The 126,592-nt window shown below is 44.1% G+C and overlaps 19 protein-coding genes, 1 long non-coding RNA gene and 1 other non-coding gene across 36 annotated transcripts; 8 read left to right on the forward strand and 13 right to left on the reverse strand.

Moving 5' to 3' along the window:
• Positions 1-4,589: 4,589 nt before the first annotated feature.
• traf4a (tnf receptor-associated factor 4a) lies at positions 4,590-25,497 on the reverse strand. Its single transcript, XM_003968539.3, has 7 exons — positions 25,355-25,497; positions 10,285-10,336; positions 8,577-8,681; positions 8,275-8,436; positions 7,603-7,764; positions 7,336-7,491; positions 4,590-7,169 (listed from the first exon to the last, which is right to left on the reverse strand). The coding sequence occupies exons 1-7, from the start codon at positions 25,495-25,497 to the stop codon at positions 6,537-6,539; spliced, it is 1,413 nt and encodes a 470-aa protein (XP_003968588.1). The 3' UTR covers positions 4,590-6,536.
• Positions 25,498-26,801: 1,304 nt separating this feature from the next.
• On the reverse strand, positions 26,802-33,221 carry nek8 (NIMA-related kinase 8). Of its 2 annotated transcripts, XR_003889968.1 has the most exons (16): positions 33,129-33,221; positions 32,353-32,558; positions 32,007-32,239; positions 31,780-31,911; positions 31,416-31,624; positions 31,247-31,326; positions 30,884-31,068; positions 30,516-30,663; positions 30,301-30,377; positions 29,932-30,049; positions 29,653-29,803; positions 29,231-29,394; positions 28,988-29,140; positions 28,320-28,478; positions 27,601-27,689; positions 26,802-27,477 (listed from the first exon to the last, which is right to left on the reverse strand). XR_003889968.1 is itself a non-coding variant. In XM_011608557.2 (15 exons), exons 1-15 carry the CDS (start codon positions 33,173-33,175, stop codon positions 27,661-27,663), a joined length of 2,091 nt encoding a protein of 696 aa, XP_011606859.2. In that variant the 5' UTR covers positions 33,176-33,221; the 3' UTR covers positions 26,802-27,660. The 2 variants fall into 2 exon arrangements, 1 of the variants encoding a protein (XP_011606859.2); XM_011608557.2 differs by having other exon boundaries at positions 26,802-27,689.
• On the forward strand, positions 29,457-30,579 carry LOC105417075 (uncharacterized). The gene is made up of 3 exons (XR_964907.2): positions 29,457-29,576; positions 29,952-30,110; positions 30,458-30,579. It is a non-coding gene; the product is annotated as an uncharacterized lncRNA (long non-coding RNA).
• Positions 33,222-35,039: 1,818 nt separating the features above from the next.
• Positions 35,040-40,225, forward strand: tlcd1 (TLC domain containing 1). Its single transcript, XM_003968552.3, has 4 exons — positions 35,040-35,569; positions 36,338-36,420; positions 37,636-37,718; positions 38,667-40,225. Exons 1-4 carry the CDS (start codon positions 35,364-35,366, stop codon positions 39,063-39,065), a joined length of 771 nt encoding a protein of 256 aa, XP_003968601.1. The 5' UTR covers positions 35,040-35,363; the 3' UTR covers positions 39,066-40,225.
• A 1,854-nt stretch (positions 40,226-42,079) lies between these two features.
• On the forward strand, positions 42,080-45,877 carry rab34a (RAB34, member RAS oncogene family a). The gene is made up of 11 exons (XM_003968540.3): positions 42,080-42,310; positions 42,865-42,977; positions 43,055-43,146; positions 43,238-43,303; positions 44,049-44,150; positions 44,227-44,291; positions 44,365-44,416; positions 44,490-44,571; positions 44,893-44,983; positions 45,092-45,199; positions 45,276-45,877. Exons 2-11 carry the CDS (start codon positions 42,903-42,905, stop codon positions 45,341-45,343), a joined length of 801 nt encoding a protein of 266 aa, XP_003968589.2. The 5' UTR covers positions 42,080-42,310; positions 42,865-42,902; the 3' UTR covers positions 45,344-45,877.
• On the reverse strand, positions 45,732-48,677 carry LOC101063142 (adenine phosphoribosyltransferase). 2 transcript variants are annotated; one of them, XM_029844320.1, is made up of 6 exons: positions 48,595-48,677; positions 47,199-47,339; positions 47,040-47,133; positions 46,649-46,795; positions 46,106-46,201; positions 45,732-46,031 (listed from the first exon to the last, which is right to left on the reverse strand). In XM_029844320.1, the coding sequence occupies exons 2-6, from the start codon at positions 47,319-47,321 to the stop codon at positions 45,847-45,849; spliced, it is 645 nt and encodes a 214-aa protein (XP_029700180.1). In that variant the 5' UTR covers positions 47,322-47,339; positions 48,595-48,677; the 3' UTR covers positions 45,732-45,846. The 2 variants fall into 2 exon arrangements, with proteins under 2 accessions (XP_029700180.1, XP_003968602.2); XM_003968553.3 differs by lacking the exon at positions 48,595-48,677 and having other exon boundaries at positions 47,199-47,394.
• A 2,152-nt stretch (positions 48,678-50,829) lies between these two features.
• On the forward strand, positions 50,830-54,044 carry proca1 (protein interacting with cyclin A1). The gene is made up of 4 exons (XM_029844427.1): positions 50,830-51,535; positions 51,619-51,751; positions 52,017-52,151; positions 52,241-54,044. The coding sequence occupies exons 1-4, from the start codon at positions 51,019-51,021 to the stop codon at positions 53,877-53,879; spliced, it is 2,424 nt and encodes an 807-aa protein (XP_029700287.1). The 5' UTR covers positions 50,830-51,018; the 3' UTR covers positions 53,880-54,044.
• Positions 54,045-55,680: 1,636 nt separating this feature from the next.
• On the reverse strand, positions 55,681-58,939 carry LOC101079674 (dehydrogenase/reductase SDR family member 11). Its single transcript, XM_003968541.3, has 7 exons — positions 58,697-58,939; positions 57,364-57,573; positions 57,200-57,294; positions 56,895-57,024; positions 56,339-56,431; positions 56,186-56,251; positions 55,681-56,100 (listed from the first exon to the last, which is right to left on the reverse strand). Exons 1-7 carry the CDS (start codon positions 58,826-58,828, stop codon positions 56,059-56,061), a joined length of 768 nt encoding a protein of 255 aa, XP_003968590.1. The 5' UTR covers positions 58,829-58,939; the 3' UTR covers positions 55,681-56,058.
• Positions 58,940-59,763: 824 nt separating this feature from the next.
• ca4b (carbonic anhydrase IV b) lies at positions 59,764-62,222 on the forward strand. The gene is made up of 8 exons (XM_011608559.2): positions 59,764-59,873; positions 59,978-60,022; positions 60,106-60,270; positions 60,356-60,501; positions 60,580-60,672; positions 60,857-60,923; positions 61,167-61,330; positions 61,616-62,222. The coding sequence occupies exons 1-8, from the start codon at positions 59,816-59,818 to the stop codon at positions 61,793-61,795; spliced, it is 918 nt and encodes a 305-aa protein (XP_011606861.1). The 5' UTR covers positions 59,764-59,815; the 3' UTR covers positions 61,796-62,222.
• Positions 62,223-64,174: 1,952 nt separating this feature from the next.
• Positions 64,175-64,260, forward strand: mir142 (microRNA mir-142). Its single transcript, NR_105286.1, has one exon. It is a non-coding gene; the product is annotated as a microRNA mir-142 (primary transcript).
• A 4-nt stretch (positions 64,261-64,264) lies between these two features.
• Positions 64,265-69,832, reverse strand: LOC105417076 (RIMS-binding protein 2). 2 transcript variants are annotated; one of them, XM_029843765.1, is made up of 5 exons: positions 69,350-69,832; positions 65,630-65,786; positions 65,281-65,405; positions 65,126-65,197; positions 64,265-65,045 (listed from the first exon to the last, which is right to left on the reverse strand). In XM_029843765.1, the coding sequence occupies exons 1-5, from the start codon at positions 69,506-69,508 to the stop codon at positions 64,980-64,982; spliced, it is 579 nt and encodes a 192-aa protein (XP_029699625.1). In that variant the 5' UTR covers positions 69,509-69,832; the 3' UTR covers positions 64,265-64,979. The 2 variants fall into 2 exon arrangements, with proteins under 2 accessions (XP_029699625.1, XP_029699624.1); XM_029843764.1 differs by lacking the exon at positions 69,350-69,832 and adding an exon at positions 66,034-67,048.
• Positions 68,762-74,579, forward strand: ywhag2 (3-monooxygenase/tryptophan 5-monooxygenase activation protein, gamma polypeptide 2). The gene is made up of 2 exons (XM_003968542.3): positions 68,762-69,015; positions 71,475-74,579. The coding sequence occupies exons 1-2, from the start codon at positions 68,929-68,931 to the stop codon at positions 72,129-72,131; spliced, it is 744 nt and encodes a 247-aa protein (XP_003968591.1). The 5' UTR covers positions 68,762-68,928; the 3' UTR covers positions 72,132-74,579.
• Positions 74,580-80,093: 5,514 nt separating this feature from the next.
• On the reverse strand, positions 80,094-85,191 carry camkk1b (calcium/calmodulin-dependent protein kinase kinase 1, alpha b). Of its 6 annotated transcripts, XM_003968543.2 has the most exons (18): positions 85,068-85,191; positions 84,561-84,707; positions 83,933-84,249; positions 83,811-83,858; positions 83,675-83,728; positions 83,543-83,594; positions 83,337-83,470; positions 83,091-83,127; positions 82,975-82,996; positions 82,783-82,871; positions 82,507-82,706; positions 82,363-82,416; positions 82,205-82,278; positions 82,000-82,087; positions 81,793-81,921; positions 81,561-81,664; positions 80,622-80,672; positions 80,094-80,488 (listed from the first exon to the last, which is right to left on the reverse strand). In XM_003968543.2, the coding sequence occupies exons 3-18, from the start codon at positions 84,176-84,178 to the stop codon at positions 80,407-80,409; spliced, it is 1,464 nt and encodes a 487-aa protein (XP_003968592.2). In that variant the 5' UTR covers positions 84,179-84,249; positions 84,561-84,707; positions 85,068-85,191; the 3' UTR covers positions 80,094-80,406. The 6 variants fall into 6 exon arrangements, with proteins under 6 accessions (XP_003968592.2, XP_029699388.1, XP_029699389.1 ...); XM_029843528.1 differs by having other exon boundaries at positions 82,363-82,706; XM_029843529.1 differs by having other exon boundaries at positions 83,337-83,594.
• Positions 85,192-85,265: 74 nt separating this feature from the next.
• LOC101063586 (mitochondrial uncoupling protein 2-like) lies at positions 85,266-88,375 on the reverse strand. The gene is made up of 6 exons (XM_011608561.2): positions 87,969-88,375; positions 87,400-87,607; positions 86,818-87,021; positions 86,399-86,500; positions 86,138-86,318; positions 85,266-86,071 (listed from the first exon to the last, which is right to left on the reverse strand). The coding sequence occupies exons 1-6, from the start codon at positions 88,092-88,094 to the stop codon at positions 85,975-85,977; spliced, it is 918 nt and encodes a 305-aa protein (XP_011606863.1). The 5' UTR covers positions 88,095-88,375; the 3' UTR covers positions 85,266-85,974.
• A 579-nt stretch (positions 88,376-88,954) lies between these two features.
• On the reverse strand, positions 88,955-99,979 carry c2cd3 (C2 domain containing 3 centriole elongation regulator). Of its 3 annotated transcripts, none has more exons than XM_029843524.1 (32): positions 99,768-99,979; positions 98,877-99,146; positions 98,645-98,802; positions 98,229-98,514; positions 98,020-98,149; positions 97,789-97,941; positions 97,571-97,712; positions 97,366-97,463; positions 97,018-97,212; positions 96,812-96,921; positions 96,614-96,732; positions 96,199-96,330; positions 95,594-95,995; positions 95,351-95,502; positions 95,029-95,275; positions 94,713-94,896; positions 94,443-94,626; positions 94,107-94,279; positions 93,900-94,035; positions 93,493-93,761; positions 93,327-93,413; positions 92,633-93,241; positions 92,250-92,552; positions 92,035-92,173; positions 91,883-91,947; positions 91,604-91,809; positions 91,403-91,521; positions 91,166-91,312; positions 90,899-91,086; positions 89,937-90,678; positions 89,624-89,732; positions 88,955-89,196 (listed from the first exon to the last, which is right to left on the reverse strand). In XM_029843524.1, the coding sequence occupies exons 1-32, from the start codon at positions 99,871-99,873 to the stop codon at positions 89,089-89,091; spliced, it is 6,468 nt and encodes a 2,155-aa protein (XP_029699384.1). In that variant the 5' UTR covers positions 99,874-99,979; the 3' UTR covers positions 88,955-89,088. The 3 variants fall into 3 exon arrangements, with proteins under 3 accessions (XP_029699384.1, XP_029699383.1, XP_029699382.1); XM_029843523.1 differs by having other exon boundaries at positions 93,327-93,410; positions 95,023-95,275; XM_029843522.1 differs by having other exon boundaries at positions 95,023-95,275.
• A 125-nt stretch (positions 99,980-100,104) lies between these two features.
• On the reverse strand, positions 100,105-107,283 carry p4ha3 (prolyl 4-hydroxylase, alpha polypeptide III). Of its 2 annotated transcripts, none has more exons than XM_011608562.2 (12): positions 107,049-107,283; positions 106,361-106,515; positions 106,037-106,260; positions 104,999-105,148; positions 104,873-104,924; positions 104,594-104,751; positions 103,917-104,093; positions 102,784-102,848; positions 102,425-102,647; positions 102,098-102,166; positions 101,772-101,868; positions 100,105-101,665 (listed from the first exon to the last, which is right to left on the reverse strand). In XM_011608562.2, the coding sequence occupies exons 1-12, from the start codon at positions 107,096-107,098 to the stop codon at positions 101,595-101,597; spliced, it is 1,491 nt and encodes a 496-aa protein (XP_011606864.1). In that variant the 5' UTR covers positions 107,099-107,283; the 3' UTR covers positions 100,105-101,594. The 2 variants fall into 2 exon arrangements, with proteins under 2 accessions (XP_011606864.1, XP_029700216.1); XM_029844356.1 differs by having other exon boundaries at positions 106,931-107,282.
• Positions 107,284-108,064: 781 nt separating this feature from the next.
• Positions 108,065-110,996, reverse strand: or95a1 (odorant receptor, family 95, subfamily A, member 1). Of its 3 annotated transcripts, none has more exons than XM_011608566.2 (3): positions 110,766-110,996; positions 109,662-110,480; positions 108,065-109,550 (listed from the first exon to the last, which is right to left on the reverse strand). In XM_011608566.2, the coding sequence occupies exon 3, from the start codon at positions 109,546-109,548 to the stop codon at positions 108,583-108,585; it is 966 nt and encodes a 321-aa protein (XP_011606868.2). In that variant the 5' UTR covers positions 109,549-109,550; positions 109,662-110,480; positions 110,766-110,996; the 3' UTR covers positions 108,065-108,582. The 3 variants fall into 3 exon arrangements, with proteins under 3 accessions (XP_011606868.2, XP_029699621.1, XP_029699622.1); XM_029843761.1 differs by having other exon boundaries at positions 108,065-109,565; XM_029843762.1 differs by having other exon boundaries at positions 108,065-109,565; positions 109,662-109,748; positions 110,874-110,970.
• A 338-nt stretch (positions 110,997-111,334) lies between these two features.
• LOC101064478 (diablo homolog, mitochondrial-like) lies at positions 111,335-113,183 on the forward strand. Of its 2 annotated transcripts, none has more exons than XM_011608563.2 (7): positions 111,335-111,454; positions 111,487-111,682; positions 111,770-111,881; positions 112,003-112,125; positions 112,242-112,352; positions 112,472-112,568; positions 112,680-113,183. In XM_011608563.2, the coding sequence occupies exons 2-7, from the start codon at positions 111,555-111,557 to the stop codon at positions 112,883-112,885; spliced, it is 777 nt and encodes a 258-aa protein (XP_011606865.1). In that variant the 5' UTR covers positions 111,335-111,454; positions 111,487-111,554; the 3' UTR covers positions 112,886-113,183. The 2 variants fall into 2 exon arrangements, with proteins under 2 accessions (XP_011606865.1, XP_003968608.1); XM_003968559.3 differs by having other exon boundaries at positions 111,773-111,881.
• Positions 113,184-113,924: 741 nt separating this feature from the next.
• Positions 113,925-114,977, reverse strand: LOC101077232 (odorant receptor 131-2-like). The gene has a single exon (XM_029843806.1). It carries the CDS (start codon positions 114,961-114,963, stop codon positions 114,025-114,027), a length of 939 nt encoding a protein of 312 aa, XP_029699666.1. The 5' UTR covers positions 114,964-114,977; the 3' UTR covers positions 113,925-114,024.
• A 987-nt stretch (positions 114,978-115,964) lies between these two features.
• LOC101068666 (odorant receptor 131-2-like) lies at positions 115,965-117,622 on the reverse strand. The gene is made up of 2 exons (XM_029843779.1): positions 117,525-117,622; positions 115,965-117,434 (listed from the first exon to the last, which is right to left on the reverse strand). The coding sequence occupies exon 2, from the start codon at positions 117,412-117,414 to the stop codon at positions 116,482-116,484; it is 933 nt and encodes a 310-aa protein (XP_029699639.1). The 5' UTR covers positions 117,415-117,434; positions 117,525-117,622; the 3' UTR covers positions 115,965-116,481.
• Positions 117,623-123,961: 6,339 nt separating this feature from the next.
• Positions 123,962-125,635, reverse strand: LOC115251592 (odorant receptor 131-2). 2 transcript variants are annotated; one of them, XM_029844451.1, is made up of 2 exons: positions 125,538-125,635; positions 123,962-125,447 (listed from the first exon to the last, which is right to left on the reverse strand). In XM_029844451.1, exon 2 carries the CDS (start codon positions 125,425-125,427, stop codon positions 124,495-124,497), a length of 933 nt encoding a protein of 310 aa, XP_029700311.1. In that variant the 5' UTR covers positions 125,428-125,447; positions 125,538-125,635; the 3' UTR covers positions 123,962-124,494. The 2 variants fall into 2 exon arrangements, with proteins under 2 accessions (XP_029700311.1, XP_029700310.1); XM_029844450.1 differs by having other exon boundaries at positions 123,962-125,472; positions 125,538-125,587.
• Between the last annotated feature and the right edge of the window lie 957 nt (positions 125,636-126,592).

Below are 126,592 nucleotides of genomic sequence, written 5' to 3' on the forward strand. Positions count from 1 at the left end.
GGCGTTCTGCGCCTCCAGCAGATGCCGGTGGGTTCGTTGGTGATATCTGAGCTCCAGCACAGATGTGGTGAATACAGCTCAAGACAAGTGTGGGTGGAGCTGCGTGTTTGAATGCAGCCGGGGCAAAAGACAAACCACGTTTATTTGGCTAACCCTTGCCCGACCGCACCGACACACATCCGTACACAGGAACAAACAGGCGAGGGGATGCTCACCAGGCCGGCCCTCGGTGAGGAGACCTGTTTGACACAGAGCAGCGTGTGTTTACTCCCCTCCTGCTTTGAAATGACTCTGTTTCCATCAGGGGCTTTGAGAGACTGAAGCCATGTTTAGAGGATAATCTTGGCAGGACCATCTGGTCAAGATTTCCTCTCTTTTCTCTTGATTTCCTCTTTTTGCCATGAACGGAAACGAACAAAAAATCGTGTTCATGTCCTATGAACTTCATGTCCCAGAATTTACTTCGATAAAGTGGATAACTGGGCAAAAAGTTAGCTTAACTGACAGCTAGCAATGGGCTACTGTGGGTAATCTATATTTAAAAATATTACTTGATCACTTTCAGTTGCCTCTGCCCATCTGGATGCCTCAGCAATCCCAGTGGCCTCCCAGTTTAATCGCCGTTGACACAGGGAATTTAATCTGGATATCTCAGTGATGATGAAAGTGGTTGTAATAGGATTAAACCGGGCTTCACATGAGTTTGACATTGCAACAGGGCATTAATCCATGACTATGACACAGAATTACACTGGCACTGACAGTAAGGTGCGTGCTTGCTGCAATGCTCGGAGACGGATATCTATATTTTGTTAAATTAAATTTGGATTTTACTCTGGTTTGTCACGTAAGGATGTTTTTTATTGGCAACTTGGGCTGGATATCAACCCAAAACATTGATTTTCTAAGGTGCACCATGCAAAATGTACAGAATATCAACCTTTTTGCTGTTTCCCAACAATCAGAACATGCTCGATTTTCATCTCAATACTCCATCAGCTGTTGTGTCTATTTTGCATACATTTTATTCTTCCCAGTACAATCATCTGTAGTATTTTCTTAACTTCTGTTGCAATACTTTGGAAAGTTGTTCATCCAACTTTCCAAAGTTTGTTTTAAACATCCAACTAATGGAGTCAGGATTGTTTGTTCCACCTGACAGTAATTAAAAAAAACACAGTTACTCATACAGGAGATCATCGTACTTGTGCTGAGCAAATGCGACATGCTGTGTCTCTGAAAATCAATTAACAGCATGTAAACACGCGCTGAAAAAACCCCCATCAACACCGAATGGTGTTATTGGCGTTATTGTACATGTATTTAATTGCCTAATCAGACTAATGCCTCGTCGGTCAGATAAGAGGATTATAATAAATGGAGACTGAAGACAACAGCTCCGATGTGGTCAAAAATAACTTCATACGTCATTTTAGGGGATGAAATAACTGTTTCTGAACTAAACAGGAGATAAGTACAGGCCAAAAGACCATAAAAATCCTGTTTTAGTTGGAACTGAGGAATCCCTTTGCTCATCAGCCATGTGGCCTTTCACCATAGGGACAGATTATGGGTTGCATGTTTGGAGCTGCAGACAGTCATGACTTAGGGCTGAGGGCTGGAGTTGAGCGTATGTCCAGGCTCTCGGGCCAGAGATTTACTAGTGCAAGCGCATGTGTTTAGCAGTGAGAGGATTCTGGGGTAACAATGGTTTGAATCCTCGATTAAGCTAATGTATAGTTTGATGGACATTTGGCTGTTATAATGGGGGAATTTCACACCATTGTTCCAAATCTACTTAATTAAATGCATCCCATAATGCAAAACACCAGTTTGTCAGATGCAAAATCAGCAAAAATGAAAGAATTGACAAACGACAGCTGCAATGCTGTAATGAAAAGTGTTGTTCATTGCAATTAATAGTGTTATTTAAAAAAAAAAAGGATTTGAGTTTTGGGGGTCAAAAATATGATGCAAGGTAGTGCAACAGTGTTATGTTGGGATAAAATCACAGTTAAATTATGTTTGAGCTCATTTCTATGTGTGCAGGGAATATAAATGTCAGTTGAAGGAGAAATAATCATGATTAATACATGTTGAAAGCAAAAAACCAAAAGAAAATAGGGACTAGTTTTAGATGAACTGATATAACCTGCTTTTTATTACATTTTTAATATTCTGAAATTTCTGAGTTGATACATCAAACTGCTCTACAGTTCGTTTACATTCCCAGTCAACATTTATTGTGAGATATTATTTTCAAGTGCTATCAGTGTTCCATAACAGCTAAATTATAGCCTCTAAAATATGTTTCCAGGACAACTATCAGATGGAGCCTCCCCTCATGTGAGCCTGGTCCTGCTTTCTTCCTGTTGAATTAAATCTAGTATAATCTAGGGATGAAAGCATAGATTGTTGATCACATCTGCTCAATATTTTTGGACACGTTTTATTAAAATGAGGAACGCAGTCAGGAGGAGTTAGATGCTTTTCCAGAGACTGGACATTCAGTCAGCAAGACAAATGTCAGATTTACTCAGCACAGGAACATCTCAGAGGCCCTCAGATCTTCACAGTCAGAGCCACATTCTTAGTATATGCAGATAACCGGGGAGCCTCCAGATGTTCATATCCTGCTGGGGCCATTTGTCATCACGTAGGTCAGCTCCGCTCACCGGAGAGCCCTTTCAGGTTCACTGTCTGGAACGACCCCAATCCTCTGAGCACCCTCTGCATTTAGAGCGGCTCACACTCATAAATACTCTTTGTTTTGAGGCCCGGGTCCGCCCGGAGAAAAGGTGAAGGAAGCAAAGAAAATACACCCCGTAGTCCTCTGCAATACCAGAAACTCCGTGGCTGCAGTGAAGGTTGCACAGTGACATCACTGATCCGACTTCCCGTTATAAGCAGTGACTCATTCCAGGATACTTTTATTCATTTGTGCGGGACGTCTTGTATAGCTGCTTGATTTGCTCACGTCACAATATTTCCAAATGATGTACGAGTGTTCAGACATTCTCTGAAAGCAGTTTTGTCAATGACTCCCGTTGATGCTGTCAGCTCTTGAGTGGGGGGGGGGCAGCTGTCAGCAACAGCAGGTTCAGATGCTGTTAGCACCTTTCACATCCAATCACTTGTGCTGGAGCGTGTTATGCATGTTTACAGTGTTTCACCGGATCTTTTCCATGATCTGTGTTTATTTGGTGCTTTCTGCAAATCTCCCAGGTTCCCTCCCACAAAAAAAAACACACGCCATGAGCGGGTAAATGGTCGGATGGAGAGCTGGAGTGTGGAGACTCTAAAAGGCTCTAAAATAAATCAGAATTTTTGGGCTCAGTTCATTTTATCTTAACGGAGCACAACTGGGGCTGACTTGAGTCTTTAATTTTCTCGATAAGGTTTTTCTTTGATGTATCACTTCTGCAGGAGGCCACATGGCACCGTTTCAGACCGCAGCTCCCCTTTGATGCGTTTTGTTCTTATGGGCGAGGAAAGCCTCATGGGTCGGCCCTTTCTCTGCCTTCGCCGCTACCACCCTCCCCCGCCTCCTCCATATTTAACCCAGCTGCCACATGACTTTCTACAAAAAGTGACCAAAGGTCAGTGAAGCTCACCGAGTGGGAACGATGCTCACGCTGCACGGCTGCAAATTATTTACCAAGTGCGCGGAGGGTCATTTGCTAGTGTACGCTGAGCCTCACGTGATTTGGCTCTGCATGGGAAACAGGGAGTCGGCTAACGTGTAATTAGCCGTTTCTATTTTCATGCTGTATCGCCCAAAAGCTGTAGTACAGGGCTGTTGGTCGTGCACCAGATGCCAGGAAAGTTTGAGGCCGAAATTTCTGTGTGTGGGACCGTCCTGAGTCGTGGATCCCTTCCTGTGGAATGAATAATCTGTCTCAGCATGGGGAAACTTAAAAAAAAAAAAAAAAAAGCTACCCTGAAGTCAGAAACGTCATGAAGCTTTTTGGTAATAATCATGAAAAGGGGAACAGGAGCAAAGAACTACTAAACTGTATTTGTAAAACAGATGTTTCCATCTTAAATTCATGCTGAGCTAGTTTAGATTAATTGTTTTTGGAAGACTTTGGCCAGCAATTGTTCAGAAAGTGAAAAAACAGGACCGGCTTCCTGCGGGACTTCTCAATTACGTTCACATTAGAAGCTCATTTTCCTCTTTGCTCAGTCCCTCTGCACCGTTCATCTTCCAGAGTGCAGGCTAATGCAAACCCCTGGCAACCCTTCAAAGTGTGCCGGGTGTCCGGCCCACTTCCTGCGCCGCTCCGCTTCCCTGTGTCCCAAACCGGAATACAAGGAGGTGGACGAGGGGACACATTTGCCTCTAACCCAGATCACACGGCGAGAGGAAAGTCAAACAAATTTTTTTGTGGGGTTTGGCTTCACTTTTAAGAAACAAACGAAACAGTTATAACAGTATTGTGAACTTAATACTAAAATCTAAGTTCCCCATGATGCCATTAAGAGACAAAGCAGTAGATGGATAGATGATCTGAGTTACCTTGTACAACATACAACAAAATACAAAAGGTTGTGGTAAATATGCAATTAAATACTAAATGCTAACACAATGATAATATAAGGTTTTTTATTTCAATTAAGAAATTGACAAGCACTCATCAATCAACATATTAAAATATTTTTGCCATCTGTGCACACTCACATGACACCTAAAATAAATACTTTGACGTGATAACACAGAGTATGTGAGGCTCAAAACACAAGTACAAATTATCCAAACGTCCAAGAGATGAAAATTCCGAAAGTCAACCCCGACTCTCCAACAAAAGTGTTTGTATAAAACAGCTAAGCATTTTTAAAAATACAGAATCTTACAAAAAAGTTGTTTTTTTTTTGTTTTTTAAATCTGGTTTCTTTGAATCACTGTAAAATATCAGCTGGTATCGTGACGGGAAATCATATAAGTTTCCGTGGATGATAAGAAAGAGACAGAATGTGCTTCTGCATTTGTACATTTGTATTCACAAACATCGGAATCGTAGACGCCCTCTGACGCGATGCCTCCAAAAGCCCGGCAATCGCCACAATGTTTGACGCTGGTGTAGTGCATCAACGATCTCCATTTCCAACAATAAAGGGTCCACGGTGTTAAAAACAACGTACTTCACAGCCAAGTCTTTATTGTCCTCCAACAGCCTTCACATTTTCCATATATAAAAACAGTCCTAAAAAAACAAAAAAACGCTCTTTCTGAAAATTCTTCTAATATAAATGGTCCTTAAAAGAGTAGCCACCAAGGGGAGAGGGTTTCAAGAATGCAGGTTACAGTACCAGAATGTGGTCCGGGTGGATGCACGTGAAGCATGCATGTGTTGGAGTAGTCCTGTTCCTCCCCAAAAACCTCATGCGAAGACGTACTTTATAAAAAGGCCACATTGCTTTTTCCTTCACCGACAGTTTCCTCTCGCACTCAGACCTCTTTGCTCACGCTGCTCATGTGAAGACTGACAAAAGGTGCTTTTTTCCTCCATCACAGGGCTCTCAGCAACACGCACGCCGACCTGCGTAGTCGTCAGACAGACTGCTTCGGTCACACGGCGGGTTCGAACGACTGACAGCATTTCACATCCGTAGCTTCACTGTTGTTGTTTTTACATAAGCCAAGATGATGAAGATGAGAATCTAATTTTCAGCTTTGAGTTTGTTGAATATGGACCAACAGCTAGCCGCTAGTTTGCTAACCCGCCCATACTGGAAATCATACAAATACTTATTTGACAACGTCAAATGGGGGGGAAAAAAAATCTGATTTCCTAGCAGGTGGGGGGTTGTGTTATAGTCATTATGGCGGCTCCTTGGAGGATGTTCCTCTTAAATTAATGCATTCCTGGGCGCTCTGCGTAGCTCCAAACTGAATATACAGACTCCTTTAAATGCAACGGATATTCCCTTGAACACATGAACAATTCAGAGGTTGATGCTTCATGTCTTACACCTACGAACACAATGTTTGACGTTTATGCGTGGTGACACTTACAAACAGTCCGAGGGGCTCGCGGGATCTACAGAAGTAAGTTATATGAGCATGTAAACAAAAGGCTTGAGTCTGCTGAGCCCCTTCCATCTTAAACGGGATGTTCCTGGACAGCTCTTCTCTAACCCTGGAGGCTTAGTCCAGCTCTTCGTCCCCCCCCCCGACGTTACAGCGTATCCGTAGTTTTATACATTTACGCCGCAGAAACAACCAAAACATAACTTAAGATAAACTCTAGGCACTGTTTGATTTCCAAGGCTTTTGTTGCAGAATGTGTTAAATGGTCAAAAAACCCAACAAAAATCTAGTAGAAAATCCAAAACAAGAAACAGAGAGTGATGGTTCTGCAGACCCAACACTGTCTCCTCTGTGAAACATCTACTGCAGGTCCTCCGAGGCTCAGGCAGCCAAACAGACTTCAAGCTACTTGGTGGAGAGGCTGTCGGGGTAGAAAAGTATCTAAAGGGTAAGTGTGTAGCAGTTTTAAAAGTCAAGAGCCACGTCCTTCTCCTCGTCGAACGTCTTAAGCCATTATTTTCTGGGGGATCTCTATAGAGGCCTTTATGAAGATGCAGTTGTCTCGTACGTAGTTCCTCTTCTTGATCTCCTCGTGCGAGATGAACTTGGGGTAGCCGAAGCCCAGGGTGCTCTCGTCCAGCGAGTTCCTGGTGCTGCTGGGTTTCTGGAAGTTCTTCCAGTTGGGATCTGGGTTGAACGTTTCAGTGATGTGCTGGGGTTTGGAGAGCGAGGGGTCGCTCTGGTCCAGGAGGGAGAAAGTCACCTTATAGGAGAAAGGCCACTCCAGCAGGTTGTCGTACTCTCCGGGCAACACGCGGATGTAGACGGAGAGGTGGGAGCCTTCACCGCTGCCATTGCCATTGAGGAAGGCCGACACTTGGAGCTTGTAGCCATAGCGGTGAGTGTAGAACGGGGGGCTGAAGAACTCGTGATTACTTCGGATTTTGGCCTCCTGAAGTTTGCGGGAATAGTCATTGAGCTTCCAGATGAGGATGCCGTCATGGCCGACGGACAACTCCTCCATCTCCCTCCGCAGCTCCAGGATCTCCTGGCGTTGACGCCCCACTAGGTTGCACATCATGGTCAGGTGAGACTTAGTGGTGTCTTCCAGGTGACGACCGATAGCCAGTTTAGGGCACTGCGGAAGAGACGAGAAAGCGATTAAAGCACAAGCTGATGACGAGCGGATTTAACCCATGACCACCCGCTGTGTACAAGTTGATGCAAACATCTGTTCATTACACAAAATCTGACACATCTTGAGGCTACAGAAGACGTAATTTCCATCGTACAGTGTGTCTTACTCTGTGTTTGCAGCCTGCATCTTTGAAGGGGCAGAGGACGAGAGCACTGCCGCAGTTGTCCTTCACATGGTTAGCAAGGTCCTCGCGGGCGATGTTGGGTGTCCCACACTGGTTCGGACACTGGACGGGAAACCGAGGGCAGTGGTACTGGTGGTTCTGCAGGAGAAAGAGCGTGGTAAGAGCGGTAAGACTGGACGACAGCAGGAGGAATAGGACGTTCTCTACACATGTCCTCATTTGAACTGTTTGAGTGGACGATGGACTGACCTGGATGGTATCAAAGACAAACTCCTTGCTGCAGTACTTGCACGGCTGCGTGCGCTTGGGACACTCCGCCATGCCGTGCTGGGACAGTAGCCGACGCATCATCCTCGCCCCGCACTTATTCTCACAGTAAACGCTCTCTTGAGGACACACACCCTGGTGATTCTGGTGAAAAAATATCCACAATTTTAAAGCACATTCAAGGAATCAAACAATCTCTGTCTGCTGCGTAATAAATGGGACACCAGCCTGTCTGTTATACTCCAGTTTCAGCGATCAGGAGTTTTGAAAAATTCTTGAATTATGCACAGCTATTAACACATAGTGTAATTCCAATGTGAAAGCCAAAAACTTGGGTTATAATGCCCCCGTAAGTGTTGCCGGGGCAGAAAATGTGGGCCAGAGTCAACAGAGGTGGGAGAACGATGATGGAGGTGCAATTCTGAGCTCCCATTCTGGGCATGAAAGAGGCAGTCAAGGCTTGATTTCTTCCACGAGCACACGTGCTATTTCAAAAGAGGGCAGTGGGAGCTCCTGCTGCTTTTATTACAAAGATTTCTTTCATATGGGAACGGGAATTACGTGGCACATGTTGGGTTGTTTATGGCAGAATCCTGCTGTGTTGCAGAAAAGCGGGATGAAAACACAGAGACACACAAGAGGTTTGAAGCTTACCTCGTAGGCTTCGCCGGTGAACTCGCTGCCACAGAACTCGCACTTGACCTTGCGCTTGGGGCAGTCGTGCTGCAGGTGGTCGGGCAAGTCGCGGCGCGTCAGCTTGACGGAGCAGCGATTGGGGCAAGGGATTACGTTGAAGGCGCAGGTGGAGAAGTGGCCCTAAAGTGGATATAATCATAGAGACGCCATTAGACTCAAATCCACCTACGTATTTCCAGAACGGGGGTGGCGGGAGGAGGAGGGCGGCAACAGGAGCTGTAAGCTTTGATGAGCAAAGAAAGGATGTTGAAGCTCTTCACCTGCAGCTGCTTCATCTGGCCCGTCCAACGGCAGCCTTCCTCGCTGTGGATGCAGCGGATGGCCAGCGCTAGGATCTGCTGCTCCAGCTCCGGATCCGGGTAGATCTGAGGAAGCAAGACAGGAGCAACTCTTAAAAATATATTTTAAAAAATGGTGGTAATAGAATAGTTACTAATTGGATAATAATGCTTTTGGACCAGCTATGCTCATAAGAACAACATTTCCTTTGCTCACAGTCCTCAACAGTGAAATACAAAATACTGCTGATGCGACCTGCACGAAGCATTGGAAATCACAGATCCACTAGTTCTCATTTTTACAGTTAAGGTAACATAATTTATCAACACAGAATCGTGTTTTTATAGTCTCTTGCTCACTAAGCGATGAAGATGTGTCACGCTTCTGCCCAAATGGCACAAATCCTCCTCTACACTGCCGAGGATTTGCAGCTCTTCATCTCCATCCCCCCATGCAGTCACATGAGCACTGGACAAACAAGAAAAGCCACTTCCTCAAAATGTCACAAAGGCCCTCTAAACAAATAACAGCTCGCCGACAGCCCCTCTGCACACACGTGCCCCTGCGCAGAATCACGGCAGTCTTTTAGGAAATCATCCATGATAAAACACTTCCTTCTCTCTCTTTATCATAATGTAGATGCACGCTTGACTTGCTGCTCTCCACTTAAAGGCTGAAATTCGCTCACTTTTGCTGCCCTAATCACATTCTTTCAGGAGAAACAAAAGAGGGAAAAATCCTCTAAAGCAAACTGAATCCCTCTCTCATTGTTCCAGTCTCGGAATGTGCAGGGAAATGGCAATAATGACCTCTTAATAACTTAGTCTGAGGCAGCTCAGGGGGTTAAGCACTGAGGGAGCTCCAACCTGGGGCTTTACTCTGTCTGCTTCAGTCATTGTTGGGTTCAGACTTCAGCAGCACAATCCCATAATGACTGGGATGCTGTTCTGATGGAGCCAGCTTGTGTTTCTGCACCTTTTTGTAGGGAGCACTGCGATAGGAGAGGACCACCAGAGGACCACCAGGATGGAGGTGATTCACAGGCGGCTGCGAGCCGGTTAAATCCCAATCCCTGACGTGTGTCATGCGCACATCCTCCGTGAGTCCCTGCTATCGCAGGAGCCGCACGCACGGGGAGCTGCACTGAGCCTCGCTGCAGTTTTGGGTCAACCGCTCGATGGCTAATTCAGGCTAAGAATGTCTGGGTCCGTGGATGCATTGTCAAAAGCTGCCTAGAAACGGGGACAGTAATTTACTGTTCCGCTCATGACATCGTTTCACATTGAAGAGAGAGAGAGAGAGAGAGATCCTCTTACTCTGAAAGCAGACCCTATCTTGTCCCCCAGCACACAATCTGATTAACTGCCTTTAAAAAGAGCTCAGCTGAATTGTAGATACAGTTCTCTATTTTACAGAGATGGATTTATTTTAGGAGGGGGAAAAAAAATGCTGTCGCTCTACTTTCCCACTGAAATTAAAGTGATTCTCTGGCTCTGGGTTTAAGGATTACCGCTTACACATCATCAAATATAAAAAAAAAAAAATCCTGCAGCCTCTCGTGATGTATGGACACGATTATGAATATTAAAAGAGACAGTCAGTCAGACTCATGGTGTGTTTACAGATGTAGTGGACAAAAATCCTGATTTAGCCTCTTTGTCGCTGTTAGCATAGTCAGAGGAATTGTACCTTGGCGTAGTCCAACGGCAGCTGGTCCTCTGGACACTTGAAGACGCCCTCGCTGCAAAAAACACAGCAAAAAGGTTTTGTCAGTATCGTAATAAGTCTCAAAAACACACATAAAAATCACGACCAAAGAAAAATACCTTAACAGCCAACCACAGACGCTTCTAAAACCACATACAGTCATAAAACCCTACTAAGAATAGCAAGAAAGGGACTCATCTGACAGTCTCCCAGCTCAATGTTTCACATTCTTACTTTTATTCTGCCTCTTCAAACAGCCTTAATGACAGAAAACTCATCTCACACGCTCACAGCCGTCAGATCATGGAGAGACGGGCTATGCTGACTGGCTCTTTAATCTTTTTTTACCCGCAGATGATTCATCTGCACTGGATTTTACTCCTACGAGGGAGCCAAAGTTACAAGTTTCAATCCGGCTGGATGTGTGAGGAGATAACTGGTGATCCTCTTCCCAGCTGCTTTCGCAGTTGCTCACGCCGCTCAGACAATGGCTCATTTTAGCCCCTCATCTTCTGCAGTTTAAATGAAGATACGCCACTTTCAAAGGGCCTCTGTTCCCCGACAATGAGGCAGTGTAGAACCCCTCTTCCTGCTCCGGGGTGCTCCTCAGGAGTAACACATTTCTGCTCTGTGAGAGTAAGTTTTTCTTCCCTCTAGCCGTTAAACACAAAACAAAACCCCTTTTTTTCCCCTCGCAGACTCCATGCAAAGGAGTCCACTCACATCTGTCTCAGGGCCAGATGAGCGTGGCACGCTCATAACATCTAACAACACTGATGTCATCATTAAATATTCACACTTTTAAATAATACAGAAGCTGCAATGAGCTGCTACGGAGCCCGAAACCGACAGTAGCGTAGTAGTAGTGCATACAAACGGCACCAGTCGCTGCAGGTCCGGAATCTGGTTTCACATCTGGTTAGTTGATTCATCTTTCGGTCGCACCCAAACCCCAAAAACCAAAATGATTCACATTACATCCCCAACATTTTTGTGTTGAGAGGACGGATGCAGAAGAAAATGAAAATATTATCTTTATGTGTTCTTATTATGGATTAAATGTCTCATTGGGTGGTTTTATTTTCCATGACGTGCACATTTACTGCTAGATCACACATAAAAACGGGAACATACCATAAATAATCTGTAACAACATCCCGTCCATTGTTCATTTTTACTGGAGATTTAGGTCTGAAACTGCACACCAGTAGAGATGAACAAAGACAGCTCGGATGGAACGCGCCCTGAGGCTGGATCTGACATCGTGGCCTCAATAGTGCTAAAATTGTATTTAAAACAATTAAAGGATGACCATGTGAAAGCAGCATCTGTTTTTATTTAATCGGGCTGCCACGTCATATGACCGTCACATGCTCTCGGAGTCCAGGGAACATGTCAGAGGACAAGGGACCGTGGGTGTTGTGCCGCCGTCCAGCCAGCAGCCAAAGAGCATGTGTCAAGCAGAGGGGGGGGGCAAGTCTTGATGAAAGGAGGGGGGTGGTTAATGCATGACGAGACAGCAGTAATTCTCCTCCATTAGGGTCACTGTGTCAGCAGGGAGCTGAAGACCAATTAACAAGCCACAACGGGCTATAAAGAGGGTCAATCGATTAGAGGACAGTCGGCCCAGTCAGCAGCTCGTGTGCAGCGCGGAGCCATTACTCATCGCTGCCGCCGCAGAGGAGTCCTCGCTCCGCGTGGAGGGCTAACCGCGCCGCGAGAAGAGATGGGAAGCGACGGGTCCCGAGCCGAGAGCGGGGGGGGGGGGGGGGGCACGGCCCGGGGCCTCCATCCTAGCCCAGGACCCGTGTCTGACGCACAAAGAGGCGGACAGGCGAAAAGAGCCTCGTCACAGACTGTCAGGACGATTCCTCCCTGTTTGCAGAGAGGTTCCCGCTTCAGAGAGCGCTGCTGGCTCCAAGCGCCCAGAAACTTGATGAGTTTTAGCCACAAAAGGCGGAGAAGGCTCCTCCTCTGTCCCCATCTAAAACTTTTCCTGAAGTACTGAAGTAAATAGTATTGTTTTAGTTCTGATTCTAACATATTGCTTTAAAATGAGCCCTTTTTCACACAAATCACAGAATTCTACTACAGTGAACCCCCCCAACAATAAAGGTCATGGCGAGAGGGGTGGAGCTCCAGACAGCGCCACAAACAGCCCACCAACTCATTAAAGTTTCATTGCCTCCCTCCGTTTCCTCCGTGGACGTTCAGCAGCAGCTCAGCTTTCGACACATCGCCGTTTCAACCACCTCAAATTTCCAAACTTTCTACAAACCCCCTCTGGAGGGGAAATCTTCCCAGTAGTCCAAACCCGTCATCGCCGAGGACCTCGGCCGCCTCCCATTTCCCACTCTCTTTGTTCCAGAGGCCTTGAAATTGTCTTTTCAGCCAGAGATTAAGCCGCCATCCATTCACGCAGCTGCTACCATGAGGACAGCCGTCACAACATGCCTCGTCACTCCGAGCGCAGGCCATGACAGGCAGACGGTGAGACGTACACAAACCCCTCGGGCTTAATCTGGGAGGAGAGGAGTTTTTTCCAATGACAGTTATGCCCCTGAAGGCAGCGCGGAGGAGGTGTGTTGGCGACAGAGGCTGCAGAGTGACCTTGAAAGCTGCTCTGCGTTAACTAACAGGAAGGCCGCCATACAAACCTCCACGGTTTTATCAGAAGGGGCACTTCAAGATCCACAGTGAGCTAAAACGATTGGAAAGCTAAACCACTTTGGAGTGTTCGTGTCGGTGGCACGAACACATTTCAAGACGCGCTCGGTGGCATCGGCAACCTTGACTGAACTGCTGTCTTTTCAGCGTCTCGCTTCTTTCACAACGACCAACAAACAAATGAAAAAGTCACAACCATTTCTTCACATTTACAGGCTATTTCCATTCCAGGATGATAGTGTTGGAAGGCTGATTGTTACAGTACAAACTCTATTGCATTTGCCTCTAATTAGCCGGATTGATTATCTGGACTGTGAACATTTGCATCCGATCATCGTGTGTCATCAAGAGCAGAGGAAATGATGATGACGACGAAGAAGAATCTGACTCTGATGATATTCCACACATTTCTATTCTTTCCCCTATTTATTAGAAAAAAACTTATACCAGTTTTCCTCTGACTAAACTAGCAGCTTCGGAAATTTAATTACTCCACAGAGACAAAGCAAAACGCCTTTTCCAAAGATTTAATAGTCTATTTTGATGTATTCCCAGCGGTCCCTGGTGCCGTCTCCCTGCAGCCCACAGTTTGTTTTCACTTCTACCAAATGAAAATGGAGGACATGCCTGCAGCTTTTCTGTAGCCTCAACCATGTATATTCACTGCAGGATAAAAGCAGTGTTATCATATTGCAACTCTAAATTCAAGTATGGAATTGGGACACAGCCCGAAGTCTCTAACTACTCTTACTTTAATGCTGCAGAGCCAGTTTGCCTTCTTCCTCCTGATAACCCAGATTAGTGCGTTTAAACCGCCTATCAGGCGACAGAATGAAACTGGAGGTGGCGTCTCGGTCTGTGGAACCCGATACACCTCGTCTGGCTTTGCGCCGAGCTGCCAGCAGCCCTTTTGTTTGTGTGACGGGAGGGACGGCTTCAACTTTCACAGGAGTGTGATGACACATCAGCCCACAGGTGGATGGACGGCTCACACCAGGCATCCTGCGTGGGACGCTTTGACACTGCAGTTTGTGCGGTATGTCATACCGACAAAGTAAACGCTGCATAGCTGCATCGCAGGGCATTCTTTTGAGAATAAGCACCTTTTGTATTTGCGTAAACGATGACGTTCTCTTCAACCGCTGAAAGGAAGGTGATGATCTTGTTCAGCAAATCAGTTTCACAATCAGCCGCTAATGTAAAATAATCACTATAATTATCTTGTTTTAACAGGTTTACATTTAAAATGAGCATAAACAAGCATGGGCTCTGTCACAAGCGAATGCTATCTTGCAAAATAGCATGAGTACTACTACTACTACGACTACTACTACTACTACTAATAATAATAATAGCATTCTCTCAACCATGCTAAGAGCTAATGATAGCATGATGACAGTAAAATGAGGACAGAAAGGGAACTTAAATAACTTAAATAACACATCAGTGAGCAAGCCTAAGCAGGTTAGCATTATGTTTGTTTAGTCGTTTTATGTTTTAGGTTGAAATAATTCCCCCGTTTGGGGGGAGCTTGAGCTGCTTTTCTAATAAAAACTCCTACATTATCTGAGGTCATCAACCCAGTCCAACAAAACACATAATCCAGCCAGGTTTTCTGACCCACCAGGTAGGTCACTGCTCTTACAAAGACAACTGGGATTCCAGGGAAAAGCGACTGGAGTTCGGGGGCTCATAATATACAGCTGTATATTATAAATAAAAGAAATAAGTAATCAATGAATAATGACAATAAGCCTGCACGTGTTACTCAAATGCATGATTTGAGTTTGGAAGCTTGAGACACCTGTAATATCCAGCCAGACCTCCTCTGCTTGTCACTACCGGCCCCTGGCAGCTGCTTCATGTGAAGTAACAATGGCTGACAGTCTGCAGGTCATGGCCATCAACAAGACGGAAATAAATTACATGTGATTTGGTGTCAGACAACCAGAACAAAACAAAAAAAAAAGGCGGGCGGAAAAATGAAACAGCCTCCTGCTGCGATGAAGCACAATCGAACAACCCAGGATGAGTTGCACACTTTAAGTGTAGTTTTAAGGGTTTTTCTTATCCTCACAAATAGTCTGTTGCTCTGCCAAACCAGGGAAAATGATGCAAGGCGAGGAAAGGCACTACTACTGTTTGTGTGGGATGATGTCTGGCCTCTTTCCCTGGCTACATCTTCAGCACCCCACATTAAACACCCACTGGGACCAAATGTGGACAAAGATAGAAAAACCACTACTGTGAGGCCAAATGTGAAGCCATGAAGGCTACTACTGGGACGCTTCTGTTCTATGTTTTTTCAAATATTTCTACAATCACGCAAGTAAAACGATAAATCCTCACAGTCAGGACACCTGAGGCCAGCCTCGCTCGCCGCTTATGTAATGATATTCATTTCGCCCTGCAGTTTGGTCCGATGTGCACGAGTCCTCTAACAAAGTCTCTGTGTGTATTTCTTTAATATCAGTTTTGCAGCAGCAAATAAAGAGCCGCATCACTGTGTAGCGTAGTGCATCTCTGATTACGCTTCCTAACTCGCTGGCAACGCAAATAAGAGGCGAGGAGGAAAAGGTAAGGCCAGGGCGGAAAAGAGCAGCTATCTGCGGGCTGATCATGAGAGATTCCATAATCCATCCTCAAGCGCACGAGCGGGGCAGACCACACTTGCAAGTATTTATAATCCCCTCGCACTGTCCTCCACCATCGGTGTGACTGGGCTCCGGCGCAGACTCTTAGAACCGATGGTGGGGTTAGATAAGGTAAGATAACATGCTAATCCGGTTAGTTTCAGCTCTTTTCACAGCCCTCGCGAATTCAATACATATTTAAAATGTTTAGAAATTCCTGACACACTTTTTGGGGGGCGATAACGCACAAATATCTATGTTTATCGCCCCGAGCCCTACTGCAAATCATTTAGCTAAGCTTACCTCCTGCTGGGGGATTTGGTGGATTCTGATCCTGTTAGAAATGGAGGGAGATAACAAATTTAATGCGATCTATGCACAAATTTGCACCTACAGCCGACACGTTGTTTTAGACATGCTTGGCTGGTGATGAAAATACACAAAACAATGGCCCAGAAAGCAGTTGGCACTTTTGTTTCCCCCGATTATACACTGCAGGAGGCAGAGGAAAATCAATCCACTTTAATTAAGCGCTGCAGGGGTGGGGGAGTTTGAGTGAGAGTAGTTTACCCCATCAGTCATACCAGGTCCGGAGCTCATGTATGCATGAGTGCAGTCCCCCCTCACCCACACACCATGCAGGAAAGAAAACACCACTCAGAGGTGTCCGCAGACACAGCCACATTAAAGAGAAAAGGGGCGCTTCAAAAGAGGTGCCTCACATTTGATGTGACTGAAGGGCAGTTTGTGGAGGCCCAGAGATCAATGAGAGTCCCGAGCTTTAACACACTGCACATATGAAAAGGACCTGCTGCTCAGAGAAAAGGTGCTAAAAAGTGCCCTGAAAGTCTGCAGCAGGTGTGAAATGCCCCACTCTCTGTTTTACTGGCCGCTGTTACGCACATGTGAAAATCCAAATGATTCAAAACACGAGACTGGGATTCGTTGGCCAAACGGAGGCAGCCGCACGCTTGGAAATCCGTCAGACGCGCAAATTCTCACCCTTTAATCGGCCGGGCTAATTTTAGCTCCATCTCACAGGGCAGATTTCTGCTTAAAAAAAGGGGTGAGCTTCAGCGACGGCAGGCTGCCTTCGAGGAGCTGCGGTGCTGCCACTAATCCTGCGGAACGCCTTTACAGGATGGAGGGGCTCCGAGGCTGCCAAAGCTCTGCCTGGCCTATTAGAGAACAGCTGAGTGCCAACTGTACGCATACGGCTGGGGCAGGCTGTAGCAGGCACAGCCGCCCGATGAATCAGCTGTAGGAGACACAGTGATTAAAGCTGCAATGCTAACAAGTGTAGCAATGTGCTACAGGCTAACGCACAAGCTGTAAAATTAGCAGAGAATGCGCGTTTTCAAGGATTTTTGCAAACACACTTGCTCATTTCTTTGAAATTGCCCAGAATCTTGAGCACCAGTTTTCATATTTGGGCTCCACATGCGTTTAAAATCTTGCTTGATGACAGTAAATCCCACCTCCTGCAGTAAGAGCCTGCACCGCCTAATTAGCTTAACTTAGAGACCAGGAAAAGTGGCGCGGCGCTTACCTGGCTCTGCTCGGCCAGCATTTCAAAGGTCACTCACTCACACATTTCATCTCCTTTTAATCTCCATAAAAAAAATCTGGATCCAACTGCTTGCTAAAAGTCCATCTTTCAGTTTTCCAGCACTTTTTGTTCTTTATTATGCTTCAAGTTATTCTGCCAGATGGCTGATAAGGAGGTCAAGAGGTTAATTCCCTGCAAATCCAGGGAAGTACGCACAGTACTGCATACAGTTTCATTTTTGTCACACAGCAATGCCAAAATACCACATTCACGTGGCCAATTATGGTCAATTATGGTTGTGTCACAATATTGGCAGTCTTGTGGCAAAAGCAGGAGCAATGTCCTGCTGGCATGTTCATGGAATGTTGTTTTATGACTGCCATGACCTCTCAGATCTGTTTCACCCACCCCAGAAGCCAGAGGTGACATATCGCCTCTAATGAGAGTTTACGCCGCCTTTGGCAAAGCATCAATCAGAGGTGCTTGAAGATAAAAGTTTGGGGATTTTTCAAGCACCTTGAGCCACACCAGCACGTTCCACCGAAGGAGAAGAGGTGGAAAAACGATCTCTGAACGAGCCGACAAGGGGGAAAAAAAGCTGATCACAGCACATTCTTCCATCAGAGCCGGGGGGCACTGGACAGACCAGTGAGCAGATTATCTCGCCTCATTTCTGCATCACATCCACTGCAACCAGGAGTAGCAGGTGGGCTGTGCAGATAATCCGCCCCCCCCCCACCACTGCTGACCACTAACTTATGGAAGCAGATCTTGCTGCACCTGTTCACCCAGTAGATCTGGACCACGTCAACCCTCCCAATGTTCTGCCACTGTGGATAGAGACACATCTGGCAGAGCCGATGCTGGATGGTTCTTCTGTACACACACACACACACACCTCGCTGCACCTATGTGTGCAGGAGATAATAGGTGTGGGCAAACCATTATCAGGGAGTTATTTTAGTCAGTCTCACAAAAACACTCCTGGGAAAAATGAACTCTGTCTTCTGTCACACCTGCAATTAGCTGGAGGAAGTTCAACGCTCCGTCATTAAAACGGAAGTGAAGCATGTGGGTGCATCACCGCCACACCTCCACCATATGGATGCTGGCACTGATGTCTGATAACAATTTGGATCCTCCCCCGTCAAAGCTTGCGACCTGCCCCGGCGTGATTCACCGTCATGGCGGCGTGTCATGACTCATTGCCTGGTTTTTTCCCTCCCAGACGAACCACCGCGTTACATAACGCCGACTTCCACATCACCAAACCGCAGGCGATAAAGCTCCTTTTCCCGATCCGTCAGCGTGCGAGGCGTGCACAACACCGGCGGCGACAATTTTAGGCTGGCCGCTTCTGTGTCCATGGTAACGTGGAAGATAAGGCGGGCGCTGTTCAGGTGTGTCCTGAGCGAATAGTTGGCAGACAGCGAGCGCAGGCAGACACATGCAGCAGTAAACATTTGCCGGCTGCTTCTATCTGCAGCTGTAATCACATCTGCGTCTCCTGTTATCAGTCCGAATCTGTGAGCGTGTCCATCGAGGTCCGAAACAATGCAACAACACCCACCCACAGCCTGTTGGGGCCCTTCGCCGCCCGCCTGTGAGTCAGCTCGGAGCTACGCCTCCTGCAGTTGTCCACTCCTCAGCTGTGTGGATGCGCCTTCTTTGTTCAGCCCGGCGAGGGGCTGACGTCAAAATTGGCTCCTTTGTCTTAGAAGGCTGCATTGTTCTTCTACGGCACAAATTCTCCAACCTTCTTCTGTTGCTGGTGGCAACGCTTGAACCAAGTGTACGCTTTGGATATTATGTATATAATAAATGCATGTTGTTAGCATAGCAGTGTCATCAGCAGAGGCATAAAAGAAGTGGATTTATGTTTTATTTTTAGTATCATTTCTTGAGATGTGATCTCTTATAATGCTGAATAATTGCTTTTAAAACTAGTTTAGGCTATTTTCTTTCCAAATTTCTGCAGTTTGAGAGCAGAGAAAGTAGTAGGAAACAACAGCTCCCTCATCTTGAGCCAGCTGAACGATCCCACCGAACGAGCACCTGACAGAGGACTTCCTGCGAGTCCGGCCTTGGTGGGATCAATAGTGGGCTTGTGCAGGAGGAAAGAAGGCAACACTTGAGAGCATTAATGTGTTGACATATCCCAGAATGAGCTACGGGTGAGAGCGTGGGGACACAAGAGAGTCAGTGTGTTTGACCGAGCCATTGAGCTGTTTGGTTAAAGGACCGCCGCGGCAAACAGGCCAGCTGATGACAGGAAGACGGAAGAGCGCTGGCACGGAAGGGAGCTCTCAACACCGGTGGGAAAGAAAAAGGGCGGAAAGGATGAGCGGGCAAAGGGGGCAATGACCTTAATACTCATGTGCCCCTGCAGATATGGATATAATTCAGAGTGTGTTCACTTGAAGTGAGGGGCTTAACTGCTCTGCAGACACCTGTTTGGCTCTACAGAGGAGCCTTTCACTGAGGACAGGTGTCCCGGCTCGCTTCACCCGCGCTCTCCTCTCCGCAGCTGCTCCCCCCATTCAGGCCTCGGACACAGATTCCACACATGCCGGGCTGTCGGCTCGGCGACCGGTCGCAATGAAGATGCCTCCACTGCAGAGGCGCAACACAACACTCCAGAAAGATGAACACTGGGTTTCCAGAAGAAATACACCCAAATATGACCTCACCTCTCATGTTTTCTTCATATTTCTGGGTTCACACCTCAAATAATCAAATTCGCTCACAGATGATGGATTTGAGGGGTGCAATTACCAGACTGTCCACCTGGAATCATTTCCATGAACACGTGTGTATGTGTATGCAAGTGCGCAGCGAGACGGTTCAGTGGCCTGTGTGCAGGACAAGCAGACTGCAAACGTGCGCAGATGCAGCTGGGAGGAGTCGTGTTTTTAAACTGAAAATGTTTAAATAGCTGCTTCCAAACATGCCAGCTGCACACCTCTGGAGGTGCTGCGCAGTAGGGCGGTGGGCTGAGGCGTCGGGACTGGCATATGTTATGATAAAAACCCCTCTGAGCTGTTTTCACATAGCACACATAACTGCGCACGTGCAGTAGCCGTGCAGATCAGATCTGGGCCAACTGGCCGCTGACTCGCAGCAGAAGGGCCGGGTCTCATGGTCTGGTCCCAGCATGCTGGCTACACGAGGGGCTCCATGCTTCACCGCATAGCTAGAATGCTTGCCGTCTTTGTTGGGCCCAAAAGGCTGGGAGATTCATGCTGAAGGAGCGCTTCTAGAGGAGGGGCGAGTTGAGGCATGTCCTTACTGTATGAGTCAGGGCTGCTCTGCACACTTCTGCTCACTGTCAGTATATTGATTTAGAGCATTAAAATAAATCACTTTTGTTACCTGCGGGATAGAAAAAGGGCCAAACGTGCAGATAACGGTAGGACAAATGTGACCGGTGGACATGTTAATGTCAAAGGTCACGCCCAGATTAAACTTTGCGATGCACACAGCAAAGAAAGCCGACATTAAACAGTGAATATAGATGTTGTTGCATCCACGGCCTGGCCTTTAAGCCCTGTTAGCGTTTGCATTAGCGTCCGCGTCGCTGCCGCTGCCAGCCGGTTTTGTGGCTTAAATAAAAAAGGTTGGAGAGTCTTTCAGAAGTGCTGGATTGTCCTTGAACAGCTAAACTGCCTCTCAGCAGACAGATGATCTGACAGTGACACACAGAGTTGCTGTCAGGATGTGAGACTCTGAAATATCTCAGAGAGACTTTTCAATCGTTTTGTTTAAACGGCTCCTTTTTCTGCCTCTTTACATTCAAACACAGCTGTCAAAACACTTCTCTGCATTAGGGACCTCTGCAACTGCTTGAAATGAGGGCAGGGCACTGCTCTCACAGCGATTTGATCATCACAACAGCACCTTTCCGCTTCCCACCCGTAGATTAGCGGCGATCAACCCAACGTCTTAGTGTCTCTGGGCCTCGGAGGTCCGTCTAAAAGCGCAGAGAAGACAACAGCGAGGATGGTGGGCTTAGCTTGTTTCCTCTGCTGATTCATTTTGCTTTAAAATACTGTTTTCTTCGGCTGTTTACAGGTAAGCAGGATTAAAGAGTCACCCATCCTTTATTCTAGAGAGAAGTGTCGCATTCTGAGACTGTACTAATCCAGCCCCTTTTAGGTTCTAAGCAGGATTGTGGGTAGGAAATCTACCTTGACTTGACTTTTTAATGGCTGGCTGTATTTAAATGTAGGTAATTCCTAACATTGAAATGTCAGCATCCAGTTCTACAAAAAATCCATTGAGCTGTTTGTTTGGTTTACAAACCGGCTTCGCATTTATCCTCAAACTTTCATTAGCAGCTTGATTGTGTCGGTTTAAATACTTATAATATACTGGTCAGTAGGGACTGTTAATTAAATGTGATTTTCTCTATGATTGTATTACATTGTTTCCACTTTATTTCCTGATGTATCTTCTATGAGTATCCAGAGGAAACAAAGAGGTGACACAGAGGACACGAAATAAAGGACTTTAAAAGTCCTGCAAACCACAAAAGTGCACACTTCGGTGAAACTAGCTAAATGAGGACGGTTCTTTGGGCAGACAATTGCTGTTCTGTTCTTTGCACAAATCTCTATTTCCAAAGTTGGCAGCCGCACTGCAATGATACGTTGCTGCACCTTTTCAGCTCTGTAAACATGAAGATATCTGCCAACAGTGGCCTTGGTGCACATCTCACAGAGCCTGAAGGCTTTCGCTCAGCTCAACACAATGTCTCTGTGCACCGCTCCCCGACTATACAGAAGAACCCACAGAGCTCTCCGGATCTGGGCGAAAAAATGTCTTTGCTGTCTTTTAGGACACCTGCAGGAGACTGTGCATGTCCCTGTGATGGGACTTAAGGATGGCCGTGGCGACGGACACAGAGGCATTCATCAGCCATCCGTGGCGTGGCTCCCATTCAGACACAGACACCCACAGAGATACAAAGACCCAGCTGCTTTGAGCGGCAGACCTACACACAAGGCCGGACACCAACGCTCCGTTTGGCCCTTGAAGAGAAAGGTGGTTCTGTGTACCTCCCTCTGCACGCCCAGTGGACACAAGTGGACTCAGTGTGTGTTTAAAAGAGAAAAAAGTGGCTGAGATTTCCACGCTGTTGTGTCAGCCTACGTTTTAATCATGTATCACTCCTTTCTTCTAAACACCAGATGCTGGTGAAGGGATTTTAGTGGTGAGCAAAGTGGCTGCTAGCTCTGAAGGTAAATGGCAACGTCCTTTTCACAGTACCCCTCCAAAGAAAAAAGTTATTATAGCTTAAGCAACAAGAATAACATAGCATTTTGTATAATGTCACCTGCTAAAAAGACACATTGTAGTTAAAATGTGCTGAGAATCAGACGCCGCATGTCATACGGCCGTGGTTAGTTGCAGCTTTCTGAGAGGAAAGGGGACAAAAGGTGTCCTGGCCCTTAAAAATGTGTAAAAACTTTGGTTGCACTAGTGGAGTAATCACTCTACAAACCATAAATAGAGCAACGACATGAGGAAAAAGGAGGTTGCAAATGTAGTTTTGTCTTTACCTGCAAGAATGAGAGACAAAGGGGCGCAATTGCGTACAGTACATCACAGACAGAACTTAACACACTCCATTCTGCCTTCTTTGGAGTTCGTGGATATGAGAAAGCCTGAAGTTGCAAGTCGACAAAACACCCGTGGAGGCCGGAAGAAAGAGGCTCCCAGGCCAAACAAACAAGTTACATCCATGTCAAAGCTCTGCATCAGCCCCCCAGAGACGCCACTGTCACATCGTATGGCATTCCTGCGGTTTGAGAGACCGACCGGGCTCATGAGTCATGAGCCTTGGCACGTGCAGCACGGCCACAAGTCTCCAAGTATTAAACATCTGCTGTAGCAGCGGCCTGGCCGGTCAGTGCGTTACAGCAGCACGTGAAAGAAGCGCGGTTTAGCTTTCAGGGCTGGGCAGCATTTAGCCCGCAACTCTCCCTCCAACCCAGGGTTGCCTGCAAGACATTCCTCCCGGGGTGGAAACAAAGCCTTTAGCAATCACATGCTAACAGGAACGCTCCAGCCCATCAACACATTTAAGAAGGAACAATTTGTGCATTTCCTCAAGAGCCTCTGGGGGAAATTTTCACTTCATTCTGACAACTGCTGAGGTGCAAAGGAAACATTAATCTATGTCACAGCAGCTCAGCATGACTGAGAATTTCAGAACATAAAGAACCAGCTAATGCAGGTGGATGATATGGGGATTGTTTGGTTTTAGTGAATCTGTTGTATCGGGACACTAAAGTTTGAGGTCAGAGAGTTCAACCTTCATTATCTAACCATGACTGTCAGCTTCAATAAAGCCAGACCCTCCTCATGGAGGACCAACTGGGGGAGTTGGAACCGGCCTCCAGCGGCACACTTTCTTAATTAAAGAGGTGAGCGCGCCTCCGCCCTCCTCAGCTCCGGCTTTGTTTGGAATCGGTGGTGAAAGGAAGAGCTGCTGAAAAACCACCTGCTGTTCACACAACTGTTCGTCTGAGCGGTCCCCTCAGATCTTTAACTTCTTTGTTAGGAACTCTCAGAACTGAAGGCTGATACGAAGTACAAGACGGTGAGGACTGGAATAGCTCATGCTGATTTCTATACATTATACTGGAGGAAAAGCTGCTTCATCTGTCTAAAGAGTCATAATACAGCGCTCTGGTCGGGCCCCTGTCAAAGATTAACTGAGTAAATGATCAACAGAGGTGATTTATTATCTGAAAATTAATAAATAAAGTACCGGTTTGCATAATAGAGTGGTGTTTCTGTATGTGCTGAGGTGGTGTTCCATCCTGAGGTGATTCAGCTCAGACAGGGAGGAGTCCTGATCATACATCCTGATTACACAGAAACAGTTATTCAGCAAGAACTCCCAAAGTTGGGAAACCTCTCATAAACATCTGCGGGAGTCATAAAAGAATGAAGGTGGAGGCGAGCGGGACGAGGCGGGCGACCGAGCCCGTTGACCAGAAGCGAGCGTCGAGCCTCCCTCGCTATCTTTGCTCATCAGGCCTCCTGCTTTTCAAACAAATGCAGCTCGCTGGCGGTCGGAACGCCGCAGGAGGTTTCCCGATGACTCAGACTGCGAACCAGGAACTCACAACTGAATGGTTAACGTATTCTGGGCATGACCTTGCTTCTCTGACTCTCAACTAACAGTTTTATTGACGCACGTGGGATGTGTAAAAAGAAAAAAAACGAGTTGAAAAGAATGCATCAGACTTCCTACTCTGCTGATAATAACACGTTATTTCAATGAGCATCTTTCATTAATCATTTGCCTCTTTTATGCGTCCATATTGATCTTTCGGAGGAAGCAGAGACCATTTATTATTTTTAGGCTTTTAATTGATTATTAATTGGTGGAATAATAGTCAGAAACCTCTGTGGTAGACATGAACCTGCTTCTTTGTGTTGAAAAAAACAAAACAATGCGGGTCCCACTCGTGCACACATAGAAAAACAATCGATTTCCAATAGTGATCAATCAAATCTGTGTGTGAGGAGTGTGAAGACTCATCATGTGAGTTGGAGGACACAGTCTTCCTGCAGACAAAACAAAGACTTTCTTTCTGTGCTTCTTCACACAGACCTCAATGTCTCGCAGAGTAAGACCCCCCCCCCCCCACACACACCTTCTCCATCCCACAGACGCTTTTACCCCAGGGCAAAAAGACAGACAGGATGGGGAGACAGGGGCCCTCTGCAGGACACCAACACCACAACATGACAGATATTAACAGTAAATCCATTCATCCTGAATATTTAACGAGCTTTTAATAATGCACGAACGCAAACTAACGGCGCGGTTGGACATTAGCAGCATTTGCATCGTGGCAAGACCGCTTCCTCTGACCAGTGGATGATGCAGCCGTCACAGGGGAAAAAAAACAACATGTTTTTCCTCTGCAGAACAATGACAAGCTCCTGATAGACGCCTCCGTGAGACGTCGGTGGTGTCTTTCATGACGTTTTTCCTAAATAAATGAAGGTGAAATAGCCCCTGCAGGCCGGTCACGTGTTGTCGGGGTCATCACAACAATATTAATACACTAGGAGGCTGAGGAAAAGGTGAGGACACACCTACACATCCATTATTTACTGTCGCTCGACCGAAACTGGCTCCGGTATCGCCTGCCTCATGTGAGCACACAAACACACCGCGTACCTGAGGAATTCTTGCAGACAGGTGTCACAGAACCGATGTCCACAGGTAGACACTTGGACCGGCTCCCGCATCGCCTTGCTGCAGAGGGGACACTGGAAGCGCCTCTTCGGCTTCTCCAGGAACTTGTAATCAAACCCGGGCATGGCTGCACGGCGCGTCGGTATACGTCGGTCGGTTCTGCAGGTTAAAGGTAGCTGAACGTTCTCTGGGTCTCTCAGACAGCCCTCGGGAACCGGGGCTGTGTGGCTTCGCTGTTATTAAGCGGAGGAAGGCGTCATATCACGTCGTCTTCCGCAAAGCGACAGATCGGGAACGTGGGGGGGGGGGAGGCGCAGGTTTGTCCTTCCTGACAGCGGCAACGAACGGGGCTGCAGCGCCCGGGAGGGAAGCGATCTGAGGCGGGTTTAGTCCGCGGTGTGCAGGTTTGCAGCTCTGAGGGATTGTGGCCGTGTGTGGCCTGATCCTGGCTGTCTCCTCTGTGGATGAGGCGCTGACACACTGAGCACAATGCACAACCCCTCCGTCTGTTTAGGTGCACCCAGCGCCGCCTCCTTCTCCTCCTCTTCCTCTACAGCAGGAGGAGTCAAGAAGCTGAGACACTCGTTCACACTATTTTATCTCTCTGATCTCTCTTTATAGGGCTTTAACAGGGCTTTTGTCTGTCTGCAGCGGCTCCTAATGAACTGCATTAATGACTTGACTGGCACGTTTAATATTTGCGCACAACTGGTCATCTTACTGGACTCGAATTGGTCTAACATGTACACATCAAATATTGAATGTATCTGTTGCTTTGAGATTAAAATCTTTTTTTTTTTTAAAAACAAAGCAAAAAAAAATAAAGATTTCTTACAAAGCCCATCGCGCTCTACAAGCAATGGTGACTGTCGCCCCCTGGTGGTGACAAAACAAGACATGAACAAACGCATCCCCTTTTGTAGTTTATTTAAAATATTCCAATAATGATGAACAATAATAATAAAGGATGCATTGAATACAATGGTAAATGTGGTGGCAGAGTATAGGTTAAGGGTATTCACATAATTAGATCACTGATCCGCTGTATTGCCACCAGATTACATCATCATTACATCATCCTATAACACAACAATGAGCCTCCGCGGAAAAGGGTCCGCTTTGGAAATAAGAATAAATTAAACTGTGTCATATCAGTTATTTGCCTAGAGATGATTTTTACATTTCCTCTCAGGAGGATGCTTTGGCATTGTTTTCTGTCATTGGCTGCCACTTATCTGATTTGAAATCAGGCAACCCACATTAGAGCTGTTTATATGAATTAATTATGCTAATCCGTGACTATAATGCATATGAGATGAATTGGCCTTCCTGTGTAATGAATAAATTATGTTACCATTTCTCTTACATGCAATGCTGGGTCATTATTTGCTATATTCATCTCTTCCGCCCTGCAGACATATTTAAATACTTACTTATACATCTTTAATTATTCATTCACTCACCCCCTCATTCAATTATACAGCAGTCACGTGTATAATAAGGACGCGTGTAGTGAAGTTTATGGAAAGCATTTAAATTTCAGTCACTTTGTGCAGTGACAGTAAACAGATTGTAATTTTGTTGAATTAACTGTTGAATTCATGCAGACTATGATCTCATGTTATCAAATCTTTACATTCCAGGGGGTCTGTCAGTAACTTTCTCTGTATTTACAGTGCTGCTATGACAACAAAGATAAGCTGTAATTGAGTAAACAATGGGATGACATCATTAAGTCTCAAAGGTGACAATGCTTCTTTAAACGGTAAACATCGTTATCTGCTCGTAGCTTTTCCTGCTGCATTTCAAACTCGTGTTAACACTAATCCAACGTGACACAACGCGGCAACCGATGTGGCCACAATGGCACGTTGGGTTCATCAGCAACATCCGCCAAGTGGCTTAAGGATTTTCAAACCAGTCTGACATTTGCTGGTCGTTAGCGCGCTAACCCTGCGCACGGTGGGGAACAAAAACGCTCATTCAGCACACAAGAATAATGACTTCCTGTAATCCAGCTACAGAAACAATGTGACAACATTCCTTTATCTAACCTTGTAGGAGATACACCTGCACCGGCACCCAGGTGCTGCTGGAACACACCTCTGAATGAAGCAAACAGTCATTCACAGACGTTTAACATAAAAACAGAGCAAAACTACAACTCCACCAGAACGGGAACTCGTTCAAGTGCACGTCTGGGCCTCTGAGAGGAACCCGTCCTTCACCTCATTCTGCTGGTGGGCGTGCTGGCCTTCATGATGTGGGTTGATTTTTTGTTTGAAAAATCATCTCAGGGCAGCTTCTTCCAGCAAAGCTGGAACATGAAAGAGAAGCAGGTAGGTGTGAAATGGCAGCGAGGTGGAAATGACCTGCTGACTATAATAACTGCAAAAATAGATTTGAATTTTGTAATAGTGGGCTAAGTAAAACAGGAGATCAGGCAACATATTGTATATAAATCACTGTATACAGAAGTATGCTTTATAGATTGGTGCTGGTTTTGTACAGCCCATGGTGATATGAGTCTGGGCTCCGTCCTTGTGTCATGGCACAGGTCAAAGAAACATTTCCACTGCATCCATGTATCCAGGATTATCAATCTCTGTTACTTATGACTCAGGAATTTGACATTTAATCCTCTCTAAATCTGATTTGTAGTGAAGAGGAACCATCATTATTTTTGATTTAAAATTTCTCTTTGTGTTCCTGCGCAGTAAAAGTCAGCCTGGGTGCACAGCCTGTCTGCGATTACGCAGAATAAAGCTAGAGCCACTGATTTAGCCTGGGAGCTCTCTGACGGACCAAGGGGCTTATTCACAATTCCGTACAATAATCTTGTCTCATATTTAGCACATCTTTCAACTGAGGATTAGTGCTCGTTTAGTTCCATTTCACCACTGTGTTTGTTAGACAGGTAATAGAAGGGTAATAGGGAAAATATTACGTTTCACTGCCAGCAGGCTGTTGCCGTTGAAACAGGCCACCGATGTCACCACATAAGGGTGACTCTCATCAAGCTGCAGCGCCTTTGGAATCCCGCAGTCTTCCTCCTTGCGCCCGAGGCGACCTCGGGCCCCCTTTCCCCAAGTGTAAACCTCCCCCTCTGCAGAGAACAGATCACAGAAGGGGAAGAATCCAGTCGCCCGTTCTGCTTATTCAGAGAGCCTTTCTCTAAACACGTTAATGGACACAAATCTTTAACTGACAGCGCTGTCTCCTCTGCAGTGGCTGCATAATGCTCTGTCTGTAGGAACAAAGGAACGCTGAAAGGCACGGCTGCTGCTGTTGGATTATACCCCAGGGAGCCAATAGCTGACACAATATAACATGTTAGCCTTTTATTCTTGGATTTAAGAACAATAACTGGGATTTTAAACACACAGATACACACATTATACATCTGTTAATCCATGTGTTTAAAGCCATGCTAATGGGCTTGTGAGTTTAGCCAATTAGCTAATATCCCTGTGCACTTTACGCCGTTAACAAACACAACGTGCGCTAGAGTGCATTTCAGCTCACAACCCTTTCTGTGATGAATGGATGAAACATTAAATAATCCACTTCCCTGACGTCACAAAGACTTAGTTAGCATTAAAAGGCCGCACTCACCGGATCCGATAGCTAAAGTGAAAGCGTCTCCACAGGCAGCCATGGAGATGCCCTGGAGGTCGGGCACCTGGTAAGGAACGCGGCTGCTCCGACGAGAGCTGCAGCCAATCTGCCCGTGTTGGTTGCTGCCAAAGGTGAAACACTGACCCTTTTCTAAAGAAGAAAAACCTAACGTAAACTGATGAAAGCCTTGCAAATGGGGAGCTTTTTTTTATTTTATTAAATGAATTGCAACAATTTCACCTGTTACAGCGACAGAATGAGCTGTCCCGATGTCAATGTGAACTATCCTCTCACTGCAGAGGGGTTCTGATTGGATCGGTCTGTAAGAGTGCACTTCTTCCACCTGATTTGAGGGATTTGGTTCTTCTCCTGTTGTAATTGTATCCAGCCCCAGTTTGTTGAACCTGGCAGCATCAAAATGACAAATGTGTCAATGATTAAAGATGCTTTCAAGGCTCTTCATGCTTGTCACACTCGAAGAATGCTGCCTCACTGGCCAGACACGCCACAAAAGCGAACAATAAATAATAACCATCTCAAAAAGCATAATTAGACTGACTCAGCTGCCACGTCTCCTCGTTAAAGGGTAAATATATTCTTTACTTAATTATTAGCTGGTGAGACTGAGACTAATGGTTTTGGTTCAAATGCAGTATAATTACCGATTGCTTCCGCATGCCAAAATGCTGTACTGGCTGCTGACAATAATGGAGCAGTCAACTCCACATACGACCCTGTTAGCTTCAAATTCCACAGGTAAACACACTTGCTGTGGAGAGTTGTGTGTGTCTTGAGTTCCCAACCCGAGGCGACCTGCAGTAAAAACCAGAGTTGAGGAAGTAGTTTCGCTGATAAGATGCCGTCAAAACCCAGATAACAACTGACAGACATCTGGAGAACAGACCGACTGAGTGTAAAGAGAAGAGATTGATGTACTGTACCATTTTCTCCTCTTCCCCAGCCAAATACTTCTCTCTCATTGGTCACTGCCAGGACGTGGGACGCACCGCATGACACCTGGATCAGCTCATAGCCGAGGAGTGCCTCGACAATCTTAGGCTGAAACAGAGACAAAAGGAATATCATCATTTTTACCCCATCAAAATCCTGCTTGGATCCAGTGAGCTTGTGGCACACTACATTTTTTTTTTTTAAAAAAGGTCCAGTGATAGGTGTGGCATCTTACTCTTTAAATGAGTATGAAAGACTGATTAAAATTTAAAAGAACCACTGAAAATTAAAGATTTTTTTCCTTAACTTTAAGAGACATCTAATCAATGAATGTGCATGTGACAGAGTGTGACATCTACCTGTGTAACATCATTGAAGTTACCGTGTCCTAAGCAGCCATTGCTCCCACTGCCAAATGTCATAATGATGCCCCTGTCTGGGGTGGGACAAAAGAAATAATTACCCAAATACCCAAATTTAAAAACAAAAAAACAAATACACCATTTTCCCTTGCAGGACACGTGGTCACTGATCTACAGATCTTGACTGAAACAAAGATGAGCAGTCGACCGACCTGTCATGCAGGTTGTGAACAGATCTCCGCAGGACACAGATTTGATGGTGACACCAGACTGACCCTCCAGGAAACGTGAAATAAACTGCGGCTGCATCTGCTCCACGGCACCAGGCAGGCTGACCTCACCGGACCCCACCGAGGGCGCCTGCAACAATAAATCATTTTGAAAACATGTGAAAGTTTCAATGAGTTTCAATGGTCAGTCAGGTTAGACGGCTGTATTTTTCTTCCTTTTATGTCCTGAACATTACTTTAAAAGCATATTTAAACATGTTGGTGTGGGTAACAATCGTCCAGCCACATTCACATAGCAGAGAGAATCCAAGATCTGGTTTAAAGTATATAAAACTCTGTTGGATACAGACCTCCCATGTAATCAAACGTCCTGATTTGGTCACTCCCATCTTCTGAGTGCGTCCAAGAGACACCTGCAGCACCTCAGTGTTGAGCATCGGCAGGCGGAGGGGTGACGAGATTCCATTTCCCCAGGTATAGACTGAAGACAGTGGGAGGGAATGAACCTTGCCTGAACCTAAGCTGATAGTTCCATCTGTGTCAGGCCCAGACAATACAACCACATTGGTAAAAAAGAATAAAAAATATCTAAAATTCAGTTTTTTTCTTTGACATTTTGAGGTCATTTTGAGTGGTGACCTATGGCAGAATAGTGCATTCATATTTTTATTTTAGCATATAACTTAGTCAAATGTGAAAAAAGTTTGCTTGACCTCTGGATCTAATTGTTGGAACTCGTCCTCCTGGTCGTCCTTGACGACCAGGCTGCACAGTTGACAGTGGCTTTTCAATTCTTGAAAATTATAAAAGAGAAAAGAATTGGTGGAACATAATCAAGTGAGTGAAAATGACCACTTTAAATCGTCAGTCCTCCAATATTACCTGCGCATTTTGACATTGCCTATGTCTGTGTAGAGGTTCAGCAGGGGCCTGATGCATATGGGAAGAGCCATTATTTCATTTAACTGGGGTCGTTTAGATGGGTCCAGATTGAGCATGTTGAGGATGAGCTGTCGAAGTTCTGGGCTGTACCGGTCTGAAATTGGAGCGAAGGTTCCGCTCATGATCTTCAGCACAAGAGCGGGTAGATTCTACAGGACAAAAAATGAAACCATTGCACAGTGAATCTACTAATATGTCCATTTGATGTCTCTTGTATAGTATTATTGTGCTTTGTAAATTAGAATGCAATTGTGTTTTACTTGAATTATTACATCCTCTAGAATGAAAGATTAAAAGTCCTTACAGCAGCCTCAAAAGCTCTCTTAAGGCTGGCCAGTTCATAGAGAACACAGCCCAAAGCCCAGATATCACTCTTTTGGTTGTACGGCTTTCCTTCGCACAGCTCTGGGGAAATGTAGCATGGGGTCCCAACCACCTACCAGAGAAAAGAAGACACCACATCCTGTTTAAAATCGTGTCCAAAAAAGAAGAAGTAACGTAAAGTTTTGAACTAGGAGAACATCAACCCACTGTATAAGCTTTACTTTTGCTGACAAGGATTTTGGAGATGCCAAAATCTCCAATTTTGACGATCATCTGGTGCTTGTCCAGAAGAATATTCTGTGTCTTCAGGTCCCTGTGCAAGATGAATTTGTTGTGAACGTGATACAAGGCCAGTAAAATCTGAACAAAGAAATGAAGGATTGTGTCTTCGTCCAGCAGTGAGTTACATCTTTTCTGTATGTAATCAGCCAAGGTTCCGCCTGCATCAGGAAAGAAAATGAACATAATAGCCTTAAGTAATCCAATTCACAGAAATCAACCAAACATACATACATTAAATAAAATAAACAATATGATATTGCAGAAAGCTAACCTGGTGCATACTCCATAACTATCATGAGAGCTTTATCTTCTAGAAAGTTCTCATAGTATTCGATGATATTTGGGTGGTTGAGAAGTTTTAGGACCTGACACTCATTCTGAGCTGCCAGGCGCTCATCTCTCGACATTTGCTCCACTGGAATCTCCTTTAAGATGACAAAGGCCCCGTCACTGCGCCTTCGGCACAGGTGAACAATCCTGCCAGGGGAAAAAAGGGATATTATATTAACTAAAGTGAGTTATGGGATTTGGTTGATAGTTTTACTTCCATTATAGAACATGGTTTGAAGTTGGATAAAATCAGTAATAAAATCCTTCTGTGGGTCTCACCAGTCTTGTGCATTAAATACCAGTTTTTGTTTCCGCTGACACACATTAATGACTTATGACTTTATAAGTTCCTGACATTCTGTACCCAGTTACCTTCTTGTTAGCCTAGCTAAAATATCAGAGGAGCTATAATATGTCACACAAATAATACATGCACATTCATAATAAGCTAAAACTTTGCAAAATCCGAATCTTTGAGCACTAAAGAATATAACACACCAAGTCGCGTTTTAGAAAATGTATTTTCTGAAACTGTGCAAAAGTTCAACGTGGACCTTTTTCCTTCTTCGGGGGCGGATTTGACGCATCCCGTTACTTTTTGGGGGAAAAACTGCGTCGTCGTGCTTTTCAGATATTACATAGTGAGTGGTTCTTATATTAGCAATATAAAATACGTTATTGTGTGACTTGTTATAAGTTTATAAACGCAAATTTTACCCGAAAGCTCCTCTTCCGACAACTTTGATTTTCTCATACTTCTCCATCGCTGCGCCCTAAAACGTTTCCGCCGTTTCCAGGCAACCCGTCCCCGCTACTACAGGAAGCGCCGAAGGACAAAAATATCCTCTGTAAACTCGAACGCGTCACAATAGCGTCGCAAAAGTATGAGCGAACAGTAAAATACGACTGTCCATATAGTAATGGGAATGTTTGGTTCAAAGATTAATGATTAATTAATATTTTTGCCTAGCCCCCATTTTCAGCACAGAAATATTCGTAGAAAAAAGTTTAAATTATCACAGTTCTTATCGGTTTTCTTTTTTCAGTTCTTTATAACAGAAAGTTAAGAGGAGAAACCAAATAGAACTGTTTAATTTCTTTCACATGGAATAGAGATAATGTTACACACCAGACATAGGGTGATTATGAAGCGCCGGGAAGGAGACAGCATGGGCACTTACTACAGGCCAAAATGATAATAAATGCTTTGTACTGTGACAAAGCATGGCCTGTGTTGTATTACATACCTCCAGCATTATCATCAATTTAAAATAATTATACTTCACAAATTGCAATCCTTATTTTGCTCTCCACATAGCTTCCTCTGCAATATGCATTTATAGAACAAATACATTGGAAAAGTGATTTGATTTTTTACAAACAAGTGTTTGCACTTTCTCACCAGTCAGGCCTTTCGAGGAGCCTGAGTACTCCTCAGACCAGCTTTGTGGCATATTTTACTCACTCGCAACAGGAAATCCACCTCTTGTGAGAGCTAGTGACCAGGAATGCAAAATGTATGACAGTGAAACTGATACCTAAAACTAAACCCTGAGGTATGTATGGTCTACCTTTAGAGGTTTCACAAGTCAGTGAGAATCATTTAACCTTTTAACCCCTTTTTCCTGCATGTTGGCCTGAAAGACCATTTACCCCCAAAACCACATTCACAAAGATGTACTGTATATTAACAGACAGCACCTTCTAAACTGTACATTTTTGCATATTGTTGAAATTTGGAAGGCACGGGTGTCTGATTTAAAAACAAATCTTCTCTCTTTTAATAACCTAACAGAAAACCCAGACTCACAATATATTAAGTTACATTTGTCTCTCCAAGCCCAGAGTGTTTACTCATAGGCAGCCATGTGCTCACTGGGTGTGTATCTTAATTACAGGTTTCATAGTTCGAGCTTTGATGGTATGGCGTAAGAAAAGAATTAACCTACAGTATAGAGAGTCGCCTCCAAGTGGCTGGGGAAAAAACTGTGCGCTCAGGAGACACAGGACAACCTTAAGGTTTTACTGCCACCTGGAGTATTTTCCTTATTTAATATTAAACACAGGTAAAGCAGACAGACAACACAATGTTGTTGTGGACAGACAACATTGAAAAGAGGGAATTGGGTGACTTAAAAATGAATCTGAAAATGAAATTGGAAGTTCAAAATACAGCTTTCGTTAAAATATACACACAAGACGGACATCAAAAAAGACATCACACAGAGTAGATGTTTACAATGTTTATAGATTATGAAAACTGCTATACAAAGTTTTAATGCTCATAAAACAGTTTGATTTGAATAGGGTAAACATGCTTGCAGCGATCCATTTCAGAGGCTTTAGGGTCTCACAGTGTCTGAAAAAATGTCACTGATGGAGCATCGGAGTGTAAAATATTTCTGAAGTATATTTCTGAATTTAGTGTTTATTACACCATGTCAAACAATATAAAGGAAGGTTAAAAAAAACGTTACTCAAACAAGTGTTGTGGGGTAGAAATTAGACTTGAACTAAACTTATTTGTCGCCCATAGCGTGGGTTTGCTTAACTCCTCCCTGTTTTATGGTTCAACAGAGCGGCGGCTGCAGCGCCTCCCACCCCGCCCCCCCCGCCACCACTCCCAGCCTCATTCCTCAGGCAGGCGGGCCGACAGCGGCGCTAGACTGCGCTGCAAAGCAGACAAACGCCGTCACATTGGAATGGGCTCTGACAGGAATAACCTCCAGTCCTTCCACTCCTGGGCTCGTAACACAGAAAGGCTGAGATCGTGAGAGATCATCATTCCAAGCTAAGTCTCGTCCTCCTGCAGCTGCAGTCCTGCAAAACACTTCCATCACACACCGCGCACATCTGTCAGTCAACGAGGCGAGGGGATCGTTGCAGAAGGGGAAGTGAGGAGGAAAGCAGGCGGCTCCGAGGCCAAAGGGGAGAGCGAGGGAGGAGGCGAGGATGGACGCGCTGGTCCCTGCGCTCAAGAGTCACCCGGGCCCGTCAGTGCTGGCGTTCTCCCTGATTTTCAGGGTGGTGCACCATTTGCTCCAACAGCTGCCCGTGCCCAAAGCCGTGAAACACAATGACTTCTACTCCTGGAAGTGGAAGAACCTCTCGGTGTCCATGGTGCACTCTCTGCTGACTGGGACATGGGCCTTGTCGTGGTGAGTCCCGATCCAAACATCTGTCCGTCAGCACTGGGACACTATTGTCTATTCACAGTCCACATGACGTGCTGTGTGAGTGCGTGTGTGTCTACAGCATCAGTGACAGTCTGTGGCAGCCAGGAGAAGAAGGCTATGTTCAGACAGGGTGAGAGGTGTGGGAGACAGTGGTATTTAATGGTGGGGAGGGAAATGACACTGGAGCACACAAGCAACCGTCATTTAGTTGTGCTACCGAATTTTGCAACCTTTGAGTCAGTTGTCAAGCAACAATAAGGAGATAAATCAACTGGAAAAACCTGCTGGGAAATCACTTATTGTGAAAGCATGTGAAGCTGTTCCTCAGGGGTGGGGGTGGTGTTTATGAGTCATCCTAACCAGACTTTTGAAGCATTTTGGGTTTTCACCACTTATTTGCTGCATGTAATGTGCAATAATATCAATATATGGCTGAAGAGATCCAAAGATTCTGATTGAAAATACAAAGCAGGTTATTCATTAATAACCTGTCGTGTTTATACAGGGAGGGCACCCAGAGGAATATCTCGGTTTTTAAAACTGGAAAAACCATGTAAGGAGGACAAAGCTGTCCAAAATTATAGACGCAGGTCTGATCCTATTACTATTTGCATTGGCCAGAGGTTTAATAGAGCCTAAAGAGCTGATAATAATGTCTCTGCTTAGTCAGGCCTCTCTGTCCAGGGGGAGTCCATGTATATGAGCGTGAGCTGAATACACACCCATCTATCCGTATGTGTCCCTCTCCAGCGTGGTGGTGTGGCCCGAGACGCTGAGCAACATTCATTCTTTCCACACCCACATGTCCTACCTGCTCGTCTGCGTCTCAACAGGTCAGTAAAGATATGCAAAGAACAGCGAAAGCCGCGGGGGAAGCGAGAATTCACTAGAATTCTTCTTTCTAATGCAAAATTCTGTGTTGTTTGTCTTTTTTTTCTCTCCAATCTCTGATTTTTTTCTCCAGGTGCTTTTTAAAAGCTTGGTCACAGAGAGGGGTCAAAACTTCAAATTATAATAAAGACCAGCCAACATAAACCTGCAAGACAGGTGTTGATCTGCAGCTTTTCCTTCCCCCCTGACGCTACTGCCCAGGGTGTAAAACTTTCAACTTTAGTTTTTGTTTTTTTAAACTCCCTTGTGTCAATAAAGCAAGGCGTCACCCCTGATCACCATGGACACCAAATCTAATCCGCCAAGGGCTCGGTGGTCTGTTTCAGCTGCACTGAGTGCGTCCGCGTCCATTGTGTGCATCTTTTTTGTCACCATGAAGACCCACCTCCGAGAAGAACAGCCCTGACAACTGCAAACACTTATTATTTCCGCCGGGGACCAACCCCAGGCTGATACTGGCACTGGTCTTCTTCAAAATAAAGGGCCTCAGTGTGTGGCCTCAGTGTACCAGTCAGAAAGAGGCACACAGGAACTGCTGGTTACTTAAATACCTTCAGCTAAATGAGACACACGGTGTGTGTTAATAGAAACTCTGCCTCATTTTCTACAAATATGTCATTTTTCTAGTTGAGTTTGAGGAAAATTTACCAGGAAAAGCCCATCGGATGTCTTTAGTTTGACGGTGTCGGGCGTCTTGCCCTGAACCAGGGTGACAGATACGTTCACTGTATGTGGCTGGATGGTGACACCGTCGCCGCGGGTCAAACAAGTGTTGCTGGACAAACGCAGCATTACTGTAGCTTCCCTCACAGTCGGTTTATAAATAAAATAAATAAAATAAATAAAAACACATAAACACATATACTGACTTTAGATCTCGTGAGACCTCTCAGATGTGCAGTGCAGTCGTGTAAAAGAGCGTTTATAAATGTGTGTTATTGTGACAGCTTTACTTACATCACAGACAACACTTTTGATTTTAATAAAATCAAGCATCCGTGAAAACTGAGCATTTGTAAACGGACCAACAAAGACCTGCAGCAAATAGTGAATCTGAAGGCATCCTCGAGCCTGTACAGTTTCAGCAGCAGTCGGATCATTGGGACGTTTTACTCTTCTCAGTCTGCTCTTTGGTGACAGCTTCTCTCCCTTCTCAGGGTATTTCGTGCAAGACGCAGGTGATATTATCCTGACTGGACATGCACGGGGATCGTGGGAGTTCTTACTCCATCACGCACTGGTAAGACTTGTTTTTTTTAGCCACATATTGCAGTTGCTGCATCTAAATTCCTTTCTTTTTTTTTGCTTCTTATTGTGAATTTATTTTGAGATTATGGATATCATCTAGTGTAATTTCCCTTTGGAGCTTCTTGTGTTACTTTTGATTTCATTATCTTTATTCTTTTATTTTGAAGGCCCACTGTTCCCTTGGGGCTTTTATTGTTTTTTTCTCACTGGATTAGTTTGTTTTGAGTTAAAATATACTTTTAGTTCATAGCAATGCCTCCTTGTCATGCTTTAACTCATTCAAGCCAAGGAAACAACAGCTAGGTTTATTTCATGTTGTCTTTACACACACGAGTCTGACAGTGAGCACATCTAACTAATTATTCTGGTTATGAGACTCTTTAAAGATCTGCTTCACGTGAAGTTTGCTGAAGATTTTATTTCAGTACCGATTAATCAGACCAAAGCGGAGAGAATCATTTTAGAGACGTACAACAGAATCTTTTGTCTGGCCTGAGTTGACTTGAATGCAGCGCTGGTCAGTCCTGAGAGCGATGCAGGAAAGATAATAAAATGCTGTTTATAGCCTCAGCTAAAGTAATATTCATATTCTTGGTGTGAATTATTGAAAGCCATGACTCATGAGCGGCGCAGATGTAATGACCACGTCGTGACCGCTTTCTCAAGTTTCCTTTAATCAACATTTGAGACCCAAAGAAGCACCAGTATTATAAAAGCTTTATTCGACTCCTAATGACATTCTTCCTAGTGGGGTGAATAATCCCAGATTTCCCATGACAAATAAAAAGCTAAATATAAAATGTCTGGCTTGCTTGGGTTTGATTTTTTTTATCCAGCTATGGATAACCGAGTTTAATTATGTTTCACTGTGACAGGAATCATTTATTCATAAGAAATGAAGGAGATCCACGGCCCCTGTCTGTCTGTCTCGCCTCTCCAGGTGATCTGGTGCTTCCTGTACAGCCTCTACACTCAGCTGTACGTCTCCGGCGCCGTCATCGCGCTGTTCGTGGAGGTCAACAGCGTCACCTTACACCTGCGGCTGATGCTGAAACTGGCGGGCGCTCAGTCCTCCACCTTCTACCACGTCAACAAATTCGTTAACCTCCTGACCTACATCACGTTCCGCCTCAGCACACAGTTCTACCTCACCTGGTACATCCTCGACAACTACTCCTGGCTGGACCACAGCGGGTGCTTCCTGCTCTCCCTGATGGTGATGAACATCATGATCCTGATTTATTTCTACCGACTGCTGCGCGCCGACTTCTGCCAGCCAAGGAAAAGCTCGGAGAAGCAGAACGGGACGCACAGCAGCAGGAAGTTCCTGAGCGACTGACTGAGGGAGGTTGACGGGACTACTTTGTATTTTTACACAGGTTGGGAATTGACCTGTTTTCGTCTGTCAAGATCTTTCTTGTTTTTTGTCTGTCGTGTCGCACCTGCAAAAAAACACCGCTGTCGGAGATTTAAATTGGAAAAGATAAAAAAACGATATGGCAACGTTAACCTGAATTCACAGTTAAAATCACTTGTTGTGAATTGAAATTATTGCCAGCTATTTGGAAGATTGACAACAGTAGTCAACATGAAACCAGTGAACGCTGAGTTCGTCACGCCACCACAGGAGTGTGCCAGTGTTACAGACCTCATCTGATAGAATATTCAAAAAATAATGAGTGAAATCAAGCAGAGGCACACGAAAGACAGGTCTTTTACAGTCAAAGTGGTACCAGACTGGAATATCAAATTCCAGATTATATTTAAACAGCATAGCTTTAATTAGCAAAACCCATATTAGTGTATTACCTACGGCAATTACTATCTGATTTAACAACCAAAAAAAAGTGTTTTTTTTGTTTGCTTTTTTTAACTTTTGATACTTTTACCTTATAGTGTAATGAGGGGGTCACATGTTTGAGTTGTGCTTATGTGCACTTATGTTTGTGTACAGGTGTGTCTTTTACAAGCTACTGGATACACTGGCATTGTTTTTCTGCAAATTGATCTCTAGTCTTACCACCATTCCCTGTTTTAATGATGCCACTCATGGCCGATGAGACACTTTAACCTCTTTATCGAGTCTCACGTCTGTTGTTCTTTAACATCTAACAGTCTGATGCTCATGGTAAAATCTCCCTAAAATAGCACCATCATCACCAATTACACTCTACTAATTTGTGTGGAGTCTAAAATAATGTTCTGATAATAAAGTCCGCCACATAATCATTTCATTATATATGAATATATGTATTTAAAATCTAACAGATTAGACTCATACGTGCTGATAGTGTACAATAAAAATGTGCATTCAATGTTTAACGCCAACATTGTCCAAACAGGTATGGAAAAAATTTAACAAGTGCTTTAGTGCCTTTATACCGCCGGTGCCTTTAAGAGGAGAATATTTAAAAGCACACATTAAACTAAAAACTGACCAGAGTAAGGCATCTGGTGCTCTTTTAAATACAAATAAAGAGCATTTAAAAATCATTCTAATCAACGATTTTTCTTCTCTTTTGAAGACATTTCGCCTTCTAACCAGAAGGCTTCTTCAGTTCTGAACACACTGGAGACAGCTTGAAAACATAGCCCTTGTGGACCATTAGCATGCTAATGATCTGGGTGGTCATCTGAGAGTCGTTGGCAGGGTCGTTGGAAGGGTCGTTCACCTAGTTTCAGTTGAGGTGTCTCCCCCTTCTCTTCTGGCTCACATGGTGGTGAGTCTCAAGGTCTCCTGAAATGGTGTGAACGTTTGGTTTGTTGTTGGAAGGAGTGGACGTCTGCATTGTATGTGGGTGATAGGAAGTGCCTTAGCCCACCACCTCTGTTTAAGGATAGTTTCTCCAATTTGACATGGATGGCTTCCTTGACATCCCTCTCAAACCAGCGATCTTTGGCCAGTACCCGTACTTTTTACATTTAAAAAGCATGTTTTGCAGTTTACTCTCTGGTCCGCTGATGTAAAGGTTTGATTCACTTACTGACTTTTTCACGTAAGATAAGTTGTACAAAGTTAACAGACACTCTTTTGTTAGAGGCTTTATGGCCTAGTCCTACCTTTGCATGAATAATGTTCCCTATGACCCACAAGATAAGGCATATCTCTTAATGAAATAGCACCATGGTACACATGGCTACATTATCAAATAATTTTGAATAATATATTAACAGAATATTTCTGGTTATGGAGTCATTTTACAATGCAATTATGAATATCTGATTATTTGATTCATTACATACCTTTATTGCATTTACATGCAATGTTGCATAACTGGCAAATTTCTGTGCTCTATATTTAATACGAAATTAATGTGAAAAAATGGCATTTAGAAAGTAGTTATTATTTCATTAAACATGTATAACAGAAGTGTAATAAAAAATTAAATTATGATCTCTCCATTAAGACTGAAATTATATCAAATCTTATTCTCAGCAAAGACTAGAAAATGAGCTCAAACTAGCTCTTTGCTCTGTTGTGTGTACAGGATAACACTTCATCGGTCTAATTGCTAAATATTTTCTGTAACATAATATAAGAAAACAAAAGTTAATTAATATAATTTTTGGCGACATAAACCAACTACAACCTGCACTTTGCTGTCATCGTGTGGTCATTATATACAATTACAAGTTATATTTTTATGCGAATTGAGAATTCAGGATGGCGGGATGCTTACTTCTGTATTGTTGAATAAAATGTAGGTTCCTATAGATGCACGCAACCATACACTTACATCCTTGTGAGGACTCTCAAAGAAATGCATTCCAAAGCCCCTTATCTAAATTTTAACCATTACAAATAAATGCCAATCCTTGAACCCAATTCTAAAGCCAAGACTTAACCCCTAAACAACCCTTTGAAGTCGTGAGGGCCTGCTAAAATAGCCCAAAATGTCCTCATTCTGCCTGTAAAATGTGAATTTGCTCCTTGAATAACACAAATGATTCATCTTTCCTCTTGCACAAGTCCATAGCAATTACCATTACCGCTTAACCACAAGTGTAACATTGTGAGCTGTCTGTAAACCTTTGAAAAAAGTAAAACTGAATCCTGCAACAACAAAAAAAATATCTGTGCGTGGCCCTGTAGTGCAGAGGTGGCAAGACACAACATGTGTGCAGTAGCATCCGCCATTTAAATCGTAATCATCTGCAACTGCCACACTCGCATGCAGAAACGCAGGAATTAAAAAAATGCAATAGATATTCAAACTAGAATACACATAAAACGACTGAAATATGAAATATGCGAATATATACACACACAACACGGCTATATTTCAAATGGAGTTCGTGACGTCACAGGGGGCACGTGGAGATGCGCTTCCTCATTACTGCCGCTAGGGGGCGAACGAAGGAGATGAAATGTGGGAGTGAAGGAAAAAAGAATTCGGGAGAAGTGAGTCAGCAGCGGGTCTGGTCGGCCGCTGCTCCCCCTAACTTCCGCCGAGCTACCACGACTCTGTCCCCCGGTAACTCAAAACATCTTCCTTTCGATATCTGCATGGGTTCTAAGGACGAGAAAGGAACAGAAGCCGCATCCTAGAGGAGGAGGAGAGCAGAACCGTCTGTCCTGTCGCGGTAACGTTATCTGACTTTACTGCCCAAACGCGCCTGGTTTCACAGGTTTACTCATGTATATTTAAATATGTTCGGGCTTACATTACCGAGATGGTAAAGCAGCCTCTTTTCTCTGCGTCTTCACCTTCCTTTTGGTTTTGGTTTTAAAAAAAAAGCTGGATCACAATGATGGTGGATCGAAGCAAAGCTGCGAAAATTAGACATCTTTACTAACTGCTTCGATGAGCAAAAGGATTAAAACAGATTTAAGGAGATCAGATCCGATCGCAAAGCCACAACGACAAAATGCCAGCTGACCCAGCTAGTAAATGCTCCAGTAAATGTTCTGGTTTCCCAACAACCATGGCAACGCCGTTAACATTGGGTGAAAAAAGGCTAAACCCATTTTAACTCATTTAACCCGGATGATCAGAATCAAGTCACCTGTTGCCAACCAAATTAAATAAGAATGCTTATGACTGTTGTTGATTTTACTGTACATGAAGCTGATTAGTATCTTGCACCAAACCAGTGATATCTTGGAAACAGTCACTCATAAATAATCTTGATTTTAGCTTTATCGCCTCCAGCTGACCGGCTCCACTGAAACTTCATGTCTGTCCGAGTCCCAGCCATGAGCGTCCTTCCTCCCATCCGAAAGGACCGCGTCATCGCCCGGCTCCCTCAGGTGACCACGGAAACAGACGATGGTTTGTACCTGAAAGTGGGTTCACGGCCTCACACATTCATCCTCGTCCCTCTCAGTGTTTCAGGAAAGAAGCAGCTTTGCACACAAAGGAGGATTTTAACAACAAAGTCAAGACGGCCTGTCAGGAGCAGCGGACCGGAACTGTGGGGTGAGGACAGCAGGGACCGGAGAGCGGTTGGGTTTGGGTAATTCTCTCTCCCTGTTGATTATTCTGGGCCTGCTTTTTCTTCTTTTGTCAGGTTTAAGATCTCTAAAGTGATCGTTGTGGGGGACCTGGCTGTGGGGAAGACCTGTCTGATTAATAGGTGAGCTCAAACACTTAATAGTCAAATGCTCTGGGAGAGGCAGGTCTAGGAAATAAATAACTCCAGTAACAATGTGCCCCCCACAGAGAAGAATACGCTTCTTCAGGAATGTTTTACTATTAAATCCACAGCACCTGATATAATGGAGCTGTAACATTAATCGCAAAATATGTAACTTTGAAGCCTCTTGCTATATTTTATCACACAAATCTTAAATAATGTTGTATTTAAACTTTAAACTATATTTTCCACAATATTATTTTTGGAAATGTTGGCATTCCTCCCTATTTTGCGCAGACATAATATATGATAATAACTTCAATCACTTTTGTAGTAGTCATTTTATCTACCATAATCCAAACTCCAGGTTGGATTAGATTTGTTTGAGCCTCATTAGACAGTAATGATCTGGTGGTTAAACCACAGATTAGTATTTGTTTATGACTTGACGCAAGAACCTCATGTTGCGCTGTAGGAGTTGTTTTTAAAAAAAATTGACACACTGAGCTAACTACAGCTGAGACAACGCTCGGAGAGGTGGGTGCACCTTTTTGTGTTAAAAAGGTGCTTGAATGCTGCCTTCCTGTGTAACCTTCACTGCAGTAAAGTCACTGCAATAAACTGCATGTTTGTCTTGGTAACATCCAGCAGTTAAAGGTTGCCTGGTTACTCCTCTCCTTCAACAGTGACCTCGTCTCTTCCGTCAGTACTTTGCTCCGTGTGACTGTTTTAATCCTGCTTCTAGGTTTTGTAAGGATGTTTTTGATAAGAACTACAAAGCAACGATCGGTGTTGACTTTGAGATGGAGCGCTTCGAGGTGTTGGGTGTTCCCTTCAGCCTACAGCTGTGAGTACTCCCTCTTCCTTACTCCGGTTACAGTAACACAGGTCATTGAACCTTCGGTTTTGTCTCTGTGGCACAGGTGGGACACCGCAGGACAAGAGAGGTTCAAATGCATCGCTTCCACATACTACAGAGGCGCTCAGGGTGAGCGATTTATACAGCAGTAAAGTGGCCAAAAGCTGAGAAAGACTTTAGACTCATGGAGCTTCTCTTTCAGTTGTGATCATCGCATTCGATGTCAACGATATTGGCTCTTTTTCCCATGTCAGGTAAGCGTGTTTATCCTGAGCCGCTCGTTTCGTCGTCTTACAGTTTGTGTAAGTTGCCTCTTCCTGTCTGCAGGCAGTGGCTGGAAGACTCTCTGAAGGAGAACGACCCCACAGCGGTCCAGCTGTTCCTGGTGGGCACAAAGAAAGACCTGAGCGTACGTCTTAATAACATTTAGCGTGGACGTTGCCATGAATGTGTCAATGTTTGTTCTGGAGTCGGATGTCAGGCGTCTGGTTTAGCAGCGGCCGCCTCAAACTTCAGGAATGTTCTCCGTCCTGCAGCTGCAAAGAATATAAATTCACTTTTCAAAGTGAACCCCCCCCCCTCTCCCGAGGAAAATCCTTCACTTTGAATATAAAATAGCAGTAGTCTGAATTTCCAGAGTCGTACCGTCACCTTTTTTGAACAACATCTGGCAAGTTGAGCAGAAACAAACTCGGTTTTATGGATAACAGTCTTGTTTTTCCTCTGTCAGTCTCCTGCTCAGTATTCTCAGATGGAGCAGGAAGCGCTGAAGCTGGCACAGGAGCTCAGTGCGGAGTACTGGGCTGTGTCGTCGCTGACGGGTGAGTTTGGGACTTTTTGGCCGTTCATTGAGGCGCGGGGGCTGACTAGCATGACCTTTGCCCTTTAACTTTGGTCTCTACACCTTGCTTTTGTCGGCCTCGCTTTAGGGGAAAACGTGAACGAGTTTTTCTTCCGAGTCGCCTCGTTGGCGTTCGAGACCAGCGTCCTCGCCGAGTTGGAGAAAAGCGGCTCGAGGCAAATCGGCGAGGTCGTCAGTGAGTATCCCTCCTAGAGCGCCGACCGCCGTCTCACGGCCGCCGGTTTTAAAACCCAGCCCGTCGTCTGTTTCAGGAATCAGCAGCAACTCGAGCAACCTGAACAGATCGTCCAAGAAGAAACAGTCCAACTGCTGCCAGTGATGAAGGAAGCAGCAGCTGGAGGTCAGAGGACTGAACGATGGACAGTTTTCTTTCCTCAGTCGGAGGCTGAGGAGAGATGAAGAGTTTCCCCTCAGTCATTTAGGGAAGACAGCAGCAATGCCAAAGAATGACTGAGGCCGATTTTATTCTCACTGTTGCTGCTGTAACTTTTTTTTTTTTTTTTTTTTAAATCAGCGTTTGACTCTTCTCTTTTCATTCCACTCCTTTGAGAGGTCGCGTAAAACAAGAAATTAATGCAGGATGGAGGAACAGAAATGTCTTGTTCTCCCCAGAATTTCCAGCGGTTGTACACGCAGATATTTTTAACCACATTGTGCTGCAATTCGTAGCTCTGTTTAGTTTTTATTTACAATAAAGTGAGTGACAGTTTTTCAGTTAGCATTTTTATATTGATAAACATTGTTAATATTACATCTGGTGTTAAACAAACAGACAGAACGATGATGATTTTGGAAACATCTTTTTAAAAAATGAAAATATAACTATGCAGAATAAACTATTTCTTCAAAAGCATCATTTGTCTTTTTGTCCTCAGTTGTTAGGGCCTTTAAAAGATTCCTCCTGTCCAGTTGACCCTGCAGTTCTTCAGGGATGCAGTGGGAAGCTTTGTAATGCTCTTTGATCCATTTTCCCCCTTCGGAGTTCTCGATGGCCACAGCTGCCACTCCTGCGAGAAAGAACATGACATTTACACGAGGCGCCACGGAGCAGTGAGGCTGCTTCGCCGTCACCTTGCCTGACCTGCGACTGTAGCCCCCTGCTTCTCCACCAGCTGGATGGCAGCCTTCATCGTGCCTCCCGTCTCTATCCACTGGTCGATCAGCAGGACCCTCATACCTGCAGGTGAGGAGGGCCAATAACGTCATATGAAATCAGCGTTGCTTCTCCTTCAACACTAGTGGGCGCTGTGCTGAATATATCCACTCTGAAACCACTTCTCAGACGTCAGGATTGTTTTTGATTATTAAAAATGATTTTAAAGAAGTTTCTTTTCTTATTTCTTATCTTAATTATCCTCCAATTAACTCCCAAATTAAACTAATAAAAGTCTAAGATGCATAGAGACCCATGCGTCAGTCACATAATCCCCTTTTGTGAAGTGTTTGTTTGGAATTTCATCTTTATGCAAAGATTTCCCATTAGGTATCAAAAAAAGAACAAAAACAATCCAAATCCCAACTGTGACTTCCTCACACTAAACTAGACCTCTAAACATTGCCCAGAAATGTGTGACGGGGTTATGGTGTTTAAAAAACAAAACAAAAACAAGCTGCATGGATTAACCTGGTTTTAGCACATCCACTCTTACTTCCATAGTCTTTTCTTTGCCTGTGTAGTCACTGTAGCTTTGGCTCTGTGTTGCTACGCACAAGTGTCCTGCTTTCCGGAGCACCAGAAAACCTTTTCCAAGGGTGATGGCTGCAGATGCCCCTGGAGAGAGCAGAAAATGAGAAAACTCAGCATTATCATGCTTTTCACTGTATAAACAGAGGGAATATTCATGTGTTTTGACCTGGGCTGTTTCATGAGGCAACTTTTACAAGTTATCTAAATTTAGTCTCCAAAGGAGTTGGGTTTCTTGTCCCGTAGGCTCTCAGAGTAACAGCTTCTTAAAATAAAACCACAGGGTTGCCCTTTTACCGACCACACGGGTCTCTCTCTGTCGCCATCTTACCAAGGATAAAGCCCATAGCATCGATCCCAGCCACCAGGTCGATGGTGTCATCATGGAATGGCCGGAGAAGATCTTGGACACAGTCTACAAGAGCCTGAGACAAGTGAAAAAATGGAATGAACCATTTCAGTGAACTTTTTTTTCCCCATTCTGTGATACCTGAGGGTTGCAGTAAAGTCTGGATGGGTCCAACCAGGCAAACATTGGCCCTTTTATATTGGGCGCCATCAGGGACAAGTACCATCCTCTCCATCTGTCTGCAGGAACAGCCAGCACATCCATTTGGTACTGCGCACAAATCTGTGAGAGAGGGCGACTGCCGATGAGCGTTTCCCTTAATGGGTCCAAGCAGCATAAGTGGTGGGGGGCAGGAGGTGGTGCTTAAATAACATTTCCAGAGCAGGAAACCAGAAGTACTGCTAACAAAACATTTTCTGATCACCATTCCCTCCATCCATCCATCTTTGCACCCATCCATCCATCCTGAATGTAAAGGTCAAACATAACTAAATTAATTGATCTCTGCATTCCTTATTTACTATATCAAAATGATCAAGAAAGAGCCAAATGAAAAAATCTCAGCCTATTTCATGATAGCAAGACGGATGAAACAGAAAACATCTGAAATGTCATGCTGATTGCGTGCAGCAGGGTTCAGGCTGAGTTAAAGACCCCAGAGTTCACCTTCCAGCTGAGAGAAACCTCACCTCCCCACGGTTTTACCTTTGTAATCATTGTGTCTCTTACACATTTCTAATGATCCAGAGGCATTAAAGTCAAGCAAATGGCACTGCTTCGATGTAATAAAGACAAAAAAAACCAACCCAAAGCACTCAAGTGTTCAAACCTCACTTCTCAACATGAACTATTTTAGTCACTTTGGCTTGGACGGCCTAACACCTGAGAGCGCCTGTTGCCACTCACCAAATTCCTACTGCAGCTTCTCACTTGCAGCAAAACATGCTTCACCACCGAATGATCTCAGACAGCTGATGTTTCCACATCATTTGTTTTGTCATGAAAGCTTCAACATTTTCAGATGCTTCAGCGACAGACTGGCTGGGGCCCTGCAACCTTAGGATCAGTGTTCCCAAGCCTGCTATATCATCAAGCCTGCTCTTCTCCTTAAACAGCTTCCCTGCCGTATATCAGTGAAGTACAGCAAATCTCCATATGATTCGTAAGTTTCCTACAAAAAGGCATTGAACCAGCAGGTTTTGGGAGATATATTGTCAGAATATCCTCCTATTTTGACCATGAACCACATAAGCTTTGCACAGGTTCATCTCTGTACCACGTCCCACTTGTTGTCATGAGCAATATTAGCAGAGAAAAGAAGCAAGACAGAAGATAGGAGGGAGGAGGAGTGGAAAGGGTGTTCTTTGGGGTTCCATTTGTTCAGATTGTACTGAATTTAATTTGTTAATTACATTTTTATTTGTAAAAATTAAACAATCTCTGTGTCCCATACACCGCTTGACCCCAGAGAGTGTGTTGGAGGAATATAAATGGAACTAAGAACACAAAGTAAACACAGTAACAATTAATTACTTACCAGAAGGTCTTCTCATTGTGTCCTATCCGTCACATGCTGGTAGTGTCTGATATTACTGTCCCCCTTGGTCATGGTGCCATCACACAGAGATGCAGTTGGTAACCCTGCCCACCTCTAAACTGTTCCCTCCTTAATGGTAGCTGATTCTTTTAATGATCCCGGCTATGATTGCAAAAGTAGCTTAAGCTCCCTGTCTTTTTTAGGTCAACAGTTGAGGCAAACAAGCACTAAGGAAATATGTTCCCATTTGGGGATTTGTGGTCTGCATCTAGGACACTTTGTATGAACTAGATGTACCTAAGAGAGGCCTTTAAAATCATTACAGGATAAAATAGACAAATGACACAATGCAAAAGAGACAAACTCACGGTTAGAGTCTGGGGTGATTCCTCATGTCAGTGGAAGAAATAAAAATGTAATGTTAATGGCAAAAACTGTATCTACCTCAAATGTGCTCTAGAGGGCACTATAATACACTTTTTGAACGTTATAACGTTTTACATCTAAAAGAATTTAAACTAAGCTCTCTGCTGCTTGTTTGTCCAATATATAAGAATTGTTAGGGGCGTACAGAAGCATTTACTTATTTCAGATTTAACTGTTTTAAAGGGTGCAACAAATAAAAACACACAATAACTGCAGTGCAGTTCAGTGCTGAGATCATAAGTCTAGTAAATAATAAGGTGATTGCGTTAAGTAAACTGTGTGACTTTTCATAGTAACTGAAAATATGTATAGACATTTAAGAGTTTAGTTACGCCTGGAAAACAGTTGTATTTATAGTTTGATAGACAAAGGAATTGGTGCATGTTTAGTATTTGATAATTTATAAATTAATATTCAATAAATCAGTCGAATCAATGTTTATTTCTGGAGCAGCTTTACTCAGTGTTCATTTCTGAAATGTTCTGTAGGGGGCGCTGTGCTGCAGGAGAGGACTGAAAGAAACCTGACATTGTGGGAACGGGTTTTTGTAAATATTTCGCTAGTGTCATGTTTCTTTTTCAGTCTGTGCTGAGGTAACTGTCTTGACATTCCTGGTGAGAATAAATGTCGTTTCCCCCCACTTTTTTCCCCCTCTGAAAGCCTCTTCAGTGGTCACATTTTTTCTCCCGACTCCAGTTTGTCGAATGTTTCCTCTGCTGATTTTACATCACTTTTCTCCGCCTTCCAACAATCCGATTTCAGCGCTTTGAGCAGGCCGGATCTCCTCCTCTCAAACTCCCTCTAATACCAACCATGTGACGAAACACTGGGCTGATTAATAACCCAACCTGACAAGAGCTTTTTCTGTGGGATGCCTGCTCTCAGATGCAGAAGTTTGTTGTTCATGTGAACTCGCAATCCTGGAGGTCCAGGCTCAGAATGCCTTTGACCAAGCAAAGATCCAATATTCTTTTTACCAAATTAATTTCTGCATCTTTTCATCTATGTTGAGGAGACTAAAACATGTCCCTCTGGCAGAAATGTACCATAAAGATCCTCACACCTTCAACGCCTTCATTTTAACTAAATCAAAATATCATGCAAGTAATACTTAGAATCAGCACAATTCTATAGTTACAAACAGAAGAATACACAACAGAAATGTGTATATGCAGAATGAAATGAATCACCAAAGGAATGACCTCAAATAAAGAACAATAATTCACTTTTTACAATATTCTTTGTGTAATAAAAGATTCTAATAATATATAATGATTATTTAAGAACATTTCCTTTTGTCATGATTTTCTCTATTTGCCATCATCGCATGTAAGAATCAAACAGCTGATTCTGATTCCGAATTGACCCCCTTCAGTGGTGCCACAGGGGCGCCTCAGTGGGTGGGTTGCGTGCGACATTGTCAACCTTTCTCTACATTCCACAGTGAAAGAGTTCCTACATTGTGATTTAGGTCATTGCCATTTCACTGGCTGTTTTGTGGCATCTCCAATCTCCTAGGTTGGCAGAGTCACCCCATGCCTGTTGCCATGGGAAGCTGGGAGAGCTCAGACCTCCTCCGTGCGTTTTCCCAAAGTAAATCTCCACTATTCTGTGCAGATGGGGGCTGGGAGGTAACTGGCGGTCATCTCTCTCTCTCTCTCTATCTCTCCTGCCATCATTCTCTCTCTATTCCTCTAGCTTTTCCCCCTGCAATTATCTCGCTCTCTCCGTTCACCTCTATCTCTCTCTCTCCCTTCGTCTATCTCTCTCGCCCACTGATTAACCCTCCCCTCTCTGTCAGATTCTCCGCAACACTTGGGCACATAACGGATGGAGATTATAGAGGTTAAAGTGGGTAGCTCCTCCCAGTATTTCCAGTTGTCGTATTAATAATCACACCACTGGAACATCGCCTTAAAGGTGGGAGGGCGCACGCAGAGCGCGAGGATTCCGAAAGGAGCTGTCTCCGTTGCGCATGGTGCTGAAAGTACCGCCGTCATGTGGTCGATTTTCTTCGTCTTTCTGTCCTATCTTGACAGAGATCTCGTCAAAGCTGGCATCCCAAACCGGGCAGTGGACGCCGAGAAGGAGACCAAAGAAATGTTCTCCTCGCTCAACGGCACCGTTTGCGCAAAAATGCTAATCGACGGGGGGAATTTCCTGTACCGGGTATCGGACGGAGTCGAGATCGTGCAATCGGTTGTGAGTCCGAGTGGGAAGGTCGTGAACTGCTCGGTTCTGGTAAACCAGATGCAAGTAAAATCATTCATGCGCAAGTGCAAGTTAGGGCTGAAAGTGCAGGAAGCCGCGCAGCAAATGGACGCGCGTTTTGCGCACATGGGTGAAGCCAAACTGATGTGCCGGGAATTCAAAGAGAACACAGAGCGAGGTGACATGATTGAAGATGACAATGATCACTCCGAGAAAGTTTTTAAAAGGTCAAAGAGAGGCTTCACTTATCCTGGGACCCTTTGGTGCGGCGCTGGAAACACCGCAGATCATTATAACCAACTGGGTAACGTTGCATTTCCTAACGCACGCAGAATATAAAGCTGACCAGTTATCCGTGTCAAACATACAATGACTTTCCTCGTGCAGGAGAATTTGCGGAGACAGACAGCTGCTGCCGGATCCACGACCACTGCCCCCATGTCATCCACGCCTTCTCTTCAAGGTTTGGCTACACCAATTTCAAATGGCACTCCATCAGCCACTGCGACTGCGATGAGAAGTGAGTGACAAACACATAGTGTTTGGCGATTCTGGCATCAATATTGATGAAATATCAATAGATCAATAGAAGTATATTCTTAAACTATTTGATACTGACTAAATTAATAGAACTCTTTAAGGAAACATGCCTAAAAGGGTCTACACAGGTGATCTGTAGGTATCACTTAAACACCAAAAACAATGGCTGCAGTCTTTGTGATGTGATAAATGTGAATATTTATGTATTTATCTTAAAAAGGAAATCTGCTCTGTCTTTTGTGCAGCCTGAAAGCCTGTCTGAGGAGAGTCAATGACACGTCTTCTAGGGTTGTCGGTCAGGCGTTCTTCAATGTCATTGGTGTACCTTGCTTTGATTTTGCCTATGAAGAGCAGTGTGCAGAGCGGCACTGGTATGGCCTGTAAGTACCAGCCTTTCCTCTACCCTCTAAAGAAAAAAACTACGTTTTTAGAAGAAACATAAATATTTCCCCCCTCCTATTTCTCTTAGGTGTAAAAGATATGAAAAGTTTCCCACTGCGGTGCTTAAAAAGGCAGTCCCCTACGACTACGGGGGCATCGACATCATCGATAAGTTGCCGTTGCCTACCTCCAAAAAGACAGATCCGCAAAAAGAGGAGAATGAAGAGAGCGCGAGTAAGGCACAGTCCAAGATATCGGGCCCGGAAGAGCCTTCGCTCACAAATGTCGTGAATGCCGCAGAGGATTTCATCAAGGTCCTCGCCACTGTGTCCACCTCCCAGAGCTCCACCACCAGCTCGGACAGAGGTGAGACGCAGAGCTCAGAGAAGAAGAAGAAGAAGAAGAGGAAGAACAATGGAAAGAAGAAAAATGACAAAAAGAAGAAGGGAAGAGGGAAGTGGAGGAAGAGCAGGAAGCAGAAAGCAGAGGCCGGTAGTAAAGCAGATGAAGGAACTGCAGCTTCAACCTCTGGCGGCAAAGGAGAGGTCAAAGGTCTGAGCACGTTCATCAGTGAGACGCACGGACATGACCTGTCAAGAAAACACGTGAACACTGAAATTGAGCCTGTCAGAAAAGAGGAGCCCTTAAATGAAGTTATGAAAGATGAACCAGTCATTATCCATGATACTGTTTCCATGACATCAATTCCTGCATCCCAGATGAAACCAGAGGCCCCGACAGAAATCCCACGTTCCAGCACCACGACTGGTCCCCCACAGAGGATGAAAATTAGACGGCTAAAAGAGAGGAAGAGGACCATTCCTTTTGCTCAAAAAATTCCAGTGAACGTCACTGAGGTCGCTGCCCAAACACCCATGACAACAACCAGGGTGTCACAGCCCCAGCAACTAAGTGCTGGGGAGGACGCTGAAAACCAGTCAGGCACCAGCAATGCCGGGTTGCCCAGTGTAAGTCCTAAAGTTAAAAGGACCAGGTCGAAGGAGAGTGGAGAAAGAGAGTGGAGGAAGAAAAGGAGAAAAGACAGCTCTGCCTCTCCCACTGTGGCTGCTCCCAAGGAAAACAACCCAGCAGAGCATCTGAAAGCGATCCCTCTTACGGAGGCGCCCACTGAGCCCTCCGACAGGAACATCGGGAGGACCGTCGTCCGAGATGTGCCTTTGAACACCTCCTTCAGCGTTCTGAAAACACAAAAGCTGAAAGCGAGGGCTCTGGGGAGCAGCCAGAGGAAGGCCATCCTGTCTGCTGCAGGTCAGAAACCTTCTCACACTCTTGACAGTCTCATTTCTCCACCCCCACAGACCTCCGAGTACAGCCGCGCGCGAGTCGCTGCCCCCGGCGTGCCCACGGAGGAAACGCAAGCTCACACTGAACGGCTTTCACCCACCATCACAAAGGCCCCTTCTGTCACCAAAAACAGACACAGGCACACCATCAGAGGGCAGAGAAGATCGAGGAAGAGAACCAGACCCTCTGCTGCCACTGACGGAGTTTCTGTCTTCAAACAAACCGAGCAAACAGCAGCAGCATTCACGACCACGTTTCCCGACATCGCCGCCACCAGAGAGCCAGATTTGCAGCGATCTGGCAAGATTACCGCGAGCACCTCTGCAAGCCCCGTCCTGAGCCCCGTTCAGCTCTCTGTCAACAGACTTCAAGCGCAATTCAACAGGAAGAAAAGGAGGAAAATGGCGATGAGGCAACAGTGAGCCCAGCAGCGCAACAGAAAAAAGAAAAGTTAGCGTAGGACCTGCTCCTCAACGAAAGTGTTTGAGATTCAAAAACATTTAAAATAACCTTTTTGTGGCTCGGCACACGAATAAATTGTGTGAGAATTGTGTTTATTCTGCACACATTGGAATAAAATTACCAAATGATCATAAACGTGTCCAGTGTCACCAAATGGAATCACTTTATCTGATAAACAAATAGGCCGGTTTTGAATCCACATACACACACTTTTAATACAAATGGAGGAAAATAAACTCCTCTTCACGCCCTCATGCACAGAAATAAGCTACGGCCTATGTTCTGAAAATCTTCTGCTAAGTGGAACTTTGGCCCTCCCGATTGTGGTTTTAATACAGGTCACATTCTTCACAAAGATTAGGTGTTCACTTTGCCCATTAGGCTAATTTCACCTCCCGTCTGGGGCGGAACACCTGACGCAGAGGCTGAAATCCTCCAGGTCAGGCGATTCTCACATGGGTGGGTAAGAAGAGCTGATGTGGATAAATTTGACTGGCTGTGATGCACACTTAAGCGGCCCATCAGACATGAGCACCGCTTTTTGGCAGATGAGAAGCTTTTTGGCTCGCTCACATTTAAAATCTCATGATTATCTTTATTCCACTGAACTTGATATGACACAGCCTTTCTGTTTTAACTTTCTGAAGATCTTGGAAAACACCCAAGTATTCAGGGCAAAATGGCAGAATGAGTAACTCGGGCAGATCTGTGAGCATTTCTCACAGTGAGAAAACCGAGATGGAATTTTCCACCAACATGGCTTCTTGCTGGTTTTATCAGCATCACACTCTCAGGAGCTGGAAAATATTGTTTAACCTTTGTCATGGAGGCATTACAGATCCTATTTCTACCATAGAAAGTTCATATTAGAATACATTTAATATCTCAGTGCTCTTCCTGTTGCAGTTAATGGCTGGTTTGAATGTGAGAGGTGCAGTGGATATAAAATAAAACACCCAGAATTAAAAAATTACTTTACAAAAACCATTGGAACATTTTTCAAACGGCTGCTGACTTGTTTCTCCCACCTTTGGGTGTTGATGAGGGCATTGACCAAACTGTATAACTGCTTTGGAAGCAGAGTACTGAATAAATTACACAGTTCAGGGAGAAAAACACAAAACAAGGGTCTCGTCTGTGGTGGAGGTGTGCACCAGCGGGAGGAGTGTGGCATCTTGTTAGAGAAGCATCCAATAATCAATTGTTTTTTCCAACACGTGAAATGGTTTATTGATTTGGAGAAGCAACCCTGCAGGGGTTAAATTGGCTGGACTACAGTTGATGGATGAGGATGAGCAATTTTCTGGAATAACAGAAAATTTTTTTTTTTAGTCAGAGAACGTGTAACAAATAAAAGATCAATGAAATACACATCAAAATCTACGTTTTAAAAGTGAAAATGTTTTTAATATTTTACCTTTTTTAAACGTCCGAACAAGGTCTGAACGTATGCATTTGTGTTATAATCTTTTTAGAAAAGCTCAAGTTTCATATTAAGGAGGACCGCTATGACGCTATGGTGACCCCTGGTGGCCAAAGCCTGCAGTGACTGATTTGCATGTAAGATATGCAGGCAAACTCTTAATTTAAAATACGTTGTTTAATAATACCTACCAGGAGGTAGTCCTGCAATAAAACGTCCATTTTTTCTCTTTTTCCAAAATCTATCAATAATATAAGAGTATATCAGTGACAATAACTTCCACCACAACATCTATATCATTAAGAACCGACACCATTAGAAGCATAGACCACACAGTATTGGCTGCTGCTGAGACACGTAACTGAGATTTATTATATTTTCACAGATTATGATAGTTTGTGACAATAACCCTGTTGTAAACATGATCAAAAGAATGATAAACAGAACAAATAGTGAATGGTCAGGTAGGTCAGAGCAAGGTCAGCAACTGCTAACAAATGCTGCTTTTTATATCTGTCAATAACCAACGTATTTGGTCTCTTTTTGCCTGTCAACCGGTCTATATTTGTAAAATAATTAGAAGCAAATTACGTGAAATAAATTAGCTTTTTTGTGAATTCTTTCAGTTCATGAAATGTTTAAAAGCACTATCACAAATCTATGTTGTAGTGTCTCGGATGAGCTGTTGTATTGACCATAACTCCCATGGTGCATCACTATGACACCTGCTCCACAGGCCGCATCTGAATGTCACCAATCTGAAGGCAGAGAAACGATTAGATTATCTGTGAGAGCAAAGTTTGGAGCCAAACAAAAACACTTGTGTTTGCAGAATCTGTATACCTGCACATGCGGTGGGGAACTGAGAACGTATATGACAGCATTGGCGACATCGATGGCTTGCAAATTCTGTAAAAGATGCAGACAATATGTACAGTTTGTGCTTGAACATATAGAATAGAAGTTGCATGAAGGGTACTATATTGATAACGTCACCTTAAATTGAGTGCTCAGAGCAGCAGCTTTGTCAGGGTCGTGACTGTACTGTCTCAGTGCAAATTCTGTTTCCACTAGACCAGGAGAAATACCCTAAAGAAAAACCAGAATCAATTAGAATTACATAATCCTGAAACCTGGTGTCTCACCAAAAAAGCTGCTATTTTGGAGGGGAGGTTCTACTGCTGATATGTATTCAGTGTGAAACCAGCAAGTAACTACAGAAACCTTTGCCCAGCCGGCCATCAGCAGGGGGGTCCCCCTACATGAGCCTGGTCCTGCTCAAGGTTTCTTTCTGTTAAAGGGGAGTTTTTGCCACTCTTGCTTGTTTGGATTTAGGCCCTGGGAGTCTGTAAAGCGCCTAGAAACAATTTTGATTGTAAAAGACGCCGAGTAAATAAAGATTGAGATTGATTTAGGATCACATTCTAGCTCCTTGAACATTTAACTGAATACAAGTGTTGATGGCCTCTTTGAGTGGTTTAAGGACTTGCACAGTTGGCTAAAAATCGCTAGCAAAACACAGACTAAAAGCCCATCCAGCATAAACGCGTACAGTGACTCGGATGAGGGTGTTTGCTTCCCGCAGCTCCTGCCTCAGGCCCTCCGTCAGGGCCGTCACAGCGTACTTGGTGGCGCTGTAGAAATGTGTGTCAGCGACGGGAACAACCCGATGTCCACTCATGCTGAAACAGATAAGAGAGTATGAGTGGTGGTGAAGATTAACCAGGTTAAGCTATGTGGTTTAATGTGTGTCAATCATTGATACTTGACAAGTTTGGTCTTTGAACGCAGCATTGATGATTGATTGATTGATTGATTATTTGACCAGTTGCGTCTGAGTTCAGACTATTGCGTCACCTGTTTATATGTATGATGTGGCCGTCGTCGACCTTTCTTTCCTTCATGGACTGATACGCCTCACGTGTACATACACACAACGCAAGAACGTTTACCTGCAGAACACGGCACAAAGCTTGTATTTTCTACCATCCAGCACTAAGTCATGAATCCAAACCTCTTACGTCAAACATGTTCTTCCAGCCGCTGGTTTTGCCATTTAGCAGCGGCTCCGAATGAGCCAAACCGGCGTTGTTGATGCACACGTCTACACCACCGTATTCGGCTTTGATGGCAGCGAACATGGCCAGAATCTCCTCCTCGTTGCTCAGGTCACATTTGAACGGGATCAGAACACCACTGTGGCCCTGGTGTTGGCACTCAGTGGACAGTTTCTAGGGAAAAACACATGTAAAGCAAACTTTTGGATAGCTTTAAATAAGACTCGAGTGTTCATTCATGCTTAATGTCATCTTCCATGTAGTCAAAAATAGTTTTAATTTCTTTATTTTGATTTTAAGAGAGACTGCTGTAAATTACCTTTACTAATAGACAGTGACATCAGGTGACATATTCCATTAAAACTTTTGGACATTCTTTTATTCACGTGTGATTATAAATTTTTGATCATATTTCACTTCCGGTTCTGGGTTTAATTCTGCATCCTCCTCCAACTACAGTCTTGCCTTTGAGTCACACACGTGAAACTGGGAATTTCTGAACATGATATACTAGATATTATACAACTCCAACAGTTGTGGAGTAAGTCATATTTATTTATTAAACCACAATATAAAAATAAGTAATAACTATTACTTAATAACTCTTAATTAATAGCTTAAATAACAGTTATTAAGTAACACATTCCATTGACTACATCAATAATTACAGGCGTTATCACAGATAAATAATATAGAAAGCTTTTGTTTATGAGTGCTGTAAATATCCTTGATATATATGTTATAGGCCGATCAATGACCATGTCATCTTTGACAAACACACCTGTAATTATTGTAAAACCAGAGACATTTACAGGACAGGAGCACAAAAGGGGGACACATATTAGACAGACTAACAAACTAAAACACATAAATATAATATAAATCTCATAATTATGGCCCTGCACCATCACATGCAACATTTGTTTTCAGATTAGGATTTAGGATTGTGCATTTTTTTGTCTACTGTGGAGGGGAACGTAGACAGAAACTCCAGTGATATAACATGTTGATAAGAAATGGGACGCACGTGTTTTTGTTGCATGGCCAATAAAATACAACCTGGGTAACTTCTATATTACATAATTATGCAGCTTTTTTGGCCATATTAATGGTTTTGCATTATGCACAGCAATAAAAGAAACCCACAATTTAGTCTGTTAACCTAAAAGCAGCATTTGCGTTTGTTTGGATATTGAATTGAATAATAAAATAAACCAATATCTTTACAACGACTCTTGCTTTTGAAACTGCTTTTTGTAACTGTTGTCTGACATTAATCCAGCATTTGCGCACCAACCTGGATTTTGTCAACCTCTCGGGCACAGCCCACCACCTTCAGACCGGACCGGACCAGCTCTTTGGCGATAGCCGCTCCGATGCCGACCGAGGCTCCGGTCACCAGAGCCACTCTGCCGCGCCATCGGTCCATCTTGGTCAGACATGAAACATGAAACTCACGTCGAAGTCCAAAACTTTTACGCCTCAGAACATGGGCAGGTTCGCTGAGTTTGCGCTGTATTTCCTGTCACGTGATGTAACTGCCGCGCCCCTTCCGCAGACCCTGACTGCAAACTTTGACGTCACTTTCATGTATTTTGTGTTTTCTGCTCTCTCCCATGTTCGAGTTCCATCTAAAATGTAAAAATAACAAAGAACATGGAACTCGAACATGGGCTAAGAACTGCAGGTGGGAAATATATGGCTAAATATTCTGAAATAATTACAAATTATTCCCATGACATTTACCACTGATTCGTTTTTCCAACATTCTCATCATCGCCACCGACCCGCAGATAAAAATAAAATCGATCTTTCTCAAAGGTCAAAGATGATTTAATCGTGCCTATCAACTCAGTAGTCAGCAAACAAAATGCAAATTTACTCAGCATCACATAGCATATGGTGACATCCTTTGGTTCATCTTTGCACAAGCTGTGTTTTTCCTAAACTGTAGAGCTTGTTTGCTTTTAAGGAGTCTGACAAATGAATTGTTGGCAATAAACTGCATATAAGTAGCATTTCTACCACACATCCATCAGCATTTGTTGTCAATGACATTGTTATCACGAAAATAGCCTTTAACCTTTAACTCTTATCTTAGTGTGTATACATACATTTTATTTGATGTACCTACAGAAATGTAGAGGAACCTTTCAATAGTCAGTACCTGCAGGGTGAACCTTAGCATGACCCCACAAGGGTCTCTTTGAAGTCTTTGTTTTTAGTTCAAACTCTGTTAATAAGACCATAGCCATTATCTAGTGAGTATCAGTGCTCAGATATGCTGACAGAAGTCATAAAGTAATGTGTTGTGGGCGGGATTGATGTTGAAGGTGGGTGAAGGTGGGTCGTTACGTCTTATAACAGGCTGTTTAGGATTTGGAATTGCGACGGTCTCGGCAGATCCACACTGAAAATGCAGTTTCTACTTGTGGTTTTGTCTGCATTAGCTGTCACGGTGGTCTCTGGGGAAGGTATATCATTTTTTTTAAATTAATTTAATCGGATCCATTCTTCACTCTATTGCAGAAAATTACCTATATCTGTATTAGAGATTAAAGGTGTCCTTGCATTTTAGGTTGGTGCTACCAGCCCCAAGTGTCTTGCAATGACACTTGCAGAGGTAGGCCCTAATGTCTTAAAAACAGAAAAAGGAAGGCAACAAAATGGATTATTGATACTTTTTTGATGACTTTTTTAAAACAGGTCCAGCACAGTGGGGAAGAGTGTCAGCGCAGTGCAGTGGGAGATCACAGTCTCCAGTCAACGTTGTAACCAGGACAGTGTTACCAGACGGGCGGCTCACACCTTTTCAGCTGACCGGCTATCAGAACGTCTTCGATGGTCTGCTCCTAAACAACGGACACACCGGTACATCTTCTATGGATTGCAACCTATCTTTTATGGATGGATTTCTTTGAATCTATTTTGAGATTCTAGCTTTGTTGTTCCCTAGTTCAGTTGAATTTGCCCACCAGTATAAAAGTGAAAGGGGGGAATCTTCCTGCAACATACAAGGCGCTTCAGCTCCACCTGCACTGGGGCACAGACGGAGGCCCGGGTTCTGAACACACCATAGACGGAGAACGATACCCCATGGAGGTATGAAAAGCTCAAGAGCGCGTCTGTAACAACAGCATGTTATTCACATGGGTTTGAACCATTTTGCGTGCTGTTTAGATGCACATCGTCCACATAAAAGAGAAATATCCCTCAATATCTGAGGCTTTAAAGGACCGCACAGGAGTGGCAGTGCTGGGATTCTTCTTCCAGGTGATTTTACTTCCTTTAACCTTCAGAAATCCAATTTTACAAATCAGTTTCAGTTTAAGATAAAAAATATAGCGAATAAAGACAGCTATTGAGTAAGAAATGTACCAAATTGACACATTTTAAATATTAAACTTGAGAGATGATTCAATAGTAGCGACACATTATTTTTATTTATTTGTTTTAGGAGTCCAGGTCTGCTAATGCGAAATTTGTTCCCTTCATAAACGCTCTGAAAAACATCACCCAACCCAGTAAGTGTTTTTCCGCTCTATCGGAAACAATAAACCGCGTTTAGGGTCAGAATGAAGTGCAATTGCTGGGAGATAAAAGTGTCATAAATACATGTCCATGGAATCTGCAAATCAACTAGAATGATGCTGCACCTTGAACCTGCTCAGTGGTCAACAATGTATCTCCCAGCAGAGCGCTTAATTGTCCCGCCGTGTTAATATTTTATTTCTTCAATTTTTCATTATTTTATTTTATTATGTCAGCAAACAGCACAACACTAAAGGGTGTGACCCTGGAGATGTTTACCCCTCCTCAGAAGAACATGACCAAGTACTTCCGCTACGATGGCTCCCTCACTACGCCCAACTGTGCTGAGGCTGTTGTCTGGAGTCTGTTTGAATATCCTATTCCACTCAGCAGAGAGCAGGTATTTATGATAGGTTGGACTGTCAGAAGAATATATCAATGAAATAACTTTCACACATATATATAAAAAAATACAAAAGAATATCAGTGTATCTCATTAAAGTTCTGAGTATCAGAAAAAAATGTGTTTTCCAAAAGATGATATGTTGTTAGATTAGATTAGATTAGATTCAACTTTATTGTCATTACACATGTCACAAGTACAAGGCAACGAAATGCAGTTATTACCCGAAGAAATCAAAATAACCAACTCCTGTGATGACTGTTTCCTGGGTTTCCCCCTCAGCTCGTTGCGTTCTCGCAGCTTCAGTTTGCCAGTGGCCAACGGATGGTGGAGACGTACAGGCCGGTGTTGCCCTTAAATGGACGGCAGGTGTATTACTCTGGAGGCCAGGTCGCCGTGCTCAGCTCTGTGGTGCTCCTCACCTCCGTGCTCTGCAGCGCATTCTCCCTGCAGACTGTTTGATCAATCGCATGTGGTTGGACACTGTTGCCCCCTAAGAGTATTGTGATGTGTAAATAAGATGTAGATGTAACTTAAATGTCTGATTGATTGAATGATTGATAGTTTTCCATATATAAACACCACAGATGTTCATGTTTGAAGCAGTAGCAAAACACATGAGGATGATGTACAGTAGCTATGCTATCTCTTCTGATACGACACATTATTGTGCTTCCTTCCTGTTTCATGGAGGTTAATCATTTAAACGAAACGCACACATCTGCATGGGTTACGCTGGGTCACGCTTACTGGAATTAAAGTAATTCATACATAATATACGATCCATGCACGGTGTTGTTAATGTTGTTAATGTTATTTTCTGAACTCCCGCGGGGCTTTACTGTGGACTGTGGTCGCATAATTAACCTTTATTAAAGCAAGAGTATTTATTCTTATTTGTTACTTCCCACTCACGCCGGACTTGCAAAGACCGGAGGTGCACGAAAATGTCAGTTTCATCCCCCCGCCCCTGCAGAACAAGTGGGTTTCTTTCTGTCACAATCCACTAAGCGGCAGCACGAAACAAGCGATCAGGAAGTTGAATTTCTCTTTTCTGGGCTCCATTTGAGGCCTGCAGATTTGGTGTTTGTCTTAAAGAGAAACGTTCTCGAATTATAAGGTAGATAATCGACACTGTGTGTCTTTGCATCCACATTGCACAGTAACAGTTCAAGTCCCTGCAGGTGATCAAATGTCAAAAGTAAAACATTATTTAATTATCCCTCAGTGATGAGCAGGGTGGATAATACCCACAGCCATTAGATAGCACGCTTGTTCCTGGCACACTGGCTCTATCTATATCACTTTAAGTAGCCAAGGAGATCACTGAGGAAATAATCCAGCGTTGTACAGGAATAGAAGCCTGATGCAACCACACCGTCTAGTACAACAGTGCTGAGTGAGCATGACACGTGTGGGATGCACAGTCATGCCGGCCGGCAGCAGTGGACTGGTCTTCTTGGATAAGAGAAAGGCTGAGTCATTCATTAAATATCACACCTTTAAGTGTTTGAATATGCACTTTAGGGTCAGATCATGTTAACGAAAATCCCGCGTTCATGAACTATTGAAGTTTCAGCGCGTCTGTCTGCCTCCACCCTTCCGCCTTTAACTCACAGGACATCTTCAGTGGGTCTGTGCATGCCACATCCCATCCCCCACTTCCTCTTAATTTACGCGGTGTGACTCTGAGGTTTGGGTTGACATGGCAACAGAGGACACAGGCCCGCGTCAATTTGCAAAGTTTCTGTTGTTGCAAGCATGTTGCACGGTTGCACCACCATCCCCCACCCACAGCCCAAGACCCACACACATAAAGGACTTCTTAGAAAAAGGACTGACGGTGGCGCCTTCCTGTAATCTACCCAGAGGTTTCGCTAAAGTTGGAAATGGCGCCATTTGTTGGAACAAACATTTAAGGCCTGACATCTGTGAGCTGGCCTTGGTCGGCCAAACAGCCCGCGAAGCTGGGATGCAGCAGTGGTTAAAAACTGCACTGTGAGGAACGCTGCTTTTGGGGAGAAATGGGGCTCCTACACATCATTATTCCAGCAATCAGTAACAATTAGAGTGTTTTCTGTTTTAAAAGCAGGTAATTATATGTGGGTGGAGGGATGAGCTTACAGTTGTTGTCAGGGGAGTCAGGAGGAACAACATGGCTGCACCTGCATTTGCGGTGTGTAACTGCATGATGGTGTGTGTGTGTGTGTGTGTGTGTGTGTGTGTGTGTGTGTGTGTGTGCGTGTGTGTGTGTGTGTAAAGTATCTACTTCCTAAAATGCGAGTAAACTTTTAAAGCATTTGTTTTAATAGTGATGGTAACTGTATCCATGTGACAAGAAAAGAAAGGTATATGATAACTTTTATTAGAAATACTGCTCAGAAATATAGAAATGTGAGTGTGTGTGTGTGTGTGGGTGGGTGTAAGAGAGAGGAAGAGAGAAAGAGAGAGAGAGGAAGAGAGAGAGACTGTTTTAACTCTTCCTGTGTTAATCACGTGGCTCCAGCAGGGTTAATAAAAAGGTCATGTTCACTTTGACTTTCCTTCTTCTTCGGAGTCCAAATTCTGGTAAGACGGAACGTCGCACACCTTGAAATTACCAGCGCGGCGCATTTGCTCTTGCGTTGTCTTTTTCTCTAATGATTTTCTCTAATGATTTCTCTAATGATTACTAGTAATATAGGAGTTCTTGCGACAGAATTCCAACCTTTATTCAGATATTGTGAATGTGGATGATGATGATGATGATGGTAATGATGATGATGATGAACATGTTTCTCTCAGTTGGTGATACATTATGTCCTCAGCTCTCAAGACAGATGAACCAGAACCTTCTGATGTACAGTGCTGTCACCCATAAAGTAGAAAGCACTACTAAACTATTCTACACAGTGTAGTGTTTCCTACTTTATGGATGAGTGCACTGTTGGCTACAGAGAAACCCAGTCGGCTTACAAAGAAGATTTCTTTTGGAGATTTTCCTTAAGCTTTAATGGTTCTTTTGTGGAAGGTGAACATTTATTCAAAGTTGATGCTTTAATCAGATAGCAGTGGAAATAAAAACACACTTTTGAATAAGCTTGTAATTCAGCAGCTGCACGGAGACGTGGAAGAGAACAGTCGACGTTGGTTGGATTCAACTGTTTATTCTCGCTTTGCAGCTCTTGAATAAAAGATTACAATAATAAATTATATACAAAGTCTCTGTGGTGATTTTTTAAATTATTATTTTTACATACAAAGTACTGCAGAAAACTGTCCATTACAAAGGAAACTTTAATTTATAAAATATATAAATAAGATATAAGGCAAATACTGTTTGGACATTCTATTGATCCAAGAAAAACTGTAAGAGTGCCCTTTTAAGGCTAAAATATATTCAAAATACTATAAATATATTATAAATACTTGTTAGAAATGATAATTATAGATGTTTTATTTTAAAAGTACATGTATGTGCATTTTATTATTTAGTTGTTAATTTTTTAATCTATTGTAGCACCAGAAACGTTATCTTTAGTGCAGATCTCAAGCGGAAGCTATGCCTAAACATAAACTTTTTAAAAGGTTAATTTTATCATTTTTTTAAAATGTTTTCTAAAAAATTGAAGTTGACATTGGCAGCAAGTGTTTAGTGCATTTTCTTCTAGTCCCACGGCAGCGGCTGCAGAAAGTTTGAGGGGACCAAACCCCGACGTCCGCACAGATCTCCCTGTAATTACATCAAAATGAATGCTTAATATGTACACAAGCATCACAAATTCACTGTAAAATCATTGCTCTGACGCTCACATAATAAAACCCATCTTGGTCCATATCTCCCAACACATATATAATGTCTCCTGAACGGAAGCCCAGCTCAGCCTGTTAAAGGAGACAAAGAGAGAAAAAACACAATTTACTGAGTTGAAATAAAAGATTAACGCTAAATCGTGGTTTTGACTTACATCGCTGTCCACATTGGGTGAACTTTCCCATGGATCATAGTCAAATAAGGCCACCATTCTACGCACAATTGCCACATCCGGGATGCTGCCTGCATCACTGGTGTTATCCGGTGTTAAGGACATGCCTATAACAAAATTGCTCTCTGAACTCACAAAACTTTAGGGTAGAATAGAGAATTGGGTTCTAAAGATGAAGGGACTCTGGAATATATCTCAAGTATGAAGTCTCAGAGCAGCTTTTCACAGTTTGAGGTGATTTAATGAGCCTTCTATGGACTCAATCAGCATCCTGAACAGTCTCTGCTCATGTATTAGAACACAGCGTGCTGTAGATAATAAATCTTGTTACCTGTGTGGTCCACAGGCAGGAAACCCTGTTGCATGAGAAGATGCTTCAGGTAGTCGTCGTCCACGGGGATTTCCGCCACCATGTTGCTTGGCACATAACCAGAGAGTCCACCAGACTCACCGTGATAGAAACCATCTGAGTCTTTGTCTCCGATCACCTAACCAATGCAGAGGCAGCTCGATTGGTGACTTGATTATGGGTTTTAGATGAAAACAAAATCATTTCTTTTTGTTTTCTGCTGCAGAGAGATTATCTGAACTTGGTTGGGGACGGAAAGAGGAAACTGAAGACTACAGGCACACCTTCAGAGCACAAGCAAAAAAAAAAATGGGGACAGGAAATACAGCTCACCGATGTCAGTCACAGAAATATTCTACCTGCGAAAGTTATAAAACAGTCGTCACCTTAATAATCTGGCCTGGCACAAAAGGCAGCTCCTCTGCAGCTGTGTCATAGTTGGGAGACATGGCAGCCGGGTTGTACGGGTAAAGGGCCACAAAGAGTCGAACCGCGGGTCTGGACAACTGGCTGGCCGTCTCAAGTTCCCATTCTAGGAGATCCACCGGGGAAGTGACCCTCACTTCATCTGGGAAAATCAAAACGTCCAGCTCCAGACTGGTCTCCATTTAGAGCGGCCCGAGCGCTCGACTGTCCGCAGACAGATGGCTGCTGTAGACAGCAGACCTCGCCTTACCCTTATCCTAATTTGAGAAAACTAAGCTAAGCAGGAGGAACAGTAATCCTCTTTGAAGCAAGTGAAGAGATTGTTCAGTTCACTCCGCTGCCTGCTGCACTGTGAAACCAGAATGCATTTAAAAAGTTAGATTAAAGTTAGATTTTAGATAAAATGTGGCAAAATAAATGTTCCAACTGGCAGCACATAATAAACGGGTTGAATTTCCTGGTGTTGAATATCAGTAAGTTCTTTAAATCGGTTTATGAGATGTGGTTTAGGAGTCATGTTTGTTGTCTGAGTATCTTGAGATTTGTCTTTTATTGCTACTAAAACCCCTTTTCTAGATTGGAAAAGGAGATATATCAGGCCTGATTCAGGCCACCCTGACCTAATTTGAGCAATGAAAGTCATCAATTTGTCTCTCATCCCAGGTCAGACAGGGACAATGTTCTCCTGCACAACAATAAAATAATTTCCACAATTCTGTGGCAGAGTGGAAACTTGAATCTTCATGCTTTAGTTTTACAAAAAATAGGAACATATAAATTAAATTACTTTGTTTCATTTATCAGAAATGTACATGTATACAATTCCTGGCATTTGTAAACTGGATATGTTTAAATCTCTTAACACATGTAATGTATAACCATGTGATGCATGTACTTTGTTGAATTTAAGTTTCATACTTGTAGCCAACGCTACAAAACAGTCAAGCTTCTTATTTACAGCAGTGCTGATTTCTATTAAACTCCACATTCGTGGCAGACATTTTTACGAATACATTTCCTCTGCAGAACATGATGTAGGCCACCCTCTATGAATGGTCGTTTAAGTGCATTCATTTCCATTTCTGACCAGAAGAGGGCAATGTTGACACCAATATGAGCTCGTGCAATTAATAAAATCCAACAAATGCTTAACATAAACAATGACACAAACAAAGTGAGAGGTAAAGGTGAACAAATTGTGCCAGGATAAAGTTTAAGACAGTGTGTTGCATGTAAAATAGCTGCAGTGGAAGGAAAACAGGAAGTGGATGATTACGGTCCAAAGGCAGCTCATGAGCTAAAGTAAAGTGATTAAGTCATTATTTTGAGTGATGCGAGTAATGAGTCCATCTGTAAGAGACACTTGATTATGCAGACCAGGCGCAGAGCTACGCCAGCACTCGCATATAACCCATTTTCAGTCCAACTAATGAGCTTGAAATTCAGTCAACCTCCCTTTAAAGTGTGTAATCATAAAGGGGACATTCATGAACGTGTCTGAACAAATGTGAACCATGGTAACAATCTCTCCCTGTATTCTACAAATATGACATAATCAGGAGGAGGAGGAGGAGGGGGGAGGTGGGTTAAAGAACATGTTGTTATAGACCTTGACCTTTGACCCTCATCTACAGATGCTGTCATTTCACATGTGCTTTTGTGTGAAGCGTTATCACGTTAATTGATTGCGTGACACAGCAGCAAATGACAGTGACCCTGCTGCTATTTGATATGATTCCGAGAGAGGGCGCTGTTTCACTTTAGATTCCACCAAAGGCCTCAAAATGGACCCAGACAGTTTCATTCACTCATCTTCAGTAAAATTAAACCCACACTAGCATAAACACTATATTATGGGTTCATCCAATCTAGGGGGAGCGTAAAATCGCATGCATGTTGCCTTCACAGGCTACCTCTGCACCATTGTTACACCTTTGAGACTTCATATCCCCATTTAATTTTGTTATCATTTAATTGGTCTCAATAAAAACCATTACAAACTAATAGCATATGTATTGTGACTGAACGCTTGTCCCACTCTACCACCACTAGCTCCAGTAAATTTCACTTGTCACTTAACCACTGATGTTTGGCCACTGTAATACCGGTAATCGGTGCACTGAGCAGCTAAATCCCTTTTAAAAATCAAGGACAACTGTTAAACAGGAAATGTGGAGCGGCTAACAGCAGTTTAATGCTAAATCTACTTAACATACAAGGGCCATCACTGCCTGAGGGTGGTTCCTTACGTCGAGCCCTTTGTAGTGCACATACTAGACCTAGACTCTCACCATGACTCTTGATTAGATTCAAGAATGTTATCTGAAATCTAAACAATGTTGTAGAAGACTTTCTGGCCAGTGCGTTTTCTGAGGCCTTGCATGTTTAGACTCTGGCCCTAAACTCACCACTCCGGCCCTGCCATTATAAAGCACAGCTTCATAACCTGATAAATCAGACAATGTCCCTCTTCCCTTCAGATTGAGAGGTTTGCAGAACTACATTACCCACACAGCTTTCCCCCCTCCAGCCACCCATCCATCCATCTTCTCTGCGCCTATCCCCCATCCCTCTGGTTCCCTTGTATGGAGTGTTACATCATTGGCACAGACTCCCACCTTTCTGAGCGATGACGAAGCCCTGGGAGAGTGTGTAAGGCGGAGGAGGGGTGAGGGAAGAGAGGGAGGGAACAGAGGAGAGGGTGCCCCGTCTGCGCGGAGGAACAGATAGATAGCAGGGAACAGCTGCGGCACTAGGTTCGTGTAGGATTTCACTGCATTGCGATTTAAAATATCAGTCGCCTCATCCCCAAAAACCAGAGCCGCTCAACAAGCAGCCAAATATCAGTCAAAAAAATGGTCGACCGCGAGCAGCTGGTGCAGAAAGCCAGGCTGGCTGAACAGGCTGAGAGATATGATGATATGGCCGCTGCAATGAAATCGGTAAGTACACTTTATAAAAAGAGGTAATCAATTGTGGTGATCATGCCAATGAACGTTGCTTTGTTTTCTCTGCGTAAAGGCGCATCGCGCTTTAAGGCGTCACCGCGCGTTAATCAAACGCTTCTCCACTGTCAGGCACCACAGAAATGATCAAATCACCCATCAGTGTGGTCTTATCGACTCTCAATCGGCTGTTCGGTTGCTTTTTCCCCCCTCTCAGAATCCGTTCCGAACCGTCTACTCCTTGGGCGGTGCCTTTCTGTCGGCCGCGCCGTTCAGTGAAGGGACATTACAATGGGATGCTCTTGAACCGCTATCTCTGCTCCACACTCACGTTTCCTATCCTCCTCTTTTGGCATTTTCTGTTTTCTTCCTCTTTTGCACCTCTCAAAATCCAGGATGTCGATTTAAAAGAAAAGAAAGCAACCCAATGCTGCGATCCGTGTGAGGCTATTGGAGAAAGCCTTGGTGCTGCTCCCCACCCTCTCCACATCCCACAGCTTTCCACATGAATCGAATTTATATATTTATGCTATTTAATAAGGTAAAGGTCTATTTTTACAGCTGCGCAGAGCACTTACATACCCCGAATGCCTGACAAGTATGCTCCACAATGAAACCCCCAGACCTGCTCTTCCCTTTAATCAAATGTAGGAGGCAGCAGAATCTCTCTAGAATATTCCTTGTCGTATTGCAGCTGTAGTCCGTATGATCAGATTTGTTCCTGGGCTTTGTTTTCGCCTCTCTGGGTCACAACGTGTGCTGGATTCAGTCACCCACCCTCCTCATAATCAGCAGAATTTTGAAGCCATTTTAGGCTAGTGGCCCAGGGTATGGGGTCCTTGCAGAGACTGTCAGGGGTGGCCTTCCCCTTAGGAGCCGGGCTCCTCCAGGACGGTGGACAGGACAGAGCTATTGTCTTCTCCCCCACCCCCTTTCCCCCCCCCAACTTTAAGAATTCTGGGAACTGGCTTGTGCCTTTAAAAAAAAACTGCTGTGTCATGCCAGCACATTCGACAACCAAGAGCCTCCAAGAGGGCCTAGCTCAGTTCAAAATCCCCATTTGTGCTTTAAAAGGAAGGAACATTATGTCGCATGTTCTCCTCTTTGAGGGTGGGGATGGTGGCAGCGAGAGCCCCCCTCCCAGGGATGGTTTGTGGTGGAGGGGTATCTGGTTGCAGGAGGTGGGATGATGCATGTGCAGGGAGGGATTCCGTTCCCTTTAAACAATCTGCCGTGTCAGTGCAGTCCAAACCTTGCCCGTTTTTTTTTTTTTTTTTTTTTTTTGCAGGGGTGGGTTCTCTCACTCTCTCGTCGAAGGGAATCCCTTCCCATTGTATCCTTGGTGAAAACTTACCATGGCAGAATGCTCTGTACACAACATTTTGGGAGTTGTCATGGTTTCTAAAAACAAAACCTTTGGAGAGTTGCTGTTTTCTATTCAAATAACATAGTCTTAGTTTGGGTCAGACACTCACCACTCATTGGAAGATGTCAGCCACCAAAGTACAGACATAAAGAGGAAGAGTCTAAAGAGTCTAAAGGGCACTTAGAACCTAAACTGCACATATCTGACGTACATATTTAATTAAGTTCCTGGAGATCTCTGTCGTCCGGTCTTTAAAACAAACCCGAAACCGGCACAATTCCGAGCAGTGAGGATTTTTGATTTACTCCTGTTAGCCAGGAGTGATGTCACCGCCTGGCATTTTAGACAGGTAAAAAGGTCACTTTCAGCCAGAGAGAAGGTCACTGGGACACGTGAACCGCCTGTGCGGGGGACGGTTTTTGCTTACAGTGCAGCTGCCTCGCAGTCCTCGTGGGAACATTTCAGTAATCTCCAGCCCTTCCTTTGCTTCCCCAGCCCCCCCCACCCTCACCCCCCCACAGACGCTGTCTATCTGGGATATTGCTCCCAGTAACACGCGCTGGCCCTCAACATGGCAGCTGGAGTTACTGGTGCACTAAATTAATAAATTGACTCAGAAACTGGGAAGCATATACGATGAGGGAAAATCTGCTGGAGCCTTTGAAGGCATTTTTTTGGTGTGATCTTTTTAATGAGAACGTGATCAACATGAGCGACCTTTATGTCTAGTTTTGGAAAGTGAATTAGTGAATGAAGGATGCGACAACCGCCCCAAAAGTGAGGCCTCATTACTTGTGTTGCCCTCTGGTGTTAGGCCACTGTAAGTGGATAAGCCACGCCCCCTCCATTCAATAAACAATATAAGGTCATAAAAAAGTTTTCAAAAACCAACTTCATATGTGCTAATCAAGCTGCTAACACCAGATGGCGGCAGGTCTGTGCTTGAAATGATTTTCATTACAACAGGAGGAACGACGGGAGTGAATTTCACTGTGAGATTTCATGTACATTTCTTCTATTGCGACGCCGTCGATCACGTTTTTTTTTTTCTGAAGCACCGAACAAGCAGATCTTTTCTTCCTTCTTCCAGGTAACAGAGCTGAACGAAGCACTGTCTAACGAGGAGAGGAACCTCCTGTCCGTGGCCTACAAGAACGTGGTGGGGGCCCGCCGCTCCTCTTGGAGGGTGATCTCCAGCATTGAGCAGAAGACCTCCGCCGACGGCAATGAGAAGAAGATCGAGATGGTCAGAGCCTACCGAGAGAAGATCGAGAAGGAGCTGGAGGCCGTGTGCCAAGACGTGCTCAACCTCCTGGACAACTTCCTGATCAAGAACTGCAGCGACACGCAACACGAGAGCAAGGTCTTCTACCTGAAGATGAAGGGCGACTACTACCGGTACCTGGCCGAGGTCGCCACGGGCGAGAAGAGGGCTACGGTGGTGGAGTCGTCGGAAAAGGCCTACAACGAGGCCCACGAGATCAGCAAGGAGCACATGCAGCCCACCCACCCCATCCGTCTGGGCCTGGCTCTCAACTACTCTGTCTTTTACTACGAGATCCAGAACGCCCCGGAGCAGGCCTGTCATCTGGCCAAGACCGCCTTCGACGACGCCATCGCCGAGCTCGACACCCTCAACGAGGACTCCTACAAAGACTCCACTCTCATCATGCAGCTGCTCCGAGACAACTTGACACTGTGGACAAGTGACCAGCAGGACGACGAGGGCGGGGAGGGCAACAATTAAAGAGAAACGCGCTCGTCGACACAAAATTTAAAAAATTATATGAAGGGCCGGTGGACTTTGGCAGCCGCTTTTGCCGATGATACTACCGCAGCAGCAGTTCTTTATTTTTCCATGTGTTAAACGAAAAGAATCAAAAGAGAGGTGAGAGTGGAGGTTAAATCTTAGTTTAAATATATATAGAAATATATATACAGTTGAAAGGGGCCTCCGTCTTCTTGATTTTCTCTTTGATATTTGCCAAAACCACTGATCTGTCAGTCAATCAGCCTGAAGTGGTTGGTGTTGCATTGAAATGGCGGCCTCACACTGGCGTAGGAACTGATCTTGGTCTGTCAAGATAAGCTGCTTAGTTGTTTTTTGGGTTCGTTTTTCCGTTTGTTTGCGTGATAGAATTGCATTTGAGTCACTCGAGAGAGAAAATGCTTGAATGGGAATGCCTCACAAAAGTAATTTACAATGGTTCCAGTTGAGAAAAAGTCCCCCCCCCCACCGGAAGCCATTAGTGTTAAATTGACACGTGCGGCGGCGACGCTGACCCAACGCACATCGAGAAGAAAAGAAAAAACAAGTTTAAAAGGTTTTAAAACAACTTGAGTAATGATTGAAATGAGGACAGGATGGTAAAATGAATCCCCTTTGGTTCGGAGCCGCAGATTAAGCTGCTTCATCACTGGAACCGTAGATTTTCTCTTTTTTTGTGGGAGGTGAAGATTAAATAAGGTCAAGACTTAACAACTTTAAGGGGGGTGTAGAAAAAAAAAAGACAAAAAAATAAAAATAAAAGCAGCTTCAGAGTTTGTGGTTTACTTCTGTGTTTGTTTTATTAAATGCACTTGCCTACTATACTGTTTCTTCAGTGTAAGATGATGACAACAATAATATCGATTATTCAATATTGTGCATGCTGGTGATGTATTTATATACAGTAGCTTGACTTTATTAACTTATACTGTGGGTGTTAAGTATTCATATGATTGAGAAAAACAGGCTTTGTCTGCTGTTGATTTCTGATTTCTAATTTATTTTGTTTTGTTATGGTTTTTTGATTTGCTATACCAAAATGGTGATCGTAAAAATTGACCTGTAATGGGCGTTGCTATAGTGACATGCATTATGTGTATTTAAGTTGTTAATGGAAAAAAAAAAACAACACGAATGAATAATAAAATAAAAAAAACAACACACCTCACCAGTGATCACTTAATCTTAGCAACTGGTGTTTGTCACATTGAAGTATGATTTTTTTTTTAAATATATTTTGTTCTCCGAACAGTATTTAAGTACCGTTTTCTGTCATGCTATCCAGTTTTTAACAATGGTGAACTCTTCAGGCTCAATGTTTCTGTTTTGCCTCCACAAACATGGACCATATTTCATTTGGGACATTATACTTTTCTCGTCTGTTTGTTTTTATACGTTTTAGCTGTTCCTGAGTGACGAAATATCTTGAATGTGAGTCATTAATGTAGCAGTTGCACAAGAAGCGAAATAATAGCTATGATAATAGTAATGATAATAATAAAAAAAAAGAATATGACTAAATTATACATGCACCATTTCCGTGGTGGTCCAGTGTATTGTTGTATTGTCACCCATTAGAAAATTCTGTTTTACGGTGAATTATTTCATAAAAATAACAATGCAGAGTACGGTATTTTATTTTCTTGCCTGTGTTTGATCTAGTTTTGTTTTGGCTGAACAAAATTTGATTTGATTTGCCAGCATGTCTGAAAGGAACGCCGTTTAACCTACAGATAGTGATGGGGGGGCATTTAGATCCACTCGAGACCTCAGAAAGCTGCTGAACAGATTTAACCTGATGCTGCTACTAACATGACTATAATCAAGCAGATGCATTCTGGGGGGGTTTGTTCCTAGTCTCCACGGCGATGGCTTCAGAGAGCAACCGAAAGCCTTAAGGTCGGTCAGACAGCCTCCTTCATGCGAGCCAATTATGTCACCGTCATGAGTCAGCCTCCACCAGCTCGTGCAGTGTGTCACAGCTGCTTTAGTTTATTTCTGACGTATGTGTAAAAGTCCACCGTCTCACCAGACATACAGCATGAAACCCTGAAATCTGCACAACTGCTCACACGGTTAATAAATATTGCAAAGGTGTCAAGTTGTACAATTCACTTTTATGCTCTGTGTGTCGAATTTTGTGTTTAAGAAAAAAAAAAAAATCAGGAACTTTTCACCCATTGCCAAGAAAACATACATTGTCTTTTTTTTTTTTTTAAATTGTGCTTTATTTTTTCAGTGGTTTGAGTTTTTTATGTTGTTTTTTTTAAAAGCAAAAAAAATGTTCCTGTTACACAAATGCAGACAGTAAATGAGGAAAAATCTGATCGCAGAAAAGAAAAATTAGAAGAGGGCGAGGTCACAAACTGAGGATTTTTTTTATGTTGCCATTGGTTACCCATTAAAGTTATTTGTTTTTTGCTGTTATTCTTCATTTTGATTTCTCTCCTTAGTGGCTCATATTTCAATATAATTCATCCTTTTGTCATTCTGGAAAACCATCACTGATCACTAAATATTCCTGGAAACAAGATAATTTGACCTTAAGTGGCTCCGGTGGTTCATATCAGAGGTGTGAGCGTGTGTTTGGGTCCATATTTGAATGTTGGGTATGTATGCAAGCATGTTTTGTGTGTGTGTGTGTGTGTGCGCACGCGTATGTGTTCTTTTATACGTACTGAATACCAAAATACCCATCCTACGAGCAAAGTGAAGACATGTTTGGGAAGTGAGGACATTTTGGCTGGTCCTCACAACTTCAGAAGCCTGTTTGAGGGGTAAGGTTACGTGTGTGTTCAGGGTTAGGGTGCTAGTTGGGATGGTACAGGGATGGAACTGGGTAATATGTCTATGAAAGTCCCCACAATGATAGAAATACAAGGATCATGTGGGTGAGAGAAGGAAGGGGTGTGTATTAACTGTAGAAATGTCACCTCACACTGCTTTTAAAAGGTCCAAGGTCACTATTTCCACATAGATGATTAAACTGGAACTCTGATGAAACAAAAATGGAAAAGGACACAGATGATCACAACACAAGAGAGCAGTCATGAAATCCTGCCGATAAGAAGGAACGCACAAATTTATCCTTAAATTTAAGGCGCAACATCTCATTTTTAAAATCAGTGCATTGCACACCAAAACACTGACGCTGATTGACACTGAAGTACCAAACTCTTGCACACACACACGCACACACACACACACACACACACACACACACACACACACACACACACACACACACACACACCCCACCCCCAGACTGCAGCCTCTTGCTGCAGCTTGCTGCTGCACTGAACCTTTTCATGAGATGAAATTCTGGGCTTTAAGTGGTCCTCCTCGACAACCAATGGCTGAGTGGCTCCCTCTCCACATCCGCCAATCCCGTTCCTGTTGCTAGGGCTGCGAGTGCACCACTGTCAGCCTGGCTCCTTGCTGCACTGCACAGACACCTATTGCATCCTGTAAAAAAATGAAAGCTCAAAGCACACAGAAGATATTAAGATTCTGCACAAGGCGGCCTGCTACACTTTCAGGGACACTGGTGTCATCAATATTAGTAAACGTTGGCGGCACCAGAGCGCAATACCACAACCAGCTAATAAAGGATTTAATACAATGGCTTTATACAATCTAGCAAATGAAACAAATGACTGGAAATAAAATACGGCACAGATTATACTGTGTGCGTAGCAAACATCAGAAATGCACATGTGCGATGTTTAATGTGGAAAACTCTGCTTTCCTTCTATGTATACTGTAACTGTCTGATTACGCTCATCAGATGCAGCGTTATTTCCCTGAGGGGAGGCCAAGATGACAAGGCACAAGGCGATCGTCAAGCCATAATTATGCCACACAAAGGTGAGCTGCCTCTGGATCGAATTTCTTGTTAGCATTAGCTCGTGTTCACTGTGAGTTGACAGAAAACCGGTTTCATCTCGTTTACGTTCTTTTAAGTATTTGCGAAGATGACGCACGTTGGGAAAAGTAAAACTGTAATTAATTCTGTATGAATGTTGATTTCATGCAACAAAATGAAATGAAAATTATAACAATGTGATGAACAAGCATCAAGTTAAGATAGCTTAGCAGAGCTGCTAAACAGACACTTCGAAGTTAGGGAGCACCACTGGGAGATTTTTTTCAATTTAATTGATCAATCAGAATTGATTTGGTTGTTTTTTCTTTGCTTTCTTAGCTTTACTCTGAGTGCAACGAGGCATTTAAACTCCATTGGCCCATATGTCTTGTCTTCTAACCATGTGGCTGTCATGGATAGTTTTACTGTTAAGGGCCAAAAGCACAGACCATAAATAAACATGGCTGACAGGAGATGGCCCCAAAAATGAGGCAAAAACAAACTTGGCACCCATGAAAACCGCCAGGAGGGTGTGTGCGCATCATGACAAGGTCAATTTACATATATCCCTGTGTCATGTGACCTTGAGTGATTTATAGAAGAATCATCTGGCTGCTTTCAAAGCAGCCCAGTTGTCTCGTCCAGGCAAAAATGAAAAAATACTGAGTTGACACGACAAACGGGGTTAATAATGAGTGCAACGTGTAGTGAGGAAGGGATAAATGAGCCCGCAGGTTGAATCACATCCAACACTCAAGTCTGAAGCCACACAGATACCCAAACCCACACATCACCCACACCATCTTTCTGGGGGGAAATCTAATAAAGTTTGGATACACTTCTGTCACGCTTTCCGAGTTGGTTGCGGCTAAAATGATTCCTCAAGGAGATGCATCAGGACGAAAAGAGGCCTCGCTAATGAATCCACAAAGCCGGGCCACCTTTGGAAAAGTTTGTCTCGGTGTGATTTGCGGCACAAAGATGCAACGGAGATAATAGCTTCACGGCTCCAGAAATAACAACCCATTAGAGGGAGAGAAGGAGGAAAAGAAAGAGGGGAGCGATGCAGAAGCAGAGAGAAGAGAGACCGCTCTAAAAATAGGCCTCCCTGCAGCCTGTGAGTAGACAGTGACTAGGCCAGAGACATCAATGTGACAGCATCTCCACTACAGAGGCTCTGCCACTCCGTACGGATGCTGAGAGTTCATGTCTTTGGTTAACGCGGCCTGATTCATCAATTCAACCCTCAGCTGGGCAAACAGGAAACTGCACAGACACTGGCAGTCACCGCTGGCTTTCCTTTTGTTTCTCTAAGATTGTGCCGTCCTGCTTTTTTGCCCTTTTCATGATGCCACAAAGAGCGCTGCAGACTCTTCTGGGCACGAAAAGACAGATGTTATGCATGACTGCTGCAGAATGAATTATTCAGAGGAAACATTTAGACCTTGTATTATTCATCAAAAAAGTGCCACGACGTTCAGCTGGAGGGTTTTAGGGACTATTTTAAGGTGCACTCCTCCCAAAGCATCGCAGGGCGCCCTGCATCCCATCGACAGGGGGAAACTGTCATGATCATCGCTCTCCTTCTTCCCTCCATCTGGCTGCGGCGTACAGCAAACGTATTTCCATGCGTAGAAGTAATCCCGCCCGAGAGGATTATTCAGAACCGCGGAGGCTCGCGCGATGACGAGAAGTTATCAAGAGGTGAGTCTAAAATTAAGCCCGCGTCTCGCGCTGACGTCACTCCCGCGTGATCTTACGAGGCCTCCCGCTGCAGCAGCCTCGCGGTCACACCACCAACCCCTGCTGAAAAAATGCAACGTCGCATTTTAAACATCTATTAACGCAGATTCAAACTTTAAAGATGCGAGGTGACATGAGGGGTGGGTACTGGCTTGTGGAAAATCAATCCCCAGGAATCAGAACCCTCCCCTGGAAGATCCTCTCACAGGGCGCGACCTATCTGAGCGACCTTCTCTGTAGCCAGGAGACCACACACGCTCAAACAATCAATCCTAATAGTCTATTACACTCGGCTGCAAGTATTTTTTCCGAACACTGAAGTGAGAATGATACGAATCAGGCTCTCCAGCCAGCACATCACATACCGTACACAATCTCTATTTTGGAACTCCTGCCACAGGCAGGCTCGCGATGCGATGACGAGCTGTTAAAGACTGAAAAGTAAATGAGAATTCAAGTTAATGCCCTTTGGTCCTTGCCTCTCCCTCCTTTTTTATCTTTCCGGCGAAACCAACCTGACCGTGCTGTGAATCGTGCTCTGTTTTACAATCAGCTCCCGAAGATCCAACCTGGCCGACAGATGACACTCCTGCCTGGAGTTTGTGGGTCTGCTTGATGTCTGAGCTGGTGACTCATTATCCATGTGGGCACAGGGGGATTCCCGACAGTACAGGGGAGAAGAGGAAAGGAAGAGAGACACAGAGAGAGAGAGAGACGCTCCTACAGCCACGAGGGAATGTTCAGTAAAGAATGACGTGGAGCCTGAAGAGAGAGCAGGAGTCGGTGTTTGCCTGACCTCCTGGCTCTGGACGTGGACATACGAGGACAGTCTGGGCTGTCAAGAACCAGACACTGAAACAAAATTCCATGTCTACACCCTTTACCAAGTAATATTGAAGAAAAGATAACAAAATGTACATTTTGTTAATGCAGGAAAAGAAGCAGGGCTGGAAAACCCGGAACGTTGCATTAATAATCAGGCAGCGGGCTCGGGAAAAAGAGCATTCAGTCAAGTTTCTGGTGTGTATGAGCGCAGTATTGTGCTGTTGCATAGCAACAGTTTCCAGAGAAATCTTTGGAAACAGTCCTCTTTGGTCTTCATATAAATGCAACGACAGGGAAAAAAATGGGAGCAGACTGCAAAGAAACAACGCATTATGAAGCATTTCAAACAGCAGAGGCTAAAGAGGCGTTTGTGTCTTCATGCCATCACACAGAGCTGGTAAAATCAATGCCTGCTAATGATCCTGAAACCTCAAATCTTGGACATTGCGCTCCATTTTTAACTCCACATTATTCAAGCTTCTTTCATCAAATTGAGAGCAGACAATAAATAGCATCTCTGGCCAGTCGTACTGCTTATATAATTCCAACAGTGCCAATGCAATTCATGAATTCACATTTATGCACCGTGGACGAGACTGAAAACACTCTCATGTATAATGGGACAGTAACCTGACGACTCAGCATAAAGGTATCCGATTTTTCTGGATCTGTTCTTACAGATGAGACGTGCACAAGCCAGATTCCAACTGTTAAACTGGTATTGATGGGCAGAACCAAGTCACTGCTGCACACGCAAGTTTACAACAGCGATGAAAAGCGTGAGCTTTATCAGGGTGCTGTTGCCATGCAGTGCATGGACCTCCTAACCTCTAAACCGGGCTAAAAATAATGAAATGATGTTAACTACAGTCACTAAAGTGCCACCATATATGGCCATTTACATATGATTCAATCATGTGAACATTCTGTTTGTGATTGTTAGGCTCTTTAGAACAGGGGTTCTACGGGAACCCAGTCCTCCAGGGCTGTAATCCACGTGGGCTTTCTGTGTTTCCGCGTAAAAAAAGGCTTTCACCAAGACAAGTAGGGTGAAACCTTAGTAAGAGAAGATACCACAAATAAAAAACGAGATTAACAGAAAACACATCAAGATTCATAATACCAATACTGTACTACTACCACTACTACTACTACCACTACTACTACTACTACTACTACTACTATTAATAATAATAAACACAAGGTTTAACCAAACTGGAAAAGGTACTCTTGTGGACACATGTATCGTCGCTGATTAGATGAAGGACCTGTCCTTTGAACCGAAAGACTCCAACAAAGCAAACGACTATCAGAGGTTAAAGAGTTGTGGTTGGTTAAAGTTGTCTAGCTGGCCCGTCGGATTATGGCTCCCCCGCACGGTGATTGGGTTCCGACATCCCTGCTTTAGAAAGAGGCCTGAGGCCTACTGTTTAATGCTATTATTTTCAGAACAATGGCCCCATCTAGCGGATGATGTGTGAATTAACTGTATAAACCAAGAGCGAATAACTTTCAAATTCAAGTTTATTATCGGTTAACATCTGTAGGAAAGTGTAAAAACATCTCTGTGGAGCAGATTTACAATCCAGTGTAAATAAATCGCGTGCAGCAATGATGCAAAAGACTACAAAGGAAGAAAGCAGAGCAATTTAGTCATATTTCGGATGACCAATTGTACTATCCATGGCTTTGAAATGCAATAGAATTGTAATTGTTATAATTAAAACGGTAAAAGCAAGCTGAGCAAAAAAAGCAAACTTAAGGGACATCAAAAAGTGTAAAGTGCACCCCCCCTTGGTGCGCTGTTCCCTCTTCCACAGATTATTCTGGGCACTCTGTAAATGCATCATCTTCATACAGGTCCTCCAATTCTCCGTCCCTGCTTCCTTCATTGCTGACATTCCTGTGAGGTGGGAAAGATTATATCATGTCACAGGGTCTGGGGATGTAGAGGAGAAGCATGGTTCTGCAATTGACTTTAGCACCCTGAAAGAAACTGTGCTGCGTATGAAATACAGATTTGTGTTAGAATCTACCTCAAGGAAGGATGAAGCAGAGGGGAAGACCTCAAGGAGCCTAAAGAACCTCTGCGAGTAGGTGCCATGAAAGAAGCCAGAGGTTTAGGTTAGTTTAATTTGAAGTTTCCTGCTTTAAAATTGGAATGTGGAGAGCAGATATTGAATACAGGCACGTAAAACAGACGGAATATGTTGCACTATAAGTTTACTGTTAACATTTTTAAAGCATCATTCAATCTTTCTTTGGACCCTTATTTGGACTTGCTGAGTTTGCAGGCAAACACATCGCTGAGTAGGACTTTCTGGAAATTCTCGGGTTATGAATATGCAGCATAAGAAACGCCAAGTTGTATTTATTCCTGCTTGCACTTCCTGCTGCATTTCTCAATCAGGGAGGTCAAAGACTTGTTCCCTTTCCACCGAAAAACGCATTCTTATGCGGCCAAAAGTGGATTAAAGGACATGAAACCTCTCTTTGTGGCTCCAGCATCCCGATACTGACGCTGTGCAGTTTTACATCAGCCGCACAGACGTTTGCGGAGGCTTTGCTGAGTGGGAGAGTTCTCTGCTTTAGGGCCGGCGTTGGTGCTCTGGCTGTGCCGGCGTGTGTGTAAGTGTGTGTGTGTGTGTGTGGAGGAGGATGCAGCTATAGCATCTCTTTGTGTGGAGGTGTCATCATCTGTACTGCTTCATTATGGGGGGGGAGGGGGAGGGGGGGCATTAAGTGCTTAGCATTTAGTTTATCAGGGAAGGACAGAGTCTCTTATCTGTCAGCATCGGCTGGTCATTTCAGGCCCAAACAAACAGCGAGCGTGTGTGCAGAAATATTGATTCGAAATGAGAGGAAGAATTCCAAATGATTGGTCTATTTTTAACCAGCATCTGTTGGTGGTTTTATAATCGCAGAGTTGGCAGTTTGGCCGTGCAGAGCAGGCAGGATTTACAGAGGCTACTTACATAAGAAGCCCTCCGGGAGCAGACATGGACCGCTCTGCCCGTCTGCCCTGACACTCAAAGGGATTACTGAACGACCGCTTCCTCAGCATGGACTTCACTAGAATCTGCAGGGTTGATGGGAACCGGGTTCAGTGATGACGCAAGAGCAAATAAACCCACGGTCAGGGTGAACGAGAAACACCCATCTGATCATATCCTGAGCATAATTCAGGGGGGAGGAGCTGTAACTCACCACAGTGGAGAGGCTGGTGATGAGCGTGACGCTGTTCTGCACCTCCTCCTCGGTGACCTCCACCGCCGTGCAGTGCTCCTCCTCCAGAGGAAGAGGGTTTGTGCCGTCCTCAGTCACCCACGGGTGCAGCTAAAACCCACAGAAATACTGTGATTTATCAGCAACACCGACCCTACTCAGCGTGAACGTCCATGTACAAGGAGCCACCTTGATTTCTGGGATGGTGATTCTTGTTTCTGGGTCCTTATCCAGCATCCTCTCAATGAGCTGCTTCAGCTCCTCACCTATCAGCGGCCTGAGAGGGAAGTGACACCTCTGCTGCTCAACGTGGCTTCACCTCAGGCTCACTTTGACCAACCAGGCGCAAAGAGAAACGAAATACAGCTAATGTGGCTTCTGCAGGTTTGCTTACGTCTCTGGGAACTCCACGCATTTGCTCTTGATCTTGTTGTACAGAGAGAGGATATATTGGTCGTAGAAAGGACACTGTTAAAGGACAGATTAAAAAAAAAAGCCTTCAGATGATGCTGGACTTTGAACCAAGCTGCATTTGTCCCTCCGGTTACTCACCCTTCCAAAGACAAAGCAGAACAGCGTGACTCCCATCGCCCACACGTCTAACGCCTGGTCAACAAACAGAAGCGTGCTCTCATTTCTCGCACTTCGGCCTGTTTTGGTTTTTTCCCCCCACCTGACCCTGATCTTCGGGCTCACCTTTCCGCTGAAGCCCTGAGCTTCTTCGTTTATCATCTCAGGGGCCATGAAGGCCGGCGTCCCCGCTGTGCACGACAGGAGGGCATCCGCGCCCTCGAACTCCTTGCTGACGCCGAAATCGGCGATCTTGACGTGGCCGTCGTCGCCCAGCAGCAGGTTGGACGGCTTGATGTCCCTGTGGATGATCTTGTGGTAGTGCACTGGGGGAAAGGCAGTAGAAAAGGCGCCCATGAAGACAACAGAAAAACAAAGCGGCGCCTCTGAGGTGTGACTTACAGTACTCGATACCCAGGACCACATCTCTGAAGTAAAAACGAGCCTGCTCCTCTGTGAAAGGTGTGTCCGTAGGCACCTCCATCACCGGGCTGCTCGTCAAAAAAAAGAAGAAATTTAATCCCTTTTAAACACTCGTTGAAAAGAGCCAAAAGCCAACGGTGGTGGTGAGTGTGAGGCGGGATTGATAAATACCCTTTGGGCATCAATTCGAAGGCTTGAGAGCAGAAAAGAAAAACTCAACTACAGCCCTTCACTTGATTTTGACCACTTTTAAAATTAAAGAATAAAAAAGGTTGAGAGCGTCCTACCCATGTGTAGCCCATCTTCATCAGGATCATCGAGCACCTGAAAGATGCAAAAATGAACACATTTAAGCAAATAAAATCAATTTCTCTACAGTAAACAGACACATTAAATACAGTAAAAGTAGCTGCATAAGAAGAAGCATCTTAAGAGATTAAAAATAGCTCATTCCTCTCACTGTTGTGGGCAAAATATTAGCAGATGTCTCATTTTTGTATAGGATTTTAATCGCACAAGGTTATTTTCCTAACCTCAACTAGCTTAACAACATTGTGATGGTCCAGCTTCTTCAGGATGGCGATCTCCTTGTACACTTTCTCCAGGGGCATCGTGACTTTGGAGAACGGCTCCTGCTGTGGGTTTGACCCCTGGGAAGGCGGCCGGCCTGGAATTAAACACATCGCTCTGATTGGTCGGCAGCTCCGCGGCAAAGAACGTAACTCATTTAAGGACTCACGCAAAAATCCAAACTGTTTCATCAGCCTCTTTTTGGAGACAACTTTCATTGCCTAAATAAAGCAAAAAAGCTTTGTAACTAACTTTTAAAACAAAACAAAACAAAAAATGTTTACGCTGCATTAAAACTTACATAGTACTGTTCTGAATCTTCATTATAAGCTAACTTCACCACTCCATATGAACCCTGCAGGGGAGGACAGACGGCTTTAGAACTTCAGCACTAATCTCAGCACTTATTCTGCAATAACAGGAATATTTACACTCACCTTCCCTATTTCTTTCTTCATCTTGTACTGATTGAGCTGGACGAAGTCCTGGAAAAGAAATAAAGAATAAATACAAGCAGCTCCGGCTCTGAGTATCGTGTCTGTAGCTCCGCTCTGCTCACATCAGTATCCGTGATGGACACTCGCTTGGTCTCAATGGTGGGCTGCCGCGCGATGCGACCCCTCTCCTGCAGGGACATCTTTCTGTCTGAGGCCCTGAGTGGCCCGGTGGTCCTCGGGGGACCGGACCTGAAGCCGTTTGGAGGGGTCATGCGGCTGGGGGCCATGGACATGGTCGCCACCATGTCTGCGAGCTCTGCGTGGTGCTCAGCGTCCTGCTCCAGACTGCAGGAGGTGTCGGCACTCATGGTGGTCGTCCCTGGTTCCTCACAGTTGGACCTCGGGGTGCAGCAGAAGCATTGGAACAGCCATTGATGCACTGGGGGAGCAGAAACATGAAAAAAAGAGTAAAAAATATTAATCACTCAATGTATCCTTTAAAAACAAGTAAATCTTCTTATGTAACAAGGAAGAAAGCTTTTTTCAAGTGCATCTACAGAAATACTGCAAAATACAGCCATCTGAACGTACAGATCTGCAGCCTTTAAGCCTTCAAAATATGAAATAAAACAATAAAAATGAGACACATGTGCGCAGCAAAAGACTCATTTAAATGCACAACACATGCAAAAAACGAAAAGGTAAAAATGGGGAATATAAGAAACAATAGAAGAGGGGAACGTCGCTCACATGTTAATCCTCATGCTGCTGTGCGTCTCTTCTCTCCTCTGTGTCCGAACAGGACTCTCAATGGTCTGCAGCTCTGCAGACCGGTGGAATCCGTCAGGGATTAACGGAGGCTACATATAGCTGAGTTATTCTGAGGCCTGGTCACCTCTGACATCACACAAGGAACATTGCTCAGACAGCATGTCAACAACACACACACCAAAACACGTTATTTTACAGCCGCAGCTTCTATTATCCCTGGAAAATGATATCAAAGAACAGAATACCTGTTAATGGGCAATAAACATTAAATTATCTTATTATGTTGGAGTTTTTGAAGGGAAGCTTCTTTGCGTGATGCTCGTTGGAACTCCCAATGACGCGTTGTTCCATGTTGAGTTCATGTTAGTGTTGGAAGGCTCAACATTTATCCCCCAACAGCATTCGACGTGGGAAATACACTCCTATTCTTAACCCAGCATATCTAAAATCCTCTTTAATCTCGACTTTTTTTTCGAATCAACTCACTTGAGGTGACTACAATCGTCTGCTCCAGAACTCCAGTTTATTTGTTTTTTCACGGCCACTGAACGCCTCACCAGCAGGGGGAGTCAGAAAACTAACATTCCATCGTGTTTATTGGAGCCTCTTTTTCTTGTTTTTGCCAGCCTTAAAATAAATAAATACCAGTTACGTAAGGCAAACAACGAGAGAACAGCCAGTTCATTTACCACACTGTTTAATTTTCCAACAAACAAATATTTAACCACAGAACAGGTAACGCGCATGAAAGGACGAGTAACTGCTGCTGTAGCCATGAAGTAGTTTTCTTCGATGGATATTTCCACATTTTCATATTTTTACTGAAGCAGGATGATAAACCGGTGCAAATTGTATTATTTGACACCCATGTGAGGTAGATATACAAATTGCAGACTTCAGCATGGGCTCAAATATGAATGGATGTTGACTTAGCTAATGAAGACCCTGCGGTATAAACAATATACTGTATATGGTTAATATTTGCCCTTTACCTTTGTTAGGTCACATTTATAACTTTAAAACATAATAAAGAAAATCAATTAAAATCAAGATGAGTGGAAACAAATTTACAAGTGAAGCAAGGTTTTTCAAAACTACTTACTTTTATTTCTTTGAACTTATTTTTAATTACTTATTTTTATTTCTTTGAATAAAAAAGTGAAAATGGGTCCCACAGACCTGCTAATTGCTAACACCGCTGCAGCAATAAAGCAATGTTGACTTTTATCCCGTCTATGAATGTGAAATACATCCTGAGAGGTGTTTTTCCTGCTTTATGAGCATCTGTGTATGTCCCTGACATCTGTCTGTTGCTTCACCGAACCCTGATGAGGTCAAACAGGTCCAGACCTGCAAAAGTCTTAAAAACACTGGGAGAGGAGGGAAACAGCAGTCATCTCTGAAACGCCATCACGGCTCTCTGAATCTGCTCGTAGGTCACAAACATCACAATGTTCCAGGACCCCAGACGAAGATACGACGGCACGAATCTGCAAAAATAAAGAAATACGTCAAAATAATCAGACACATGATGAAAAACGGCTCAGGCTTCGTACCCTTTATAGAAAGATGTGGGTCCCTCGTTAACCAGCATGCTGAGAGCGCAGTTCAGGGCCCCTCTGTACTGCCCCGGCACTGAATTCATGTAGCGGGTTTTCACCACATCCACGGGTGACGCCACCAGGGTGGTGCAGAATCCCGCCGCGAAAGCTGCCGTGAAGTGACACGGCATGTTGTCTGTTAGAGAAGAGCACGGGGCCGGTTAAAAAGGCCCGCCGTGGGGAAGGGGGGGGCTGGTGTGACGTGCTTGTCCTAGCCTGTCATCAAGTTGTGCTTGAGGATCAGCTCTTTGATGATGTCGTACGTCACCAGCTCGGAGCAGTTCACGATGGCGTTACGGGCGATGTTTGGCAGGCAGCCTGAAATACAGGTCGAAATCGCCAACACACCCACCTTTAAACCCCAGAGTAAAGACGAGAGATAACCTGCGCGTGTACATTATCTTCATTTCCACTGATGGATTATAGAGTGATAATGTAAAAAACAAACAAAAAAAAAAACAGGTTGAAGGTTGAAATTTTAGTCTAATCTCATTTTAAAAACTGCGCTGGAGAAAAACCTTGACACTCAAAGGTGACTGATGATTTGACCCCTAAATAAAGAAATAAATGAACTAGTAATAATAAAGGGCTTATGATATACAGATTTTAATGGTTGACGTCATTATTTTATTTACCTTTCCAGAGACCTTTAATGCCTTCGACCCTGGCTATGGTCTTATACGCATCGAGGGTGCCGTTGTACCTCTTCACAACGCCGCTCTCGGGCAGGCGGACCTGAGCCTGAAACCTGACCTTCACCACATCGGTGGGCTGGGCGAAGGCCACTGCCATTGCCCCCGTGGTGCAGCCTGCAAGCAGCCGCGTCCAGATTCCTACATCTGCGAGTTAAAAACACCAAACAGTTGCTTTTAGTTTAATTCTCCAATAAATGGCTCAAAGAAAGAGAGCTTGGACGGGGAAGATGTTCTTTAGAGAGCCTTTGTTCAACATAATCACAGACCCGATTCACGAAACTGGAAACATGAACTTTGCTCTCAGGCCTGGAGCTGTTGTCCTGATATTTGAGCTTCAGATTGAAAATCCTGCCTAACAACTTTCTCGGTTTGCCCGTTTCATTCAACTTGACACTGTTAATAACAGCTCTTAAAGCTCTGTGGGGCCAGCGGAGTTACTGTCAGAGCACAGTGCCAACTCGGTCGTCAGGATTCCATCTCACATCAACATCACCGCGGAATTCTGTCTGCTGTCTCACATACTTTCCGACCCCCTGGTGTAGAACTGCTTCATGGTGTCGTACAGGCCGATCCGGACCGAGGCGAAGCTCATCTGCCTGTGCAGCCCCGCCACCAGACCACTGTAAAGACTCCTTGGACCCTCGGTCCTCACCATGGTGACAATGGTGCCCAGCACACCCCTGTACCTCACCGTCTGGCTGTGCAGCGAGGACTTGGCTTCACCTTGGATCTGAAATATCGCACAGGCACAGCAGAGAAAAGTAGAGTTGCTTTGAGCAGAACTTTTATGTTGCCCTGTTATGTCATCTACAAGTACTTAAATGTGTTTGCAGATCCCTTTAGATGGATGGTCGCACCCTGCACAAAAATGAAGCCAATAAGCAGAGCTGTAAATGCCACAGGATTCCTTCGATGAGGACGGTGTAGCCTATATGGTGTAAAATGGTTTTTTTAAGGGTGTTTCCTCTCAAGATGTCATATAGACTTTTGTGTTGTAGCGCAATAACAACACGAATGAGCGTAAGAGAAGAAGCCCCCTCAGGGGCTGTGTTTGGGTGCTGAGGATTGTCTGCTCACTAGGTGACCCTCACCTGAAGTCTGACTTTAGCCGTGTCCAGAGGGAACGTGACCAGGTCGGCCACGCAGCCGGCTGTTCCAGCTGAAAACACCTTGACGACAGCTGGCGGAGAGACATTTGCATGTTTTCCACTGGCCATGTTCAACGAGCGGGACTCCACGAAGGCTGATCTACTAAAACATTAAGCCAATGAATCACGAAGACAACAAAAGCAGCGACCCGTGTGAGGAAACTTAAATATTTGAGCATCACACGTGCGTTTACAATTAATCAAGACCACGTCCAGCCCAAAATGTTTCGATCAAATCCACAAAGAGTTTCATTGTTCTTATAAGTGCGGCACCCTTTCAAAAGAAAAAATGAGGGTAAAAGGCAGACTTGAATTCCTCAACAACAGTGACAGCAAGAGTGAGGACTCCAGACTCTCCAGCCTAGCCCACTAAAAAAAAAAAGAAAAAAGAAAATGCACCGCCTACCACAAGAACTCATAAACAGGAAGACAGAGGGACTCAAAATGAAACTTTTAAATATCACAATGGAGTTACAAAACCATAAGCAAATCCATGAACACCCTGAGCCAAAAGCTGAAAATAACAAACAAGAATGCGTGACTGCTAAGACACAGTGTACTTTTAGTTTGGTTCGTTGTACGAATATGTGGAGACTTATTTCGAGAGGATCTATTTTTCCCCTTATCTGAGAGAATAAATATCACCAGAGGATTCACGGTTAATTCTGTACAGGGTGGAACAAATGCAGAAGTTTAAAGACAAGTTGGGTTATTCTGAGACTGATTCAGGACTTCTGATGTACAAAACCTCAATACAGTATCTAAAGCTGAGCATACACGTGGAGTCGTTTCATTTCTGAGCTGTTTTGACTTGAATATGAGAAAGTACTGCATGTACTTTCTCATAAATGCAGGGGCCTCATTTTAGACAGCCTGAGGTCTTGGAAAAGAAAAACAAAATAGTTCCCACAGGTTGTTAGCAGCTGAGCCATTAGCTTCAACTGCAAACTCATACACCAAGAAGCGTCACTATAAACAGTTTTAATTTATTCATAAAAACACACAAAATATTGCATTCGATTCACATGTTTTCCAATTTGTAAACAGCGTCTATTAACAGGAATTATTCATTGTCATTATAGCGAGCAGCAAATATTTTTGCTATTCTTTCAGTCTCTTTCTTCATGTTGGGATGTCGAGGACGTCTGGGATGAACAAGCGAGGTGTGATCCTAGAGAGGAAACCCGTAACATGTGTTATTTATTAGTATCCATGGGGCATCTCACCACTTTCCTGTAGCGTAAACACTCTAATGGACGGATAGATGATTACCAGTTCAAACTGGTTCTTTGAAAGCTCCTCGTCTCGTACATGAACACATCCCAGCAAGGGTCACATTTCAGCACCTCCAGCTTTATTGGTACATTTTAAAAACCGGTGTGACCAGAAGTACAACAGTACTCCGTGTTCAACAAGTCAGGGGTGGAAACGCCTGCACAGTATATTTATGCTTTCTATAACATACTGTCGCGACCTCTGGAGTTGGGGAAGATGTAAAGCTTTCAAAAAAACAGCCGGACTTCTGTGTCCGTATCAATAATATGTAGATCACGATGAGATAAAGTAGTGCAGAAAATTATTGGTTGACAAATACTCACCAGATCACTGAGCGAATCCCTGAAAGAAGCAGCCAACTGGATGGCTCTCATAGAAGCTTCAAGTCGATGAGATGGGAGGAAGAAATTCGGCACCTCTGTTGGGTCGGAGCTTAACGGGTATAGGTCAAAGAAATACACGACAATGTCGATATGATGGCGTTGACGTCAGGATTGGCTATGATTCATGTTTGTAATGCTGAAGTATCTTCAGTGTCAAACAAGCTGTGATTGGATTGTTTATAATTTTATACTGTAATTAATGTATATACATACTGTATATATAAACACAGCAGCAAATACGCATTAAGGATACGCTTGAGGTTGCTTGTCTTGGGAGGATGAAGCATCATCGGTGACCCCGACATCCTGTTTGTGAGGTGATAAACTGTTCTCATGGGACAGATCGCTGTGACTTTCGCTTTCTTTTCCGTGTCTTTCTTCAGTTTCTATTGTCCTTTCACCCTCCGTCTCACCACAGTCGGAGCTCCTTGCACCTTGTCTGCCACATCCATGCTGCTCATCACAGTTGGGGGTCTGCTGATTGAAAATCTGCAGCTTCTCACTGTCGTCCGGGGTCAGAGTGGCTTCGCTTGTTTCCTCCATGCTTTCTAGAGAACCCATGTCCAGGTCTGACAGGACACTGGTCCAAGGACTGGTTTTGTCTGTTAAAGAGGTGACCTCATTGAGAGACCTTGGTTTTACCACGACCTCATCGTAATCCTTGACTTCATCACCATCATCGTCATCACCTACACTGTCTAATTTACAACCTTCTTCGTGTTCATTTCCGTCGCTTTCTTGCCTGTTTTCACCCTCAGAACCAGAATCATCACAGCTTTGCTGTCCCGTTTCTTCCTCGGGCTCAGAGTCTGTGGTGTCCTCAAGTATATTTGCCAGTGATGAGGGTAGAGGAAACACTTCCTGTGAAGAATTTGAAGCTCTCTGTGGACTGGCGACCCCGGGGAGAATTCCAAAACTGTCATTCTGGCCAGAGAGCAATAAGGAGCCGCTCTCTAGATCAGAGGGAATCTTTTCCTGGTGTTGTCCTCGTAGACCTGGGTGAAAATGAGAAGACATGAAAAGCTTTCATTGACACTCTTCTAGAAAAGATGAGTCATTTATTCCCAATTTTTGATGATCACAAAATGCTCTATAGAACAGTTAGGTCCTTAAGTCACAGACAATGTGACAGACAGGATCTACATAGTTCCAGGCTATAAATAGCTAATCTATCAAAAATGACAATAGCAATGCTGATTGTGAGAAACAGCTCACCAGTGATGATACTGTTGACTTCTCCAACTAACTGTTTGGACTTGGAAAGAAGCTGACATGCATCTGTTTCCCTCTGAATCTCAGGCTTGCTGGCAGAAACGTCCTGCTCACCCCAGGATGGAAAAGTGGGAGGTGAAAGCTTTTGATTGAAATATCTCTGGATGTTGTCGAGCTCGCTTAATTTCTTCCTGTTGAAAAAACAAACTTGGGTTTCTAAAAGCTTAAAAAAACACAGTGATGTTGTAACATCTATGGGAGGAATGATACCTGAGTGTTGAAATCAGAAACGAGCTGGAGGGATGGACGTCACCCATAATGACGCTGCCAGAAGGTGGCGCTGTTTGCTCGTGTAGGCTCTGATGGTAAAGACGTACATTGTCCATATGTTCAACATGGCGGTCACTGTCATTGGCCCTGGGCAAGATGAACACAATGAATAAATATGTTGGAGAACAAACAGAAATATTTCTTTGAAAACGGATAATTGCAGAAAATGACACCAACCTGTCAGACAAGAATATCCTGGTGTGGTCAGGTGATGAAATCATCTGCTCAGAGTACTGGCTGATATGAGACGGAAAGCTACTATATGTGGCTGTGGTGTGATAGCTTAGAGAAAATGCCTGAAGACAAGAACATTACCAGAGATTAGCCTGCATTGATCATGATAAAATGCATTAAAACAGGCTTAACATAATCACTCACTGAAGATTTTTTGGTGCTTTCTTCATTTACAGGTTTCCGCTGTCCTCTGAGTTCTTGGACGCACTTTAGTGGAGTGATGGAGACTTTGAGCTGGCCGTGACATCGACCACTGAAGTCTGTAATGTTGTACCAACCACAGACTGACTGGAAGCCCCAGAGCAGAGGGGAGAGGTCCACAGAGGCAAATCCAATCACACGCTCCATTTCTATGGGCGTAAAACAAAAACATACTAAATACAACAACATTCATTTACATTATACCAAACCAGGCTTCACTACCTCCTTTGTGCCAGACTTTGAAGACAAGGGACTGTTGTGAATCAACCAGTAGCTGCTTTGAAAGCCTGAAAAAGAATTAGCTGATATGAAGTTTGAAGGGATGTGAAAAATTAATGTTATTCATATTGATGAACAAAGCCCTACGGCTCCACCTGCACTGGTGTTGATGGTCCCACACAGGACAGTCAGTTCTGGCTATGACAGCTGTTGAGACGGCTTCAGAGGAGTCGGCTGTGACGTATGAAACACAACAGCATGGGGAACTTTCACTGCGCTCTGCTAGAGGACAGCCTGAGATGAATGCATGAGAAATGAATTAATATCCACTGACTGTCTGGCTCAAATACTGTAAAATATTTTGAAAGACCTTTTAGACTGAGGTGCATTGCCCGATCCACAACAACAGACACTGGGAAAGATCCATCGAGGTCAGTCTCTGTGTGGTGAAGGGCTGTGATGTCTGGAACAGTCCTGCAGGATTTACTCCGTGATTTGCTGGGCAAGGAGTCCTGATCTGCTTCTTCTGACTCTTCCAGTAAGAGCTCTTCCTGGTGGTCAGAGTCTATATGTTCAGCTAAGTTCTTCACAGAGCCTGTGACCAGTGTAATGTGGACTCTGAGAGAAGCCCCCTGTAAATCTGCTGCTGAGCGTCTAAACAACGGAAACACTCCTGCAACACCAAAAATCTGGAGTTACGCTCTGAAATGCTACTAATAAGCTGTAGATGTAAAAGAATCTCTAACATCTTACCGCTGATCGTAACTTTCTGCCTGGATGTCTTTGCAAAAGAAGACAAATCAATAAAAGCTGAGCCCACCAGTCGGTCTGTGTCTTGAGGTCTTTGGGTTTTGTCTTTAGTAAAAGCGGACCACACCTGAACCTCAAGTTTTTCTTCTCGGAGATACCACATCAAGGGCTGAGTGCACCCCAGTTCTATAGTTCTGCTCTCCTGGAAGGTAACTGTGACCAGACCTTCTTCTTCAACTTCCTCAAAAGAAGGATGTCTCATCTGGGAACAGAAGGCGTCATCGTCATAGAACTTGTACCTGAAGTAGCAGAAGGTGGAGCGCTGTAGCTCGTTGTGTCCTGGCAGAAGCAAGCAGTGAACAGGGAGCCACACTCTGGGCATGGAGATGGTCAGTGTCATTGATGTCCTGCTCTCTGTCCAGGCCTCATCATCGCCCAGCACTTCGCTCTGAGCCATTTCCCAACCCACGCCATGGGCGGCTTTAATCACTTTTTCCCAGTCTGAGTGGTGGGCAAACCTGAGAGAGACATCGAGCCCCCCGACCAAGTTATGCCGTTGTTGAGAAGAGCTCTTTTCCTGATGCAGGTGCACTCCAAACCATCCAGAAATACCTTTGTGTTCAAAAGAAGAAGAATAACCGTATAACTACATCATCAGAATATCTTAACAAACTATTGATGATTGAGGGCGGTATACCTGTTCTTTTACGGATCAGATCAATCAGTGGTATTTCCACTGTCCCCAAGATCACATCTTCGGACTCACGAGTGAACCCTTCTCCTACTGGCATAAAACATAAATAACATAGATAAATCATGCACTTTTTGGCAAAGCTGATGGGAACTGTCACTAATCACTGCACCTGTGCGACTTCCTCTGTTCCACAGAGTGAAGACAGCAGATGCTTCCTGCAGCTCCTCAGCCAGGCTGCGGGTTTCTCCTTTGCTGCTATGTAGCAGTAAATCACAGGGAACTTCCATGTGGTGGTCAAACTCTGGGCAGAAGCTTCTGGCAACAGCACGTGTGCAACTCAGCTCGCTCTCATCTAGGAAGGAGAGCTGGACGGAGACATATGCGTTCACTCCTACACTGGCAAAATACTGCAAACTCTCATCCTGTTCAGCCACAAGTCTAAACCGGAGAGAGGGGAGAACAGATTGAAAGTTACTGCGGTGCCATCTGATCTGGAATAAATGATGTGCGCATTTTGGAAAGAATATCTGCTTGGCTCATTCACCATCATCTAGAGGATATCTGGATATAGCTCACCTTGCTGCGGCCTGCAGACCCGATGCTCTGTGCACCTGAACCACAAGTGTTATAAAATGAGAGGCCACTCCACCACCAGTCAGGCCCTCGGGTCCCATCAGTCGGTGCTTATACCGTATCCACACATCTATCAGGCCTAGACACACCAGATCAGCATACTACTATTATTGCATATTACTCTGTGTGTGCATGAATGTGCAGGCATACCTGAGGGCTTAGACTGGTGTCCCATTGAAGAATCTGTCCTTGGAAACAGGGGCAGGGAAAACATTTCAGCTTCACTGGGATGCTGTCGCTGCATAGTCACCAAAGCACACAGCTTAGACAATGGCAGGATGCTTTTGGCCACCAGCTGATCACGGACATTTGGATAATAGTATCTGCAGAGACCAAAGAAAATACAAGATGAGAAGATATATTGCAGGTATACTGTACATTTATTTTCAGTCTAGATACTTTTGACTGTTTGAAGCTTGACTTGCTCATTTTAAAAAATCTAAATTTGATTGTTAGACAATATTCTTTGAGTGATAAACCACAAACCTGCACCACACTTCAAACTGGACACCACCTCCACTGCCCAGCCCCTGTCCTGAGAGAGAACTGAGGAGCAGCCTCTGAACAGGCATTCCATTAGGAGCCTGAAGCACATGGGTCTCGGTGTGTCCAAACACTGGATCAGGGACACACAGAGTAGTGGTAGTTCGAAACGGCTTCAAATTAATGCCTGCGAGGAAAACATGGGTTTTTGTAAATAGGCAGTGGTGGGGAAATATTATGATATTGATTGTATTATAAATAAAATAAACATACTAGTTTCTATGAGGTTGTGGTCCGCTTCTGCAATAGAGTCAAGGTCCTGGCTGACAAAACTGTACTGGACATAGCAGTCAGCCTCCCCCCACACTGTAGACTGCAGCGGCATCAGCCCTTTTACCTTGTCCACCCTTATCACAAACACGTGCTCTCTCATGGCTTCTTTTTGTGCTGCAATCACCTAAAAATTACAAGGTTTATTAAAGCAAGCAAACTTCCCGGACTGAGATTTTTAAATTCTTCTGAAATCCGAATATTCTAGTATTCCATACATATGTGTAAATATAATAAATACAAAAAGACATACCGGTACCTTTGATTGTCGCGACTGTGGCTGATGATCCAGCAGGTGAACAGGTCGCATGAGATGAGATGAAGAGTCATACTCATCATCCCGCGTACGCTGGAGGGCGATGATCTGCTCTGATTTCCCCATAGCCAAAACAACTCTGAGGTTCCCTTTACAATGGCCTGAGAAAACGTCGATGACGGGCATACAGCAGTCGACCCCTAAAACAGGGTACTGCGCCTGCAGAAGAAGGCGGGCAATCTTTGGATCCCTGTACAGGAGAGGTGCACGTTTTGAATTCAAGACTCAGAACACCACAAAGACACGATGGGTCTCCACAACTTGCCTGAATGACATGTAGAACTGATGCAGCGGTAATTTAACCAGACCTAGGAGTTGATCCTGTCCTGAACTTCCAATTTTCTGCCACACTTCTATAACCATCACATTATTCTTCAACCGCTCAAGCAGTTTATTTGTTAAAGCCACAGGAGTCACCTGAAGCAAAATGACACATTTTGTGGGTTCAACGACTGCTGAACAAAGGAAGAAAACTGTTTGACTTCTTGAGAACACTTTCTGTACCCACCTGAACAAAATGGAATGAAGGATTAGCTTGACTCCAGCTGACGATAGAACGTGCTATCGCATCACTCCAAAAGAGTTTACAGTTCAAGTACAAACTTGGAGCCTTCATGGACCCACAGCTAAAATTCCTTCCATCTGGCACCATAAGTAAGGCGTGCAACAGGATCTCACTCTCCTCCTCCACCTGATGCCGTGACGTATCAGCAGATGCGTGGAGATCAGGCTGTGATGAGGGTTCTTTTACTGGAATGCCGGGACTCCAGTCGTCTCCTCTGCCAATATCATCACACTGCGTTGTCTTGTTGGTCTCTCTTCTTGGACTGAATGTAACTCCTGAAGCCAGCTTGGTTTGGCTTTTATTAGAAGATAAATCTCTATTGACAGTAGTCAGTTCTATGGATACCTGAAAGAAGATCAACTTAGCAATTCTAAATGCTTTACAAAGAAAGTTTGTTTTAATGCACAGACTGCAAAGGCAGCAGACACATTTACACTGTGTATCACCTGCTCATCAAAAGTAGGAGGTCCTACGTAGGTTACTTCAGGCTAGTAACAAACATCACAAAACACTACAATCATAATAAAGTCTTAAAGTCTTTATATTACCTTGAGGGGGCCAACCTTGGAAAATTCACCGTCTCCTTCCATGTTTTGTACAGGTAAGAAAACAGTCTGACTTAGTTGTTTGTTCTGCAGCAGGTAGTTAAGCAGGTAAATGGCTTTACCAATAAGAACAGGCTGCAAAAAAAGAAAACAATGACATGAAATGGAATAACTGCAAGTCAGAAATGAACATTACATCACCGTTACATTTCTCAGAGTAAATTTTTTTCAGCAAAACAGGTATTTGGTAATGGCTGATTTTAGCTTTAGTATTTAGTGAGTTTCTTAATCAACAGATTAGTCTTAAAAATAAGCAGTTTAGCCTTTAATTGACAGTTTTAAGGTTAATAAAAAGCAATTGTGGGACTTTTTTTATGACCTACGTTTAAATGAGTAATTTATTTAAAGAATGGCTTACTTTCCTTTGGTCGCTCTTTCTTATATAAAGCTTGAAAATCAGTTCAGTTTCTGACCACCGTCTAACTGTTGCGGTTGTGAGACGGACAGGAAACACAGACAGGTGATGGAAATTCACCTCTATAAACAAAGAAAAGACGACATGTTAAAAACAGAAACGTACACAAATTAAGAATGGTTCTGAAAATGGATGTTCTACCTTGTGCTGCCACCTTACTGGAAACTGCTCTGGTCACCTCCTGGCCTGCACCTTTACTGCAGTCCCGGTGGCTGGAATGCACTGGGAATACGTATTCAATAAAATATGTGCTGTTAAAAATAAGAAAACAACTATGAGTAAACTCGGGTCATCGTAAAGAGTGCATCATTTTAAATGGGACCGGAATAATAAATATTTTTGCCAACCACTTCTTGCTGGGGATTGGTCGGGGTGGTTTCCATTTAGTGGAGCTTTTCCTGGCTGTGGTGTCTTCCGGTACAGTCAGGGAGTCGATGGTCACTCTCGCATCGCGGACTGAACTCAGCAGAGTCATCTGCTCAGAACTCAGGCCAGGAGGAAGACCTCCATCCTCTGCAGACTGCTGAGGCTCTGAATTTGACCTGAACACAGGTTAAATGCTGCTTATCCTAACTTATTATCCATACGCAATATTTTTCCACTGAGACCATGAGCCCTTCATTGTTCTTTTAAAAGGAGCTTTGAATGTTTCCTGTCCAGGCAGCACAGTTCAAGGAGAATGAAAAGGTCTTTACCCTCTGCTAATCTCTGGTCCAGACTGTGTCACCTGTGGTTGACGCAATGAGACTTTTTGATCCTTCACGTCAGCATCACTTTCTCTGACATCTAATATCTAAAAGAAGCAAATATGTCATTTCAAAAACACTTCATGATAGAACATCAAATAAAGTGGCATTGGCTAGTATAAAATAAGATGAATATCCTAAACCATCTACTTACAGGACTTTTGTAGAACAGGTTTTCCAATAAGCTCTGATCATACTGTGGATCACTGAGCTCACTGTCTACACAAACACTACTGTGAGCAGATCCATGGAATGGCTCTTCTCCATCCCAAAGAACCAAAGGAGATGGAGTTGGGCTATAAACAGGTGTTGTATAATATTAAATCATTTGCATATCTCCTATAGATCTTAGGAAAAGAAATACAAGCGTACCTGCCAAGCAGTAGATCTATAGCTCTATTATCAGTGTCAGCAGGATGGTCTAAACTGTCTGAGATTAAGACTACAGCGTTGGAGGGTTTGAAAGATGAACCAGCATTGATGATGTTCTGAAGGAATGGTGTCTCAGATGAAGAAGAAAATGGCCTGCAACAGACATCATAACAATGTAAAACTTAGATGCATGTGTGTATAAACCATACAAATCAAATTTGAAAAGCTTACTTGGAATCTAGCAGGATGTTATCCTTTGGGAGAGGCAAAGGGCTCTCTTTCAGAGCTGGAGTTGACATGTCACCTTTCAAGGCGGAGACCGCCAGAGCATTTCTCAATTTGTTTCCACGCTCCAGAATAACTATAGGTATAAGAGGGTATGTTGGCAAAGAACACACTAACATTCGTGGTTACTGGCATCAGATGTGCAGTCAACCAACCTGAAAGCAGATCGCTGGTTGTTTGGCCACAAATTTCCTGGTTTGAAGAATTGGGAGCCGTTTGATGTTTGTGAGGTATGTTTGTTTTTGGCATCTGATTCTCAAGTGAGCTGCCTTTATCTTCCTGAACATGCTGGTCTCTGCTTCTGAAATTAACTAAGTGTGAATGCAGTTGTGAGGAGGCGGTCGGTGTGGGAACTTGCAGTCCCTTGACTGTCTCATCTTTGTTGGGACTGGAAGTGCTGTTGTCATATGCTTCTGTCAGAGGCTCCAAATTAAGAGAAACCTGATGGAAAAGAGGAAGTGCTGTTATTCAGATGATTATTAATTTTATTTACTGTATTAGTGATTAGAAAGGGTAGAAAATGCATTTGTTACTCTCACGCTAACTCATTTAACTGCTTATATACACTCACATGTAACTCTCCGAGCTTTTTTGATGTTGGGGACAGAAGACTGTAAAATCCATTGAGGGGTTGAGAGAGAGAAAGGTGAGAGATGCCCAAAACTTGTGCCCGTGCAATCGGCAAATGATCAGGTTTTGTCAGAACCTCCAGCACAAGGAAGCCCATATCTGATCAAAAAAATCAGATTAGACACTTCAGACATACATTTACAACTCTGACTGCTTAAAGGTCTCTTGACCACCTGTGAGATAGGATGTGAACTGCTTTGGTCCACAGCGGATGGGGAAGCGGGCTGTGGTTTTGATGGTCTTCTGTGACGCCTGTGATCCATCCTTTGGAAAGAAATGAGTCCCATCGGAGGACTCACCCCACCAGCGAAGCCTGACAAATGTGGCAGGTGGAGGTTTCTGAACTGTCCATAATATCTGACTTATTGTCACGCGCAGAAAGCATCGTAGCTGGCCCTCAACCAGAGGAGGGAGGCTGGTGGAGGGGGAGACATCACAGGAGACTGCAAGGAGACATTTCTGGTGATTACAAATTTGAAACACAAGTAATCTGGGATTGGTAAAATCCAAGACTGAAAAGTTCTCAAGAAGGTAGCCACCAGAAAATTGTACTGCTGCAAATCTTAGCTTGATATAAGTTAGTCTAACAACTCCAAATCCTCTTGAATGAGGTTCAGTTTCCCCAACTATAATTTAAAGACCAAATACTCTAGATTGGTATAACTTTAAATACAACATAGCAGGTAGTGTTTCAAAGTCTGAAAGATAATCGATTCAGTATTTAGTAGCCCACAAAGCATGCAAAAAAATACGGTTGCTTCACTTATGACAACTATGTATAAGAAAAGTTATCATACTTATAGTGAAGGAAACTAAGCGTTGACAACAATCTAACTACCGTAAATTACACTGCTACAAACAGTGGTTTTACAAGTACTAACTAAAACTATAACGTTACTCAAATGATTTATTACACAACACATGTATATGAACTATTAATTAATTCGAGCAGATTTCTTTGCAATAGCACAAAGGTTTTAAGCTACCCGGGGATGCTGACAGCTGATGCTATAAGCTAACGCTAACGAGTTGTATTGCTAGCAAGCGCTTGAGCTAAAAACAACCTTTTCTTTTGCTGGTTTCGGTTCGGGTCGACTTCTGTTTTCTGGTCTTCATTCCTCGGTTCAGTAACCATGGATGGTTAATGTTACCCTCTTCAAAACCGTGCATGCACCATCAAAAAACATGTTTATAACTTTTCAGCCAATTTAAAATAATCTGATACGCACACCCACTGACTCAAGGAGGCGCGCAAACCCGTCTCCGAGCAACAATGTCCCGCCTCCACGCGCGCCGCTGAGATGCACAGTGGCATTGTGGGTAAATGTGTTTGTAGCGCGCTTGTCACGTCAGCTGCTATTATTCCTTTACAATTTCAGTTTTTATGTCAACATAAAAATGTCATTCTGAGACTGAACTAGTGAGACGAAGATCTGAGTTTATCACTTTTATTAGGTGAGGTGAAGGGAAAAAAATCGCATGACATTTCACAAATGTAACTTAAATAGTTGTAAATACCGAATGAATGAAAGAAAACACAATGGAACAGCATCATTTAAATGTAAATATAACAGTGTTTTGACCACTATTGCAAATTGCCCATAAAAACTGCATGAAATATTGCACGAGGTAGATCCTCATCACCAGCAGAGGGCAGCACCGAACTTTCCATCCACAACTATTCATCAGAATCTTTTTTTTCCCCATGACCCTGCGATTTAAAAAGAACTGCTGTATTTCTGCTTTACTTTTTTATACTGTTGCTTGGCAGCTTCTCTGTCAGTTGGCATTCTGGTAGAGTCAATATATGTTAGTATATCTACCAAAACAGCAAACCACTCCTGGGTGTTGTGTACTTTCTGTGCATACTTCACAGTGTGTTGAAGTAGACGTGTGGTCTAGTCATGTGATGCTTTAGGTAGCTTAGGTATGCTCTTGCATAGCAACAGGACCCTACTAGGCCATATTTGTTGTGGTGATCATTGAACAGTTGTGGCCCTGAGACTGACTGAAGAACACAAAACAAACCCACAGAATTCAAGAAAGACCCACTTGTAAAGAGCAACTCAAAGCATGCCAAATGTTTCTGCTTTCTTGTATAATTGGATCTTTGTGCTTTGAAAATTAATTTTGACTGGATTTTGCAACAGATGAGCATATATCTATCTGTTGTAGGATCATTTATTAAAGCAGGTCTGACTTTGAAAACGCTGGTGTGACCCACATATTTGTTAACTAAGTATGAGGAAGATAAGAAAGAACTCATAAAATAGGGATTGATTATTCCTAAACTTTCTCTGTCAGACTCCCCTAGTGGCAAAGCTGGGCACTTATTCAGTCATTTTGGAAGAACGTGCTCACACTGATAATGAGTCCTAGAACCAGGCAGAAGTGGAGTCCAGGGCTGGTGGGATAAAAACATCATTGTGTAATCTGCGATGTAACAATCAGGTGCCAAAACATACAAAAACATGTTGGATGGTCTTTATCTCTTGAACTTAATACCTTTAAAGTGACGGATGGGTAGTTTATACATGCTCCTGGGCTCTTGATAGACACATTGAACATTTAAATTAAAAGTAAATACTAAATAATCTGCTTGAAAAACAACCTTCTGAGCGATTTTAAGGGACAAAGCCTTGCACAGTTAGGGGAAAGCGCAGGCCTCACAGGAGCGAAGCAGCACTCGGTGCCACTGCCAGCTGACACACTCCTCATCGCTCTCACCTCTGAGCCGTGTCGCACCTTCAGCAGAGTACTGTACACCTCGGGCTCCCTGTGTCCCGGAGCTCCAACTACAGCTGTAAGCTCACCCATGCCGTGCCTTTTTTGGCTCCTAACCTCTTTTTTCCCCGCAAGTATGCCTTTCATTTGCAGATGCAGCCTTCACCTCACTCCTCAGGGTTCAGACTGCAGCGGCGTTGAAACTCTTGCCCATACTCGTGGATCCATTTATTTGCCACTGGAACATAGATCAACATGCAGATTGTGTTTTATCCTGTTCCCGTGTTTTATCCAATGATAAACGAACCTTCAACAAGGACGTTTTTCTAGAAAAACTCCCTAACCCCATTTGTCTCCGATGAGCACAGGACAGCCGGCATGGAGGGTGTCTGCGTCGCCCTCACCATTCCTGTGGAGATTCCACCAAAAGATGGCAGCATTCTGTAAAATAAAATAACAAATTCATTTTAATAACTGTAACAAAAAGTTATTTGGCTTAAAAGTGACTAACAAATCCCTAATAGAGACAAAACATTGGCCCAAAACGATCCTCGACTCGGGCTTCACTCCACAGTAGGTGCACTGTTGTGAAATATCTGATCTGACCTTTTCACCGACCCTGAGGCGAAATTGATATGAGGTAAAAAACAGGATGAGCTTAGAAGTTTACCTTCATGACAGGAACACTGAAGTTGGCGTAGATGAAGGCTGTGGAGCCCCCCGCCTCGACGGAGCTGAGCTGTGGGGGGAAAAGACTTTCTTTCATGGGAAGCCACTACAAAGTCAGTGTCTATAGAAACACAGAGGCTTCATAATGCCAGATAGATCAAAACATCATCTATAAAGCCACTGTACTGGTTGCCTCTTCAGATCTAGTTGTGACGTTGGTTGTTCCAAAAACCTCACCAGTGTTCAGAGCCGAAGCCTTGCTGTGTTTTTAATTATGACTTTTGAAAAGCAGGAGTGAAGAGAACCTCCTGGCTGCTTTCTGACTCACATAGATCATAAAAGTTGCCACCCGATTGCCGGTTTTCAGCTTGAAGACAGGACTAGACGGTGACGTAGCGTGGTCAAAGTGGGGTTCATAATGGCCGCCGATGCCGTAATTCACCACCTGCAGGTACTCTCCATGTGGATGCTGCACATTCAGACCTGTCAGCATGGAGATCTTCTGGTCTAGCCTGCTAACGGTGGAGTGTGCAGAGCCCTTCAGCCAGGCACTAGAAATATGACATATTGTTATAATTACAGCTGAGGCAGTATCATGTAGGCTGCTGCTGCTTTTAGGTGCAGATGTGAAACAAATGTGTCTGAGCCAATAGCCAACAATGGTAATAATAACGTCCTTATTTCTACCTTTTGCTGATGCGGTACTCTGCAGTTGCTTGTTTGTCTCCAGTTGCCACCACAGACCGTCTCAACTTGACAGCAAAGACAAAAAAAAAGCTGTTTAAAATGGGTGAGTATTAGAATAGCTATGCTTTGGTGACTTGCTCCACAGCTGCATCAGCATGTGAGTAATAAGTGCATGACAGCATACTCATATCAAATGTCCAACATTAGGACCGAGAGACGAGTGAATCTGCCACGTGGATTCAAAAACGCAGCACTAACACACAATTCGCCTGCACAATGGACCGCAAATTACACACTAATGTGCCAAGGAGAGACTTTAAAGAGATCAGATACCACATTTTCCTGGCAGTAACTCCCCCCCATCTTTAGAAGATTCACACTCCGTACTTCTAGTTTCATGCTCCAACGAGTATGAAAAATCACTGAAAAACTCCACAAATTGAGTCTTTTAAAAGCTAAAATATAAGCTACTGAAAGTTTCATACAAGATTAAGGCGCAGGCGAGCCATAAGTCATTGCTATGCTCTGACACTTACGCCATAAATCCACACCCTGATGCAATGATGAAATAAATGCTGGGTTTCCCCTAAGAGAAAAGGGTGGAAAACTCATTCCAAACCAGTAAACCTCAGGGCACCACTTGACTCAATCTTACAAATATGCCCTGGAGAAACCGAGTCAGTTAACCATGAGCAGCTGCGGCTGTTAAGATTTTTGATAGATGAGCACAGAACTCAGCGATAGAGGTCTGAATCTTTGCCGGTAGAGCCCAGCAGGGTTCTTCAGCCATGTTTTCATAGTAATGCACCTCTCATTCTTTTAGGACTTTCTAAGTATTTGCATGCATAACAGTTCATCTACCCGGCTGGTTCAGAACCCAGCAGCCAGAGACCCCCCCCCCCCCCCCCACCAAAGCGGACTAAGGAATTTATATTAAATTATTATAGAAAATAGTCTGACTCGAAAAAACGGACAAATTTATTTTCAATTGTGAAATTTGTCAGAGTGAAAAACAGTCTCTAAGATTATTGTCTGCAGTTATGACATCAGCACATTTCAGATGGTTTGGATCAGGAATACTAGTCTAAACATCCTTTACTGGACAATTTTTAAAAAAAATCCTCACCACTCACCCCCAACTGGGCATGCTGCTTGATTTCCTCACTCTCGCTGTCGCTGATGAAGTCGTGGTACAAAACAACATATGGCCTCAGACTCAACACTTCGCGTCTGACAGGCCGGAGAAGAAGCCCTGGGTGGCCGTTGGCGAAGTTATCACAGAAAAGTTGTGGATTTTCAAAATGCACCGGCTGTTAAGACAAACACGTGTGAAGCAAACTTAAACCGCTACATTCTAGAGTATCTTTGATCATGCAGCTTAGCCTCTGTTCATCCCCTGACTGTATTTTGAGGTTTACCTCCTTCCTCATGGTACAACTTCAGCTTATAAGCAGCCTAATTTGCCGCAGGTGCAAATATTGAGGGGATTCTGTCAGATTTACACAGAATATGAAGATGAGGAAGACATAACTATGTAAACAACATGGAAAGATTAGCACCAGGGTGTTGTCCTCGTGTCCGCAAGGGGTTTGTTTGGGTGTTGTGCAAACAAAATGTCACATTTCCTCTCTGTTTCGCCTCTTATCCTGCAGCTGCCAGTAGTGGGTTGCATAAACACAGCAGAAAACCCAATTGCTTGCTCAGGTCATGTTATGTAACAGAAGAGATATCAGGTCTTAAACCTAATTTTAACTAATGCAGGGTTTGAAATAACTGCATTTTTCTGAGGACACAGCTTTCAGAGACCTACCTGAGAGCCTCGGGTCTGGCACAGTCTCTCATAAGTGTCCCTGGTCCTTAAATATTTGCAGGAGGGTCTCTTCAGCCCACCAGCTGATTTAGATGAATTAGAAGCCAGCAGCTTTTCATATTTATAAATGTTCTGCAAAACTCTTCCATTCGAAGGATCTAAGAGGAAATTGTAAGATAAACTGGAATATTCTTACAGGGGATATTTTGTGATTAAAACGATTCAGTCTGGACGATAATATGATCATCTCGGATGGAACAGTTAATGGAAACGCCTTACCGTAATGCAGTAACTCCTGGGAAAGACTGAGAGCATGTGAGACGTTTCCTGTCTGATGTGAGAGAGGGATTTTAGAGTGACAACCCCCATCAATCATGTCACAACTGCGCAGTTTCTGTCACCAACCATGAAGTGAGAGAAAGCCAGATGATCTAGAGCATCGTGCAGCGTTCCTTCATTCTCTGGACTCCACTTGCTTCCGGTTCCCCTGAAGAGACGCACTGACTCCTCCAGCCACTGTACAGAGTGGTAGTAGTCTTCCTGGTCGTAGGCCACCTGTGTAAACACCTTGGTTACTTCCATTAACTCGTTGGCAAGCTCAATAGAATTCTGGTAAACTGCCAGCCATTCCAGCATGTGGGCACCCACTAAACTGGAGTCCAAATGTTAAATTCTTGATTTTAGATATGTTTGGGTTTATAGGTGCCAGAGTCCGACCACCCTGCTGTGTTGTCTTTTGGTTGGTTAAATGTGTTGACTACTTTATCCTTTATTCAATCAAATACTTACACAGCATGGAGGACCGATGGTGTATTAAAGCTCCTTTTACGGAAAATAACATGCTCTTAACCTTCTTTATAGGGTACAAGGGGGCCTAAAAGCATCCATCTGGTTTTCTATGTTTACAGGTTGCCTTTTTAAGTATCTCCGCTTCTTCTCCTTTCAGGGAAATTTCTAAAACTTTGGAAAAACTTAAACAAAGGGCGAAACAGGAGACATTTCTGCACTATTTCAGCAATTTCCTTTGCATGATTTATAGAAAACAGGGGTCAAAACACATAATGGGGGAACAATTGTTGTAACCTCAGACTGTATTTTAACACAAGTAGGAGCAATTATGTTGGTTGGGGATGCCCACTGTGTATGCAAATCTGTTCCAATTATCAGCTTCAGCAAAGAAACCTTCTGGTTTATACTTTTGAGGTGGTTTGAATTATAAGCCGGATGCCAAAAACAGGGGAAAAAAATGTGCAAATGAAGATATTACGACATTGATGCATTAGTCAGTATCTCGAACTCCATTCCAAAGCGTCATTTTTCTGCAGAATGAAAATATTTTTAACTTTTTGGTTTGTTTTTTGGGGGTGGTTTTCATTTTCTTCAATTAAGTTGAAGTATTTCCTTGTTCATTTTGGAGGCAAGAAAAAAAATATTGGCATGCACCTTTCCAACCAGGAAGCAGTCATCCCCAGATAACTGCACCGACACGGCGGGTAGGTGTATGTCAACGCTCCTGCCGTTTGTGACCCTCTGGAACCGTCCCCTCACAAGGCCTGGAACCTGGAGAGAATACACATCCTGCAATCTCATCAGCCCCTTCGCGGCCCCCTGGAGGTCCTCCAGATTAGGAAGATCTGCCTCTTCCTTCTCGTAACCCGACCTGAGGGCTGAACAGTGCGGGGTCATAAGGTGAACGGGGGTAGGGTGGGTGGGTGATGACAACAGTTATCATCACCAGATGTGTCTGCAAAGAAGCCAAAGTCAAACCTTGTGCGTTCTCCAGGGCCTCGTTGCTGTAGACAACATGCAGCCACTCCGACTGCAGCCTCTTGATGAGAGTAAACGCCACCAGCGGGTTTGTCAGTGCAGTTGCCGGGCTGTTGTACAGTTCGGCGTGCAGGCTGGAAACCTTGGCATAAAAACTGGAGGAAACAATACAGTTTGTTTTATACCGAGATTGGAAAAACCAGCCTGATTATATAGCCATACCCCCATAATATTTATTTATATTTGAAATATTTAGAGTCTAAATATTTCAACCAAACCCCTGAGACTGACTCACCGAACCCCTGGGGTCCACTTGAACCCAGTTTAAAAACCACTGATTAAGACAGAGAAAATGCTCTCCACTCCCTGATGATGTATTGTTAGATTCCAATAATAACATAAATTATTTCTGACCACAGCACGTGCATGAATGAGCTTTAAACACAGGATTCCTATCTTCTCACTCAAGATTGATTTTTAATTGAATATATCGATTGAATTAGTCCTTTAACTCCCTTTCTTGTACTTGGTCCAAACTTTCAAACCTGCGTGGTCATGCGTGTCACTCACCGCTTGATGTCCTCCAGCCTCTCTAACTCCTGATCAATGTAAGTTCCTAAATAATCGATAAGCTTCCGTTCAACGCTCATCGCCTGTTTGGTGTTGAGCAGGGACGTGTACATCTCACCCACAGACACGTGGATCACAGTCAGAAGACTGCAGCTGCAGCAAACCCATGCAGGAGCCTTCATCTTCGACAGATTTCGTCTTTCCGACCCGTCCTCTCTCAAGATCTGGGGGGATCTTCCCCGCACACGGAGATCCAAGATCAGCTTTCTTCTTCCGTTTACAAGAGAGTCTTGCAAAAGATCAGCAGTACAGTACACAAAGTATATCGTTATACTACTAATCTATAAACATCGACATCAGCAAGACTCACATAATCGGATATGTTTTTTTTAACCATTAAATCGGGAATAGCTCTTTTTTTTGGATTTATACTGCTCCTGGTAGCGCTTAAATCAGAAAAACATATTCGCGTTTAACATTCATAGTCTCATATTTATTATTATTATTTTTTAACCTCTTCTTACGTGTATGTGTTTTAACATTCTTAAGAAGCATAATACATTTGCTCCGTTATGAAAATAAGTACCGGTACATATTGGTGGTGACTTGGGGAGCAACAGCGACGCCTACAGATGAAAGTTCTGAACTACAACCAATGCGCTTGTGACCGACAATAAACTACACTTCAGAATGTGGGATTTAAATTTGAAAAAACAACTGTTGTCTAACTGTTGCACATCAGTAATTCTTCACAGGGACAAAGTCTCTAAATTTCAACTCCTTTCAACTTGCACCCGATTATGAAATGATTGCTAATTTTAGATGATCGACTTTTAATTTTGATAAATCACATAGTACCAAAGAATTAATGAAAAAATAAAGGCATAGACATGCAACTGTCACAAATATTTCTTGTCTAAAAAAGCTTGAGCTTAATGCCCCAAAATCCATAAAACGCTCAAAAAGTAAATTATTGTGGTCTGTTCTTGCCTTAATTTACATTTCACTGAAAACACAACTTCATGTATTCTTTACATTATATTTACATATTTGTAAATACACATTTCACAACACAGTAAATGCTCTATTAATAATTTAAAAAAAAGATTTGGCCAAACTACAAGTCTGTCCATTCAAACAACACATTTATTGTCAACCAATCATGCAGAATTACAGGTTACACAAGGCCAAGAGCATTAACATGCCTGAAACCCTAATGCACACTTCACATTCATTAATACGCGATCAGACTGTACACAATAAGTGTGAGAATTCCAAACTCTTTGCAGGACATCATATTTTCAGTTTGTACTTGCCAGATTGTGTTTAATTTTAAAGCTAAAATGTTTGTTAAGCGTCTATAAAAGGCACATTAGCTGATTCCTGTTTATTTTTTGGTCTGTAGTTGAGCTATTATTGGAATATTTCAGAGTTTTACATATAGAGAAGTCCCTTTATACTACATTTTTGAAAAACAGTGGACATGAAAAATATGCAGGGGAATGAAAAACAGGCCAGAATCTGTTATGTGTTTCAAAATATCAAGAACTTGTAGACGACACTGCATACACGACTCTTTCAAAACCACGACATGTCAGCTTAGAATTTTAACTTTCCCTCGACCCAACTGCCAAAAAAATGTTAACAACTGTTTAAAAAGCAAACACTCTGTCACACTGTTTGCGTCTGACACAGGGCCTGCCTCTGTTTGAACAGCAGAGAAATGCTTTGCCAATGTGACTTCTGAGAGTCTGATCTCTGAATCCATAGATGAGTGGGCTGAGAAACCGTGGAATCAGGATGAAACAGAAGTAATTAAAGAATGAGATGTCCTCCGGCAGCCAGTTGGCATGCAGCACGATGAGGGTTTCAGTGATGGGGCTGGTGAAGGCCAGCACGGAGAGCAGCAGCTGAAAGCCGTGCAGCAGCACCGTGTGCATGGCTTTGTTCACGGAGAGTCTGTCTTGTCTGAGCTTCCTGGTTTCCAGCAGGATTCTCATGTATGTAAAAAGAATGATGACAGCCACCACTGCAAAGAAGAGAATACTCACAGCAGCTTTGAACAATACCTGAACCGGAGATGAGTTCACTGTGGAGACTTTGCAAAGCACGCGTGTATAGAGAACACTCACACTGGGATCATATTTCCCAATTGAGTAGTTAATAATAGGGAAGATAGAACTGATTAACCACAGAGAAAGAATAATGGCCCAGATCCGGTCCGAGCGCCACGCCGCAGGCCGCTGCAAGGGATAAAAGATGGCAACGTAACGCTCCAGTGACATGGTGGCCAGGATTAATGGTGTGTTCTGGAAAGTTGTGGTGGAAAGGAACAACAGGGGGACACAGTAAATCAGGGCAACCTTCACCTGGGCCATGACGAAGAGGAAGAGCAGCACGGAGGACAAGACCTGCAGGGTGTCATTGATCAGCATGTGGGCAAAGAGGATATAACGCGAGGTGTCCAGGAACTGCCTGTGACACGCAAAGATGTGCAGCATGATGGCGATGCAGCCGAGGAAGAAGCAGAACAATGGGATGACCACGCACACCTTGATGATCACGGACAGACTTTTGTTATAGGTCACGTTGCCGGGGTCCTCCGTCAGATTCTGCATTGCTTTATAAACACAAGCTGCGGTTAAAGAAAAAAAAAAAAAAGGTGACAAAGCACAAAACTGTCAAACTCTTTAAGACATCACAAACACCAGCAGCAGTCTGATCTCCTCACCTGTTCATCAGCAGGGATGATGAGACCCTCTCTTCATAAACACATCCTCTCCTTTATCTGATGCTTGACTCTAATCTCCCGTGATACCTATATCGGTAACATGCTATCGTCATTAGCATTAATCACACGCCCACCCAGTGGATTCATATCATACAAAAGAATAACACAAATTATACTTTGAACACCACAACAAGGTCATGTCAAAATAAAGCAATGCTTACAGCAAACAAAGCATAAAAACCAGCACTCCTGAAAAGTTTAGATTTATATGCCATAAAGTGTTAGGAATTGCTAGATTTGACATGAATAAAAACAATCTTAATCTTATCTGAGCAAATATGATTTCCATATGTGTGCTGCCGACTCCATATGAGGCTGTTTACATGTTTTTGAGAGTGCTTCAGTGTGTCACAATGCTTTTAAAATCAGAGACACCAGTTAAAATAAAATAAAAATGTAAAAAAAAATTACAATGTGTGTGGCACATATCATACGTGACATGCAGCACACAGGGCTTGCGACATCATCTTATTGTTTTAACGTTGGGATGGGATCAAGGAACTCATAATGGGGCATTTCTGTCGTGCAACAACCCAAATAAGGCACACTTCTCCCCAGAGACTGACTTTGGTCATTTAGCAAACTGGCTGATTATTAACATAAAGCTGCGCAGTATAATTGTGCAAAGTCTTCACTTGTTTGTCAAACATGTTGGCTCGGCCGGTCTGCAGTCCTTTACGCAGATCTTGCGTCAGCTGTCACGGCTGCATTGGATTGGACCAAAACCTCTGTCCAAAACAAACAAAATCTTCGGGGATGCTGTTTCAGCAGAAAATGAATTTGCAAGCCGTCAAAAGGAATTATGCTTATAGTCAACCTTTTAGTAAACTATTAAATGATTTAGACAAACTGAACTGTTGCCTTTTTATATAAGATTCCATAGATCCCATTTTTAATGAAGTCGTATTTGCAGATCATTAACATGGTTTAAGGCTCAGTGCAGTCTATGATATTATATTATAAGGTCAAGCTTTACATGAAAGAGTTTGTCAGAAATAATTAGGATTATTTTAACTGCTTGAAGAATGCACCTGATTAACTAACCTGAAGCAAATCTGAACCGCATGCTTGTTCAAACGATGCTGTACCAATGATAGCAACAAGACAACAAATCCTAAGCATTCAACCAAACATCATTTTGTATTCACTAACTTATCGTAGAGAGAGAATTCAGGAATAATCCAGAATAAGAATCACACGGCCTGCATAAAGGTTCAGGACTGAACCAGGGCTCATCACAGTCTGCTTGTTATGCAGAAACCCTCTAAAGCCACGCATTAATGTTAACTCAAAGTTTAAAGAAGCATCTTTGTCTTTTATATTGCAAAATTATGAGCAAAAACCCTGCTGAGCAGGCTTGGTTTAGATATTGCTGCAGAGAGAGAGAGAGAGAGAGAGAGAGAGAGAGAGAGAGAGAGAGAGAGAGAGAGAGAGAGAGAGAGAGAGAGAGTGTGTGTGAGAGAGAGAGGCCTCACGTATGTTCTGCCTCTCTGGCCTTTTCTGATAAGCCAAATACGTACGTCTGTCAGAGTCAACAGGTCAATATTTTTTACGCAATTACGCACTGCCCAGCCTCTACAAATACCCAGAGGATGTGACAGTTGTTCATCGGTGAGACCGAAAGGAACAAATACGATTTTCTGATTTCACTAAAACGAATCAAGAAAGCTTATTTTAGGGTTTATTTTGAAATTTGCAACTCTTAAAAAATAAATCAACTAATAAAAAACGAAATATATATATATATATATATATATATATATATATATATATATATATATATATTTACATATATAGAGAGAGTCAGTTGAGCTGCTGCAGTTAATCTTCAACATGCAAGCCGTTCGTCAGTGCTCAGTATGTGCCGGCCGTGTTGCTGGAGGACATCTGTGGAGTCAGGTGAACGTTTCGGGTCTGCAGAAGACCGTGCTCAGGAAAGGAACCTGTGTCCGCTTCCAAAGGTATGTACCGAACAATGTGGACATTCAGCTGTGCAGAAAAAGCGTTGTTCTGACACTGTTCTGTATTTTGTCACGTTTGTCCTACAGCAGATCAGAGAGTGTCCTGGTCGGCAGCAGGATGTCAGCGTTTGGGGACAGAACTGATGGTCCAAACAGGAGGAGAGTCAGCAGTGGGCCTCAGGACTTTCCTTGGACACAGGTATGACACTCTCCTCTACAACAACAGCATTTGTGCAGAGGCCAATTAGATGCTTATTTGTTCTTAACGTCTAAAATGTAAAGATAAATGCATTTTCTTTCTGCTTATCTAAATGAAACAGGTAGAAAACCTCTCTCATGACTCCCTCATCAGAAGAGCAGCGTCGCTGGTGACCAACAGTTCATGTACTTTCCTCTCACAGTCCACCCTGGCTCTCACCGAAGCCCTTTCTGAATATTCAAAGGTAGAATTTCCAATGACATCAAACATAATGTCCGAATTTTATGACTGTGTCCACAATAAAGAGGTATCGAAGACAGAAGACAGCGTCAGTAATCCATTCTCTCTATTTACGTACAGGCTGTGTACACACGCATTGCTGTCCAGAGGCGATATTTAGCCTCTTTAGGGAAACTCACCCCAGCAGAGAAGGATTCAATTCTGGAAGTGATCAATAGTCAACGTGCACAGGTTGGTTTCTGCATGTTTTTATTTTGAGGGATTCAAATGTGAGATCCTTATGATATTAGGTCTCACGTTCTAAAACATAAATGTCAAAAATGAAAAATGACTTATTTCTATCCTCCCAGGCCAGTGCCAGAATGGATGAATGCCGACACTTTGAATCAAACTGGATCAATGCTGTAAACATGTGCAAACTGGCCGCTGACACAGCAAACAGTTCAGGTGAGCTGAATGTTTACGCAGTCGTCCACTGGAAGGTTTGCGGCTCGGAGCAGATTGATTTTAGCTGCGGCGCTCTCCGGAGTTTGACTAAAAGGGTTTGTTTGTCTCCAGGAGCCGAACAGGCGTCTACAACGCTGCAGACGCATGTTCAGGTGGCTCAGGCTCAGGTGGACGAGGCTCGGAGGCTGACGGAGGACGTCAATAAGAAGCTGGCTGAGACTAAAGTGGAGGAGATCCAAAGGATGGCTGAATACGCTGCCTTCCTCGATGATAACCAGGAACCTGAGCTGCATGAGGCTTATCTACGAGAAGACTGAGACACACTAAATTTGGAGCATCAAACTTTTTTATTGCCTTAGAAATGAAATGCTAAATCTAGCTAAATCTCTATAACACCACAAAAGTCATTATTTAAAAATATTTATTTGATTGGTGAATGTTTCTTGTCTTGCAGTTATTGAAAAATAATTATACAGATATAAAGATATGTGTTAGATAACTACTGGATGTCGATGATAAAGTTATTTACTGGATATTTTTCACTCGGAAATACTTCTTTTTTTAAATAAAATGTTAGCCAACACATAAATAAATAAGTCTGTTTATTTAACCTGAGATACATTTGGTCGTTTCTTTCATAATCTTGAATACTTCAAACTGCTAATAGTTGCTGGTGTGACTCTGGGTTTTTTATATTGCAAAAATAATGAATAATTGATACATTAAATGTCTAAATTGCCCCTATTCTGTTTATTCTTTGAAAGATAAAGTGTTACACAATTATTAAAAAGAGAGAATATCATTAAATAACATATAGTCATCTGACTGATATATATATGTTTAATAATCACTGAGAGTTAATAGATAAAAGTAAAACACATGATTATTACACTCAATAATAATGATGTCACTGGGTCATGGCTGCCTCTCCTCTCCTCTCCTCTCCTCTCCTCTCCTCTCCTCTCCTCTCCTCTCCTCTCCTCTCCTCTCCTCTCCTCTCCTCTCTCTTTACCCAGCCGGCCATCAGCAGGAGCGCCTAGAAACAATTTTGATTGTAACAGACGCTATATAAATAAAGATTAATTGATTGATTGATTGATTGATTGAACAAACACTAGAAATCAGAAAGATATAAATATCAGAAAAGATTAAATGATTAAACATGTTGATAAGTCAAAGATCTTAAAATTCACTCATTACATCAAACTCTGTATGCAGCCTCACAATGCTGTAAATAAAATAACATCATGCAGTATTGAAGAAAAGATTAATAATATGAGAATAAATTACTTTTCTTCTCTTTTGAGCTTTTGAAGTTGATGCAGGAAAATTTATTTTCAAAAGTTGCCCTCACACAAATCAATGAAAGAGGGAGGAAATCAATGTGAAGTTATAGAGAATAACAATATTTAGTATTTGCAAGAATTTAAAAAAGAAAACAAATCATGACAGTTCTTCATGAAACTAAACTAGAACGCTTGTTTCTACAACACAGAAAGAAAACATTGACTTTCAACGTGAGAAAAAACTTTTCATCCCTCAGTCCGTAAATGAGGGGACTCAGACATCGAGAAGTGATATAGAAAACAATGTAGTTAAAAAAACGGATCTTCACAAATATATTTATATCAATGTCATACACAGCCGATTCTAGGAAGGGACACCACAGCTGGATGAGGCAGAGCAGCAGCTGGAAAGCATGAAGGATCACCGTACTGAGCCCCTTCCATGTTGACTTCTTGTTCTCTCCTGATGCAGCTTTGGCAACTTTCATAATTTTCACATAAGAGAAAGTGATGGTGATGGACATGATGAAGAAGTAAAACTGATATACAGCAAATTTAAAGTGATTCTGCCAGGGGATGGAGACAAACATCTCCATGGAGCAGCGCTTGTGCTGTGTATACACAGAACTGGAGGCTGCTGCAAAGAAGGTGGATAGAATGATGAAGCAGGGCACACTGCTGACAGTAAGGATCATCAGGATACATTTCTGAGTGTTGTGCAGGGAGCAAAGCTCCGGGTGCCGTAAAGGCAGGCAAATGGCCACGTACCGCTCCAGCGTCATTGCTGTCAGAGTGACCGGCGTGACAAACGCACACAGGCACAAAATCAGGTAGAAAACAATGCACAGTCTGACTTGCATAGTGAAATAAGTGGAATACAAAATCAGGAGAAGGTTAGCTATGATTAAAACAATGCTGTCAGACACAAGAGTGATAACAAACAGAATGTAACGCATGGTTGAGAGAAAGACCTGGTTTGAGAAGACAGTTGCGATCAGAAGCAGGTTGATCGTGAAGAAAATTGACACAATGAGCTGTGTAATAATGATCTGCTCGAAGATTCGAGCTCGCAGGGAGACGCCTCCAGCCACTGAAGCATTATCTGACATTCTGATTCTGCACAAGAAATCTGTAAATGGGAGGAAATACTACACCTATTTAAACAGTGAAATCATGCTGCATGGTTTGAGTCAAAGGTCATTCAGGTCTGCCTGCTTACCAAATCATCCCTGCAGTGTGTGTCCACATCCTGCTGGTCTGCAGGAGACTGACTGAGAGTGTGTGTCTGAAGACTTTATACAGTAGAAACAACTCACGTCATCACCATCAGCACCATTATAGAAAGTGTAACTCAACAGAATCTCTTTTCCTGAGTCATCTGTTGTGAGCAGATGCTTTAGATGTTATCTTTCACGACACAGAAAAACATCAATCATTTGTTGCACCACAACTTGAAGGTCGTACCAGTGATCCTCAGCTGAGACAAAACTTCAGGGTTCGTGAATTTTCACGATGGCTCAAAATATGATGAAGTTCTCTGCCTGAGCGAAATAATCCCTGAGTTTTATGTATGTAAATGTAGAAGTGAATGCCAGAATGTTGCTCCTCTGTGTTTCTACAGGAGCCTTGAGCAGACAAACAGCCACAAATATGATGTTTAAAGAAGCAGTATGTAAGAAATCTGTTTAAAGCAATCATACAATGGCCCAAATATGTCAACAAACATTCAGGAAAAATATTAATTTTAATACTTATGTGAATGACAACAATAGCCTCTGCTCCTTTAATGATGAGTGTTCTTCTCACCAGCATTAGCTGAACTTTCACATTTCACTATAGATTTGACCAAAGGTTTTAAATCTGTATTCACACTGCAATAAGGATCTTGTTAATATATTTGTATTTCTGCTTTAGGTTATGGATGAGAACTGAAGCTGGTGGCCGTCTGTCATGCTGACATTTGTGGTTGCTCATTCAGGAAACATTTCAACCACACTTCCTGTTTTTCCACCATATCAAATACCCACTTGTTCAATACATTTCCAGCAAATAAGACCAATATGCACAAAACATCTGGTATCATATTTATTAGTATCAGGGTGAAGTGTACAATTTCAATCCATTCTGAAAGTAAAGAAACAATGACATCCCATTCACACATGGTGTGGGGGCAGAAAGAAAAATAAAACAACAAAATGCCACCTAATGAGTTTCTGAAAGTTAGAGGACAGAATGTGAATATTGGAAGACACAGCATTACCAACAAGGAAACTTTGGCAGGAATATGATACATTCAAAATAAACACATCAGATTAAGTCACATAGACAAAAATTCCAAATAAAACAACTGTAAACTATTCATTCCAAATCCAAGGCCAGGTGGTCCCTTGATATATTTTTCTAATTTTCAATTTATAACAAAAAATCAAACTAGCACAAAGATAGATCTTGAATTTGATTTTATGAAAATGGGTGTTTGTTGCCGTCAGGAAGGAAAATGTACCAAAAAGCTGATTATGACAAGAGGGCTTAAATGAAGAAATCCCCTAAAATTCTGCCTTTCTAAATGAATCAAGTGATGTAAATATTCATCAAACAGGTAAGATGAGTTTGACACTCATCAGTAATCAAGTAAATCCAATCTTTTTTTTGTTCAAGCCACATAGAGCCAAATATTTCAAAGCATTTAAAAACTTCTCATCCCTCAGACCGTAGATGAGAGGACTCAGACACCTCGGAGCCAGAATGAAAGTCACATAGTCAAAGTATCTGACATTAATATACAATAATAGATCTATTTTGATAATAGCAGATTCTATAAATGGACACCACAGCTGGATGAGGCAGAGCAGCAGCTGGAAAGCATGAAGGATCACCGTACTGAGCCCCTTCCATGTTGACTTTTTGTTCTCTCCTGATGCAGCTTTGGCAACTATCATAATTTTCACATAAGAGAAAGTGATGGTGATGGACATGATGAAGAAGTAAAACTGATATACAGCAAATTTAAAGTTATTCTGCCAGGGGAGGGAGACAAACATCTCCATGGAGCAGCGCTTGTGCTGTGTATACACAGAACTGGAGGCTGCTGCAATGAAGGTGGATAGAATGATGAAGCAGGGCACACTGCTGACAGTAAGGATGATCAGGATACATTTCTGAGTGTTGTGCAGGGAGCAAAGCTCCGGGTGCCGTAAAGGCAGGCAAATGGCCACGTACCGCTCCAGCGTCATTGCTGTCAGAGTGACCGGCGTGACAAACACAGACAGACACACAATCAGGTAGAAAATGATGCACAGGCTGACTTGCATGGTGAAATAGATGTTATACAAAATCAGGAGAAGGTTAGATAGGATTAAAAATACACTGTCAGACACAAGAGTGATAACAAACAGAATGTAACGCATGGTTGAGAGAAAGACATGGTTTGAGAAGACAGTTGCGATCAGAAGCAGGTTAACAGAAACGAAAATTGACACAATGAACTGTGTAATAATGATCTGCTCGAAGATTCGAGCTTGCAGGGAGACGCCTCCAGCCACTGAAGCATTATCTGACATTCTGATTCTGCACAAGAAATCTGTAAATGGGAGGAAATATTACGCCTATTTAAACAGTGAAATCATGCTGCATGGTTCGAATCAAAAGTCATTCAGGTCTGCCTGCTTACCAAATCATCCCTGCAGTGTGTGTCCACATCCTGCTGGTCTGCAGGAGACTGACTGAGAGTGTGTGTCTGAAGACTTTATACAGTAGAAACGACTCACGTCATCACCATCAGCACCATTATAGAAAGTGTAACTCAACAGAATCTCTTTTCCTGAGTCATCTGTTGTGAGCAGATGCTTTAGATGTTATCTTTCACGACACAGAAAAACGTCAATCATTTGTTTCACCACAACTTGAAGGTCGTACCAGTGATCCTCAGCTGAGACAAAACTTCAGGGTTCGTGAATTTTCACGATGGCTCAAAATATGATGAAGTTCTCTGCCTGAGCGAAATAATCCCTGAGTTTTATGTATGTAAATGTAGAAGTGAATGCCAGAATGTTGCTCCTCTGTGTTTCTACAGGAGCCTTGAGCGGACAAACAGCCGCAAATATGACGTTTAAAGAAGCAGTATGTAAGAAATCTGTTTAAATAAATCATACAATGGCCCAAATATGTCAACAAAGATTCAGGAAAAATGTTAATTTCAAATACTTATGTGACTGACAACAATAGCCTCTTTTCAAAAGTCAAGTGTCAGCCTGTAAATAATGGTGTCACAGCCCCTTTTCCCCAGTTCCCTCCTGTCCCAGTACTTTTCCACTGCCCTGCTCACACCACACCCTCTGATCACCACACCTGCTCTCAGTCACTGATCACCACACCTGCTCACACTCACTCAGTGCCAGATTGTTCTTCTGTTTTCATGCGAGACTTTCCAGCGTTGTTTCCCTGCCGGATTACCCGTTACCGACCCTGCCTGTCTTCATTCTGCCTGCCTTGCCTGTTCCCTGGACAACCTACCTGCTTTCTGCCCCTGACTACGACTTCTGCCTCAGCGTCTCTGGTTCCTGTCTGCTCACCTGGTTTAGACTTCTCCGCCCGGCCCCTACTTCGCTGCTGCTCGTCCCACTTCCCGAACCTGCAACCCATAGACTTTGTGCGGGCCCAGAGCCTGAAGAACGGACTATTACCTGTGTTTCCTGGTCTGCCTGAGTTCCTGTTTTCCCGTGTGTTAATAAAAGTCATTACTACGGTCCAGCTTTCCAGAGTGCTGCATTTGGGTCCAAACTGCACCCGTCACAGTACAATCTGGCCAAACATGGACCCAGCACACTCGTCACCACCTCAGTCTCGTTTGGACCAAGTGGAGGGAAGGCTCCAACAATTCGAGGCCCAGCTAGCCTCCAATGCTGCGGAGGCTCGGCAGACAGCATTGGTCCTGGAGCGGGCATTAAGGTCAGTAGCCACCCAGGTCCAACAGCTGGTGGTCTCAGTGTCACAACCGGCCGCTCCTGTTCCTGCTCCAGCTCCTCCTCCTCCGGTTCCTGCTCCCCCACCAGGCACTGCTCCAGAGCCCCGGGTGGGAACCCCAGAGCGTTATTCTGGGGACCCAGAGGGCTGCAATCCGTTCCTCACGAACTGTTCAATCCTGTTCGCTCTGCAGCCCTACACCTTCGCCTCGGAGGCGGCAAAGGTCGCCTTTACCATCAATCACCTGACTGGCAGAGCACGCCTGTGGGGAACGGCAGAGTGGGAGAGGGGCACGCCGGCCTGTTCCTCTTTCCAGGCCTTCTCTGCGGAACTTCGTAAGATTTTTGGGCCTGTTTCTCTGGGCCCGGATGCCACCGGGGGACTCATGAGCGTGAAGCAGGGAAGTCGGCCCATTGCTGACTACGCTATCGACTTCCGTACCCGGGCCCGGCTTAGTGACTGGAACCCAGCAGCCCTGTGCGACGCCTTCCTCAATGGGCTAGCGCCATACATAAAGGATGCGTTGGTTCCCTTTGATCTTCCGCCCTCCCTTGATGGACTCATCAACCTGACTTCAAGGCTGGACAGGCGCATCCAGGCAAGGAGAAGAGAGCTACGCCAGGGAGAGGCGGAGCACCGGTCGTCTGCTCGCCTGCGAGGATCTCCAGCCGCCTCCAACCTTCTCACAGGGCCCGCATCTGGGGGGGGGGGCGAACCCATGCAGGTGGGACGCACCAGCCTGACTCCTGCGGAGCGAGAGCGACGACGACAGGGGAACCTCTGTCTCTACTGCGGACAGGCTGGGCACTTTGTCTCTCATTGCCCAGTAAAAGGGAGGGCTCAGCAGTAGACGGGGGCGGACTGCTGAGCCGGACTCAAGACTCTGCCCCCTGCCCACGGCCATTGTTTCACGTCCGGCTTCTGTTGGCGGGGGGCTCTCACACCCTCGCCACCTTCATAGACTCCGGGGCTGATGTCAGCCTGATCGATGAGGAGCTCGCCGTCCAGCTGGGTATCGACCGGGTTCCGTTACCACATTCAGTTCCTGCCAGCGCCCTGGATGGCCATCTCCTAGGGACTGTCACTCACCAGACCACGCCCATCCACATGCTTCTGTCGGGCAACCACCACGAGACCATACAATTCCACGTCCTGAAGTCACCTCACCTCCCACTCATCCTTGGTTACCCCTGGCTCCGTCATCACAACCCCCACATTGACTGGGCGACGGGTTCCATTCTGGGGTGGAGTTCCTCTTGTCACCTTCCAGGTCTGCCTTAATCAAGCTGCCGCGCCTCTATTATCAGTCGAATCCATTCCGGCCCCCGACCTGTCTGCGGTACCCTCCGAGTACCATGACTTCCGGGAGGTGTTCAGCAAGGCTAAGGCTACCTCCCTGCCCCCTCATCGACCCTACGACTGCGCCATAGACCTTCAGCCCAGCACCACGCCTCCCAAGGGTCGTCTCTACTCACTGTCTGCGCCAGAAAGAGAGGCCATGGAGGTCTACATTAATGATGCTCTGGCTGCCGGGATTATCCGTCCCTCCTCATCGCCTGCTGGGGCAGGGTTCTTCTTTGTGGAGAAGAAGGACAGGTCCCTGAGGCCCTGCATCGACTACAGGGGCCTCAATGAGATCACGGTCAAGAATCGATACCCTCTCCCACTCATCGGTTCAGCCTTTGAGCTGCTTCAGGGGGCCATGGTCTTCACCAAGTTGGATCTCCGCAATGCCTACCACCTAGTCCGGATCCGGGAGGGGGACGAGTGGAAGACCGCCTTCAACACACCCACTGGACACTATGAGTACCTGGTCATGCCTTTCGGCCTTACTAATGCCCCGGCCATATTCCAGGCACTCATTAATGACATTTTGAGAGACATGCTCAACAAGACTGTGTTTGTCTACCTGGACGACATCCTGATCTTCTCCCGTTCCAAGGAGGAACACGTGCATCACGTCCAGGCCGTCCTCCAACGCCTGCTGGAGAACTCGCTGTTTGTCAAGGCCGAGAAGTGTGAATTCCATGCTACCTCCGTCTCTTTCCTGGGATACATTATCGGTCAAGGCAGTGTGGAGATGGACCCCTCCAAGGTCTCTGCCGTCACCTCCTGGCCCGTCCCGGAAACAGCTGCAACGGTTCCTGGGATTCGCCAACTTCTACCGAAGGTTCATCCGGGGATACAGCACCGTGGCCGCTCCGCTCACTTCTCTCACCTCCTCCAAGGTACCCTTCTGTTGGTCCCAGGCTGCCGAGGAGGCATTCCAGAACCTCAAGGCCCGGTTCACCTCAGCTCCCATTCTCCTGGTTCCTGATCCTGAAAGGCACTTCATAGTAGAGGTCGATGCTTCTGATGTGGGGATCGGCGCCGTTCTCTCTCAACGCTCTGCTGATGACCAGAAAATGCACCCCTGTGCCTTCTTCTCCCGACGTCTGTCTCCGGCAGAACAAAATTCTGACATTGGGAACCGAGAACTGTTGGCGGTGAAACTGGCGTTGGAGGAATGGCGTCACTGGTTAGAGGGGACTAAATTGCCCTTCCTGGTTTGGACGGACCACAAGAACCTGGAGTACATCCGGTCGGCTAAGAGACTGAACTCCCGTCAGGCCAGGTGGTCCCTGTTCTTTACCAGGTTCAACTTTTCCCTCTCCTATCGGCCGGGCTCCCGCAACGTCAAGCCTGACGCTCTATCTCGCCAGTTCCTGGGAACAGAAGACACTGCCCTCAACCCAGACACCATTCTTCCTGCTCCCTGCCTTGTGGCTTCTCTCACCTGGGAGGTGGAGGAGCGTGTAAAAGCTGCCCTGGAGAACCAACCTGGTCCCAGCTCCTGCCCTCCTGACCGCCTGTTTGTCCCGGACGGTCTGAGGTCTGACGTCCTACAATGGGCCCACGGCTCCCGGCTCACTTGCCACCCAGGGATTCAGCGCACTAAAGAGGTCCTGCAGTGGCGGTTATGGTGGCCCACTTTAGAGGAGGACACCAGAGAGTTTGCCTGCCCGATCTGCAGTCTGCACAAGTCCTCCCGCCAGGCCCCTGCCGGTTACCTGCAACCTCTGCCTGTGCCACATCGACCCTGGTCCCATATTTCGCTGGACTTTGTTACCGGTCTGCCACTGTCGGGCGGATTCACCACTATCCTGACTGTGGTAGACCGGTTCAGCAAGATGGCCCACTTTGTGCCCCTACCCAAGCTTCCATCGGCCAAGGAGACTGCTGAACTTGTTCTACAGCACATATTTCGGCTCCACGGCCTTCCGTCGGACGTCGTCTCTGATCGGGGTCCCCAGTTCACGTCTGTATTCTGGCGGGAGTTCTGCAGCCTCATCGGGGCCACCGTAAGCCAGTCCTCTGGGTTCCATCCTCAATCCAACGGCCAATCGGAGAGGGTGAATCAGGAGATGGAGACGGCGCTTCGCTGCATGGCGTCCAGACACCCCTCCACTTGGTCCAAGCAGCTACTGTGGGTGGAATATGCCCACAACACCCTAACCAGCTCCGCCACTGGACTTTCTCCCTTCCAGTGCGCCTATGGCTTCCAGCCGCCGCTGTTCCCAGCCCTGGAGAGGGAAGCTTCCTGTCTGTCCGTCGAGGCTTTTATCCGCCGTTGCCGCCAGACCTGGACCCAGGCCAGGGCTGCTCTCCTACGAGCAGCTGACCGTTACTCGACGGCAGCCAACCGCCGTCGCTCCCGGGCTCCCACTTACCTGGTGGGGCAGAAGGTATGGCTCTCGACCCGAGACCTTCCCTTGAGGGTGGAGTCCAAGAAGCTGGCTCCTAAGTTCATCGGGCCGTTTATTATCGAGAAGGTCATCAACCCTGCGGCTGTCAGGCTCAAGCTGCCCCGTGCCATGCGGATCCACCCAACCTTCCATGTCTCCAGGATCAAGCCGGTTCGAGAGAGTCCGTTGATGCCTGCTTCTCAGCCGCCACCACCTCCACGGATTATTGATGGGGGTCCTGCCTTCACAGTTCGCCGCCTGCTGCGCTCCCGCCACCGTGGAAGGGGTCTTCAGTATCTCGTAGACTGGGAGGGATACGGCCCAGAGGAGAGGTCATGGGTCCCGGCCCGTCACATCCTGGATGCGCAGCTCATCCGCGAGTTCCATCACTGTCACCCTGACCAGCCCTCCAAGATCCCCAATGCTGGTGGGGGTGCCAATTTAGAGACTCTGTCCTCCCTTTCATCCGAGGCTTCCAGCAACGAGGACGAAGAGGAAGCTGAGACGGAGGCCTCTGAAGAATTTTAGCCCTCCTCCAGGCCCCCCTCCACCCACCCGGCTCAGCTTGGACTTTGTTCTTGGTACGTCAGGGGACGTCCCCTGAGAGGGGGGTTCTGTCACAGCCCCTTTTCCCCAGTTCCCTCCTGTCCCAGTACTTTTCCACTGCCCTGCTCACACCACACCCTCTGATCACCACACCTGCTTTCAGTCACTGATCACCACACCTGCTCTCAGTCACTGATCACCACACCTTCTCTCAGTCACTGATCGCGCGCCTGCCCTCACTCATCAATCAGCTCACCTACCAGTGTATATATTCTCCAGCCTCACACTCACTCAGTGCCAGATTGTTCTTCTGCTTTCATGCGAGACTTTCCAGCGTTGTTTCCCTGCCGGATCACCCGTTACCGACCCTGCCTGTCTTCGTTCTGCCTGCCTTGCCTGTTCCCCGGACAACCTACCTGCTTTCTGCCCCTGACTACGACTTCTGCCTCAGCGTCTCTGGTTCCTGTCTGCTCACTTGGTTTAGACTTCTCCGCCCGGCCCCGACTTCGCTGCTGCTCGTCCCACTTCCCGAGCCTGCAACCCATAGACTTTGTGCGGGCCCAGAGCCTGAAGAACGGACTATTTCCTGTGTTTCCTTGTCTGCCTGAGTTCCTGTTTGCCCGTGTGTTAATAAAAGTCATTACTACGGTCCAGCTTTCCAGAATGCTAAAAGGGCTGGTTATGATTCCCAACATCATAACAAAGACGGCTGGCACGGTCCAGACATTTCAAATATTCCCCATGTTCGAATAATTGTTGCTCATTTAGGAAACATTTCAACCACACTTCCTGTTTTTCCACCATATCAAATACCCACTTGTTCAATACATTTCCAGCAAATAAGACCAATATGCACAAAACATCTGGTATCATATTTATTAGTATCAGGGTGAAGTGTACAATTTCAATCCATTCTGAAAATAAACAAACAATGACATCCCATTCACACATGGTGTGGGGGCGGAAAGTAAAATAAAACAACAAAATGCCACCTGATGAGTTTCTGAAAGTTAGAGGACAGAATGTTAATGTTGGAAGACACAGCATTACCAACAAGGAAACTTTGGCAGGAATATAATACATTCAAAATAAACACATCAGATTAAGTCACATAGAAAAAAAGTCCAAATAAAACAACTGTAAACTATTCATTCCAAATCTATTACTTGATATATTTTTCTAATTTTCAATTTATAACAAAAAAATCAAACTAGGACAAAGATAGATCTTGAATTTGATTTTATGAAAATGGGTGTTTGTTGCCGTCAGGAAGGAAAATGTACCACAAAGCTGATTATGACAAGAGGGCTTAAATGAAGAAATCCCCTAAAATTCTGCCTTTATAAATCAATCAAGTGATGTAAATATGCATCGAACAGGTAAGATGAGTTTGACACTCATCAGTAATCAAGTAAATCCAATCTTTTTTTTGTACAAGCCACACAGAGCCAAATATTTCAAAGCATTTAAAAACTTCTCATCCCTCAGACCGTAGATGAGAGGACTCAGACACCTCGGAGCCAGAATGAAAGTCACGTAGTTAAAGTATCTGACATTAATAAACAATAATAGATCTATTTTGATAATAGCAGATTCTATAAACGGACACCACAGCTGGATGAGGCAGAGCAGCAGCTGGAAAGCATGAAGGATCACCGTCCTGAGCCCCTTCCTTGTTGACTTTTTGTTCTCCCCTGATGCAGCTTTGGCAACTTTCATAATTTTCACATAAGAGAAAGTGATGGTGATGGACATGATGAAGAAGTAAAACTGATATACAGCAAATTTAAAGTGATTCTGCCAGGGGATGGAGACAAACATCTCCATGGAGCAGCGCTTGTGCTGTGTATACACAGAACTGGAGGCTGCTGCAATGAAGGTGGATAGAATGATGAAGCAGGGCACACTGCTGACAGTAAGGATGATCAGGATACATTTCTGAGTGTTGTGCAGGGAGCAAAGCTCCGGGTGCCGTAAAGGCAGGCAAATGGCCACGTACCGCTCCAGCGTCATTGCTGTCAGAGTGACCGGCGTGACAAACACAGACAAACACACAATCAGGTAGAAAACGATGCACAGGCTGACTTCTATGGTGAAATAAGTGGAATGCAGAATCAGGAGAAGGTTAGCTATGATTAAAAATACACTGTCAGACACAAGAGTGATAACAAACAGAATGTAACGCATGGTTGAGAGAAAGACCTGGTTTGAGAAGACAGTTGCGATCAGAAACAGGTTAACAGAAACGAAAATTGACACAATGAGCTGTGTAATAATGATCCGCTCGAAGATTAGAACTCGCAGGGAGACGCCTCCAGCCACTGAAGCATTATCTGACATTCTGATTCTGCACAAGAAATCTGTAAATGGGAGGAAATATTACACCTATTTAAACAGTGAAATCATGCTGCATGGTTCGAATCAAAAGTCATTCAGGTCTGCCTGCTTACCAAATCATCCCTGCAGTGTGTGTCCACATCCTGCTGGTCTGCAGGAGACTGACTGAGAGTGTGTGTCTGAAGACTTTATACAGTAGAAACGACTCACGTCATCACCATCAGCAACATTATAGAAAGTGTAACTCAACAGAATCTGTTTTCCTGAGTCATCCATTGTGAGCAGATGCTTTAGATGTTATCTTTCACGACACAGAAAAACGTCAATCATTTGTTGCACCACAACTTGAAGGTCGTACCAGTGATCCTCAGCTGAGACAAAACTTCAGGGTTTGTGAATTTTCACGATGGCTCAAAATATGATGAAGTTCTCTGCCTGAGTGAAATAATCCCCGAGTTTTATGTCTGTAAATGTAGAAGTGAATGCCAGAATGTTGCTCCTCTGTGTTTCTACTGGAGCCTTGAGCGGACAAACAGCTGCAAATATGATGTTTAAAGAAGCAATATGTAAGAAATCTGTTTAAAGCAATCATACAATGGCCCAAATATGTCAACAAACATTAAGGAAAAATGTTAATTTCAAATACTTATGTGACTGACAACAACAGCCTCTGCTCCTTTAATGATGAGTGTTCTTTTCACCAGCATTAGCTGAACTTTCACATTCCACTATAGATTTGACCAAAGGTTTTAAATCTGTATTCACACTGCAGTAAGGATCTTGTTAATATATTTGTATTTCTGCTTTAGGTTATGGATGAGAACTGAAGCTGGTGGCCGTCTGTCATGCTGACATTTGTGGTTGCTCATTCAGGAAACATTTCAACCACACTTCCTGTTTTTCCACCATATCAAATACCCACTTGTTCAATACATTTCCAGCAAATAAGACCAATATGCACAAAACATCTGGTATCATATTTATTAGTATCAGGGTGAAGTGTACAATTTCAATCCATTCTGAAAATAAACAAACAATGACATCCCATTCACACATGGTGTGGGGGCGGAAAGTAAAATAAAACAACAAAATGCCACCTGATGAGTTTCTGAAAGTTAGAGGACAGAATGTTAATGTTGGAAGACACAGCATTACCAACAAGGAAACT

The sequence above is a fragment of the Takifugu rubripes genome, chromosome 11, assembly GCF_901000725.2.
Source record: "Takifugu rubripes chromosome 11, fTakRub1.2, whole genome shotgun sequence".
Classification (NCBI taxonomy): domain Eukaryota; kingdom Metazoa; phylum Chordata; class Actinopteri; order Tetraodontiformes; family Tetraodontidae; genus Takifugu; species Takifugu rubripes.

Bases quoted from the DNA above. Each gene is read 5' to 3' on its own strand.
- traf4a (XM_003968539.3), bottom strand. From the start codon at position 25,497: ATGCCCGGGTTTGATTACAAGTTCCTGGAGAAGCCGAAGAGGCGCTTC. The intron at 8,437-8,576 runs GTGAAGAGCTTC...TATCCACTTTAG, and splicing joins GCCAGATGAAGCAGCTGCAG to GGCCACTTCTCCACCTGCGC. The intron at 7,492-7,602 runs GTCAGTCCATCG...TTTCTCCTGCAG, and splicing joins TTGTCTTTGATACCATCCAG to AACCACCAGTACCACTGCCC.
- nek8 (XM_011608557.2), bottom strand. From the start codon at position 33,175: ATGGAGAAGTATGAGAAAATCAAAGTTGTCGGAAGAGGAGCTTTCGG. The intron at 32,240-32,352 runs GTTAGCTTTCTG...TTCCTGATGCAG, and splicing joins AGTTATGGAGTATGCACCAG to GCGGAACCTTGGCTGATTAC. The intron at 30,664-30,883 runs GTCTGTATCCAA...TTATTGTTGCAG, and splicing joins GACGTTTGATTACATGGGAG to GCGCCCTCGGTGGGGTCCGG.
- tlcd1 (XM_003968552.3), top strand. From the start codon at position 35,364: ATGGACGCGCTGGTCCCTGCGCTCAAGAGTCACCCGGGCCCGTCAGTG. The intron at 35,570-36,337 runs GTGAGTCCCGAT...GTCCCTCTCCAG, and splicing joins GGGACATGGGCCTTGTCGTG to CGTGGTGGTGTGGCCCGAGA. The intron at 36,421-37,635 runs GTCAGTAAAGAT...CTCCCTTCTCAG, and splicing joins GCTCGTCTGCGTCTCAACAG to GGTATTTCGTGCAAGACGCA.
- rab34a (XM_003968540.3), top strand. From the start codon at position 42,903: ATGTCTGTCCGAGTCCCAGCCATGAGCGTCCTTCCTCCCATCCGAAAG. The intron at 44,417-44,489 runs GTAAGCGTGTTT...TCCTGTCTGCAG, and splicing joins GGCTCTTTTTCCCATGTCAG to GCAGTGGCTGGAAGACTCTC. The intron at 44,984-45,091 runs GTGAGTTTGGGA...GCCTCGCTTTAG, and splicing joins GGCTGTGTCGTCGCTGACGG to GGGAAAACGTGAACGAGTTT.
- LOC101063142 (XM_029844320.1), bottom strand. From the start codon at position 47,321: ATGGATGTGCTGGCTGTTCCTGCAGACAGATGGAGAGGATGGTACTTG. The intron at 46,202-46,648 runs GTTAATCCATGC...CCTCACCTGCAG, and splicing joins AGTGGATGTGCTAAAACCAG to GTATGAGGGTCCTGCTGATC. The intron at 46,032-46,105 runs GTCAGGCAAGGT...TCTTTCTCGCAG, and splicing joins GCAGGGGGCTACAGTCGCAG to GAGTGGCAGCTGTGGCCATC.
- proca1 (XM_029844427.1), top strand. From the start codon at position 51,019: ATGTGGTCGATTTTCTTCGTCTTTCTGTCCTATCTTGACAGAGATCTC. The intron at 51,536-51,618 runs GTAACGTTGCAT...TTCCTCGTGCAG, and splicing joins AGATCATTATAACCAACTGG to GAGAATTTGCGGAGACAGAC. The intron at 52,152-52,240 runs GTAAGTACCAGC...TATTTCTCTTAG, and splicing joins GAGCGGCACTGGTATGGCCT to GTGTAAAAGATATGAAAAGT.
- LOC101079674 (XM_003968541.3), bottom strand. From the start codon at position 58,828: ATGGACCGATGGCGCGGCAGAGTGGCTCTGGTGACCGGAGCCTCGGTC. The intron at 57,574-58,696 runs GTTGGTGCGCAA...GTTTTTCCCTAG, and splicing joins GAGAGGTTGACAAAATCCAG to AAACTGTCCACTGAGTGCCA. The intron at 56,432-56,894 runs GTACGCGTTTAT...GTTTTTCTTTAG, and splicing joins ACACCCTCATCCGAGTCACT to GGTATTTCTCCTGGTCTAGT.
- ca4b (XM_011608559.2), top strand. From the start codon at position 59,816: ATGCAGTTTCTACTTGTGGTTTTGTCTGCATTAGCTGTCACGGTGGTC. The intron at 59,874-59,977 runs GTATATCATTTT...CTTGCATTTTAG, and splicing joins CACGGTGGTCTCTGGGGAAG to GTTGGTGCTACCAGCCCCAA. The intron at 60,502-60,579 runs GTATGAAAAGCT...CGTGCTGTTTAG, and splicing joins GAGAACGATACCCCATGGAG to ATGCACATCGTCCACATAAA.
- LOC105417076 (XM_029843764.1), bottom strand. From the start codon at position 66,255: ATGGAGACCAGTCTGGAGCTGGACGTTTTGATTTTCCCAGATGAAGTG. The intron at 65,787-66,033 runs GTGACGACTGTT...TGCATTGGTTAG, and splicing joins TGCCAGGCCAGATTATTAAG to GTGATCGGAGACAAAGACTC. The intron at 65,046-65,125 runs GTGAGCGTCAGA...ATGTAATTACAG, and splicing joins ACCAAGATGGGTTTTATTAT to GGAGATCTGTGCGGACGTCG.
- ywhag2 (XM_003968542.3), top strand. From the start codon at position 68,929: ATGGTCGACCGCGAGCAGCTGGTGCAGAAAGCCAGGCTGGCTGAACAG. The intron at 69,016-71,474 runs GTAAGTACACTT...TCCTTCTTCCAG, and splicing joins TGGCCGCTGCAATGAAATCG to GTAACAGAGCTGAACGAAGC.
- camkk1b (XM_029843525.1), bottom strand. From the start codon at position 84,178: ATGAGTGCCGACACCTCCTGCAGTCTGGAGCAGGACGCTGAGCACCAC. The intron at 83,859-83,932 runs GTGAGCAGAGCG...TTTCTTTTCCAG, and splicing joins TGTCCATCACGGATACTGAT to GACTTCGTCCAGCTCAATCA. The intron at 80,673-81,560 runs GTAAGTAGCCTC...ACCTACTCGCAG, and splicing joins GCTCCCGGAGGGCTTCTTAT to AGGTTCTTTAGGCTCCTTGA.
- LOC101063586 (XM_011608561.2), bottom strand. From the start codon at position 88,094: ATGGCCAGTGGAAAACATGCAAATGTCTCTCCGCCAGCTGTCGTCAAG. The intron at 86,501-86,817 runs GTAAATAAAATA...CCTGTATTTCAG, and splicing joins CATTAAAGGTCTCTGGAAAG to GCTGCCTGCCAAACATCGCC. The intron at 86,319-86,398 runs GCTAGGACAAGC...CTTCTCTAACAG, and splicing joins CAAGCACAACTTGATGACAG to ACAACATGCCGTGTCACTTC.
- c2cd3 (XM_029843522.1), bottom strand. From the start codon at position 99,873: ATGCACGGTTTTGAAGAGGGTAACATTAACCATCCATGGTTACTGAAC. The intron at 94,036-94,106 runs GTATGCCTGCAC...TGGTGTGTCTAG, and splicing joins ACACCAGTCTAAGCCCTCAG to GCCTGATAGATGTGTGGATA. The intron at 89,197-89,623 runs GTGAGTATTTGT...TTTCCTCTCTAG, and splicing joins GGGATTCGCTCAGTGATCTG to GATCACACCTCGCTTGTTCA.
- p4ha3 (XM_029844356.1), bottom strand. From the start codon at position 107,112: ATGAAGGCTCCTGCATGGGTTTGCTGCAGCTGCAGTCTTCTGACTGTG. The intron at 106,516-106,930 runs GTGAGTGACACG...TGTTTCCTCCAG, and splicing joins AGGCTGGAGGACATCAAGCG to TTTTTATGCCAAGGTTTCCA. The intron at 104,925-104,998 runs GTTGGTGACAGA...CTCTCACATCAG, and splicing joins TGGCTTTCTCTCACTTCATG to ACAGGAAACGTCTCACATGC.
- or95a1 (XM_011608566.2), bottom strand. From the start codon at position 109,548: ATGCAGAATCTGACGGAGGACCCCGGCAACGTGACCTATAACAAAAGT.
- LOC101064478 (XM_011608563.2), top strand. From the start codon at position 111,555: ATGCAAGCCGTTCGTCAGTGCTCAGTATGTGCCGGCCGTGTTGCTGGA. The intron at 111,683-111,769 runs GTATGTACCGAA...TTTGTCCTACAG, and splicing joins ACCTGTGTCCGCTTCCAAAG to CAGATCAGAGAGTGTCCTGG. The intron at 111,882-112,002 runs GTATGACACTCT...TAAATGAAACAG, and splicing joins AGGACTTTCCTTGGACACAG to GTAGAAAACCTCTCTCATGA.
- LOC101077232 (XM_029843806.1), bottom strand. From the start codon at position 114,963: ATGTCAGATAATGCTTCAGTGGCTGGAGGCGTCTCCCTGCGAGCTCGA.
- LOC101068666 (XM_029843779.1), bottom strand. From the start codon at position 117,414: ATGTCAGATAATGCTTCAGTGGCTGGAGGCGTCTCCCTGCAAGCTCGA.
- LOC115251592 (XM_029844451.1), bottom strand. From the start codon at position 125,427: ATGTCAGATAATGCTTCAGTGGCTGGAGGCGTCTCCCTGCGAGTTCTA.